This window comes from Diabrotica virgifera, chromosome 4 (genome assembly GCF_917563875.1).
Source record: "Diabrotica virgifera virgifera chromosome 4, PGI_DIABVI_V3a".
Taxonomy (NCBI): domain Eukaryota; kingdom Metazoa; phylum Arthropoda; class Insecta; order Coleoptera; family Chrysomelidae; genus Diabrotica; species Diabrotica virgifera.
Genome location: NC_065446.1, coordinates 164699733 through 164811589, shown reverse-complemented (window position 1 = coordinate 164811589; position 111857 = coordinate 164699733). Strand labels below are relative to the sequence as shown.

Below are 111857 nucleotides of genomic sequence, written 5' to 3'. Positions count from 1 at the left end.
GGCGGTCTCAAAAATACCATACTTAATGGGTCTTACTCCATTAATAACAAAGATACTGGGTGTTTCATCTATTTTGCCATTTTCTTAATTGGTTCATAACTTTTTGACCACACTGTATATTTATTTTATATTTGGCACGCAAATATCATTTAAGGCGTACAATAAATTAATTTATTTACAATTGTAAGAAATCCAGGTCCGGTTTAAAAATATTGGAAAAATATTTCGACCCCAAAACAACACCCTGTATATTAAATTTTTTTAAATAGATTTTTCAGTTGAAAAGAGGATGAAAAACTAAATTCAGTGGTATACTTTGAATTTTCGGCAAAATGATTTTTCTGGTAAAATTTGGAATTTGAATTCTGAAATTAAGTGAATTGCGAGAGCTCTAAGTAGAAAAAAATTGAAATACAGCTTACAACTTGTCAACCACACTGTATATTGATTTTATATTTAACATGCGAATATTCTTTTAGGTGACCAGTCAATTAATTTAATTACAATTATAAAAAATCCAGGTCCGGATTAAAAAATATTGTATAAATGTTCCAACCCAAAAAACCCCTTGTATATAAAATTTTTTTAAAATGGATTTTGCATTTGAAAAGAGGATGAAAAACAAAATTAGTGGTATACTTTGAATTTTCGGCAAAATGATTGTTCTGGTAAAAATTTGAATTTGAATTCTGAAATTATGTGAATTGCGAAGCTCAAAGTAAAATAAATTAAAATATGACTTAATTTTAATTAATACCATTATTTAATCTAAATTGGTAAAATATTAACATTTGCACACATAACAATAATTTTTGATGACCCCTCTGTGGCTCAGTGGTAAGAGCGCCTACCTTTGGATCGAAAGGTCCGAGTGGTCGTGAGTTCGAATCTCACCAGGGTCAGAAATTTTTCGTTTATTATAAATTAATAAATGAAAATAGTTTCTGTCCTTGTGGGATCGGTACTCATCGGAGGGACCGCAGACGTTCGGATACAATTAGCGTCTCTTTGCAAAGACAATGACGTCGACTTTGCAATGTAACAAGACACTTACCTACTCAACACACACAGTACACAGTACACATGACGCTAGGTACCTAACTACAAAAACTGACCGTACCTACGTATAAAAAAATAATTTTTGATGGTGGTAATATTGAATAAGTACTTTAGTTTTGAATAGTGATTAGGCTGCAAATTTTCGCTGTTTTGTTATAATTTTTAGCTATTTTGTTGATTAAAGTGATGTATTCTTTATTGACCGTTTATAATTTATTCATTATTTAAAGATGAATATTCGCCAAAAACTATTTTTCTCACATAATAAAAAAACACTAAAATATTAACATTTTACTAATTTAGATTAAATAATGGTATTAATTAAAATTAAGTCGCATTTTAATTTTTTCTACAAGAGCTCTCGCAATTGACATAATTTCAGAATTCAAATTCAAAATTTTACCAGAAAAATCATTTTGTCGAAAATTCAAACTATACCACTAATCTTTTTTTTCATCCTCTTTTCAAATGCGAAATCCATTTTAAAGAAAATTAATATACAAGGTGTTTTTTGGGTCGGAATATTTACACAATATTTTTTAAACCGGACCTGGATTTTTTATAATTGTAAATAAATTAACTGATTGGACACCTAAAAGAATATTCGCGTGTTAAATATAAAATCAATATACAGTGAGGTTGACAAGTTGTAAGCTGTATTTCAATTTTTTTCTACTTAGAGCTCTCGCAATTCAATTAATTTCCGAATTCAAATTCAAAATTTCACCAGAAAAATCATTTTGCCGAAAATTCAAATGATACCACTGAATTTAGTTTTTCATCCTCTTTTCAACTGAAAAATCCATTTTAAAAAAATTTAATGTACAGGGTGTTGTTTTGGGGTCGGAACATTTTTCCAATATTTTTTAATCCGGATCTGGATTTTTTACAATTGTAAATAAATAAATTTATTTTACACCTTAAATGATATTTGCGTGCCAAATATAAAATAAATATACAGTGTGGTTAAAAAGTTATGAACCAATTAAGAAAATGGCAAAATAGATAAAACACCCAGTATCTTTGTTATTAATGGAGTAAGATCCATTAAGTATGGTATTTTTGAGATCGCCCAAGTGTCCTCTTTCTACAGTTAACGTATGTTACTTTCCCATTGAAACACCCTGTATACACATAGGTATTTAATATTCTTAATATTTATATACTTTATTTATTTAAAATTATAATTCACAGTTGAACAGTCTTAAAAGCTAATTTTTGATAAGTTTTGACAAGTTTGAACACATTTTGTTTGACAAAAATAATTGTGTTTGTATTGTGCATGTTACCATGGAAATGGCGATCATATGTATGTAAACCGGCGGTGAACCCGTGAGAAAAAATATTTCTCACTGCAATGGCCGACTTTTCTCACTGCCTGAGAAATTGTTCATTTTGAATGTATGTAAGTAGTGAGAGAAGTTGCACATTGTATAGCATCCATAGAAAAAAGTGCATTCTTCCTATCATGACATATGGATGTCAAACCTGGACCCTAACCAAGGCAAATATGAATATGAATAAACTAGCCACAACAGAAAGAGCAATGTTAGGTATACGACTGTCAGATAAAAAGAGCAACGACTGGATAAGATCAAAAACAAAAGTCGAGGACATAACAAGAAAAGTTGCCAAACTTAAATGGATCTTCGCAGGCCACACTGTTAGACAAACAGACCAACGTTGGAATACAGCAATACAACATTGGAGATCTTACCAAAGTAAACGACCGAGAGGAAGACCACTGATGAGGTGGGTTGATGATATTAAAAGAGTAGCCGGAACAAATTGGAAATATGTTGTTCAGGATAGAGACCGATGTAAGGAGTTGGCCGTTTGGCCTATGTCCAAACGTGGACTATAGAAGGCTAAGAAGAAGAAGAGAAGAGTGACGACATCCATCTGGACGTGATGACGTAATCGATGAATTTTTTAAAAGAGAATAGGGGTCATGTGATAGCTCATTCGAAAGGCTATTCAATGCTCTATTCACTAATATAAACATTAACATAATTATTTATACAGTGAACCCAAAAATTTTTTTTTAATTAAATTAATTGAGACCAAAAGAAAATAATGTATATAATTTATTTAATTCAAAATACATTTGACTGTTTTCCGAAAACAGGAAAAAAATGTTTATTTGATAAATAAATATTTAGGTTTGGATCCCGCGTATGAAAAAAAAGTTGATTAATAGCAAGCTGAAAATTTGTTAATAGCTTAAGGGTGTCTAGTCGGACAAACTTTGATATATGGGAACACTGGAACACGGGAAGTTTTAGTTGTGGAACAGGTTAAAAATTTGGAACGGTCAGACCACGAAAACGGCACATGTATTTTGTCCGACCGAACAGACTTAAACTCTCCGAACAGAGATTAAACTCTCATGCAAAAATCAGACTGCTATTTATCACCAAATGGGCGTTTTAATGAGTATGATAATGAGTTCATATGACAGGAACTATGACAGGTGATAAATAGCAGTCTGATTTTTGCATGAGAGTTTAATCTCTGTTCGGAGAGTTTAAGTCTGTTCTGTCGGACAAAATAAATGTGCCGTTTTCGTGGTCTGACCGTTCCAAATTTTTAACCTGTTCCACAATTAAAACTGCCCCTGTTACAATGTTCCCATATATCAAAGTTTATCCGACTAGACACCCTTAAGCTATTTTCAGCTTGCTATTAATCAACTTTTTTTTCATACGCGGGATCCAGACCCAATTGTTTTTCGCTTAAATTCAATATTAAAGCTGCCACCCACCTGCCTCTTAGCAGTTTGAACATTTAATTTAAGCGAAAAGCAATTTTTATTTTTTTAACTAACATTTTTTTCTGTTTTCTGACAGCAGTAAAATGTATTTTGCAGTGTATAAATTACATACATTCTTCTTTTTGTCTCAATTAATAAGTTAATTCAAAAAAAAATTTATGGGCGTCCTGTATAAATAATTGAGGCGGTCGACGTGAGAAGGGTACATAGGGTTATGTGCCCTTTTTAGGCAGAATGGCTATTTAGGTCCACCATGTTTTCCCCTTTACAATGGTATAACTTTTATGTATTTGTCTTTAAAAACGAGGTTGGTAGAGATGTTTGAATATTAGTGTGCAGGCTGTTTTTTCACACATATGATTGTTTATAGATATGGTTTATGCAGGTGATTTGTATTTGAGTGAGGTTAACGTACTGGTATTGTTATTGTCTTGCGAGTTTTATTGTTTTCACCCATTTTGAAAAAAAAACCATATGAAACCGTTGCATTATCCACGTCCGCCCGTCCGTCCGTACGTAAACACAACTCCTCCGTCATTATACCAGGTAGAATGACAAATGAAGTGTCAAATGAAAGATTATAATCAAAGGATGATATTAAAAATTAGAAAGGACGACGCAATGCTGTGAAACTTTGGGTTCTGATGATCCTTGATGTGTAGAACAAAAGACTCACTGGGCGCGTAGCTCTAAAAAATCATGGTTTTAAGATATAAGCCTCTTAAGTTATAGGTACAGTGAGGACGTTTGAGTTGGAATAAATTCATTTTCTCGAGAATGGGCGACTCTAGAGATAAATTACAAATCAGGTAGATTTTTATTTTTAAATTATAATTTTTTGGTATATATATCATACTAGTGACGTCATTTGCCTGTGCGTGATGACGCAATCGATGATTTTTTTTAAATAAGAATAGGAGTCGTGTGAAAGGTTATTTAATTCTCCATTCAATAATATAAACATTAACATAATTATTTATACCCAAAAAATGTTTTTGACTCGATATTAATATGATCAAAATTAGTACATACTATCGAAAGAACATATAAACCCTATTCCACGAACATACGCCTGTTTTGGATTACTTCGACAACGAATATTTTACTGTGCAAAATAAGAAGAACGAAAGTAAATTGCAAATTACATTGTTGTTTATTGGAATAATTATTAGCGCCATTTACTTTCGTACTTCTTATGTTGCACAGTAAAATATTCGTTGTCGAAGTAATCCAAAACAGGCGTATGTTCGTGGAATAGCCCATATTTCTTTTGACACGTTTGTATATTTGTAGAATAGGTACATTTTAACTCATTTAATACTTTCTGTATGAGTGTATCGTTTTGAAAACGTAGCAAAATTCTTGGAGATTCGTATTCATATACACATCAGTAATTCGATATTCATAGTCAGAGCATTATGTTTGGTAATCAGAAAAAGTCATTCACCCACTTTCAATGTTAAGAGTTAAGTGTGAAAAATAGATGATGTTTGTGTCCAATTCAACCAGATCACTTCTTACGTAAATATTATGATTACAAATACCTTTTCAAGGAAATATTATAATAAAACTTAATAATTGTTTCTGGCTGATGTGAGATTGCACTTTCAGTTTGCTTCTATATTTTATAAAATAAAATAAAATTTGAATTATGGTTTTGTGTGGAATAATTACTTGAGAATAATAATTATGATTGGGATCCAGAATAATACCTAACCTAATCCTAATCACCGTAAAAACCTAATAACCGGATTTTACTTTAAAAAGAAAAAACCGGTTATAACCGGGACAAAAAAACAACCGGTAAAACCGGTTATTGTGAAGTAAAAAAACCGGTTTTAGGTTTAAACCGGTAGGTTTTTCCCATCCCTAGTTTCTGCGGGGTCCTTTAACCTTGGGCTTCCGGTTTTAGAGTTGTAACCGGAAGTACTGTTTAAAGTCGACGAAATAGTACACTGAACCAAAAAAGTACGTAAATATAATGAAAAAAACATTGATTCAAAAACGTTGAGCATTAATTTTCGTCTAAAGATCAGTATCATTGGTCCAATGTAAGTAGATATATTAACTAATACTCAAAAACATTAACCAATAAAAAGTTCGTTAATATTACGAATTGGATACATTAACCCAAAGAATGATGTTCGTTAGATTAACGAATTAGTTCATTAATTCTATGAACATTAGTTTTTAATTTGATGAATTAGTACGTAATATTCAATGTACTTTATAGTTAAAAATCAAGGTATCGGTACATTGATACAGTGAAATATATGTATTATTTTCATGAATGTAATTATTGAATTAAAAACTATTTTACATTATTTCGTCGTATGAGTACATAGATATAATAAAATATTAACAATAAAATAATGGACGTTTACATTGATTCAATGTGTTAAGACATCGATATGATCACATGTGGTTACTGTCAAGCCATAAAAAATAGGAAACGGAAAGTAGGAAATTTTATTTATTTTTTTTTTATTTGTGGCTTTAGCACTTAGCTATTTAGCCAGATACAATCATGTTGAAAATAATAATTAATACTAATACAAAAAACAAACTATTAAAACTAATATAAATTATTAAAATACAAAAATAAAATAAAAATTTTATTTCAATTCAGTTGCAATGCGAAGGCAAAACAATCTTACTTTTCAATTAGAATACGGAGCGCAGTCCAGTCCCTTGAATCGCGATTTTCGGCTCTTATTGGAGCCTCATCGGAAAGAACGTAGGCTTGTTCTCCATATCCCAATTGATCCGCACTGAGAGGTTTTCCCACCCATTGCAACTGAAGTGAAAATATTAGGTAACTAGCGTCATCTGGCAATTAAAAGATGAAGTTTTCGATCCTAATAGCATTATTAATAATATTTAGAAAATATTAAAATATTACTAAAAGATTTTTAAATCGAAAATTTATTGGTCCATTTCCTTGGTAACACCTCCAAGGCTTCTAAAATTTGCAAGCCAAATGGATGCTGAAGCGAAGAAGACAAGAGGGAATTCAAAAAACTTACAATTCACGAACCTCTCAGTGCGGATCAATTGGGATATGGAGAACAAGCCTACGTTCTTTCCGATGAGGCTCCAATAAGAGCCGAAAATCGCGATTCAAGGGACTGGACTGCGCTCCGTATTCTAATTGAAAAGTAAGATTGTTTTGCCTTCGCATTGCAACTGAATTAAAAATAAAATTTTTATTTTATTTTTATATTGGTCTTTACTCGTTCGAGTAACTAGGTCCATTTTCTGTTGGAATTTACCAGCTGAACAGACGGGGTCGTGAATTGTAAGTTTTTTGAATTCCCTCTTCTCTTCTTCGCTTCAGCATCCATTTGGCTTGCAAATTTTAGAAGCCTTGGAGGTGTTACCAAGGAAATGGACCAATAAGTTTTCGATTTAAAAATCTCTTAGTAATATTTTAATATTTTCTAAATATTATTAATAATGCTATGAGGATCGAAAACTTCATCTTTCATCTATTAAAATACATATTATTCTAATTTACTTAATACTAAATAAAAGGAGTCTAACTTTACCTAGAGGTCATTAGAGTCAAAGAAAAGAGAAAAAAAAACCTCTTAAGATCTCATAAAACGATATCGATCAGAGACCTATCAAGGTTGTGTTTAAGAAATTACTATAAATAGGGAAAAGTAGGAAATAGAGTTGATGAAAATAATGTTCAAAATAAGTTTTAAAAGTTTTAATATAACTATAAACAGGTACACTGAGTAACATACAAATAGTTAATAAGTAAACAAAGTGACGACTTAATATATACATAAGTATTACAAATAATATAGGTTGAAGCAACGATTTTTTGCAGATTCTCAAATTATAATTAAGTATCTATAAGTTTAAAGAAAAAAAACATATGTTTTTAATTAATACACAACTTTTTATAATTTAATTTGGAAAAAACTGAATAACTAAATGTACCTACTTATGTAGCAGAAATTGATTCTTCTTATTTAATACAAAAATCAAAGAGGATGAAAATATCTAAAAAGTTATGAAACTTCAGCAAATTTTTGTTTCTCTTTATAGACCAGTGCGCATCTGTAAAAATATTAGTACATTTGGATGTTGAGAGGTGACTCAAATGGTTTTGCAGAAATTGCTTGAAAATAAATCAGATAATATTATTTGAGTTATCCTCCATCTCAAAAAGGTCCGGAACATTGTTTAAATAATTAAAATATCAAAAAAAATGAAGGAAAAATTCGATTTTTTTCTTCGTTTTTTGATTATAACTTTAAAAGTATTTATTTTCGAGAAAAGTTGTACTAACATAAAAGTTGCGTAATTATATTTCCTACAATATAGAATTGGCTAAAAATTTCAAAAATAGTCACACTTGTTGCAAAATAACAATAATTGCGAAAAAACCAGACAAAAACAAGTATTCGCATTTTACGTTTTTCAATCATTTATCATATACCTTCATATTTCACCCAGAAAAACTTTATGATACAGTTAAACAACACTGTAAATTTCATTAAGATCGGTTTAATAGATTTTGCAAAATAAATTTTGAAATCCAGCTTTCGCAAAAAAAAATTCATTTTTTCAAAATGTTACAGGACTAAATATAAAGCAGATAGCAAGTTGAATTTTTTTTTGCTTATAGAAGTGTATTGTACCTTATATTTGCAATTTGCAAAATTAAAATCGATTGACTACCACGGCGTCAGACATTTTTTTAAATAAACATTAATTATTGGTGCTACGCGCAGGACACTGGATAGTTTGCTCTGATTGGGCATTCCAATGACCTTTGATAATGATTGATACATTTTAAATTTTTATTACATTTCGATATAAAGAAATAAATTTGTTTATTGCAAAATAGAAACACATACTCTATCCTTTATATGCAATTGTTTAAACAATATTTCACAAACAATAACAAAATTAGTTTGATTTTTGTGGAATTAAAATATTAAAATACAACAAAATATAGAGTAAAAAAATAATATATTAGATAAAGATTGGAAGAAATTTTGGTGGAAATCAACTTGTGTGAATCGAATACCGCTGTCCTGCGCGTAGCACCAAAATTAATGTTTACTTAAAAAATTTCCTGACGCCGTGGTAATTAATCGATTTTAATTTTGCAAATTTCAAATGAAAGGTACAGTACGCTTCTATAAGCAAAAAAAATTCAACTTGCTATCTGCTTTATTTTCAGTCCTGCAACTTTTAAAAGCAATGAATTTTTTTTGCGAAAGCTGGATTGCAAAATTTATTTTGCAAAATCTATTAAACCGAACTTAATGAAATTTACAGTGTTTTTTTACTATATCATAAAGTTTATCTGGGTAAAATATGAAGGTCCTAAGTATAGCATAAATGGTTGAAAAACGTAAAATGCGAATATTTGTTTTTGTATGGTTTTTTCGCAATTATTGCTATTTTGCAACAAGAGTGACTATTTTTTAAATTTTTAACTATTTCTATATTGTAGGAAATATAATTAAGCAACTTTTATGTCAGTACAACTTTTCTCAGAAATGAACAGTTTTAAAGTTATAACCAAAAAACCAATAAAAAAATCGAATTTTTCCTTTATATTTTGACATTTTGATTATTTAAACAATGTTCCGGACCATTCTGAGTGGGAGGATAACTCAAATATTATTATTTGAGTTATTTTCAAGCAACTTCTGCAAAAAAATTTGAGTCACCTCTCAACTTCCATCTCAAAACAGATGCGTCCTGGACTAATAAGTATATTGTATATTGTATATAACTTGTATTGAACAATATAAAAAATTATGAATATCTAGAATCAATATTTATTGCAGATAATTTCAGACTTATTTGTTATTAGATTATCTAAACTATTTTTCTGGATTTTCTTTCAAGGCTTCAGATCTTATATGGACTTTTGAAAAATAGCAATTTAGATGTATATATTTATGTAAAGTTGTATTAGTAACACACTTAATAATTTTTAAATAAAGTTCATGTAAGTCCCATTTTCTACCCACACTGTACTTACGCACATTTTTTTTGTAATAAAACTATAAAATAGGTGTAATGTTCGTCTTTCATTTCCAATTTGTAAAATTTAGTTCATTAAAAAGTTATGTTATATTAAGCCAACCGCGCGGTCGGCTGAACGCTGCAATACAGTGCGCCAATGTCAATTTGTTTAATAAAAAAATTAAGTACCCACTTTTCGAGTAGAACTTTTGATATGTTGTTTGTTATACATTTCCAAATCAGATTAGGTATATCTTGTTCGATTTTCTCCGTAGGTAAGTAAAATCTCCTTTGACTCCACTACTATAGTAGTGCATTAGTCCGGAAATTAATATAAAATGATTTGTAAAAAAATAGCAGGTAATAGACAACATAGCTTCTTTATTCATTTCGTAATAAATAATCAGGTCCGTCCCGTCAGTCTTACGGACCTTGCTGTAGACTCCACAAACTAAGTTAATCTAGAGGGCTTCCTCAGGCATCACAATGCCTGCTATACATGCTGTCATAAAACATACTATCGCTCCACCAAACCAGGCTCTCATTACCACTCTGGTGATAACATCTGTTTTATTGGGAATTAATGTATTAAGAGCTGATATCATAATTCCTATGGAGGCCGGGTTAGAAAAACCACATATGGCGTAAGTGGCTATAACTTTTGTACGTGGCTGAAATAAAAATGTGCAAGTAAGGCTATGTTACTAATGCCTGGTTGCACTAACAGATCTTAAACTTAAGAAGTGCCTTAAGCTCAGCTTACTAAATATACGCATTGCACCATTGAGCCTTAGATCAATTTTCAGCGTGCCACAATGGATTGCCTCGTGGATTGCATCTTAAACTTCGCCTCAGTTATTAACGACGTTCTACACCTTCGTTGCGGGGTATGCCTCTCAGAGGAAAGGGGGGAAACTTATATGCAAGCGAAAGTTGGTAACAATGCATTTATAGCAGAATACTCAAATCATATGTTTCAGTATTGAATATTTTATAAAAATAAATTATAATAAATTACGGAAATTACGGAATAAATTACGGAATTAATTATAATAAATAAATTAAAAAATAAATGGTACGGTAAACAATCCCCATTTTTTAATATGTTATTCCTTACAAAAAAACCTTTAATTTAAGCACAAATAATTAAAAATCGTAAATTTGGGTCAAAAGTTATTAACTTTTTAAAAATTCCCATAAGAGCCCATGTTAAATTTTTATCTTTGACCCTTAATAGTAATTAAGCGGCACGGTAAAACAATTTTTAAAAAATCAAGTCTTAGTTTTTTGAAGTAAACTATAACATAATAAAATTTCATGCAAATCCTTAATTCTTTGCCGAAGGTGTAGAAAGTCGTTAAGACCTGTTTAGATAAAAATCGAAAACTATGGATGTATAAGCTGAGCTGAGTTGGAGCTTAAGATTTGTTAGTGCAACCAGGCATAAGATAATTTTGATGATAGAGAAATACAGGAAAAACTGTCATTAAAACGAAAGGTATAAATATATCAGCTAATAAAGTATACTAATTAACTTCATTAAGAGTAAACAGTAGCGAGTCATTAATATTTTTGTTTTTCAAAAGTTCTGCGAACTTTCAACACTGAGGCAACAGTGCGTCGATAATTCGACACTGACAGTGACATTATACTATCAAAAACAATAATTTTATACTCATAGGCGCGCTAAATGTTGCCGACTCAGTCGCGTTCGATTTCTTGTTAAAGAAAATCGATTTTTAGTAGATCTAATTAGGGATGGCGGTTTTAGACAAAACACCGGTTTTTGGTTATACCGGTTTTTTCTACCTACGGTTTAACCTGGCAGTTATAACCGGTTAAAAAACCGGTTATTCCATAAACCGGTGTTTGGTTTTTTTATTCATAGCCAATACCCAACAGGATACATTTACATTAAGCTTTAGTTTGCGATACTCCATTCGAATCGATATCAGTTTATATCAGTATAGAAATCAGTCATCAGTGTTGTGAAATCGGTTTCAGTCAGCTGAAAATTTCTCATTTACGCGCGGGGAGCGAAAATTTTTCCCATTTTTCTCGGAATTCAGTATTTTTCCACTTATCCGGTTTTTCACCGGTTATTACTTTAAAAAGAAAAAACCGGTTATAACCGGGACAAAAACAACCTCAAAAACCGATTATTGCCGAGGAAAAAAACCGGTTTTAAATTATAACCGGTAGGTTTTTCCCATCCCTAGATCCAATGTGACACAAAATCTAGACATGGGATAAAAAAGTTTATTTGAAGAAAGTGTATTTTTTTGTTCTTCTTAATGGCGGTACAGGCTCATTTTTGCAATATTTTATTTAGTTATCGAGTAATTTCCACACACTAACATATTGCTTTAGTTGGGCTCTGTACCGTAATTCTTTATTATATGACGAATATGTGTGCCAAATATCTCGACAAAATATTCAAAATTACAGCCGCAATCTTGAACCGCGTTTGTTGCTACCTGTTGATCGCTACTGTTTCCTCTTAACAGATGAAATGATTTAAAAAATTATATTTATTTATTACCATATTACTTACACCTAGCAAATTTTCTTTAGCCATGACACCCATCCTTTCAAAAGCAACAAACTCATTAACCATGGTTTTAATACCGATTAAAGTACCGACACTTTCGCATTCTCTCCAAGGAACGCCCATTATATAACTGATAGGAATAAATATTTTTCCAGTAATTAATTCAAGGGACCAATATGGTTCTGTCTGACCTGTAAATATAAGACATAAATAGATTAGAATGGGTCTACCCCAAAATCCCGACAGCCAAAATCCCGACAGCCACAATCCGGACGGCCAAAATCCCGATATTCCAGAATCCCGACAGGCCAAAATCTCGACAGGACAGAATCCCGACAGGTTTGATAAGTTTCTTTTTAACATATAATTACATTTATTTCTTGTTTTTTTATTGTGGCCATCTGTTTTTATTTTTTGTTACTAAACAAAAGTATTTTGTATTAAAAGTGTTAAACAAAAGTCGGAAGTTTTACTTATGCGAGGATTGTTGCATGTCGGGATTTTGGCCAGTCGGGATTCTGGCGTGTCGGGATTCTGGCGTGTCGGTGTTTTGGCCGTCGGGATTTTGGCTGTCGTGATTTTGGCTGTCGGGATTTTGGGCGGCACCGGATTAGGGTATCTGATAAAAGCCAGATAAATTGAGAGGCAGTATTTCTATTGTATAAAACAGTGGTTCTCGATGTTTTTGAGTCATGTACTACAAAATTCTTTTTATTATTTATGGTACCACCTAACAACTGAAATATTTATGTAGCTATAGTCCGTCCGCTATGACTTTCCCATGCGGTACGATTCATTTTCAATCAAATTAAGTCAAAACATAAATTGAAACGAACGTCGATGTGTATATACATTTTGTATACTGTATACTTATATACTACACACATCGGCGTACGTTTCACTTTCTGTTTTGACTTAATTTGATTGAAAATGAATCGTACCGCATGGGAAAAGTTATAGCGGACGGACTATAGGTAATCTAATTAACTATAATAGTGGTGCTGACTTTGGCTGTTTTTGCGTTTCGTGTATCACCACAAAAATAATGGTATGTATCATACCACCAGTGGTACATGTACCACAGATTGAGAAGCGCTCTCTAAAAACAACGTATGTATAACATTTTAGAAATTATAAATGCAATCAGCATTGATTGGTGTATAATGGAATGAAATTAAAACAAACACTGGAAGAGTGTTTTTATTATGTGCCACTTATATTTTATTTATTACGTCTCTGGTAAGGGTCAATATTTCTGCTCCATACGTTAGAACCTGAAGCACACATTGATCAAAGACCTTCCTTTTCAAGCACATTTCTTTTGTTTACTATTATCCTGTTTAACTCTATTGCTTGGTTGTCTCTTTAAGGTTCTTATGACCCATTGCCCTCCTAATTTTATCATTTCACTTACATTGCCATCTTCTTCGGATGTTTCACTGTTCTTTATACCTTTTAAGACTGATTCAATTTTCTCTTCGGTTATATCCGGAATTTTCTCTAATTTTTGATGTTGTATGATTGCGATTTCCAGCTCTGGAATGGAATCATCTCGATTATATCATGTTCTATAGTAGGTACCCCGTATAGTCCCCAGACTATTTTCAACTTACAAATATTCCTTGTTCCTGTGTTTAACTTTCCTTTTAGGACTTTTGTTTTGATCATAATATGATTTCAACAATTTCAACAAAAGCATTTAGGAAAGACATAAGGAATTTTAAAACTAAAGCGATAAAGAGATAACTAATACCATATGGTTATTACCATACATATTACCATATGGTATTAGTTATCTCTTTATCTATTAGGTTATTACCATACATATTACCCTATGGTATTAGTTATCTCTTTATCCACTATATAAGTATGAGTACTATGTAAACGTATATTGTTCTAGAGGTAACTAATACCATATGATATTAACTATCTCTTTATCTCTTATACCATTAGGTATTAGTTATCTCTTTTATCTTAAAGCTCTTTATGTCTTTCCTAACTGCTTTTGAAACATTTTTGTTGATATTCCTTAACCCTGCTATGTTCGTTGTGTGCTTATCTTTTATTTATTTTCTTTTTTGCATTAGGTTTCTTATATCTTTCGTGAGTTTTTCAATTTTCTAGTTACTGTTTTGACAACATTGTCATTATCATGTTTTGATCTTTATTGTTATAAGAGTGTTGGGTATATTAAAATTTTGTAATTTGTATTTTTGGTTTTGCTTGATTTGTTACGGATTGTATAAAATTTAGGAATAGAAGGTGTAGTAAATTTACATTATGTGACTTACCGACTAATTCTCCTATCCATCCTAATATTCCATTGATAAAATACACTGCTGCTAAAAAGGCTATTACACCAGAGATAATCCCGTGAACTAAGTTTATCGCATTTGCTACACCCTTTGTAGCTGCTTCTAATACGGAATTGTATTCTCTAAATAAAACAAGTATAATATAAATATAAATCTAAAATTATGAAATACTTAAAATGACTAATAGTATATTTTGGATGTTGTTCTGAAGCTATTTCCTTGTGGCATTTTTGATTATCTATTTAGATGGGAAATAAGACACAATTAAATTGAAAAAATAATTTTTCTGCACGATTGATCATTTTGACTGTTTACCGTGACAGATTTTACGTCAGTAGGTGACATTTACTAGCAAGTCGACGGTAAGTAATCCAACTCGACGGTAAGTACTCCAACTCGACGGTAAGTAATTCACTTACCGTCGAGTTAAAAACTCTTTTAATTTTAATTTATTTTTTGAAAGAATAAAGAAAACTAACGAATTATTTATTAATATTGAAACTTATGGTACAATTTGTTAAATTATTTAATGAAATCCCACTTGTTTGGGCTGTGGTTTCACTTCTAACAGAAACTCCTGCAGAATCGCATACATTAGTAGTATCCAACATTTTTTCTCTTCAAATACGCGATCAAAGTTGAAAACTTGGAAATATCAATGCCATCATAAAGAAAAACGGTGGATTTAATCATTGAATATTCTGCCCAGAGGCTTCCAGGAGCTTTCAACTGCATATGTCTTTGAACGAAATATGCCAATAGAGTCTTTTCTTCGATTCTTAAATTCTTGCCTTCGCACCATTTTTTAAAACTTTGGTAGGTATTTTGATAACGGATTTTGGATTTTTCGGGAATAATTGTGGAACACCCTTCTTCCCAAGCCAGTTCAATTTCTTCAAATTCACTTTCGCTCATATTTTAATTTATAATAATCAAAATTGTACTTAAAATTATTGACAACTAAATAAAAACTCAATTCTCCATTGTTGTTATGCACCCTAGTTACTACCTAACAACCAAAGTATCTATCTTGATAAAATGAATGAAACTAGTCAATATGACGAAAATGTTTAATTTTATAATTTATAATGGTATCAATCGTGCAAAAAGCGTTATAAGCATGCCGAACGTTAAGGGTAACCGATCTCAGACAATAATTGGAGTCGTCGCTCCGCTTCTCCTCCAAACAATTGTCTTCAATCGGTATAAAACCCTTACCGTTCTCCATACTTAATATACTATATTAACGTTTCGAAGCCCAAATCGGGTTTCGTTGTCAAAATACAAAATACTACTACATTTAACAAAAATGTTGTTGCTATTATTTAGCTACAACATTTTTGTTTAATTTAGTAGTATTACAAGATACAAAATACTACTAAATTAAACAAAAATGTTGTTGCTATTATTTAGCTACAACATTTTTGTTTAATTTAGTAGTATTTTGTATTTTGACAACGAAACCCGATTTGGGCTTCGAAACGTTAATAAAATTATTTTTTCAATTTAATTGTGCTATATTTTGGAGTTACCCGATTGAATCACTGTTGGATTTTGTTGTCTTTGACCACTGTAGTGTATGGATATGTGTAGTGATGACGGAGCCTAAGTAATTACATAAATTGTCTGACCACTTCGTACCCTGAAATGTTTCTTATCGCTCTTTGGTTGTTTCTATTTGTATCGATGATGATTATTTTAGTTTTTTGTATATTCATTTTTATACTATATTCCGCACGCACCGTGCTCGACTTATTCTTAATTTTTACCAATTCTTCTGTTGAACACGCCAACATTTCTGATTTTTCTTCCTCCTAGTGTTGCTCCATATTACCATTCTTTAAATACCTGACGCATAATGCATTCACTGTATATATTGAATAGAAATGGGAATATTATACATCCCTGACGAACGCCAGGTTTAAATTGGGCGTTTAATATGGTTTAAGTGAAAGACTTTTCATCTTTAATATCACGTTGACGGACAGAACGTCTATAGAAGTCTAATTTCGATTGATGTAATGTGACACAACCTCTATAGACGTTGAATTTTCCCTATTCTACTTTGCAAAATACATATAGTGTCACAACACTTGCTTATACATTTGACGGACAGAACGTCTATAGACGTCTAATTTCGATTGATGTAATGTGACACAACGTCTATAGACGTTGAATTTTCCCTATTTTACTTTGCAAAATACATATAGTGTCACAACACTTGCTTATACATTTGACGGACAGAACGTCTATAGACGTCTAATTTCGATTGATGTAATGTGACACAACGTCTATAGACGTTGCATTTTCCCTATTCTACTTACGTAGTTTAGATATTCTGGCGTACCCAGAAACTATGGCGTATGAAACTAATGAAATCTGACGACAAAATGTTTAAAAAGGTAACAACTCCTCTTTTAATTTTTTTTATACATTTCAGACAAATCTCATTGTTATCTATATTATACTTCAAATATAATACAGTAAAATTTTCAAAAGGAAATATTTACAGTAACCAAAGATACAAGCGAGATTTTTTTTGGCACAGGCTTTTGCCATTCAGCCAGTCACTACAAGCGAGTTAAAGTTGAAAAAATCATAAAAATATATTTTTTGAATTTTTGCTTAAAATTTGATTTTTGAACACGTTCCACCAATTCTAAATAAAAATAAAATTCATATTCGGAGTCAGCGACCTCGAAAACATAAAGAATGGCCAAAATTTGCCATTCACATATCATGGTCGCTTTTTCGATTTCTAAGCCTCAATTTAGGGGTGTGCCGCTCGTCTATTCATATGGCCCATGGCTTGGAAATTCTCCACGGTTTTCCTCCATTTTCTCCTGTCCATGGCCGCAGTTCTCCAATTTGATATCCCGATTGTTTCCAGGTCTTCCTTACATGCTTCTAGCCACTTTTCCTGGGTCGTCCTCTTCTCCTCTTTCCTTCCCCTCTCATCAGCGAGTCCTTTGCCCACCTTCCGTCAGCCATTCTTGCAAGATGACCTAACCAACTTAATCTCTTTGTTCTGACCATCTGGCTTATTTCTGGTTTCCAGTACAGATATCTGCATTTATTCGTCTCCTCCAAACGTCTTCATCGTTTTTTACTCCCCCGAATATCTTCTTTAGGACACTCCGCTCCCAGATGTTCAGCATATTTTCTTGATTTTTGTTCATGACCCATGTTTCGCTCCCGTAAATAACTGTGGGCTGGATCACTGTTCGGTAGAGTCTTAATTTTGCCTATCTGGAGAAGTTTTTGGCTCTTAGTAATTTGTGTAGGGCTCCGACCGTCTTTCTTCTTCTCCAAATTCGTTTTTCAATTTCTTGGCTTTCTTCCCCTTTACTTGTTAGCGTTACACCTAGAATTCTTTTACGGTATGGCATGAACATAAATATTAAAATTAAATAAAACATTACATAAGTTTAAAAAATTATAGAAAATATAAAAACAGACATACATTTTCATTTGCTGAATATTTTTCTTCTTCATTCTAATCACCTCGGTCTCTGGATAAAGCAGCTTGCTGTAACATAAAGCAGCTGGAGCTGACATAATGCTAGATGTTATTAAATCTTGTGGTCTAGCACCGAAGCTGATATAGGCAGCCATAACAGAACCTAAAATGGCAGAACTATTTAAGGAAATGGAAAACCGTCTAGTAAATATTCTAGGTACTTATAAATAATTCTACTAGGTAACTATAATTCTACTATGTGCTAGGCAAGATTATATAATTATAATTATACAGCGTGTCCCAAAAGTAGCGGAACGGTCGAATATTTCGAGAACTAAACATCGGAGCGAAAAACTGAAAAACACATTTTCAATCATTTTTAAAAATCTATCCAATGACACCAAACGCAATCCCCACTTCACCCCCTGGAGGTAGGGTGGGGGTAACTTTAAAATCTTAAATAGCAACTGCCAGTTTTTATTGCAGATTTTTATTCCTTATGTAAAAGTAAGCAACTTTTATTTGAAACATTTTTTCGAATTGTGGATAGATGGCGCTATAATCGGAAAAAACAATTGAGGAGTTTGCTGTAAGAAGGTTGCAGCTCCATATTTAGACCGTTTTGGGTGGAAACTTATGCCATAATTAAAAAAATTGGCTGATTGACTGGTGTAAGAACGATGCAGATCCGATAATAAATAAAGGAATTATACGTCTTTATGGATCTGCCTCCTCAGTCATTTGGTGCAAGAAGGGTGCAGCTCCGGACCTGCATCCTTTTTGCACCAAACGATTGTGAATGTTCGGTGATTTTCGTCTTATGCAAGGTCATCTTTTGTTGGCGCTGAGCCGGCAGGGCAGCTGATTTGTTTTGATTTGTTTGTCGCTATCATTACTGCGTGGCTTTAAGATAAATGAATGAAGGATGTGTTTGCCAGTGTGTTTAATGTTTTATTTTTTTTCTGAATGCTATTTTTTGACACCAATCTATTTCTTTTTACTGATTTTTTCTTATTTGTGTAGTAGGCAAACCATAGTCGTTTGATTGTTGTAACCGAATAAAAGAGTTTTTGTTGGGAATTTGTTTTTTTCTTCTCAAAAATGGTGGTAAAGAAGCATTATTTCACGTGTTTGGTGCACGAAAGATGCAGGTCCAACTTTTTTTCAAATTTTTTTGTTATTTTTTCTAAAATTATCTACTTCAAAATAGTCTCAAGTATTGACTAAATCTGTTTGTCATCGATTAATATTATGTCTTTCGGGTAAAAATAAAACTTTCATTAAAAAACAGTTTTTTTCAATTTCCCAACAATTACCAAATATGGAGCTGCACCCTTCTTACAGCAAACTCCTCAATTTGCTGTAATACCATAGGTAAATTATAAAAACGCTCTAATATCTCGAGAAATACACTTTCAAATGAAAAATTAAAAATAGGTGTTTAATATTTTTCAAAAACCTATCGAATAACACCAAACATGACCCTCTACCCCACCCCCTACAGGTGGGGTGGGGGTTAACATGAAAATGTTAAATAGCAACCTATATTTTTTATTGCAGATTTGGATTAGTCATGAAAAATTGAGCAACATTTATTTAAAACATTTTTTAGAATTATTGATAGATGGCGCTATAATTGGAAAAATATTATTTATTAGCGCCATCTATCAACAATTCTAAAAATTGTTTCGAACAAATGTTGCTTAATTTTTCATGACGAATCCAAATCTGCAATAAAAAATGGGGGTTGCTATTTAAGATTTTAGAGTTACCCCCCACCCCATCTCCAGGTTGTGGAGTGGGGGGTCGGGTTTATGCCATTCGATAGGTTTTTGAAAAATATTAAATACGTATTTTTTTGTTTTTCCTTTGGAAGTGTATTTCTCGAGATATTAGACCGTTTCTATTATTTACCTATGACATCAAGATAAATCAAGATTTACCTATCCATAGTTCAAAAAAATGTTTCGAATAAAAGTTACTTACTTTTACGCAAGGAATCAAAATCTGAAATAAAAACTTGGTGTCTCTATTTAAGATTTCAAAGTTACCCCCCGCCCCACTTCTAGGGAGTTAAGTGGGGGGTCGTGTTTTTTGTCATTCGATAGATTTTTGAAAATTATTGAACACGTATTTTGCAGTTTTCCGATTCCATGTCTATTTCGAGAAATATTCGACCGTTCCCCTACTTTTGGGACACCCTATATATTCTAATGTTAATGAAAGAAATTATAGAAAATCATATTTTCAATAATTTTAATTCTCATAATTTTTGTCAAGAAGTTAAAAATGGCGGAGATATTGAGCAAAGACGGTTCCTGTTTAAAATCAAATTGATGGCTAACGCAACGGCGGAATTCAGTCGAGATTTTAAATTTACACTACTATTGACAAGAAAAAAAGTTCTAAGGAAAGACGCCAAAAGGCGTTTCGTCAAAATGAAGCTACTCACGAAAAATTAGCTTGTTAGTAGTATTTGGTGAAAATAGGCCTGGGATCCCTGACTATTAGTTTATTCCACCTGGCATCTTAGACCTGCGATTTACCTACTTTAAAGAAAGTTTTGTACATTAATAATTTAAATGATAATTTAAATTAGCAATTTAAAGCACCAAATACAAAGAATAATTATAAACAAATATCAGTAGTAATTGCACAAGAGCTCTAAAATTATTGAATTTTTCCCGAGTGACACCTTGACAGTTTTAATTTCACGACCCGAAGAGGAGTGAAATTATGTCAAAGTGACACGAGGGCAAAAATTCTATATTAATTTTAGAGATCGAGTGCAATTTGTTGCAATTATTTCGTGAATAAAACTGTTCAAAACCAAAATTTTATTGTAATTTATTTTTGTAAGTACAAATTAGTACAATTAAATACACAGTTGCTATAAATATTTGACGGTTGAAAGTCATCACTTTTATAATTTTTAAAACATTAATTGTTATTAATGTCACTGAATGTATTTTTTCGTAGCAACGAAAGGCATCTGACGTAATATACTTGACGAACCGCGACGGGACATTATCAAAAATTATCAGTTTAATTTTTATTTCTGTAGCTTTCTATTGGTCAGAATCTCCTATGAATGAAATAATCAAAGAAATACAAAAAGGATTATTTATTAGAGATTAATATTAGTATTAGTTTAGGATAAGGTTGTAGGTAGACGAAAAAATGACTAATACGTAAGTAAAGAATTGTAAAATTGGCGAACGGATGTGATCGCAGTCATATTAGACCAGGGCATTCCAGAAAAAAGAAATAGATTTTTAAATACAGCACCTATCGACTTGCAACTGTTTTCGTTTTTGTTCGAGATGACTTCAGGAACAAAGTCTACAATAGAACAATGGGTGGAAATGCATCTATGCATTTACAATACACAAAATGCATAGTAAACTGCAAAAACCTGTAGTATAATATAAGGACCAGATTTTGTTATTTAGATGATTTTTGGGGTCGCTGAACATGAATGCACAATCAAAACCGGCCTCCGGAGTACCGGGTGCCTAGGGTTACTGCTAAGGCCCGTTACGGAGTTTCGAAGGTGTTCGGTACTAAATTGATGCGATCAGGCTACTCGGGGATTGTTGAGATCGTTGAATACGAATATGAAATCAAAACCGTCCTCCGTAGCATCTAGTGCTCAGGGCCAGGGCCGCCGAGAGGGATGAGCGGGCCCCGGTAAGAAGTGAAGAGCGGGCCCCCGGCAAAAAGTAAAAAGCGAAAAAAATTGTTTAATTTTTATGGAAATAAAATTATCAATAATATATAATAAGAAACATTTCAAATATAACTTTTATTAAATTTTGATTACATTTTTATAATAGTGAAAATATTTACAAAAGCGGTGCTTTTCGAGTTTTTTGATTGGCAAAGACGTCTATAATTTTCGAAAAATCGCATGATTTTACCAAATTATTTTCAGTGCACAAAGTTGCTAGGTCAGTAAACTGATCCTGTTTCATTTTAGATCTCATAGCGTTTTTTATGCGAGAAAGAAATCTAAAGGATCTTTTCTCTTTTTGCGACTTCCACAGGTAATGGGCAACATATTCTTGTCGTTATTTTCATCTCAGAATGTCCATAAAATGTTAAATAGCGAATGGGCGCATCTACGTTTCTTGGCCGATGGTGTAAGACGGCTGATGGCCAGCTCAGCGCATGACAATATTAAATATTTCATAGTGAAATATTGCGTCGGACTCTTAGAGCATGGAAAATTTTTTTAGAGAGAGAGAAAAAATTTTCCATCCTCTAAGGTCGGACTCAAAATTATCAGTCGCCTAAAAGTTTCGACGGTAGTCGGCACTAAATTGATGCAAACAAATTACTCGGGAGTTCTTGGGATTGCTGAATATTAATATGACATCAGACCCGACCCTCGGAGCACCTAGTGCCCAGGGTGAATGATATGCATACCTTCTTCTGGGGTGTCGAGGCTTTCCGATACTAAATTGATGCAAATGAATAAATCAGAGGTTTTGAGGTTACCAAACACGAATTCGCCGTCAGAACTGACATCATAAAACCGAAAACCCTGGAAATTCTAGAAGGGCCCTGGGTGCCAGGTGTTCCAGGGGTCGGTTTTGATGGCGTATTCTTGTTCAACAACTCCAAAAATCCCCGAGTAATCTATTTGCATTAATTTAGTACCGAAAACCTTTAAAACTCAAGAGGACGTGCCTTAGCGTGTGCTCACTACGGAGACCAAAGGATGGTATCCTAGCCTAGAGCATAGTATCCTACTCTTCATATTCGTGAATTCTGGAATTCAAAATAATGCATTTATTTTACATAGCGATCGATAATATGGTTTCGATCGCCAGGTAAAATAAAATCATTATTTCAAATGCGAGAATTCACGAATATGAAGAGTAGGATACTATGCTCTAGGCTAGGATAGCATCCTTTGGTCTCCGTAGTGAGCACACCCTTAGCGGTAACCCTGGACACAGGTGTTTCGGTCGATCGGTTCTGATTGCGTATTCGTTTTTAGTGACCCCAAAAACCCTCTGAATAACAAATTCTGGTCCTTAATACGGATCTTGAAATGTTTATGCACTTTTGGATGCATGTCATGCACTGTAAATGCATTTATGCATTTCCATCCATTTTTCTACTGTAGACATTTTTACTAACGTCATCCCGAACATAATGCAAAAAGTTACAAGTCGTATAGGTGTTGTATTTAAAAATCGATTTATTCCAGTGTTTTTAGTTCTATACTAAATTTAAAATCAAGATGCAGTAAAAATAAACAAACCAAGACACGTTAAATGCTATTAAGAGCACTCCCGAATCATAATTTACAATGTATATGTTACCGGCCAAACCCGATTTCAGGATAAACTAGTTTGGCCTAGGCCAAACTAGTTTGTCCTGAACGCGATAGGATAAACTATTTTAGAATAGACCAAATTCGTTTATCCTGATATTAATACGGACATTGCAGGATAAACTAGTACCTACGGCCTAATATAAATATTATGGTATACATACAAAGCCAAAATAAATAGATAAACTGAATAAAATATTCTGTAAAGGGAAAATAATCATTTTTATTAAAACGGTTACGATTATTCGTTAAAACTAATTGACAATTGGTAAAGATCATATAATTATTATAAAAAATAATCAGTGATTAGTTTTTTTTTGTAAAAGCAATATATAAAAAAAACATTAAAATCCTGTATAAAAGGTACCTATATTTAAAAACCCTCAAAAGGGCCACATCAAAATCACATAACTTGTTTTCGACTGGTTTACCAGTCATCATTAGTGCTTACGTGCAATGTACATGCTAACCACCAAGATAGTATTTAACAAAAATATTAGGGTCAAAGCCCAGTAAAAGAAGTCCGTCAAGGAAACATTGGTTTAAAAAGCTACATAAAGTATGGATGTTTAAAACATTAAGCTAATCTGCCCCAGGTAACATCTGAGATGTGGATTTGACTTGTTTACATGTTGAATGTATGATGGCAGTGATATGGCGGCAAGTCACTTGCCGTCATACATTCAACATGTAAACAAGTCAAATCCACATCTCAGATGTTACCTGGGGCTGATTAGCAGATTAGCTTAATATTTTAAACATCCATACTTTATGTAGCTTTTTAAACCAATGTTTCCTTGACGGACTTCTTTTACTGGGCTTTGACCCTAATATTTTTGTTAAATACTATCTTGGTGGTTAGCATGTACATTGCACGTAAGCACTGATGATGACTGGCAAACCAGTCGAAAACTAGTTATGTGATTTTGATGTGGCCCTTTTGAGGGTTTTTAAATATACCTTTTATACAGGATTTTACTGTTTGTTTGTATTACATGGTATACAGCCAACCTCAGGAAAACTTTTTCCTTGTGAATTTTCAATATATATACTTCAACTGTAAAAATTATGAGTAATTTTTTCATGGAGTACTTTAGGGACACTTAGAATTGCGGAGTATCATTGCCTACTTGCACTTCCATCTTTTGTGGGACAGTTTTTGTTGCAGCTGCATTTAACAAAACCTTTTTCGGATCCAACAAAATCTCCCGAAGCTGCAACCCTTAAACATATTTTAGAGCCCTAGTGTATATCTGCTATCTCTCAAAAAGTTTGATGGCAAATGCCAAATTCTGATCTGAAAAAAAAGTATCAAATGCAGCTGCAACAGAAAGTCTTCCAAAAACAGATGCAAGTGAAAGAAGGCAATGATATTTCGCTATTATTCTACGTGTCACCAAAGCACTCTATGAAAAAATAAATAATAATTTTTATAACTGAGGTATAATAATTATTGCTTTTATAAAAAACACTTTATTTTTTATTATATGATTGTTTGTATTACCAATTGTCCATTAGTTTTAACGACAAATTATTATCGTTTTAATAAAAATGATTATTTCTAATTACAGTAGAGTATTTTATTCAGATTAAATATGTTTATATAAGTACAGGGTGTTTCTAAAATATTTGCACAAAACTCTAAGGGCCAATTTCTCATATCGAGTTCAACTCCAGTTTAACTCGATATGAGAAATTGGCTCGTTCAGTTTCAACCTGAACTTCTAGTAAACGTCAGTTTAAAGTCAAAATCGTCTTTCTCAATTCACGTTCAACCGATGGCAGTTTAAACTTGAACGATGCTTGAACGGTGGAATTCGGCCGTTCAAAGATTTCAGAACTCAGTTCAGATGATTCCATGGACTACGCATGCGTTGTATTAACACGAAACGCTGTCATAATATAAATATATCCTATTTTATTATATGAAGCCTAACGATAAACGATAACATTATTTTTGTTTTTATAATATTTATTTATAATTATTAAAATGACTATTTGACTATAAATACTTAAATTTAACTTTATTCAAAAACAGCATAAAAATGGTAGTTCAAAATGGCGACAGTTTTTTACCTTTTGCCATCTATTGGCATTTCTCGAAAGCTGTAGAACGAGCGCTGACATGAACGCGCAATGAGAAATGCATTTCAAACAAAACCACAGATCACGGGTGAACCTGGTTCAACTGAACCAGAGATTAACGCAGGTATGAGAAATCGACCCTAAGGGGTTATTGTACATGAGAAAATAATGACAATTTTTTTCATATGTCCGCAAACGCTTCGTTTCCGAGATACGGGATGTTCAATTTTTTTTACAAACTGATGATTTACTTATTGTTTTAAAACCAGTTGAGATGTGCAAATCAAATTTGATGGGTTTTAAGACGTAGTTATTGCACATTTTTTGACATACAATTATTAATAATTTAATATTCACCAGTGGCGTGCAAACGGGTATTATGACCGATAATATTACCCATACGCACGCCAATGGTGAATATAAAATTCTTAATTGTATGTAAAAAATGTGCAATAACTACGTTTTAAAACCCACCGAATCTAATCTGTATATCTCAACTGGTTTTAAAGCAATAAATAAATCGCCAGTTTGCAAAAAAAAATTGAACATCCCGTATCTCGGAAACGAAGCGTTTGCGGACATATGATTATAAAACAAATTGTCATTATTTTCTCATTTAAAATTACCCCTTAAAGTTTGTCACATTTATTTAGAAACACTTTGTACTGATGACGAACATGGCCAGTTATTAAAGTACCTAACTTATTTATTATTCAACATAAGCGAATGAATCGAAAGACAAAATGTTAAGAAAACCTGAGGCTATAGTTGGATTTTAATTTCAGTATTTTATAAATGCTAGAATAGTTCACAGGGTGATACGAACTTTGAGAAAAAAACAGTTTGATTCGTACACCCGGTATACAATGACAGTTTAACTGTCTAGCAACAATATTATTACATCGATATTGTCAATAGTATTCGATTGACTGTCGGAAGATAAGCACGTGTAGGGGGAGGGCGGGCAAAATGGGGTACTTAAGGTTTAAATTGGGATTTAAAAAAATCTGTAACTTTTAACGTCTTAAAATAAGACAAATATCATTGTTATAGTAGTAACTATTTATTAAAACATTTAAATTTAAAAAGAGTCAAAGTTTTTTTTATTATATGAAAAAACAGAAACTAATGTAAATTGCCCCATTATGCCCGTTGTATAGGGTAAAATGGGGTACCAAATTGAAACCAAGAAAAGCCTATTGACAAAATTCGCATACAAGTACTACTTCATCATCCTCATCTTCTACACCTGCACATGAATTTTTAGCCCATTTAAGGCAACTAGATCAGCTTATCCATCCTTCTGTGGAACTTGAATAAAAGCTTCCGCAGAACCAGTCAGTGTCACTATCTTCGCCTTCTGAATCTGACTCTACTTTTTTAGTTTTATTCAATTGCGACTTCTTACTCGTCTGTGGTTTGGTTTGATCATCGGCTATCTTACTTGGTATGGTAAAAGGGTAAAGACTACCAATAGGTATGGTAAAAAGGGTACCCCATTTTACCCTATCTATTGGTACCCCATTTTGCCCAAAGAGCAGATTTTGAGATTATAACCTGTTTAAATTATTACAAGTTTTTATTTTTTAACATAATGACAAACGAATACTCTAGAACAGATTCACTGTTAGTTGGAAGTAATGATATTAAATAATAAATTGTTTTAGTAATACTAACGATGGATTATTTTTCGGCCGATATTATAACTTGGTTAACTAAAAACGCACATGTACTCTTCACAACAATCGACTAACAGTTAATTATATCTGCTTTATGACAGAAGGCGTAAACAGGCGTCTATAATATAATTTCATTAACGTCGTATAGATGGAGCGAGTGATATTGAAAAAAAAGGGGGTACCCCGTTTTAGGCAGCTACCCCGTTTTGCCCGCCCTTCCCCTATGTGACTCTGTTCTGTAGTGAAACGAAATCAGTATAAAAGCGGTAAGCCGTTCTTTTATTTGAATATAATTTACTAGTATCTGTAATTAGTATACAATAGAAAAACAATAACAACAAAAGTTGAGAGCAGGTCTTGTCTCCGCAGAGTGGATCTGGACAGGCCTGCTATCGCTATGTATGTTTTTATCGTTTTTATCGCATGTGTTATAAATAAAAATAAAATAGGCCAGTCCAGAATATGAAGTCCTATATAACTTCCTTAAATCTAAGATAACAAACTTTACTACTAAACTGGTGAATAGTGAAGTGATAAAAGTTAATGTACAAGACGGTGAAGAGTACAGAAAATTAATAAAAGCTTTAAGAGAGGAAAATGTCCAATATCACTCATACGAAAACAAACAAGAAAGACCGCTAAAAGTTATAGTAAAGAGATTACATCACACTTGCTCGTCCCAAAAAATTGTAGAAGATCTGCAAAAAAGAGGCTATAAAGCCATAGACGCAGTTAAAAAGCTAAAGTGGCAAACCAAACAGCCATTAGACATGTTTATGTTAACCTTCAAACCAGACGAAGATATCAACAAAATATATGGGATAACGGACATCCTAGGAACAAAAGTTGAAATTCAGCCTTTTAAAAATTCTAAACTAATACCGCAATGCAAACGATGTCAAGCATATGGTCACACATGGAAGTTCTGTGCTAGAGGGCCAAGGTGTGTTAAATGCACAAAAAAACATCTTACTAAAGATTGCGACAAACCTGAAAATGTTAAACCAAAATGTGTCCATTGTGGCGAAAACCATCCTGCCAACTACCGAGGATGTATCGTCGCAAAGGAAATGCAGAAAATAAAAAACAGAGGTCTGAAAAAGACGAATTTGCCACACCCTCCAGACAGAAGGTCAACTGAAACCAAGTCAAATGCTGGTGAAAGAAAACAAGCACAGAAAGTTACTAGTAATAAGACATATAGTGCGGTAACAAAAGGTCGCAATGAAAATTATCAGAATGATAAATACCAAAAAACAACAGAGATTGAAAAAGAAACAGAACAAACCCTACAAATGATATTACAGGAGTTGAAAAAATTAAATGAAATGGTCACTTCCCTGGAATATAGAGTTCAAGGTGCTATTCCAAAGGTAAGAAATGGCTAATGATCTTAGAATTGTCGCATGGAATGCCAACGGGTTGTTTAATCATCAACAAGAACTACAAGCCATCCTTAACATCGAAAAAATTGATTTGTTTCTTGTCTCTGAAACGCATTTCACAAATCAATCCTACATCAAATTTAAAGGATATAAGGTATATCATACAATACACCCTGACAATGCGGCCAAAGGAGGCAGTGCAATCATCATAAAGGATAATATATGTCATCATGAAGAGTTGGAATATAAAACTGAACCATATTCAAGCCACATAAAAACTAAAACTTTTAAAATAAATATAAGTTCAATATACTGCCCACCTAAACATTCCATTAAAAAAGAGCAGTATAATGAATTCTTGAAAAGCTTAGGGGAAAGGTTCATTATTGGAGGTGACTTCAATGCAAAGAACACACACTGGGGCTCTAGAATCACTACTACTAAGGGAAAGGAGCTTTTGTTAGCCATTAAAGAACAGAGGTGTGAAGCACTATCAACTGGTAGACCAACCTACTGGCCTACGGGTAGAAACAAGACCCCTGATTTAATAGACTTCTTTATTATTAAGAATATTTCAAATAATTTCATAGACATTGATGTTTGTTGGGACTTAAATTCTGATCATTCCCCTTTAGTACTAACCATGAGTGACAGGATTATTAAAAAACAAAGTAACCCCACATTAACAAATAAATGGACGGATTGGGTAAGTTTTAAGCTAAGCCTTGAAGACAGAATAAATCTAAGTGTACCAATACAAAACGCAGAGCAATTAGATAAAGAAGCAGAATTGTTGGTGAACAATATCCAGCAAGCAGCATGGGAAAACACTCCTACGCTGAAACCTAGGCTAAAAGGAAACAATTATCCAAAGGAAATAAGGCACATGATAATTGAAAAAAGAAAACTGAGAAGAATTTGGCAACAAACAAGGTCTCCTTAAGATAAGACTAAACCAAATCGTGCAAGTCAACAACTCAAAAGAACTATTCTACAATTAAAGAATGACTCGATTAATTCTTACTTACAGGAGCTAACAGATGACGGTAGTACAGATTATTCCTTATGGAAAGCTACTAAAAGACTGAAAAGACCTATTATGCACTCTCCTCCTATTAAACTAGAAAATGGTAACTGGGCCAGAAGTAGTGCACAAAAAGCAGAGATATTTGCCATACATCTTGAAAATACATTCAAACCAAATGAACCTCAAGGGGATGAAGAAAGATGGGAGGAACCTGTTCAATTAGAGGAAGAAATTCGGCTAACTACACCAAAAGAAGTGCTTGAAGAAATAAGGGAAAATATTAATCCGAAGAAAGCTCCGGGCTATGATCTAATTACGGGTGAGCTGTTGAAAAATCTTCCCCGAAGAGCTATCGTAAAATTAACAAACCTCTTTAACGGTGCATTCAGATTAAAATATGTACCAATGATATGGAAGATGGCGGAAGTCATTATGATTCCTAAACCAGGAAAACCAGAACATGAGGTTTCGTCATACAGACCGATATTTCTGCTTCCTGTAATATCGAAGCTGTTTGAGAAACTGCTTCTTAAGCGAATAAAACCAATTAATGAAGCAAGGAATTTGATACCGACACTTAAATTGGGATTTAGAAATAAGCATTCAACAATTGACCAGGTGCACAGAATCACAAATATTATCGAAAGATCCCTAGAAGAAAAGAAAGTCTGTTCAACTGTATTCCTTGATGCTACACAGGCTCTTGATAAAGTCTGGCATGAAGGTTTAACATACAAACTAAAATGTTTTTTACCTATCCAGTACTCAAAACTTTTACAGTCATACATTAAAGAACGACATTTTAGAATTAAGCAAGAAGACTGTTTTTCAGACTTAAAAGAAATTAGAGCAGGTGTTCCACAAGGCAGTGTGTTGGGTCCGGTCCTATACCTACTATACACGTGTGATATACCTGTACTGGAAGACAACACAGTTGCCTCCTTTGCTGATGATACAGCTATTCAAGCAGTAGGAACGACAACTGAAGAGGCGACCAACAAGGTCCAAATAGCAGTTAACCAAATCTATAAGTGGACACAAAAATGGAGAATCAGGCTAAATGAAGCTAAATCTGTCCATGTTAATTTCACCAACAAAAAAATACAATATATCCCAGTTATAATCAACAACATCCAAGTACCATATGCAGATACTGCTAAGTATTTGGGTATAACATTAGATGCAAAACTACGCTGGAAGGTGCACGTTAAGAAAAAAAGGGAACAACTAAATATAAGATATAAAAAAATGTATTGGCTAATTGGAAGAAACTCCACATTGTCGATGCATAATAAGTTACTAATTTACAAACAAATATTGAGACCTGTATGGACTTATGGATGCCCACTATGGGGGTGTACTAGACCAAGTAATATAACAGTAATACAAAGATTCCAGAACAAAATTCTAAGAAATATTATAGATGCTCCTTGGTATGTTACAAACAGTGATATCCATAAGGACCTAGGAATGGAAACTGTGGATTTAATCATCAAGAAGATGGCAGGAAGTCACGAACGACTTCACATGCACGAGAATATTGAGGCAATCCAGCTCCTCGATACAACTGGGCAAGTTAGAAGACTGAAGAGGGCAAAACCTTATTAACTAGTTTAAGTGATAGGTGATAATGAAAAGCAGAGTATAGTGCTTGTGCGCGTTAGTGTGTATGCCAGAATAGTGCACTATCTTGTTAGGTTAGATAAGAGACGCTATGAGGTAAGCTCTTAATTTTAAGGAACAGTAATAATTTAGGTTAGATTAAAATTGCTCATTGGTCAAGTATGACCAGATTGTAATTGTAATAATCATCATCGTAGTGATGATTATGGGAAAAAAAAAGATATTGTCAATGGATAAGGCTATAACGTGGTAAAAAATCACTTAAATTGGACAACAGGTTTAGGAAATTCAAATCATCAAAAATGAAAAAATTTTTAGTGGATCGATTTTTTTGCACCGCAGTGTATATATGTTATATACTAGGCCAAACTACTTTGTCCTGAACGCGTTAGGATAAACTAGTATGGCCTAGGCCAAACTAGTTTGTCCTATCGCGCGTAGGCCAAACTAGTTTATCCTGATATAATAAAGACTCACACTTCAGGATAAACTAGTACGGCCTAGTACAACCTAGTAAAACCAACTAGTACAGCCTAGTAAAACCAATTTAGCTGAGTCGAAAGTAATTTAGCGAACATGTAAGGACTATTACATGCGGGGAATTCCCAAATCACGTCCCAACAGGGATGGCAAAAAAAATTATACATCGATATATTGTATCATATGATACATCGAATGAATGTTCTTGTATACTTAAATAATATAAAAAATAATAAATAAAAGGATAATTATCCACGTCCGTCTGCCCGTCTTCCCGTCTGTCCGTCTGTCTCTCTGTCTGTCCGTGAACTCAACTCCTCCGTCATTATACCAGGTAGAATAACAAATGAGGTGTCAAATGAAAGCTTATAATCCAAGGATGGTACTAAATGTGAGAAATTTGACCTAGGCTGTCTGTCCGCCCGACCGCGAATATAACTCAATATTATTGTTTGTTTGTTACGTGTAACTATAATTTTAATAAAAATGATTATTTTTCCATGAAAAAAGTATTTTATTCAATTTATTATTTATATTAAGCCGTACTAGTTCGCTGAATTACTTTCTTCTTCTTGGCTTTTTCCCCTTATGAGTATGCCGTTTTCGTCTTCCAGAGCACTCTATTCTCCCAGTCGCCATCTCTGAGGTATCTATCTATCATAGCATTTCCTATGTGTGTTTTCCATCGCACAGCAGGTCTTCCTCTCCGTCTTCCTCCCGCGGGTCCCAGTCCAGTAATCTTTTGGGCCACCTGTGCTCCGGCATTCTTTGTATATGCCCGTACCATTTCAGGGTTCTACTTTTACTACCACAACTTTTTTGTAATTGAGCATTCTACTTCTATTCTGATTCATATTTCCTCTATTATTATTCTATCCTCCCTGGTAATTTGTAGACTCCTTCTCATAAACTCCAATTCAACTGTTCGTATTTTATTTCGTATTATTGTTGTCACTGGCCATTCTTCCGCTCTTGTAGGGTAATATTCAGCACTATGCCCTGAATAATCCTTTTTTGTTTTCTTTAGTTAGAGTGTTCTTCCATATCACTCCATGGAGTGCTTTCGTGGCTTGTTTTCCCCGTACTATTTTCATTTCTATATCTTTCACACAAGTGCCATCTCGGTTTATCATTTACCCTAAATACTTAAAAGTCATACAACTCTTAATAGTGTCTTCTAACCTTACGTTTAAATCAGCAACCAATTCTGTAATCAATTATGTACTTTCGACTAGATTAAATTGGTTTAGACTAGGCTAAACTAGTTTATCCTGATATAAAAACATACACTTCAGGATAAACTAGTTTGGCCTGAAGTGCGCGTCTTTATATCAGGATAAACTGGTTTCGCCTGAAGTGTGTGTATTTATATCAGGATAAACTAGTTTGGCCTAGGTCAAACTAGTTTGTCCCGAAATCGGGTTTGGCTGGTAACATAAATATTGTAAATCTTGATTTCCAAAGTTTATACATTGTAAATTATGATTCGGGAGTGCTCTTAGTAGCATTTAACGTATCTTGGTTTGTTTATTTCTACTACATCTTGATTTTAAATTTAGTAAAAATGTCCTGGTCTATATAAACCCAAATAAACAACAATATTTAATTTTAATTTGACTCTAATACTATTCATTATTCCTTAAACTCTACATGTATTATTGTATAAAAAGTTTGTTTTGAATTTACTACTAGATCTCAAAAATCATAGTACATTTATCAGACTGATTTACCTGCAACGGTGGCGAATCCTGAAGTCATAACTGAGTGTATTTCTGAAGCAGTTAGATCTTTCAAATAAGGAGCTAAAATCAGAGGAGCCTCAGTCTATAACAATAGAGAAAGTAACTTAAAACATACTGATTGACAAAAAAGGTATAATAAACACCTACGTATGTTTATTAGTTAATTAATTAGTTCATTAATTTTTTACTAGTGTGGGAAAATTCTCGAGAATGAAAAATCGGAGAATATTCCCGAGAATATTCTCGATATGGAGAATTTTCTGAGAATTAACCTTAAGACGCGCTTATGGATATTGTTAAAAATGAAATAGAATACTAAAATCATTAAATATATACAAAATTATGAGACGAAACAACAGTGTTCTTTATATACAGTGCGTCCATAAAGTAAGGCATAAATTCATTATTTCGTAAACCGGCGACTTCAATGTAAAATCCAGATATAGGTCGATTTTTATTTTTAAATTACGATTTTTTGGCATATATATCATACTAGTGACGTCATCCATCTGGGCGTGATGACGTAATCGATGATTTTTTTTAATGAGAATAGGGGTCATGTGAAAGCTCATTTGAAAGGATACTAATAAACCTTAACATAATTATTTATACAGGGTGTACAAAAAAAAATTTTTTAATTAAAATAATCGAGACAAAAAGAAGAATGTATGTAATTTATTTCATTCAAAATACGTTTTACTGTTGTCAGAAAACAAGAAAAAAATTGTTTGACAAATAAATATTGTTTTTCGCTTAAATTCAATGTTAAAGCTGCCACCCACATGCCTCTAAGCAGTTTGAACACTTCGTTTAAGCCAAAAATCAATGTTAATTTTTCAAATAAAATTTTTTTCTGTTTTCTGACAGCAGTAAAATGTACATAAAACTAAATAAATTACATACTTACATTCATATTTTTGTGGCAATTAATTTAATTTAAAAAAAATGGCCACCCTATATAAATAATTATGACAATGTTTATATTACTGAATAGAGAATTTAATACCCTTTCAAATGAGCAATCACATGATCCCTATTCTCATTTAAAAAAATCATCGATTACGTCATCACGCCCAGATGGATTACGTCACTATTATGATATATATGCCAAAAAATTTTAATTCAAAAACAAAAATCGAACTGTTTCGGGATTTTTTCTTAAAGTCACCTATTTACAAAATTGTGAATTTATGCGTTACTTTATGGACGCACTGTATAACAAAATACAAAAACAACAGAAAACAAAATTTATTTGACAAAATAAAATGAAATTTTCTTAACAGCAAATACTGGATGTGGTGAGCTAATCAGAAAAAGATGAGGCCTCAGATTCAGAATCTATTTCTATCATTAGCTCATCTTGGTCATCTACATTTAGACCAGGGCGCATCTGTAAAAATATTAGTACATTTGGACGTTGAGAGGTGACTCAAACTTTTTTGCAGAAATTGCTTGAAAATAAATCAAATAATAATATTTGAGTTATCTTCCCTCTCAAAAAGGTCCGGAACATTGTTTAAATATAATCAAAATGTCAAAAAATGAAGGAAAAATTTGATTTTTTTCTTCGTTTTTTGATTATAACTTTAAAAGTATTCATTTCCGAGAAAAGTTGTACTGACATAAAAGTTGCGTAATTAAATTTCCTACAATATAAAGTTGGTTAACAATTTAAAAAATAGTCACCCTTTTTGCAAAATATCAATAATTGCGAAAAAAACATACAAAAACAAGTATTCGCATTTTACGTTTTTCAACCATTTATGCTACACTTAGGACCTTCATATTTCACTAAGAAAAACTGTATGATACAGTAAAATAGTATTGTAAATTTCGTTAAGATCGGTTTCATAGATTTTGCAAAATAAATTTTGCAATCCAGCTTTCGCAAAAAAAATTAATTTTTTCAAAATGTTACAGGACAGGAAATAAAGCAGATAGCAAGTTGAAATTTTTTTTTTGCTTATAGAAGTGTACTGTACCTTGCATTTGCAATTTTGCAAAGTTTAAATCGATCAAGAACACGGCGTCAGGAATTTTTTTAAATAAACATTAAATATTGGTGCTACGCGCAGGACAGCGGATAGTTTGCTCTGATTGGGCATTCCAATGACCTTTGATAATGATTAATACATTTTAATTTTTATTACATTTTGATATAAATAAATAAATTTGTTTATTGCAAAATAAAAACACTTACTCTATCCTTTGAAATAACACTTTAATTAGTAAAAATTTTCTTTGTTCATATATTTTAACTAAGAGAATAAAAGTTTATTATTTTTAAACATACATAATATGCAATTGTTTAAACAATATTTCACAAACAATAATAAAATTAGTTTGATTTTTGTGGAATTAAAATATTAAAATACAACAAAATATAGAGTAAGAAAATAATATATTAGATAAAGGTTGGAAGAAATTTTGGTGGAAATCAACTTGTGTGAATCGAACACCGCTGTCCTGCGCGTAGCACCAAAAACTAATGTTTATTTAAAAATTTTTTGTAAATTGCAAATGAAAGATACAGTACATTTCTATAAGAAAAAAAAATTCAACTTGCTATCTACTTTATTTTCAGTCCTGTAACAGTTTGAAAAAATGAATTTTTTTTGCGGAAGCTGGATTGCAAAATTTATTTTTCAAAATCTATTAAAGCGATCTTAATAAAATTTATAGCATTGTTTTACTGTATCATAAAGTTTTTCTGGGTGAAATGTGAAGGTTCTAAGTCTAGCATAAATGGTTGAAAAACGTAAAATGCGAATTAGTCCAGAAAGCCACTGCGCATCCGCTAGGAAAAATATTCTAATTCGGATTTTTTGCACAATCTTAATCAAAAAGGACTCCTTTTAACAAATTTGCATGTTGCCAGGACCAAAAGGTGGTCAAAAATTCTTTAAACATTTTTTTTTTGTTTTTTTCCCAAAAATTATTTTTTTTTGCATGGAAAAAAGTTTTTTTAGGTTTTTTGGATCATTCCAAACAGAAAAGGTCTTTAGTGACTTTTCTCTAAAAATGCTAGTTTTTGACATATAAGCGATTAAAAATTGAAAAATTGCGAAATCGGCCATATTTAACCCTCAAAAACTATGTGAAAAACTGAAAATTTGAATGTTGGCAAGTTAGATAGATATTCTTTAAACATCGATTGATGAAACCCCGAAGAGTTTTTTGCAATACAATATTCAAAACTCCTTTGTTTTTTAATTGCTAATCAAGCGTGCGCGACACTATTTTCCACCGACAGTATGGTGCAAATGAAAAGAATAAATTTGTTATTTCATAAACCGGCAACTTTAAGGAAAAATCCCGAAACAGGTCGATTTTTATTTTTAAGTTATGATATTGTGGCATATAAGGTATACTAGTGACGTCATCCGTCTGGGCGTGATGACGTAATCGATGATTTTTTTAAATGAGAATAGGGATCGTGTGGTAGCTCATTTGAAAGGTTCGTCAATTCTCTATTCAGTAATGTAAACATTTACATAATTATTTATACAGCGTGTCCTTCTACTTCTTTTTTGTCAAATAATTTAATTTAATAAAAATTTTTTGGACACCCTGTATAAATAATTATGTAAATGTTTATATTACTGAATAGAGAATTGAAGAACCTTTCAAATGAGCTAGCACACGACCCCTATTCTCATTTAAAAAATCATCGATTACGTCATCACGTCCAGATGGATGACGTCACTAGTATACCATATATGCCACAATATCATAACTTAAAAATAAAAATCGATCTGTTTCGGGATTTTTCCTTAAAGTCGCCGGTTTAGGAAATAACGAATTTATTCCTTTCATTTGCACCATACTGTCGGTGGAAAATAGTGTCGCGCACGCTTGATTAGCAATTAAAAAACAAAGGAGTTTTGAATATTGTATTGCAAAAACTTCTTCGGGATTTCATCAATCGATGTTTAAAGAATATCTGCCTACCTTGGCAACATTCAAATTTTCAGTTTTTCACATAGTTTTTGAGGGTTAAAAATGGCCGATTTCGCAATTTTTCAATTTTTAATCGCTTATATGTCAAAAACTATCATTTTTAGAGAAAAATCACTAAAGACCTTTTCTGTTTGGAATTATCCAAAAAACCTAAAAAAACTTTTTTCCATGCAAAAAAAATAATTTTAGGAAAAAAACGAAAAAAAAAACGTTCAAAAAATTTTTGACCACCTTTTGGTCCTGGCAACATGCAAATTTATTAAAAGGAGTCCTTTTTGAGTAAGGTTGTGCAAAAAATCCGAATTAGAATATTTTTCCTAGCGGATGCGCAGTGGCTTTCTGGACTAAATACTTGTTTTTGTATGTTTTTTTTTGGCAATTATTGCTATTTTCCAACTAGGGTGACCATTTTTTAAATTTTTAACCAATTTTATATTGTAGGAAATTTAATTACGCAACTTTTATGCTAGTACAACTTTTCTCAGAAATGAATAGTTTCAAAGTTATAATCAAAAAACGAAGACAAAAATCGAATTTTTCTTTCATTTTTTGATATTTTGATTATTTAAACAATGTTCCGGACCTTTTTGAGAGGGAGGATAACTCAAATATTATTATCTGATTTATTTTCAAGCAATTTCTGCAAAAAAATTTGAGTCACCTCTCAACGTCCATCTCAAAACAGATGCGCCCTGGACTAATTCTGCATTTCATTGTACTGATGAGAAGTTGTGGGATTTTGATTTCCACTAATCGCCAGCTCAGTCATGGATTGGTCTACGTCTAACAATTTTAAATTGTGAGCAATAAAAGTTACCTTATCACCGTAAGTTCACCAGTAAACCGGTTTCTTTTAGAGGAGTGGATAAAACCATAAGTACTAAAACTTCTTTCAGTCAATGCACTGGATGAAGGCATGCTTACCGTCATTGGACGAATCTAACAACTGTGTTGGATAAAAAGCAGTTGATGAATGTTTCTGTTGATCCTTTTTAATTAATTGTCTCGATCCCACTGGACATTTAACACATTTTACTAAATGTTTTGTCATTCTTGTTGCATTTTTCAAGTATTGACTATCATAAAATTTGCAAAAGTACTTGTTTTACCTTGTACAATGTTAATTTTACAGTAATTCCATACATTCCTTTTAAAGCGAGCACCACACTCTCGCGAAGTTACTTCGGGAAAGTTCACCGAAGTCCGAAGTACCCGTCACTACACACTCGTTCTACTTCGTGAGGAACACATTCACGCCGAGCGATAAGGACTTCGGTTCCTTTGACTTGGTCTGAAAAACCGCCACAGAATGCAAGTAGGCCGAGGCGCAGCAAAGTCACATGAACAACCTGTCTACACTCTCGTACTCGCTGATCTTCGATTGACTTCGCGAGTAGTATAGTGAGCGTTTTAGGTGTTTTAGTAAATTATGCTTTACTTCGATCCATTCTAAATATTTGCACGTTAATATAGCACCAAAACAATAAATACCAACACTGTAAACACCCAAGCTAGTGGTTTATGGGATTACCCAGCCCCGGCTACTTAGAATTTCGGGGATTTGATCTAAAATCGCGTGAAAGCGAAAAAGCATTTCATGGTGTTCGAGCTTCAAGAATAATAATGTTTGGGATGCAAAAAATATACGAGGTGAATTGGCAAAAACAATATAGAAAATTCTCGAAAAAAATTTTCTGCCCGAGAATATTCTCCCTGAGAATTTTCTGGCCGAGAATATTCTCTTGAGAATATTCTCTTCTTACATCACTATTTTTTACATATCGACTTTCACCTATGGAAAATTTTCACCCTTGGAAAATTGAGAACATAGAATATTCCCAAATAAAGAACGCCTAAACAACATTCGCTATGCAGATGACACCGTTATTTTGCAGACATTTTAAACAGTTTACAGCAACTAACAGACAAAGTAAGTGAACTAAGTGAAATATTTTGACTAAAAGTAAACATATCAAAAACTAAATTTATGGTCACCAGCAAAAATAAAACTAGAGACGTCCAACTGTTTAACAAGAATACACCAGTAGGCCGAGTAAAAGGGTTTATCTATCTTGGAACAACAGTAAACGAACAATGGGATCTCTCTCAAGAAATAAAATGTAGAATAGAGAAGGCTAGGAATACATTCAATAACATGGTTAAACTCTTTAAAAGCCAAAACATTAATCCAGAGGTAACAGTAAGGCTCCTACGATGTTATAATATGTTCTCAATATTATATTACGAAGTTGAATCCTGGACACTTACTGAAGCGATGGAGAAAAAACTTGAGGTCTTAGAGATGTGGCTATACAGGCTAATCCTAAGGATATCATGGACGGACAAGATAACCAACGAGACTGTACTACCAAGAATAAGAAAAGAGAGAGAAGTGATTTGCCCCTACCACTAAAAGGAGAAAGTTAGAATATCTCGGACACATAATGAGAAACGGCACTAAATACAGATTACTGAAAATAATCTTTCAAGGCAAAGTATTCGGAAAGCGAGGAAATGGGAGAAGAAGAATATCATGGTTGAAAAACCTAAGAACATGGTTCTCCACAAGAACAACTAATCTATTTAAAGCACCAGTTAATAAAATAATTGTAGCCAGAAAGATCGTCAATATCCGAAACGAATAGGTACCAAAAGAAAAAGAAGATATCGACTTATATTGTCGTGAACAACAAGTAAAACAATTTTCAGTATTACTACGTCGGTCAATAAGTCCCGGGACTAACCATAAGATGGCGACTCTAATGAATTTTCCATTAAACATTTCAGTAACCTTCAAAAGTCTAACTGTCCTAACTACTAACATATCTGGGACATGATAGGTCGCAGGTTCTTGGATTTACAACATTATCCACAGACTTTAGTAGCTCTTACTCACGAAGTAACAGTAGCTTGGACTGAGACACATTAAGAGAATATCGACCCCCTGATCAGAACCAAGCCCTGAGTCTAGAAGAGAAGTCGTGGATCCTTAAGACATCATTGAACAAGCTTCTGCATTAAGTTGATGAATCAAGCTGAAAATTTAATCATTTTAAAGAAAGACAGCTTTAGATCAGCTTCCGATACAGGTTCACCATCATCGGTTGACATATGTTTCTCCTTTTTAGAATCATCAGAACTGCCTGTGGTGTAACCTGAAGCGAACTAAATCTGGCAATCTACTAAGCAAAATAATAAACAATTATTTGAAAATGTGACAACTATTTCAACAAAATAGGAAAGAGAAAATTCACTTTTGAGTCTATTTTTAATATTTCCATTAGTAGTCTGGGCAGATAATCGGAGAATAGGCCATTTTTGGGAAAAGTTATTTACCAGCAATTTTATTGCTGGAATCGAATCTTATGATTGTATATAACGTGTGATCCAAAATTATTGTCACCATAGGTGGCTCTGAACGACAGAGATAGCTAAACAGTGCATGTCTATTCTTAATTCAGATATACTTTCCAGTTTACGTCAACTTTGCAGTGTACGTCAACTTAACAAGAAAAGTAAGGTTATGTAGAGATCTTATTTAATTTTATTTATTATTGTTACTTATAATTTTGTTAATTCATTTTATTTTTGATTAAAGTTCTGGTTTTGACTGATTTTTTATGTTTTATAATGTTAATCAAAATTAATTGATAAACCAATGATATAAATTCAGATTAAAACAAGACATACGTAATTTTTTGCACGGCTAGCTTTGATCCCAATAATTGTGGATCGCTCGTTATTAATAATATAGGTATGCAAAGTTCGCAGATAGTGTGCTACTTTTTTTATAAACAAAATGGCGCCCGAAAATCGTGTTTTTTCAATTTTTGCTCTTTAACTCAAAGATTTTAACTTTACACCAAACATACTCAAATAAAAATTTACCATAATTAAATTCTGCATAGAGACGTGTTTTTCCCGATTTACTTCGACGAAAATTTTCCCCGGAAAATGCGGGTTTTTCCAACAAAATTTTAGGGAAATAATTGTTTATCCATAATCAAATCACTTGGTAATATAAAAGCTCTTTTTGTATAGATTACAATTCCAGAAGACTATAGAAAATTGAATGAACAGTTTAGCAACAATTGAATTGTTAATTAAAAATTTACGGTCGCTATAATAACCACAATAATTATGATACATAAGAATAACTACGATTTTTGTATAAAAAGACACTGTATCTATCTAATGTACTTTACATAATTGAAATTGGACTATTTAAGCGGCCTCAGGAATATTTTAAAATTATAAACTATTTTTTGGCTTATAAACAAATAGAATATCTCGGGAAATATTAAATTCAATTAAATCGTGAAAACGGCATTGAAAAAAAGCGGCAGGACGCTTCTTTTAAAAGAAAAAACGTTTAAATGTGATGAGTGGTTCCTGAGACGCAACCGGTCAAAATTGACCGGTATTTACGGCAAAGATATAAACAATAGGGTTATAATTTTCAAACCATCACCTTTTTATTTTTATCCTCTTTCTCCACACTAATTTTTATAACTTTAAAATATTCATAACATATATTTTTATAATAAAAACTATCGATATTACGAGTAAAAATTGGCAAAAATAGCAAAATTCCAATCAAAAGTTAGGTTGGAGAAAATGTAATCTGAAAGTTCAAAATCGGTATACGTTAAAAAAAAAATGCATTTTCTCGGCTTCCCATGGACCAATTTTCTTTATTCTTTTTTTGTTCCCAATTAACTAGAGTGGAGCCATCTAACTAACGCATTATTAAATGTCAAAGTTGCTTTTGTTTTGTTATAATAAATTAATTTATGTATTATAACAAAAATTTTTAATTTGTTTAAATAAAGATTATTTCAATAATTACACAGCATTCAAATGAGAATATTTGTGTTTTTAACTTTAAAAGCTACACTTGTAGTTTGTAGTAAGTTTATCTAAAAAAAGTCTACAACTGGAAAAAATATGTAGTTTTCTTTTCTTATAAATAAATTAATCTATTATAACAAAACAAAAGCAAGCTTGACAATTAATAATACGTTAGTTAGATGGCTATACTCGAGATACTTGGGAACAAAAAAATAATGAAAACAATTGCTCCATGGGAAGCCGAGCAAATGTAGTTTTTTAACGTCTACCGGTTTTGAACTTTGAGATTAGATTTTCTGCAATCTAATTTTTGATTGGAATTTTGCTATTTTTGGCAATTTTCACTCGTAATATCGATAGTTTTTATTATAATAATATATGTTATGAGTATTTTAAAGATATGAAAATTGGTGTGGAGAAAGAGGACAAAAATAAAAAGGTGATAGTTCGAAAATTATGACACTATTATTTATATCTTTGCCGTAAATACTGGTCAACTTTGACCGGTTGTATCTCAGGAACCACTCATCACAATTAAACAGTTTTCTTTTTAAAAAAAGCGTCCTGTCACTTTTTTCCAATACCTTTTTCACGATTTAATTTAATTTAATATTTCCCGAGATATTCTATTTGTTTATAAGCCAAAAAATTGTTTATAATTTTAAAATATTTCTGAGGCCGCTTAAATAGTCCAATTTCAATTCTGTAACGTACATTAGATAGGTACAATATCTTTTTATGCAAAAATCATAGTTATTCTTATGTATCATAATTATTGTGGTTATTATAGCGACCGTAAATTTTTAATTAATAATTCAATTATTGTTAAACTGTTTATTCAATTTCCATCGGCTTCTGGAATTATAATCTATACGAAAAGGGCTTTGACATTACTAAGTTATTTAATTATTGATAAACAATTACTTATCTAAAATTTTAGTTGGAAATTAAAGATTTTGTTGAAAAAACCCGCATTTTCCGGGAAAAATTTTCGTCGAAGCAAATCGGGAAAAGCACGTCTCTATGCATAATTTAATTACGGGGAATTTTTATTTGGGTATTTTTGGTGTAAAGTTAAAATCTTTGGAGCTATAGAGCAAAAATTGAAAAAAATACGATTTTCGGGCGCCATTTTGTTTATAAAGAAAGAAGCACACTATCTGCGGATTTTGCATACCTATATTATTAATATATACAATTATTATATTCGATTCCAGCAATAAAATTGCTGGTAAATAACTTTTCCTTGTATTTTGCTAATTAGCCCAGAGTATAGGTTGAAAAGTTTGACTTTCAGTTGCCAGATGTCGCTAGACACCTACTCCATAAACGTAAGTTGCAATGCGGGGATAAGCTCTGGGAGTTTCTTCACTTAGGCGAGGCTAGTCCAGAGAGCAGCAAACCTACGCCTCTCTGATGATTGACTCAAAATTAGAGTCGAAAATTGTCGATTTAGAGTGCTGGTTTGCGCTCTCTGTACTAAGTGAAAAATAAGACAGTTTTGCCTTCGCATTGCAACTGAATAAAAATGGTATAATTTTTATTTCTTTTTTATTTTTATTTTTATTCCTTGTTGACAGTCTATAATCTCTAAGCTTTTTAAAAATTTTAAAGCATACAGAATGATAAATGGCGGACATAAGAGAATCTACAATTTGAATTCATCACCTATCCGCTTATCTAGATAAAACTCCAACAGAATTCTGCTTCCTTAGTACTCAATACTCAAATATGAGTAAAATAAAATAAGGACTAAAAGCTTAGATTATAGATTGTGACTAAGGATTCTGCCTTCCGACCTAAAAGAGAATTTTCTCTTTTCTATTTTGTTTAAATAGATGTTGCTAATGGGTCCATTTGCAAATAGTTGTTTATTATTTTGCTTAGTAGACAGCCAGATTTACTTCGCTTCGGGGTACACCTCAGGCAGTATTGATGGCTTTAAGAAGAAGAAACATATGTCAACTGATGGTGGTGGTCCTGAATCATATTAAATATAAAGCTGTCTTTCCCCATTTTATTTTACTCATATTTGAGTACTAAGGAAGCAGAATTCTGTTTGATTTTTATCTAGATAAGTGAACAGGTGATGAATGCAAATTTTAGATTCTCCCATGTCCGCTATTTATCGGTATGTTTGCTTTATATATTTTTTATTTAGGTTAATGCCTTGACAACTGACAACTAATGGCCATTGGCCTAACTTATAAATTTTAAAAAGCTCAGATTATAAATTATCACCAAGGAAGAATTTCTTCTTTTCTATTTTGTTTAATATATTTACTAGTAAGTACTACTGAGAATGTATATCAAAAATTAATAAAATCGGATAAATAATATAATATGTAGGTGTTTATTATATTTTGTCACTCAATATAATTTACTAATGGAAAATATTATATACTTACCATTCCCAAAAAAATGTTGGCAGCGCTGTTTACGCTTTCACATATTGAAGTACCCATTATTAATTTTAATAAACTGCCGATAGCAAGAACTATGTTTTGCATAATACCATAATAATATAAAATATTTACCAAAAAACTTATGAAATATACTGTTGACAGAGACTAAAAAAAATATAGTTTTAATAAATAGTATATAATTAAACTAATTTTATTGTTACTACAAAACTAAGTATAAAACTTCCTAATTATGAAATTTAATAGTTATTGTAGTTTTATAACTACACTTGGTGCAAAATTAACCGGACACCTTAAAAATGGGTCATTTTTGATGTTTTGAATTTCCTAAAACTGTTGTCCGATTTAAGTAATTTTTTAATATGTTATAGCCTTATTCTTTAACAATATCACTGCAGTAATATTATTGCCAAACATGTAAATTTTTATTGTTTACCGGGTGTACCAATGAAACTGTGTTTTTTCTCAAACTTCGCACCTCCCTGTAGAATATTCTAACATTTATAAAATGAAATCAATGGAAAAATTCCAATAGTTGGCTGTATACCATAGTTTAAAAAACTCATACAGAAGTAAAAACTTTAAGTTGTATACTGATATAAAATGGTTTATTAAAAAACTTCATAAAAAGTCGTACAAATTCTGCTGAGTAGTTAAAACTAGCACACCAATTACAGTGGTAACATTATAATATATGGTTTACATGACATATTTAAATAAAATATGGTGAATTCCAGTCGATGTTGAAGGATTAAAATACAGTTTTTCGAGCAGGGAAGCATATTGCCCTTTAAGCATGTACTATTTTAATCCTTCAACATCGACTGGTATTCACCATATTTTATTTAAATATATCATGTAAACCATATATTATAATGTTACCACTCTAATTGGTGTGCTAGTTTCAACTACTCAGCAGAATGCACTGAAGATGTTCTGAATTAGAACGAAAACGTTTTGCACGACTTTTTGTGAAGTTTTTTAATAAACCATTTTATACCAGTATACAACTTGAAGTTTTTACTTCTGTATGAGTTATTTACAAAATGCTCAAATTAAAACCCAACTATAGCCTCATGTTTTCTCAAGGTTCTGTTTTTTTATTCATTCGGTTATGTTGGACCATAAAAAAGTTAGCTACTTTAACAATTAGCCGTGTTTTTCATCAATACAGGGTGTTTTTTCTAAATAAGTATGGCAAACTTCAAGGAGTAATTCTACATGAACAAATAATGACAGTTTGCTTTATTAACTTATGTCCGCAAATGCTTCGTTTCTAAGATAGAGGATGTCGAAATTTTTGTTACAAACTGACGATTTATTTATTGCTTTAAAACCGGTTGAGATAAGCAAATAAAATTTGGTGGATTTTAAAACGTAGTTATTGTACATTTTTTGACATACAAGTAAGAATTTAATATTCACTGGCGTACATACGGGTAATATGACCCGTAAAAACATGGCTAGCTGTTAAAGTACCTAACTTTTTTATGGTCTAATGTAAGCGAATAAATCCAAAAAAAAAATTTTGGGAAAACATGGTTGGATTTTAATTTCAGTATTTTATAAATGCTAGAATATTCCACAGGGTGATGCGAACTTTGAGAAAAAAACACAGTTTGATTGGTACACCCGGTGTACAATGAAAATTTATCTGTTTAGGAACAATACTATTACAGTGATATTGTTAAAAAATAAGGCTATAATATATTTAAAAAATCACTTAAATCGGACAACAGGTTTAGGATATTCGAGATATCAAAAATGACCCATTTTTAAGGTGTCCGGTTAATTTTGCACCCCAGTGTATTAACTTAGTATTACTAATAATTGTAAAACTAAGTAGGTATGTAAATTATACTAATTGTAAAAACAAAACAAAAATCTAAAATTTCTATCATGATTTAGAAAAAGTATTAGCATCTACAAAAAAAAAACACGAGCTCAATATTGTGATGTGAGATTTTGAAGAAAATGGAATTAAAGCACTCTGTGGTGTTTTCTTTAATATAATTTATGACACTGGTATATTACCAACTTACGTGTGCTTACGTTGACATTTGTCCCAGTATAAAAGAAACATTGTGCAAAGACATGCAGGGATTATCGGACAATAAGTATGATGAGAGACAATATTGGAGGAGAGAATTATAAATACTTACTTACTTCAGATTTGGGAGTGGCTGTCGAGGTATGACATAACAAAATGCTAGAAATATTGAAAACAGCTGAATTATATTTACGAATAATTATAAATCTATACTTGGATTAAGGGGGGGGGGGGGGGTATGGTTTGAAATCAACATATCAAGCACATTTTTGTGAATTTTCTTCGAAGCTATGGCACAGTTATTTTCTTTTTAAATTAAATAAACATATTAAGGTGATACAGTAGCGATCAACAGGTGGCAACAAACGCGGTCCAATATTGCGAAAGTTCTGCGAACTTTCAAAAGTGAGGCAACAGTGCGTCGGTAATTCGCCACACTGACAGTGACGTGTATACTATCAAAAACAATAATTTTTATACACATAGGCGCGAAATGTTGCCAAGTCAGTGACGTTCGATTTCTTGTTATAAAAAAATCGATTTTTAGTAGTTCCAAGATTACACAAAATCTAGGCATGGGATAAAAAAGTTTATTTGAAGAAAGTGTATTTTTTGTATTTCTTAATGGCGGTACAGGCTCCTTTTTTCAATATTTTATTTAGTTGTAGAGTAATTTCCACATACCAACATATTCCTGAAATTGGGCTCTGTACCGCCATTCTTTATTATATTACGAATATGTGTGCCAAATATCTCGACAAAATATTCAAAATTAGAGCCGCAATCTTGGAACGCGTTTGTTGCTACCTGTTGATCGCTACTGTTTCCTCTTAAGTATAATTCAAAGAATATTTAGAAAAAAATTCAATCCAACATATTGAAAAGTAAGCCATTGGTGACAAATTTTGACAGGCAGCTCACAAAAAAATGGATTTTGCGGTTAACATCAGAACTCATCACTAGATCATACGAAACAAAAAATTCAAAAAGATTTAATTAGCTTATGAGTTTTACGAGGTCACAACGTCGAGTTTTTTTATTTTTAATGATTTTTGAATTTTTGGCATCACTCAGAAATCAAAAAATTGAAATTTTTGGTAAAAATTTTGTGAAACTCAACAGATTTATTATTGTTGAACAAAAAATAAGCAAAAAAAGAAAAATATCTCGAAGTTGTTACCTCATGAAATGTCTCAAGGAAATATGTGCAAAATATCAGGTAGATCTGCCGAGTAGTTTTTCAGTTACAATGTCCACCGCATTTGAAGAAGAAGTTTTGAGAAAAATGCGTTTAAAGTTTTGACAACTGCATCTTCATCTTATTATTTGTCTGCTAAATCGTAAAGTGATGCACATTGAAATATATTTTTTGAATCGAGGAGTAATCTACAAAAGAGAAGGCGAACAGTTGTTTAACATTTCTCACTATGCTCACGCGTGCTAGCGCGAAGTCGCGGCAAAGCGAGTCGAAGGTAGGAATATTCAAACACGCTGTATCTCTGGTAATTTTACTCCGATTATTTTGAAATTTTCAGAGAGTATTCTTGAAAGTATGCACTTTTATTTAAAATAATAAAAAAAATTTAAATATTTCAAACCATACCCCCTCCTTAAGAGGCAAAACTGTGGCAAGGAACTATCGGAGGAAATAAATATAAATAGAGGCGTAAAACAAGGATGTATACTATTGTCTTTATTCTTTAACTTGTATTCAGAGGAACTATTTAAGGAAGCCTTAATGGAAACAACAAAAATATTTTTGTGAATGGTGTAACCGTGAACAATATTAGATATATCGACGATACCCTAGTGCTGGCTAATTATGGAGAAGATCTTCAAAATTTAAGGAACAAAATAACAACATCATTACGGACATTACGGTACTAGTCAGAGCAGAGAAACTTATGTATCTCGGGAGTAATATTAATAAGAGCTGGGATCCAACTGTAGAAATTAAAAGCAGAATAGAACGATAGCGAGAACGAGCACGAGCTATTTTTGTAAAAATAAGGAACGTATTTTGCACCCACGATCATCTTAGTATGGACAAATGTGTTCAAATGACATATTTCTATATCTTTCCAGTGATACTATGGAGAGTGAAAGCATGAACTCTAAATGAGGCTATGCTTAAAGGCTTGGAACCCTTTGAGGTGTGGTTATATACATAGACCACTGCTAAGCAAAAGCTGGGCCGACGAGAAATAAAAAGCTCCTTACACGGATAAACCAAACAATACAACTGGTCAATAGAATAAATAGACGCACGCTGGACTACTTTGGTCACATTATGAGACAACCAGAAGAATATGAACTTTTGCATCTGATCATTCAGAGAAATCCAAGTTAAACCTGCTCCTGGTAGAAGAAGAATTGACTACATTATTATTTAGAGAGGCTATCAACAAAATCACGATAGCGAATACGATAGCCAACATGATATCCAATAATCGATAACATTACGACACTTGCACAAATCGCATCTTAAAGTATACAGACAGAATCCATCTATATTTTGGTTTTTAAGCCGCTAAGCGTTGCCACCGCTGAGACAAGTAGTTTATCGTTGCAAAAGATGCAAAAGCTCACAACCCACAAATAAGTTTTTCCACATGAGAACAAAAAAACATTCTCGGCATGCGAAAATCGCTAAACGTAAATAGAGAATTATTGATTCAATATCAAGGTATTGTAATAATACCTTAAATCAGCAATTCTTTATTTAGGTCTAACAACTTTCGCATACAGAGGATATTTTTTTAATCTCCTGCACAGAAACCCATTTGTGGGTTACGAGCTTTTGCATCTTAAGTGACGTTATGTTAGGGAAGAGTGTGGAGGGCACGGGACGGGTACGGAAAAAGAATCGTTAGCCACGGGTCGAACCCCGTTATCTCCCCGTCACATTGTACTATAAACTAACCAATGTCTATCATATCATACGGTTCTTCAACGTGGCCCGCAGGACAGTCGTTGCTTACACGTTCCGTTCTAACATAAATCAGCTTAAAAGAGCAGCAAAATTGTCACTGATTTTACTTTCAACACTTTTTAAAATAAAAATTCTTACTCTAAACGCAAATAGTTGCTGATTTTTGACTAGTTCTACGCCATAAGGGAACTCAGCTGCTTTAAAGGCATAGTTTAAAAGAGTATCAACTTTATCTCCTATACATTCTAAAATATTTCGTCCTACATTCCATCTAATTGTGAGAAGTCCAAGAACAAATTGCAAAATAATACCCCAAACAATCGTTCTCCATTTGATCTACAACAAAGTACAATATTCAAATTATTATAGTTTTTTTATTAATATCGAAAATTTATTAGTGTCCACCAAGTCTAGCGTACTAGCAACATATTATACTTTTTATTTATAATTAGTATGGTATAGTTAGACCCAAACCCAGACATCCAAAGTGAAAGTTATCCTCCAACACCAAATTGTTCTATATGGTCCACACAATGTCCAGAAAAAAGTCACACCATTTTGAGCGTCGGGTTTGGGGGGGAGGGGGGAGAAATCGGTAAAATCGAAGTTTTTTAAGTTTTTCGCCAATACATATTTCTAAAACCATGCGGTTTAGCATGAACAATCCTCTATACAAAATTGTTCTACATTAAATTTGAAATAAAAAAGGCCCTATGCATAACCCTTCTAAAATGAACGGTTCCAAAGTTACGGAGGTAGTATAATATAATTGGTCCAAAAAAAGGCCTAACCCAGACATCCAAAGTAAAAGTATTCCTTTAACACCAAATTGTTCTATATCATAGGTTCTCAAACTTATTTTGTCTGCCGCCCACATCGAAAATTAATTATTTTCTAGCGCCCCCCATTTTTTTTTACTTTACTACATCTTAAGAATCACAATCGCAGTCATTATTTTAATAATTAAATTATGCGTGTCATGTGAAAATAAGACTTTCTGATGAGAGTAATTTAAAACACCATTTTGTAATATTAGAAAAACTTTTATTCATGTTATTAAAACAAACATTTCAATTTTAATTTTAAAACTAATCTAATGTGAAGGATGAATCTGATGATTTTTAACAAGTTTGTTAATATCAGGCTCGAATTTACTCAAAAACAGCCGTAAGTCACCGCGTTTGGTAATCTGCAACCGATTTCTCTTTTTAGTTAGCAACGTTGTCACAGCACTAAATCCACGTTCACACAAATACGATGATGGGAATGCTATCAAAAATAGTTGAACGATGGACCACAATCCAGGGTACAATTGCGGGATTAGCCTTTGTAGCCAAAATTCTTGATATTCATTTTTGAATTTTATTTTTATTTCCTCGTTCGTTGTCAGTTCTATGAGTTCTTCTTCCAGCTGGGGTGATCCTGCTGTGTTGACATTTGAAAAAGGATCCAACACCCAGTCCGGTATTTCCAAGTTTAAAATGTCCTGGAATCGTTCTGTGAAATTCCTGTGGAGGTTCTCCAAATGTTGGCAGTAAACAAGCAAGTCGTCGTTGTTGAAGGATACTGCTGACAAATTAGGGAAATTGTGAAACTCACGTCTGCCGATATTATTCTTGTATAAGAGCAGTTTAGCTACAAAAGCAGCAATGACATTTTTTGTTTTAATCAAATTCGAGTCGTCACCTTGAAGTTGGAGATTGACATCATTAAATAATTTATATAGGTCTGTCAAGTACGCAATATCATTCTTTGAAGTGATGAGGTTGTCGTGCAATTCTTTGTATTTGTTTTCCAAGAACTCTATCACAGACTCAAACAGATTGTAAAATCGAGTCAGACAGTTACCTCTTGATAACCAACGTACTTCTGTGTGAAATAGCAATCGGTTGAAATCTTCATCATTAGCAACACAAAGCTGATTAAATAATCGGTCATTTAAAGAGCTGTTTCGGATTTTATTGACTGCTGTGATGATATATTGCAGTGATTGAGAGAGACGCTCACTCAAATTCCTCGCAACCAAATGTTGTCTATGAACGACGCAATGTACAGCGAGCACATCTGGAATTTTATTTTTTAAGTACGCTATGAAGCCTTTGTGACGTCCTGTCATAGCCGGAGCGCCATCCGTAGCAGCTGATATAATATTCTTCAGTGGAATTTCTTTCTCATCACAAAATTTTTCCAGTGTATTAAATATGGTCTCTCCTTTTGTATCGGTCTCTAAATTTCTGGCAAATAATAGTTCTTGACATATTTTATCATTTTTAATAAACCTCACGTATGACAGCAACAATGCTTCACCAGTTGGTAAAGTGGACTCATCTAACTGAATTGAGAATTTAGAAGTCTTCAGATGATTGCACAACGACTCTTCAATGTTTTCAGCCATCTCATCAATTCGTCTTTGCAAGGAACTATTGCTCAAAGGAATTTTTCGGATAATATCTGCCGCTGGTTTATGGAGCACAGTAGTTATTACTTCTTTTATTGCCGGTAAAATTAAATCCTCTCCAATAGTGTGAGGTTTACCTGTTCGAGCAATTAGCAAGGAGATATTGTAGGAAGCTCGGAGTCCGTCCTCGTCTTGCTTAGAAGCCGCTGAAAAAAGTTTTGACACAGTTGGCTGAGCTGCGTGCTTCTTTTCCAAGTCTTGAAAATAAGTCACATTTTTGTCTTTTTTATCTGAATGCATTTTATTCAAATGATCTTGCAACCTTGAGGGTTTCATCTCTTCATTCGAAAATGTTTTTTGACAAAGAAGGCACATAGGCGAAGATGGATTTGTAGGATTTTCAATAAATCCATATTTTATATATTCCGCGCTGTACTGCCGTTTCTTCTTTTTTGCTTCCGACATAATTTTGTCTTCAAAAATGCCGAAGTAAAGAATCGAGTATTAAAAACTTGCTAATGACACCACTCACAGTATTCTTACTGAGCAAATTAGGCACTGTACGTACAGCACTTTATCTCGTCACTAAATTCACTTGTTTTCGTAATAACGCGATGCTCCTTGACGTCTGAGACGTTCGGTCCCTAGTAGAGCAGATTGTCGAATGACATGACTGGATGGCGTGCGCTTTTATATGAGGCAGCGGGTGGGCCTCGCCTCGGCCTCGGCAGCGGGCGGGGAATCGATAAAAAGCGGTATTATAACCAGTAGGTAGGTTTTCCTCTCAGAGAGCTAGAGTATTATTATATTTTCTAGAAAAAGCAGTTTTGATATTCAAATAGTTCAGAGGAATCACATGGAGGAATCAAATGGATTACTCTTAGGTTTTTAACTCCAGAAGATAACCTGTCTTAGGTACCAGGTACTCCTGTGTCTGTTCGTCAAAAACCTATAACTAATCGGTTCGCATTAATGTAGTACCAGAGACCCTCGAAACTCCAGGAGCGCCTTTCATTGACATTGGAAACCAGGTGATCCGGGAGTCGGTTCTGGTGGCATATTCGTGTTTAGCGACCTCAAAAAACCATCCAGTAATTCATTTGCATCAATTAACTGCCGAAAACCATCGAAACTCTAGAAGATGACGTCCCTTGCAGTCGCCCTGGCCACCACAATTCTGATGGCATATTCGTGTTTAGCGATCCCAAAAACCCATTAGTAATCTGTTTTTATCAATTGAATGCAACCCTCGAAACTCTAGAAGATGACGTCCGTTGAAGGTCAAGGTCAAAGCAAAGGTCGCCATTGGATAGCCAGGAAAAAATCCTAGACTACTAGTACTCTTCCTTGATCCAAACTACTACATGTAGCCAGATAACCAGTAACTCAATGAATTGGTATACCCAGTCAATCTTCTAATTTTTCCAGTTTGTGCCTCTATACTTGAAAATCCTTTACACGATTGAGTTGTGCCCATGAGAACTTTTTATCAGAATGGTTCAAAGAGTATTTTCCCAAAGTATGAATGAAATCCACTGGGACCTAATTTCCATAAGGTTTGTGCGGGGTAATTTTTCATATTTTCTCAGAAATCAGAAGATTCCAGAAATTATATGAAAACTATTTTTTCCTTATAAAATAAAATATTTTGTAGTTATCAATTTAATATTCTTTAGTGTATTCTTGAGTAGCTTGATTAATAATATGAGGTATTATTTAGGATTAAGTAATTTATTATTTTTTTTTATTTAAATTTATGTGTCTCGGCAGCAATGGCCATTGACACAAACAATATTGGTTATACAATAATTAATTACAATAAGGACTTAAAACTAATTATTATAACAGTTAATTTCTAAATCTTAAATAACATTAGATAAAAATTATGAAGAAAAAAAATTGGATATACAATCATTGGATAATATAGAGACGTACAACTAATTATAAAATTGCTTCGGTCTTCTTGGGATACTTCGGACATTGTTTCGTCATAGTAGCAGTTGCATATGAACTAGTAAGATTACTGGAAGAATTGGGTCCAGACATGGTGATGCTAACAGTGGGGGAACATTGATTTAAATTGTTACTCATGTAGTCAAAAGTAACTTGAATTTGTTTATATTACGGTTTAGATGTCTGGAAATAAGTGATAACCTTGGATACATCACTGCAATACTGGTTGCCTAACCGTTGGCGTCCGTTGGGACGGGATAGCAACAGTGAAAAGCTATTGACAGTTTGACACTGAATGGGTTTAAGTTGGAAGATTATTAAGTAAAACATCTCTTACTACCTGACGTTACAGCTTGTTCTTGATGATTAACACGTAACACAATTGTAATTGGTCACTATTTGAGCGAAAACTAATTTTAATAACTAGTATTTACAGTAATAATTACAAATTTCGGCACCAATTTGCAGATCGATACATGCACGTTCTGACGTTAGTTTGACAGTCCGAGTAATTGATTAATTACTTCAATATGTTGGGAAACTCAAAATAATGTTAAATACAAATTTAAACGTGTCCTGAAACTATTTTCTTGTGACATGTTGAAGTTATGTTGTATTTATGTGCGATTCGACTACAATTGATTCAGCAGGGTCAGAAGATGACGTGATGAAAGACGAAAGTTGCAGTTTTTGTCGAACGGCAGGATAATTGCGTTATAGCGATTAAGCAGGACATTAAACGACATTAAGCAGGACATTAAACGTCGAAGGCACTACGGGTATTACGGATAATAAAGCTTTCGCTCAACGTGTATCCCTAGGGCCAGGGGCCCTCGGGATACACACCATTGACGAGCTCAAGCGTTATTATCTTTATAATATTCTTGACACCTTAATAATTATAACCCTGTAAGTTGTTTCAATTATATTGAAATTTTGATCATTTGTTTAATTTGCTAAAATGTATAAATTGTGCAAAATATTTTCAAAATATAATAGTTTATAATGGGCGTTCGGATGTCGATGTCTGTTTCACTTAATATATTAAAAATTAGATTTAAATTGTACCGAACATAATAAATAAGTATTAATCTTACAATATTATTGTATAACAATTTTGGCTAAACTTGTTGGACTGCTGTTAAAAAACTTACCTTAGATCTGTTATTGGAAAACAGAAACCCAATTATCAAGAATATGATCAATCCTGATACTGGTATTAATCGTAATCTATTCTGTTGTGTATCTAACGCTAAGTATATACCAATTGCTATTATCACAGCTGCATAAAATACTATATTTAAATTTCTGAAACGTAATAAGTAATTAGTGTATAGAACAAAACTTCAAATAAAAAAAATCTGTTCATAAATGTATCAATTGTAATAAATGCATTAGAAGAATAATACAGCCTAAATAAATTCAGTAAAAAATCAAGCAAACAGGGCCGTAACTACGATGTTGGGGGCCCCGGGGCAAACGTGATCTGGGGGCCCCTACCGGAAAAATGTTTGATATTTAACACCTTGAAAACTAATTTTAATTCATTCCATGACTGAAGTTTCTTGTACCTACATATTGTTATTTTAGTTCACCAACACAAAAAATTTTGAAATCACCTTATTTTAATAATCAAGTATATTCAAATGGGAAATAAGCCACAATTTTACCTAAAAATGATTTTATTAACGTTTCGACGCCCAAGTCGGGTGTCGTTGTCAAAATACAAAATAATACTAAATAAACAAAAATGCTGTTGCTTAGTAAAAAATTCTTCTAATAATTTATTTAATCTGACTCATTTATATCGGCAATTCAGACACGTATTATACATTTTAAAGTAGACGACTTTAAAATGATATTGCCAGTATTGATGAGTTGCGTTCCTGGGACGACTTTACTAAAAGATAGTTCATTCGATTACATGAAATCAATCCCAACTCAAGAATATCCGCCACAAAAAATCATAGCATGTGATCTGTCTTTAAAAAGACAACCAAATGCAACGGTGGCACTGAAATTCTCGCGTTAGAGATTCCATAGTAAATCACGAGGGGAAACCAGGAAAAACCTCGTGATACTATCCCGACATCGTAAGTATTTGGGTTTACATTTAGTTTACTCTCAAAACTAATACCAAATTCTGACTTGATATTTTAAATTTTAAATAATACTAAAATACTAAATATGTACTAACTCGATTTGTTACTGATTTATTAATTGTGGTCTTTTCTTTCTATTGATTTCCTCCTTTAATATGGGTAACCACATCCTACTGCATTCTACCGAGGAATTTGCGACACAATTGGTTTCATTTAGCATAATTATAGCCGCTTCTTTGATTTTTCTCTTTTTACTATCTGCTTCTTTTAGGACTATACTTGAATCTCTCCACTGATCTCTATGTTCATTATCCCATGCGTGTTGACATATTTGAGATCTTTCAAATTCTCTATTTTTTATATAAGACTGATGTTCATTTACTCTAACGTCTAATGGTCTTGACGTTTCACCTTTATAAAATTGTTCGCATTCACAAGGTATTTTATAAATACAATTCTTTGTTCTTTCTTGTTCACTGTTAGGTTTAGTTTTAGATAGAATAGATCTCAATGTGTTTGTTGTTATGAATGTTGTTGATATGTTGAATTTATTTCCTATTGTTTTAAGTTTCTCGGATAGTCCTTTTACATATGGTATTGATATTTTCCTCGTATTATTTCTTGTGAATGTTGTAGGATCCCGTTCTAAGTTGTTCTGTTCCATTCGATCCAATCTTGACAATTCCTTATTTATAAACGATATGGGATTATCATTTTTTAATAAAACAGATGTTAACAATTGTTTTTCTTCTAAAAATGAATTTTCGTTAGAACAAGTAATTTTGGCTCTATCATATAAGGATTTAATGCTTCCCTTTTTAACGTTGATGTTATGATTTGATTTGTAATTGAGATATCTGTTGGTGTGTGTTGGTTTTCTATACACTTGAGTCTCATATCCAGTATCCTTCTTTGAGACCAAAACATCGAGGAAAGGTAGGCTGTTATTGTATTCCTTTTCCATTGTAAACTTTATTGTCTCTTCTTGATCGTTTATAATATTCAGGAACGTATCCAACAATTCCGATCTATGAGTCCATATGGAAAACACATCATCTACATATCTCCACCATACTGTGGGTTTTAAATTTTGTTTAGAAATGATATTAGTTTCGAAATCCTCCATAAATATATTAGCCAATAATGGAGATAAACAAGAGCCCATTGCGAGACCAAAACATTCTAAACAAAATTTAAAACCCACAGTATGGTGGAGATATGTAGATGATGTGTTTTCCATATGGCCTCATAGATCGGAATTGATGGATACGTTCCTGAATATTATAAACGATCAAGAAGAGACAATAAAGTTTACAATGGAAAAGGAATACAATAACACCCTACCTTTCCTCGATGTTTTGGTCTCAAAGAAGGATACTGGATATGAGACTCAAGTGTATAGAAAACCAACACACACCAACAGATATCTCAATTACAAATCAAATCATAACATCAACGTTAAAAAGGGAATCATTAAATCCTTATATGATAGAGCCAAAATTACTTGTTCTAACGAAAATTCATTTTTAGAAGAAAAACAATTGTTAACATCTGTTTTATTAAAAAATGATTATCCCATATCGTTTATAAATAAGGAATTGTCAAGATTGGGTCGAATGGAACAGAACAACTTAGAACGGAATCCTACAACATTCACAAGAAATAATACGAGGAAAATATCAATACCATATGTAAAAGGACTATCCGAGAAACTTAAAACAATAGGAAATAAATTCAACATATCAACAACATTCAAAACAACAAACACATTGAGATCTATTCTATCTAAAACTAAACCTAACAGTGAACAAGAAAGAACAAAGAATTGTATTTATAAAATACCTTGTGAATGCGAACAATTTTATATAGGTGAAACGTCAAGACCATTAGACGTTAGAGTAAATGAACATCAGTCTAAAGGCTGTATACTATACATTTTCTTGTATTATTTCTAATATCGTTTCCGATATGTCAAAAAAATGCATAGTGTCATACACAGATACAAGAAACGATATCAGAAACGATACAAGAATTTGAGTCAAACACAGATTCTTGTACAAGAACTGCGCCAATTTCTGCGCAAAGAGCAAAAACGTAAAACCTGCTGGTAAAACATCTAAAATGTCATAATTACTTACTCATAATGGCGGCTGAAATGAAAATGGGATCATGTATTGATGAATTTATTTGTGTTTTTGTAGGTATTATTTATAAATCTTATATTGATACTTAATATACCGTTTGGTATGGACTACTGTTCTACTAATAACCATATATTTAGCTCCTAGTAAAGTTCAAACTATAAATTTGGGTTTCATGGTGCATAATTTTTTACAAAATACAATAGCTCCTAATTTGAATCAAACTGAAGATAATTCTAATGCAAATATTTTAGCACAAATATATCAAAACAAATTCTTCTTCTTCTTCTTCTCGTTGTCCTTATGCCCTATAAGAGCGTCGGACTTTGGTATCACCTATCCATTTTTTACCCATTTCTTCCACGCCTTCCGGTCTCCTGCCATTTCCTTCATCTGTTGCACTGTTTTCCCTCTCTTTGTCCCGATTTCCTCGATTTGCTCCATCCACCCCTTTCTAGGTCTGCCCCTTCTTCTTTTCCCCTTTCTTCTGGCATCTGTCACCTTCTTTACTAGTCTGTTCTCGTTCATCCTAGTTATATGTCCAAACCAATTCAGTTTTCTTTTTTCTATTTTTTTTTTCTATTGGTTCCTGGCTTAGCACGTTTCTGATGTTTTCGTTCCTTTCCCTGTCCATCTTCGTCTTTCCAGCTATTTTTCTCAGATGCTTCATTTCTGCTGCATTTATGGCACTTTCATGTCTCTTATTTGTGACCCATGTCTCGCTTGCATATAGAAGAGTTGGTACTGTGATTGTATTATATACATGTATTTTTGTTTCCTGGCTGATTTCCCGTTTTCCCAGTATCGTATTATTAATCGCATAGTATATTTTCGTAGCTTTCTTTGTCCTATTTGCAATTTCTAGGTCTAGCTTTCCGTCATTTGATATTATCGTTCCCAGGTACTCGTAGGCCGTCACCCTCTCCAATTCTTGTCCTCTACAGAACACTCGTTTTTCACCTCCAATCTCCTGCTCCTGCTGACCTATTTTCATCGTCTTGCATTTGCTGATGTTTATTTCTAATTTCATTTTCTCTATTTCCTCAGTCCATACATCAATTAGTCGTTGCATCTTTCTCGGGTTGTCTGCTATGAGAACGACGTCGTCCGCATACAGTAATCCTTCTATCATAACTGGTGTTAGGTGTGTGTAGCCTATTATTGTTTTTAATTGATTAGTCCTTATTTTCACGTTTTTAAATAATTGATCCATAATTATGACGAATAGGAGTGGGCTTAGGCTATCTCCCTGTTTAATTCCCTTGTTCATCCTAAATTCTAGTGATCTGCTACCTCCCATTTGTACTTTTCCCACCACTCTACTGTACGTACTTTTAATTATCTCTAATAGTTTCCTCGGTATTCCCAGCTCCTCCATAGTATTCCACAATACTTTCCGGTCTACTGAGTCGAACGCTGCTTTAAGGTCTATGAAGGTTATATATATATATATATATATATATATATATATATATATATATATGTTTGTTCCTCGATCATTATTTTTTTCTATTATATTTCGTAGTATGCTTATGTTGTCTACTGTTTGTCTTTGGGCTCTGAATGCTGTTTGTTCGTCTTCAAGTTTTTCTTCTACCTCTGTTCTTAATCTTCTTTCTATTATTCTCGTATATAGCTTGAACACTGCTGATGAGAGGCATATATCTCTATAGTTTCCACAGTTGGATTCTTCTCCTTTCTTGTGAATTGGGATCAGTAAGTTTTCTTCCCACTCCTTCGGCATTTTATTTGTTCTCCATGCTTCTCTCATTATTTCCAGCAACCACTTCTTTCCTTCTTTCCCTATCCATTTTATCATTTCGGGATCAATTTTATCTGCTCCGCTCGCTTTTCCTATTTTTATTCTACTTATCGCTTCTTCCAATTCTTCTGTACTTATTTCTTCCATTTGGTTTTCGTCTTCTGCTGTCTGTTCTATGGTTCCCTCTGTCTCTATTTCTTCACTTTCCTCGCCCATATATTTCTCTTCATAATATTCTCTCCACACCTCTAGTATTTCTGTTGTATTTGTCTTTAGTTTGTTATGTTTTCTTTTACACCTCTGAGTTCTTTTTTTTCCTCTTAGACTCCTTACTTTATTCCAGAAGCATCTGTTGTTGTCTCTATAATTTTGGTTTAGGGATTCACCAAACTTTTTCCAACTCTCTTTTTTTCCTTTTCTTATTAGTTCTTTCACTATGTTTCTGTGTTTTTGGTATTCTTTTTTATCTTGATCCTCTCTTGTGCGATTGTATTTTTTCCATGCCTTTTTCTTTTTCCTCTCTCCTTCCTGTATATCTGCATTCCACCATTCCGTCTTTTTCTTTAATTTTCCGACTGTTAGATTTCCGCATATCTCTTCTGCCTTATTTATTATTACTTCTTTAAATTTTTCCCATTTTTCCTCCATATCCATTTCTATTTTCTTTCTCTCCTCCATTTTGAACTCCTTATCAGTTTCTTCTTGGTATCTCCTTTTCTTTTGTTCATCTTTTAGCTTTTTTATTGCTATTCTGCTGTATTCTATCTGTTCTTGTTGTACCGGTTTTCGCCATGTCATCTCTGCCATTACCAGTCTGTGATCAGTTCCGATCTCTGCTCTCTGTTCTGTCCATACTTGTTTTATATTTTGTTTCATTTCTTGAGTGTAGACTACGTAATCTATTATGCTTTTTGCATCTCTGCCTTCTGCTACAAATGTATATTTATCTTGTAGTAATTGCTGTGTAAACGAGTTTCCTATTAATAGGTCGTTTATCTGGCAGAATCTGATCATTTTAATTCCATTTCTGTTTAGGATCTCTTCACCATGTCTTCCCATGCACCTAAGTCCTTTGTTTTCATTTTTTCCTATCCTTGCATTCCAATCTCCCATTAACACTATTCTTTCACTTTTTTCTCGTATCTCATCTAGGGTATTCTGTAGTTCATTGTAGAAATCTTCCATTTTTTCTTCTTCCGTTCCTTCTGTTGGTGCATATATTTGCACTATGTACCATTCCTCTTCCATTTCTATTTTTATATACATGATTCTCGAGGATATAGGTTTAAAATCTGATATTCTTTTTTCTATTGTCTCTGTGACTACTATGCCTACTCCTTCTTTCGCTCTAAGTTCTTTGTCTACCCCGGAGTAATATATGGTGTAATTTTCTGATATTTTTTCTTTTCCTCTTCCACATTTCTTTGTTTCGCTAATACCTATTATTTGCATTTTAAATTCTTGCATTTCTTGCACTAATTCGTATTCCTTTCCTCTAAGGGATGTTAAATTCCATGTACCAATTTTCAAGTTGTTATTTTCGTTTATTCTAGTTTTTGTGTCTTGTTTCATTTCCACATCAATCATGCTAGCTGTTTTTTCAATGACCTTTTTCTTTTGTCCATTTGCTTGTTGATTATCCTCTACTTCTGTATGTTTTTCTTTTTTTTTCTTTATCCGAATTCCATTCCGTTGTCTTTGCGTTGTCGTCATCGTCTTTACTACCCCTCGTTTGTTGTTTCCTTAGTTTTTTGGAGCAGATTTCTCAATTTTTTCGTTTACTCTATTCCATCTCCACTCCTCCCCGTTTATTGTAACTTTATTGTATCCTATTTTTACTTCTTTTCCCTTTTCTTTTTCGTCTTTAGCAAATTCTCGGAGCTGTTTTTGTATTTTCCTCTCTTGTTTCGTCATGTCATTGTTTAGGAAGATTTTTTGATTTCTTATGTTTTTTAGTTTATATTTGTTTTCCATGACTGTTCGCTTGTCTTCACCATTATATAATTGGATGAGATAATGAGATTCTCCTATTTTTATTACAGTTCTGACGTTTATTTCTAGCTGTAGATTGGTTTTTAAAAAGTTCTGCATGGCTATTTTGAGGTCTGCTTGGTTTCTTGTATCAATATTCAGGCCGGTTATGACAACATTATTTTTCCTTTGTTCTTTATCGATCCATTCCATATTCTGTTTTATTTGTGTTAATTCTGCTTTTATATCTTTATTTTCTTTGCTGAGTTCCTCGTTCTCTTCTTTTAACTTTTTCATTTCCATTGCATATGATTGTTGGTCTTCTCTTATTAATTTCATCTCATCTTTTATTTCTGTTTTCATCTCTTGCATCAGATATAATATTTTCTCGAGTTTTTCATCACTTGTAATGGTGGATGTTCGATGCGTTTTCTTACTGTTTTGAAATATCTCGAAGTTTTCAGCCGGTCTCTTATTGTTCTGTTCATCTGTATAGTCGTTTGAGCTCATGGTTTTCTCGAGAAATTTCTTGCAGCTCTTGGGCAATTTTGTTTAGAAATGATATTAGTTTCGAAATCCTCCATAAATATATTAGCCAATAATGGAGATAAACAAGAGCCCATTGCGAGACCAAAACATTCTAAACAAAATTTAAAACCCACAGTATGGTGGAGATATGTAGATGATGTGTTTTCCATATGGCCTCATAGATCGGAATTGATGGATACGTTCCTGAATATTATAAACGATCAAGAAGAGACAATAAAGTTTACAATGGAAAAGGAATACAATAACACCCTACCTTTCCTCGATGTTTTGGTCTCAAAGAAGGATACTGGATATGAGACTCAAGTGTATAGAAAACCAACACACACCAACAGATATCTCAATTACAAATCAAATCATAACATCAACGTTAAAAAGGGAATCATTAAATCCTTATATGATAGAGCCAAAATTACTTGTTCTAACGAAAATTCATTTTTAGAAGAAAAACAATTGTTAACATCTGTTTTATTAAAAAATGATTATCCCATATCGTTTATAAATAAGGAATTGTCAAGATTGGATCGAATGGAACAGAACAACTTAGAACGGGATCCTACAACATTCACAAGAAATAATACGAGGAAAATATCAATACCATATGTAAAAGGACTATCCGAGAAACTTAAAACAATAGGAAATAAATTCAACATATCAACAACATTCAAAACAACAAACACATTGAGATCTATTCTATCTAAAACTAAACCTAACAGTGAACAAGAAAGAACAAAGAATTGTATTTATAAAATACCTTGTGAATGCGAACAATTTTATATAGGTGAAACGTCAAGACCATTAGACGTTAGAGTAAATGAACATCAGTCTAAAGGCTGTATACTATACATTTTCTTGTATTATTTCTAATATCGTTTCCGATATGTCAAAAAAATGCATAGTGTCATACACAGATACAAGAAACGATATCAGAAACGATACAAGAATTTGAGTCAAACACAGATTCTTGTACAAGAACTGCGCCAATTTCTGCGCAAAGAGCAAAAACGTAAAACCTGCTGGTAAAACATCTAAAATGTCATAATTACTTACTCATAATGGCGGCTGAAATGAAAATGGGATGATGAATTTATTTGTGTTTTTGTAGGTATTATTTATAAATCTTATATTGATACTTAATATACCGTTTGGTATGGACTACTGTTCTACTAATAACCATATATTTAGCTCTTAGTAAAGTTCAAACTATAAATTTGGGTTTCATGGTGCATAATTTTTTACAAAATACAATAGCTCCTAATTTGAATCAAACTGAAGATAATTCTAATGCAAATATTTTAGCACAACTATATCAAAACAAATTAAAAACACAAATAATCAACCTCAAACAGTCAACGTAAAATTCTGGTTAACATTAAAATGTTAATTAAAAGTTTATAAATTTTATAAAATCCTTAAAATCAGCTGTAGATGTAGATGCAGTACTACCATAACGTGACACGGGGTGACAAACAAAATATCGACCAATCACGTGCCGAATTTCATACAATTTTCGATACAAGAACTTGCATAGTGTCATACAGGGCACAAATGTATGTACAAGAAATGATACAAGAAAATGTATACAAGAAACGATATAAGAAACGATATTAGAAATGATACAAGAAAATGCATAGTGTCATACAGCCTTTATATAAAAAATAGAGAATTTGAAAGATCTCAAATATGTCAACACGCATGGGATAATGAACATAGAGTTCAGTGGAGAGATTCAAGTATAGTCCTAAAAGAAGCAGATAGTAAAAAGAGAAAAATCAAAGAAGCGGCTCTAATTATGCTAAATGAAACCAATTGTGTCGCAAATTCCTCGGTAGAATGTAGTAGGATGTGGTTACCCATATTAAAGGAGGAAATCAATAGAAAGAAAATACCACAATTAGTAAATCAGTAACATATCGAGTTAGTAAATATTTAGTATTTTAGTATTATTTAAAATTTAAAATATCAAGTCAGAATTTGGTATTAGTTTTGAGAGTAAACTAAATGTAAACCCAAATACTTACGATGTCGGGATAGTATCACGAGGTTTTTCCTGGTTTTTCCTCGTGATTTACTATGGAATCTCTAACGCAAGAATTTCAGTGCCACCGTTGCATTTGGTTGTCTTTTTAAAGACAGATCACATACTATGATTTTTTGTGGCGGATATTCTTGAGTTGGGATTGATTTCATGTAATCGAATGAACTATCTTTTAGTAAAGTCATCCCAGGAACGCAACTCATCAATATTGGCAATATCATTTTAAAGTCGTCTACTTTAAAATGTATAATACGTGTCTGAATTGCCGATATAAATGAGTCAGATTAAATAAATTATTAGAAGAATTTTTTACTAAGCAACAACATTTTTGTTTATTTAGTATTATTTTGTATTTTGACAACGACACCCGACTTGGGCGTCGAAACGTTAATAAAATCATTTTTAGGTAAAATTGTGGCTTATTTACCATTTGAATATAATTGATTATAAAAATGCCACAAGAAAATAGCTTCAGAACAACCTTATTTTAAGCTAAATAAATTGTAAGTATACCATCTTTTCTGTTTTAATAAAAAAATATACTACACTAATCACAAAAAGTATCGCATAATTATTTTTGAAAAAGAAAAAAAGTTTAAAAATAATTTTTAATTTTTAGCAGAATATTATAATACCGGTCTATCGTCTTTTTTAGGTGTCTACAAACCTATAACAGTTCAAGTTGAGCCGTGTTTTTGCAGAAAAAAAAAAAACAAGAAACAAAACGTTGCGTTGTTAAAGCAGAATATATTTTTTGGACATTTGTATTCGACAATTTGATCTGTGTATTATGTCTGCTTGCGTTTTCAATGAGGAGGTGCATGCTTACAAAAAATGAGTAATATAACGTCAGAACAAGCAGCCCAAATTGTAAGTTTAATTGGAGATGGCCGATCGCAGCAATATCTTGCTGAAATTATGGGAATCCGCCAATCCAGCGTTTCAAGAGCTTTAAGAAGATATAGAGAAAGTGGAGGATACAAAAAAGACCAGTTCCATTACTTTTTAGGTGCACGAACCCAGCAGATGAACGTTATTTACATCTGTACACTTTGAGTACACATCATGTTACAGCTACACAACTGCAAAATGATCTTTCCACAGCCCGTGATCCGTAATGTTCGGTTCGTAAAGTGCCAATTCGGTTACAAAAAGATTAAGGAAATTTGGAATCAGTGTCAGAATAACTGCTACTGCTCCACTGTTAACGAGGGCACACCGTATGTCACGTATAAGTTTTGCACCAGAACATGTCGATTGGGATATTAACGACTGGACTATTATTATTTTTATTGATGAGTCAAAATTTACACTTCTTGGATCCGATAGACATTTTGCACTTTCGGATCCACAAAGTGCACATCTTGACCCCCCAGTAAAAAGAATAATAGTCCAGTCGTTAATATCCCAATCGACATGTTCTGGTGCAAAATTTAAACGTGCCTTCGTTAACAATGGAGCAGTGGCAGGTATTCTGACTCTGATTCCAATTGGCACTTTACGAACCGAACATTACGAGCCACGGGTTGTGGAAAGATCATTTTCAGTTGTCTATCTGTAACATGATGTGTACGCAAAGTCTGCAGATCTAAATAAAGTTCATCTGCTGGGTTCGTGCATTACGTTAAATTATAGACATAATATAGTGCACAGATCAAATTCTCGAACACAAATGTCCAAAAAAATATTCTGCTTTAACAACATTTTGTTTCTTGTTTTTTTCGGCAAAAACACGCTTCAACTTGAAATGTTATGGGTTTGTACACATCTAAAGAAGACGATAGAAGGGTATTATAACATTCTGCTAAAAATTAAAAATTATTTTTTTCTCTTCTCATACTATAATAATAATAATAATAATATATATACACCTGGCAGTAGGTATAAAATGCACACCCATGAGAATGGAGATTAATAATTTATGTTTAGGATCGCTGCCTGGGGATCGTCAGGGCACGTCTGGAGCCGGCGCTGGACGTGACAGCATGCGGGACGTCAGTGGCAGGGTGTTGAGGAGGCGGGCCCCTGTCATACAATCAGCTACAGCCCAACCACAACCACAAGCGAACCAAACAACAACAAGAGCTCCACCCGCCGAAGGTGCTGCGCTGGATCATCAGCCGGCGCTCACTCAAGCGGGACGACCGAGGCAGCGCATGAAATGGACTGTGTCCATTAATGAAAACATTTTGCGCCTCTACTACAAGGTGACAAACCTCGGTCAAGAAACAATCGGCTACCGACAACAGCTGTATGCCGAATTTTGCAGGACATACCCAGATATTCAAGTATCGGAGCAACGAGTATCGGACCAATACCGGGTAATTATAAGAAACAACCTTATCTCAGAGACTAGACGCAATACCATCAGAAGCGAAGTCGAACGAGAGATTCAGAACGATGTTGTAATTGAAGATCAAGTCCCTGTTGAAGTTCATGAGCAGATTCTTGAGCTTGCCGTACAAGAAACTCAACCTGACAATACAGAGCAGGAAAACAACGAGTTACGTGATAACCTAGTAAGCGAAATGGCACGTGCGGTACAGGAGTTTAATGGAACAAACCCACTTAGCAGATCACCGCTACCACGAATAAACTCTTGTAAGAAACTAGGTGCGCTGTTACAAATTGTGAACACTGAAGTCCTACCCAATTATGTCGCAGAAGCCCACACATTAGAATATTTGCACATGCTAATCTACTGTGCAGCAACAGCAATTGCTAATGTAATGGGCGTTAAGATCAGAACACGACGGGGTACTAATAACGAAAGAACTGGTAACAGAATTGCACCTTGGGAAAAAAGACTGCTCGGAAAGATTGAATTGCTGCGTAGGGATATTGGTCAAGTCACAGAATACATACGAGGTGTAAGAAGTACAAGAGTCATCAGGAGAGCTGAAGAAATAATGCTGAGTACCGCAAGACACTCAAGATATGATCCAGAAAACAACACAGCCCATCAGTGTCTGGATACATTAAAACAAAAACTCTCCGTTTATTCAGGGCGACTAAGGAGGTACAAAGTTAGTAACAACCGCAAAAGCGACAATGCTCTTTTTGAGAGTTCTGAGAAGGCGTTCTATCGAAAACTCAATTCCACTGTAGAACGTGTCGATAAGACTTACCCAAGCCAAGAAGAAATTCATGAGTTTTGGGGAAATCAACTTTCCACACCAGCTGCTCTTAACAACAATGCTGGATGGATAGAAGATACGACACAGAACTGCCAACACTACATTGCTACCCTTTACGAACCCTTCACTACTGAAGAAGTCTCAAATATCATCAAAGAGCTTCATAACTGGAAATCTCCTGGACCAGATGGAGTTCAAAACTTTTGGCTCAAGAAGTTTTGGAGTGTTCATGAATGCTTATCAACATTAATTAATCATGTTATTTCTAATCCGCAGGATATACCAGCATTCCTAACTCAGGGTACCACTTATTTAATACCGAAGGATCAAAATAACACCCAAGATCCAGCCAAATACCGCCCAATTACTTGTCTTCCAACTTTGTATAAATTGGTCACATCCTGTGTAGCCCGACGTATCTATCAACACTGTGCTCTGAACAATATCATAGAGCCTCAACAGAAAGGATGCGCTAAGGGTTCCATGGGTTGCAAAGAACAACTCATCATCGACTCGGTCATTTCTAACCAGGCATATTCCAAAAAGAGGAATCTTTTTACTGCCTTCATTTATTACAAGAAGGCCTTTGATTCAGTGCCGCATGAATGGCTTATAGATATATTGAGAATATATAGAGTCGATGATAATATAGTGACCTTTTTAGAGCATATAATGACAGAGTGGAAAACTAGAATTCACCTTCAAATACCTGGTGAAATTAACATCGAAACTGAAAATATCGCAATCAGCCGGGGCCTGTTTCAAGGAGATTCGTTGAGTCCTCTGTGGTTCTGTCTAGCTATGAACCCACTATCTCAGCTATTGAACTCCACAGACGCAGGTTTTAGCATCAAAAATAACAACAATGCAGTGGCCAAGCTTAATCATTTATTGTACATGGATAATTTGAAATTAATGGCTTCCACTCGAAACCAACTAGATGAGATGCTAAAAACTGTAGAAACTTTTTCTAATGATATTAGTATGCACTTCGGACTAGACAAGTGCCGTATTTTAAATATAGTCAGAGGAAAAGTACAGCCCGGAGGATTCGATATGCAAAATGGCCAGAACATCGAGGCCATGGGTGAAAACGATATGTATAAATATCTTGGAGTAAAGCAAGCGCGGAAAATTGACCATAAACAAATGAAAACAGAGATAACTACAGAGTTTATGCGAAGGGTAAAACAGCTGCTTCGCTCACACCTTAACAGTAGAAATTTGTTTAAGGCACTAAACACCTACGCATGTTCCGCGCTTAGCTATTCGTTTGGCATTGTTAAGTGGACAAAAACGGACATAGAGAATCTTCAGCGAAAAGTAAGAACACACCTCACAAAGGCACAAAAACACCATCCTATAAGTGCAGTAGAAAGAACAACATTACCACGGAATCTAGGAGGAAGAGGACTTATGGATATAGCTGAGCAATTAGATAAACAAATTGCTAATTTAAGAAATTATTTTCAGTTGCAAGCTGAGACATCTACTCTACATCGCGCTATTTGCGCAGTAGATGACACAACACCGATCAAACTGAGGGAACCAGAAATGCGCATAAACCACCTCACTAAAGACGAAAAAATGCGCACCTGGATGGGTAAACCTCTGCACGGGCGACATCCCAATGAGGTCAGCCAAGACTATGTCGACAATACAGCGTCGAACTATTGGTTGACATCAGGAAAGATGTTCCCTGAAACGGAGGGTTCATTACTGGCCATTCAGGATCAGGTTATACCAACCAGAAATTACCTGAAATATATCGTCAAAGACCCTCAGGTTCAAAACGACAGATGCCGATATGGATGTCAAGCCCAAGAAACCATCCAACATATTACAGGGGGCTGCCAGGCATTTGCTGCAACTGAATACAAGGAACGGCATGACGCAGTGGGAAAAATCCTTCATCAGGAGATAGCTATCAAGCTGGGACTTCTCCAAACGGACCATCTCCCGTATTATCAATAGGTCCCTGAGAGTATGCTTGAGGATGGCAACTACAAGCTATACTGGGACCGCACTGTGCTCACAGACCAAACAGTGGCACATAATAGACCAGATCTCGTACTAGTTAATAAATTAACAAAACAAGCAACACTAATTGATGTGGCGATACCTAACAACAATAATCTACGTAGTAAATTTACTGAAAAGATCGCCAAGTACAGAGATCTGGAAATTCAAATACGAAGGCAATGGAGAATGCAAAGTACCCAGACGATACCGATTATCATGTCTACTACTGGAGTCATTCCGAAGACCCTCCTCGAAAGCATCAAAAAGCTGGGTCTGAATGAACATCTTTATAAGACCATGCAGAAAGCTGTACTACTCGCGACGGCCAGAAGTGTACGAAAATTTTTGGGAGATACACCTGCATTCCAAGTCACCTAGGGCTCGATAACACGGAAAGAGTCCCACCAGAGCTCAATCCTTTTGATACCGTAGGTATCTGGGATGAGTCAATTTTCCCCTTAGAGGGAGTGTGAGCCGTATGGCTAAATCTGAATATATATATATATATATATATATATATATATATATATATATATATATATATATATATATATATATATATATATATGAGTTAGCTATTCTGAGAGCTTGACTGATGAGCTGTAGACAGCGAAAACGTTCTCAAGATAGCAGCACAGACGAGGGTGAGAATATTTATTTTCCGTATATTATTTTGCATATTATTTTCATACTTTTGAAAAGTAGAAAGTTGCGATTATTTCCTGCTTGTTTGACGCCGTAGGTATTTTTAAATAAATACGAGGTGACATCTAGTGGCTTCAAAGTGGAAGCACAGATCGGTTTCGTACCGAAACGAGCAAGGTAGGTTGCTTCTAGCTAACTCAGATTGCGCTAGTCCCATAAGGACTGCATGGCTGTCTTACGGCCGCGGGTATACGGAAGGAATATTCTACATCTTCGTCTGTTCTGAGAGCTTGACTGATGAGCTGTAGACAGCGAAAACGTTCTCAAGATGGCAGCACAGACGAGGGTGAGAATATTTATTTTCCGTATATTATTTTGCATATTATTTTCATACTTTTGAAAAGCAGAAAGTTGCGATTATTTCCTGCTTGTTTGACGCCGTAGGTATTTTTAAATAAATACGAGGTGACATCTAGTGGCTTCAAAGTGGAAGCACAGATCGGTTTCGTACCGAAACGAGCAAGGTAGGTTGCTTCTAGCTAACTCAGATTGCGCTAGTCCCATAAGGACTGCATGGCTGTCTTACGGCCGCGGGTATACGGAAGGAATATTCTACATCTTCGTCTGTTCTGAGAGCTTGACTGATGAGCTGTAGACAGCGAAAACGTTCTCAAGATGGCAGCACAGACGAGGGTGAGAATATTTATTTTCCGTATATTATTTTGCATATATATATATATATATATATATATATATATATATATATATATATATATATATATATATATATATATATATATCAATTGAGGCGTTCTTTGCAAAAACCCCAGTAGTCCTTTTTTTCCGAAAATGGACTTACGCCATCTATGGATTGAAGGACTAATTACCTACGTTCCTTGCGTAAGAAACTTCCATTAAAGTTACAGTAGTCCAAAATATAAGCGACAAAAGTATAGGCGATTCCGCATAAACCCCATATGTCAAGCGCAATTCCCTTTGTTAATGACTATTGGTGTTTTTGCGGGAAACTTTATCGCTTGGCTGTCAGTAGGTTTTTATAGGTTAAAGTTCCTTCGAATAGTTGTGTTGTGTGATTTTATAAGTAAACACCATTTTTCGTTCATTTTTTATTTTGGTTTATTACTATAAATATCGTTTTTCCTATAAATTAATGAAAAATTCCTGCAAAAACTCCATATGTCAAATGAATAAATGTCCTTCATAAATAAACAAAAGGAAAAAATAATGTTATTTATATTGTAAACTGTGTGTAATCATCAAAATAATAAATCACTAATTTGAGAATTTCCATAAACTTAATAGGGTTCAATTAAATAACTTTTTTTTAAATATCTCCGATGTTGTAGAAAGTGACATATGGGGTTTTTGCAAAGAACGCCTCAATTATGATGTCACTACCTGCATCATAATGAACTTCATTATGATACAGATTTTTAACCAATAGAATCGCGATATGGCATTCGCGATAAAGGTGGTACACGCGTAGTGACCAATGGCGAGTCAAATACATACGCTTTGACACTTCTCAATAATTTGTAAACAAACCGTCAAACTGACAAACTACTGAATTTATTTGTGTTACAAAATTAATAAATTTGAATATATTTTTGTTGTGAATGATCATAGAAAAAATAGTGTGTACAACTTGCATTTAATTATCATTATGAAGCTCGTACTCTATACGAAACTCGCCGCATACGGCTCGTTTCGTAACCCTCATACTCACTTCATAATGACCATCATTAAATGCTCGTTGCATAATATACTATTAAACTTTTGTTCTGTTTAAAAAATATGCCATACTTTTTGCGTTTAGTGTATAATGTTAACTACATTGTTCGGATACAATGTGGTTCTTTCACGTACCAATATGTGGCCTGGGTTAAATTGGTTAAGACAATATAGGTAGGACGGGGGGCCCATGTTCCGGTTGCATTTTAGTTTTTATTTTGCCAAAATGACTAATTTTCTCAGTAGCAATTTATATCTTTACGAAAGGTCTCGGAGGCCCCAGCTTAGTCCGGGCTTCCCCTTCCCTAAAATACCCAATGGCATTTTAGGTTTTATTACGCCAAAATAACTAATTTCCTAAGTGATAATTTAAATTTTTATGTTAGGGTCTCGGGGGCCCCAGCTTAGCCCCCTTAACTTTATGTCTAAGGTGCATCGGTAAGGTCTTTTTAAAATTGTGTCCTTTGAAACTATTTCGTTGGGATCAGCTTTTAAAATACATATTTTTATTTTCCTCGTTAAAATCTATGCACGGTCAAACAAACGAGAGCCCCTGCGGGGCCCCCTTGGCCGGGGGCCCCGGTGCATTGCCCCGGTTGCTCCAATGGTCGTTACGGCCCTGCAAGCAAAGTAGGTACGTGAGGCTGACATTGTAAAGCATTTTGCTCTTAGCCGGTCTCGAAATAAGTGAGATAAAGAATTGGATGTTGCTCGATAACTTTTTTTCTACAATCACTTTATAAAGAAGACTTTTTTGCTTGTCAATGGCAACGAAAAGTTGACTTTACTGAGTAACGTCACTTTATTGCTCAAGCGCGTTAAAGTTCGATAAACGCGCGTCGTTCGTAGCAGCCATATTTTACGAAAATTATGGAAAATAGTAATAGACCAGGGCGCATCTGTAAAAATATTAGTACATTTGGACGTTGAGAGGTGACTCATATTTTTTTGCAGAAATTGCTTGAAAATAACTCATATAATAATATTTGAGTTATCCTCCCACTCAAAAAGGTCCAGAACATTGTCTAAATAATCAAAATGTCAAAAAATGAAGGAAAAATTCGATTTTTTTCTTGGTTTTTTGATTATAACTTTGAAAGTATTCATTGCTGAGAAAAGTTGTACTGACATAAAAGTTGCACAATTAAATTTACTACAATATAGAATTCGTTAAAAATTTTAAAAATGTTACCCTTGTTGCAAAATAGCAATAATTTCGAAAAAAACGATAAAAAACAAGTATTCCCATTTTACGTTTTTCAACCATTTATGCTACTATTTATACACTATTTATACACTTAGGACCTTAATATTTTACCAAGACAAAATTTATGATATAAGAAAACAATACTGTGAATGTCATTAAGATCGGTTAAATAGATTTTGCAAAATAAATTTTGCAATCCAGCTTTCGCAAAAAAAATTAATTTTTTCAAAATCTTACAAATCTTTCAAAATCTTCAAAATCTTAGTTTAATTTTTTTTACATATAGAAGAATACCGTACCTTTCATTTGCAATTTGCAAAATTAAAATCGGTTAACCACTGCGGCGTCAGGAATTTTTTTGAATACACATTGTTTTTGATGCTACTCGCAGGACAGCTGATAGTTTGCTCTGGTTGTGCATTCCAGTGACCTTTGATAATGATTGACAAATTTTAATTTTTAATACATTTCGATATAAATAAATAAATTTGTTTATTGCAAAATAAAAACACATGCTCTGTCCTTTGAAATAACACTTTTTTGGCAAAAACTTTCTTTATTTATATATTTTAAGTTAGAGAATAAAAAATTATTATTTTTAAACATATGCAACTGTTTAAACAATATTTCACAAACAATAATCAAATTAGTTTGGTTTTAGTGGAATTAAAATATTAAAATACAACAAAATATAGTGTAAGAAAATAATATATTAGATAAAGATTGGAAGAACTTTTGGTTGAAATCACCTTGTGTGAACCGAACACCGCTGTCCTGCGCGTAGCACCAAAAATTAATGTTTATTAAAAAAAATTCCTGACGCCGTGGTAATTAATGGATTTTAATTTTAAAAATTGCAAATGAGAGGTACGGTATTCTTCTATACGCAAAAAATTTTCAACTTGCTATCTGCTTTATTTTCAGTCCTGCAACATTTTGAAAAAATGAAATTTTTTTGTGAAAGCTGGATTGCAAAATTTATTTTGCAAAATCTATTACACCGATATTAATGAAATTTACAGTATTGTTTTACTATATTATATAGTTTTTTCTAAGTGAAATATGAAGGTCCTAAGTGTAGCATAAATGGTTGAAAAACGTAAAATGCCAATACTTGTTTTTTTATGTTTTTTCGCAACTATTGCTATTTCGAAACAAGGGTGACAACTTTTAAAATTTGTAACCAATCCTTTACTGTAGGAAATTTAATTATGCAACTTTTATATTAGTACAACTTTTCTCTAAAGTGAATACTTTGAAAGTTATAATAAAAAAACGAAGAAAATAATCCAATTTTTCCTTCATTTTTTGATATTTTGATTATTTAAACAATGTTTCGGACATTTTTGAGTGGGAGGATAACCCATTTATTAATAAAGGAGTTAATTCCAAGAAATTTCAGCAAGAAAATATGAGTCACCTCTCAACGTCCATCTCAAAACAGATGCGACCTGGACTATAATAGTGATATCCCGAGTACACCTTCTGAAATCAAAAGTATGTATTGCAAAATCAAATACATTATACGAAAAGTAATATAATTTTTTACTAAAATCAGGACACTGCTTCCGCCTATCATCGGCTACTTTACTGGTAAAGGCCGGGACACACATATCCGCACCGAGCAGAGACAGCATGCCTTGCCATGGCACGACGATTGCCGAAGGCTATAAAAATGATAATATTAATGAAAAAATTAAAGCAGCAAAGAAAATTTTGCCTGGGACATCGAATGGACAGATAAGGGAAAATGCCAATCATAATTATCCAGAATATAGACCTAATATTGCTTCGGGGTCTGGAATAATAATTAAGGACTGTACTCACTGCATTTTCAATTTTCAAATTACAAAATGAATTACTATTAATATTTGTTCAACTACTTATAATAAAGTTAATGATTTTTTAAATAGTTACAATAAAGTTAATGATTTAAAAATAGTTTCATTTTATTAAGTGATTGTAGAAAAAATGTTGTATATATTACAAGCATAAAGTGACTTTAATGTTTTCGAGTAATTACCGCGCTCCGATTGTATCACTATTCGCACTTAAGGGGCTCTCCTCGTGTAAAAGTACGAAATTCATAAAATATACTTTTTTGGGGATTTTTAAAATAAAGAGTACTCTACCAATTGTTTTGAAAATTTTCATGAGCATTTACTATAAAAAAAGTACATGTAAGACAATTTTCATATAAAAATATTGAAAATTAAACGATTTGTGCGCCATCTACTGGCACCGTGAAAATAAAAACATGGTCCCACTGCTGCAGTGATTGGGAGTAATAGAGATCCTGAAACATAAAATTTCAAAACAAAGTCAAAGTTTTTCATGCTAATAAAAATATTTAAAAATATTTTTAAAACATATTTAATTGAAAAACTTATTTGACCATTTTCCTGGTAACACTTTCTCATCATCATTCTCTTTGCTTATCCCTGTGCGGGGCCGGCTTCCCTAATTGCATTTCTCCACACAATTCTATCTTGGATCATATCAATGTTAATCCCCTTTACCAACATGTCCTGCCTTATCGTCTCCCCCCAGGTCTTCTTTGGTCTTCCTCTCCTACTCCTTCCAGGAATCTGCACTTCAGCTATTCTTCGTATTGGGTGATTAACATCTCGACGTTGAACATGACCAAACCATATCTTAACTTATGCTCTCTCATTTTGGCATCATTTGGTACCACACCTAGACTTCCCCTAATATACGCATTTCTAATTTTATCCTTCTTTGTCACTCCACTCATCCATCTAAGCATTCTCATTTCCGCCACATATATTCGTTGTTCCTCTTTATTTTTCACTGCATAACATTCAGTTCCGTACATCATAGCCGGTCTTATTGCTGTTTTATAGAATTTTCCCTTCAGCTTCATTGGAATTTTTCTGCCATACAACACACCACTCACTTCTTTCCATTTCATCCATCCAGCCCTAATTCTACTACATGCATCTCCATCTATTTGTCCATTACTCTGTAATACCGATCCTAGGTACTATTGCTTTTCACAATCATTTCACCATCCAAAGATACCATGTTATTTGTAGTAACTTTAAATGAACATCCCAAATACTTTGTTTTTGTCCTACTAAGTTTTAAACCTTTTTCCTCCAGAGCTTGTCTCCACTGTTCCAGTTTTTGTTCTAAGTCTCTTTCACTATTTCCTATTAACACTACATTAGGCACCATGGAATGCTACCCTGTAGTTTCGCTGTTATCTGGTCCAAAACTAATGAGAATAAATAAGAAATAAGCACCGAGCCTTGGTGTAATCCTACTTTCACTTGAAATTTATCAGTCACTTTCACACCTGTCCTAACACTAGTCGTTACTCCCTCATACATATCTCTCACAATCTTTACATATTCGCCAGGGACTCCTTTCTTATTGAGTGCCCACCACAGAATATCTCGAGGAACTCTATCATATGCTTTCTCAAGATCAATGAATATCATACGAGCGTTGGTCTCTTTATTCCTGTATTTTTCCATCAGTTGCCTTAAAATGAAAATTGCATCTGTTGTTGATCTGCCCTGCATAAAGCCAAATTGATTATCGGATATTTCGGTTTCTTTACGTATCCGTCTATCAATTACTCTCTCCCATATTTTCATGTTGTGGCTAAATAGTTTTATAGCCCTGTAGTTTTTACATTGTTGTATGTCTCCCTTGTTTTTGTAGACAGGTACTAATATACTGCTTGTCCATTCGTCTGGCATTTGTCCAACTTCCATAATTCTATTAAATAGACCTGCTAGCCAACTTCTCTCCCAATGTTCTCCATACTTCCCCAGGAATATCATCTGGTCCGACTGCTTTTTCTTTCTTTATTTTTTGAAGCGCTTGAGCCACTTCCTCGTTTGTTATTCTGGTAACCATTGCTGTTACTAATTAATTCTTCATTTAATAAACTGTCAAAATACTTTCTCCATCTCTTTTTGACATCCTTTCGTGAATTAGTATTTTATTATTTTTATCTCGGATAGATCTAATCTGATTAAAATCTCTTGTTTTCTTTGCTCTTTGTTTGGCTATTTGACATATCTTTGCTTCGCCTTCCCTGGTATCAAGTTGATCGTTTAGGTTTGAATACGCTTCTGCTTTAGCTTTTGCTACTGTTACTTTCGCTTCCTTTTTAGCGATCATATAGTTTTGAAGATCTATGTCCGATCTGGTTTCTTGCACTTTTTATATAATTTTCCCTTCTCTTTTATTTTTCCTTGTACTTCATTTGACCACCACCAAGTCTCTTTATCTTCAAACTTGTTTCCTGACGTTTTCCCGAATATTTCAATAGCCGTCTCTCTAATAATGTTGGCCATTTTTCTCCAAATTGTGTTAGTGCTTCCTTTCATGTTCCAACATATTTTTTCTACTATTCTTTCCCTGAATCCTGAATAGACCTTCTTTCTCGTCGTTTATCATCCACCACTTAATTTTTTGTGGTCCTCTCCGATATTTTTGTTTAGTTTCGCTTTTGACTTCGATGTCCAGAACAAGCAGCTTATGTTGTTGGCTTACTGTCTCACTAACTATTACCTTGCAGTTCTTGCATTCACGTATGTCTTCTTTCCTTATCATGAAGTAGTCTATTTGGGATTGATGTTGTCCACTTTTGCAGATAATAAGTTGAGTTTCTCTCTTTTTAAAGCATGTGTTAACAATCGCTATATCCAATGCTGTTGCTAATTCAAACATGTCATCTCCAGCTTCATTTCTAGTTCCACAGCCTAATCCCCTATGTATTGTTTCATATCCTGTCTTGGCTTGGCCCACATGTGCATTGAAATCACTTCCTATTATAACTTTCTCCTCTGTTGGAATATCACTCAGTACGTCTCCTAATTGGTGATAGAAAGCTCTTCTTTTATTCTTACCCAGACCTGTTTGAGGACAATACACACACAATATTCAATACCTCTTTATCAATTACAAATTTCACTGACATCATTGTATCACTCGTTATTATAACTTCTACGACGTTATCTTTCATTTAACTATCAGCAATTATACCAATTCCATTTCTAGTGTTACTACTCTCTACATACCACAATTTGTATCCTTCACCTAGTTCTTTCGCTCTTTGTCCTTTCCACCTAGTTTCTTGAACACAAGCAATTTGAACTCTTCTTCGTTTGAGCGCATCTACTAACTCCAGACTCTTACCTGTAAGACTACCAAGATTCCAAGACTCTATCCTGATTTTTCTAACCTGTAATGGTGTTCCTTCTGAGGGGTCTAGAACGTTTCATCGTCGCCAGTTCATCGCCTCCGTTTCGATGCCGTCAGTTCATCGCCGGCCGATTCATCGCCGGCCGATTCATCGCCGGCCGATTCATCGCCGGCCCATTCATCGCCGGCCCATTCATCGCCGGCTGATTCATCAGTCAGTTAATCGCTATCTGATATATTTCCGAATTTTCGACAGTTACATTTATAATTTATTTTTAGTATTAATTAGGAATTCTAGGAAATGACCATTTTCGTTGCCATACTTAATCTTTTAATTAATAGACTTTTAAACTTTTATAATATAAAATATATTATAATGATAATCTTTTAAATTTCACGGTCAACATTTCCAACCAAGAGAAACTGTTTCTTAAATTCGAAAAGAACCCAAAATTTCTGTACAAAGATTTAGGGGAAGTAGAACAGTAAATATAATAATATTTTGTATCTTTTTAATTGTCAAAAGTTTTGAACTGAATTTAACGTCGTGTCGTGTCATCTCCCATAATACAAAATCAACTGACTAACTGGCGATGAAACGGACGGCGATGAAACGGACGGCGATGAAATGGACTGGCGATGAACCGGCGGCGATGAACCGGAGGCGATGAAACGTCACATTCCGCCCCTAAGATAGTCCTCACCTGGAGATCCGAACGGAGGCTCATTTTACTTCCGGAATATTTTACCTCAGGAGATGCCATCATTTCAGTATAAGTTTTTATTGCGTTGGAGAAGGTATTTTCATTATTATAACCTGAAAATATTTTATTTTGGATATTTGATGCCTGAATGCCTTTTCTATCAGCACCATACTCTGCCCTGGTAACACTTAAATGGCTTCTAAAAATTGCAAGCCAGATGGATGCTGCAATGAAGACAAGAGGGAATTCTAAAATTTGCAAATCACAGCTTGGTAAACAAGCTGTGATTCAGCTATTCAGCAAATCACAAATCTGCACAGCTTGGTAAATTCCAACGGAAAATGTACCTAGTTACTCGATAGGACTAATACTAATAGAAAACAAAAATGTATACCATGCGAAGGCAAAACTGTCTTAATTTTCACTTAATTCAGAGAGCGCAAACCAGCACTCTAAATCGACAATTTTCGCCTCTAATTAGAAGCATCATCAGAAAGGCATAGATTTGCTTTTCTCTGACTAGCTCGTGGACCGTTTTCACTGAAGGCAGAAAAAATCAGACCTATGCCTCTCTAATGATGCCTCTAATAAGAGGCGAAATTGCGTATCGTCGTACCTATACATTTTTATAAAATTTTAAAATGATTATTGAAATATGTTATTTCCTATACCATCAACTAGGATTTTTGAAAAATATTAACATTTGAAAAAATGACGAAGTGTTGAATTTTTTTTTAATTAGATAAAACATTTTCAGTTTCAAAAACCGCCAAATTGACATTTTTTATCCGATCAAAAAACCCCTAGTTGATGGTATAGGAAATAACTTATATTGTTTTCACCCATTTTGAAAAAATGTGAAATCTTTGTATTATCCACGTCCGTCTGTCCGTCTGTCCGTAACCACAACTCCTCCGGCAATATAGCAGCTAGAATGACAAATGAGGTGTCAAATGAAAGCTGATAATCCAAGGATGGTACTAAAGGTGAGATATTTGACCTTGGCGGTCTGTCGGTCGATCTGTACGACCGCGAATATAACTCCTCAATCATTATACCAGGTAGAATGACAAATGAGGTGTCAAATGAAAGCTTATAATCCAAGGATGGTACTAAAGGTGAGATATTTGACCTAGGCGGTCTGTGCGTCGGTCCGTACGACCGCGAATATAACTTCTCCGTCATTATACCAGGTAGAATGACAAATGAGGTGTCAAATGAAAGCTGATAATCCTAGGATTGTACTAAAGGTAAGGTATTTGACCTAGGCGGTCTGTGCGTCGGTCCCTCCGACCGCGAATATAACTCCTCCGTCATTATACAAGGTAGAATGACAAATGAGGTGTCAAATGAAAGCTGATAATCCAAGGATGGTACTAAAGGTGAGATATTTAACTTAGGCGGTCTGTACGTCGGTCCCTCCGACCGCGAATATAACTCCTCCATCGTTATACCAGCTTGAATGATAAATGAGGTGTCAAATGAAAGCTTATAATCCAAGGATGGTACTAAAGGTGAGATATTTGACCCAGGCTGTCTTTCCGTCGGTCCGTACGACCGCGAATATAACTTCTCCGTCATTATACTAGGTAGAATGACAAATGAGGTGTCAAATAAAAGCTGATAATCCAAGGATGGTACTAAGGTGAGATATTTGACCTGGGCAATCTTTCCGTCGGTCCGTAGGACCGCCAATGTAACTCCTCTGCCATTATACCGGGTAGAATCACAAATGAGGTGACAAATGTCAAAGTTTAGTAAGAATGACTCAACATTAGTAAATTCGTATATCAATCCACGCAAAGTTACACGTAAAATTCAAATATCGTCTTCCAGTTCTACTTTCGATTACTTTGGGTGAAAACCTAGGATTTACGAAGTCCAATTACTTGTTTCAATAATAACTTTGTTGTTTGAAAATTGTTTTACATGTACTTTTTTTATAATTAATGCTTATACAAAGGGCCTAGCCGCCTAAGATGATGAAAAGTGCCCCCAACTCGATTCGAATTCCATATAGCATACCGTTTAGCGTACCGTTTAGCATATACATATAGTGAAATTAACTTTCTGAAATTTTTAGATCCCTAGGTGGTCATGTGACCCACCTAGAGCCTAATTAGGTTTTTTATGTTTTTATTTTTTATCTCAGCCGCATCGAGAACTAGCGAAAAACTTTATAAAAAATTTCTAAAATTTAAAAAGTTCTGTGCGAAATTTTTTTTAATTTTTGGCGGGAAATTTAAATTTTAGAACGATTTTAAAATTTTAAATAAGTATAAAAAAATAACTAAGACATTCGTTTTCACGAAAAAAAATATAACGTGTATTTTTGCATAATGTTTCACCCTGAATTTTTTCAAATTTTTTAAATTGGTGAAACGCACCTGTAAAAACAAAAACCGCATTTTTTCGGTTTTTTTTTTTCGTTTTTTGATACAATTTTATACATATTTTTCAAAAAGGTAACACCGTCACTGGAGTAGGTAAAAAACTGAAAAATAATTGGGGTTTTCTTAATAAAATTTTTTATAAATACAGGGCGTTGAAGAAAACAAAATTTTACACATTTTTTAGGATTTTGCCGTAACTACTGGAAAAATTGTAATAAGACTTGGCGAGTTTTAAGAGGTAGTTATTATGCATGTTTTAACATACAATTAAGGATTTGATATTCATCATTGGCGCGCTTAGGGGTAATGATCTGAACTTTTCAAAGAAAAAAGATAGTATGCCACTGACATATTTCAAATTAACAATCATTTTTGAATTCCTCATTCAATTTGCGATAAAAAAAACTATCTTCTCATTTTTTCATTCAAGGCGCCGTTTTGCTGCAAAAAATAAAATATCTTAACGCTTCCAAAGTATTCGAATTAGTTTTTATAATGGATGTACGAGTTTTTGTAGATGTAGAAACTACTAATAGAAGTTCGAATACTTTGTAAGGGTTAAGATGTTTTATTTTTTTTATTTAAAAAGTTCAGACCATTACCCGTATGCGCGCCAATGATAAATATAAAATTCTTAATTGTATGTCAAAAAATGCACAACAACTACCTCTTAAAATCCGCCAAATTTTATTACAATGATGCCTGTAGTTTCGGCAAAATCGTAAAAAATGTGTAAAATCTTGTTTTCTTCAACGCCCTGTATCTTTTAAATGGATGGCATTACAAAAAAATTTTATTAAGCAAACCCCAATTATTTTACCTATTCTAGTGACGGTATTACGTTTTTTGAAAAATATGTATAAAATTGTATAAAAAAATGCGGTTTTTTATTTTTAAAGGTGCGTTTCACCAATTTTCAAAATTTGAAAATATTCAGGGTGAAATATTATGCAAAAATACACGTTATATATTTTTTTCGTGAAAACGAATGTCTTAGACTCCAATGGAATACAAATGGACTCTTACAACACCAGCAAGAGTTATTAGTAACCCTACAAACACGAAAAATAGACATATGCCTAATTGCAGAAACACATCTAACTAGACAATCATTTATTAAGCTGCAAGGTTATCAAATCTATCATGCCATACATCCACAAAATTCAGCCAGAGGCGGAGCTGCTGTCGCTGTTAAAAATAGTATTCTTTACTGGGAACGTGAAAAAATTGAAACCGAAGAAATACAATGTGCCTCTATCAGTGTTAAAACTAAGAAATACACACTTAACATTGCAGCTGCATATTTCCTTCCTAGACATAACCTCAAAAGAGAAGACTATTAGTCAATCCAAACCACGTGACCTCTGGTTGGCACACAAACTAACAAAGAGGTTATGTTTGTATCTATTTTTCAATGATTTTTCATTGTTTATCGTCGTATTTTGTCTATTTTGGATTCATTTGGATTTCGTTTCCTGTTTTTGTTAACTTTATAAACTTTACCACAATGCAAAGTGATTATTTAAGGAAATCATTATTGGAAACTCCAGATGTTGCGAGAAAGGTAGGCGAAACAATTTTTATTTACTGTTCATTTTGCCCCGATATTTATCAATAATGATGAATTTTGCAAGCAATAACATTATTTCTTTTATTGTTTTAGATATTTATTGAAGCTGAAAATAATTGGGGATTTAGATCCATAGGCAATTCAGTCAGAATTGGATTTTACAGTAAAGTGCAGTCCATCAAGTTACTATTATAGATATTTATACATATTTGGTGGAGTCTCACAGTTGCTACTCTAAGCAGCAGATGAAAGAAAGCATACAAAAGCCTTCAGGCACATAAATATTTTACAGCTAAATTTGTTTTGAACGTTGGAGTAAAAATTGTTAATGATTTCCTGATTTCCATATTATTGTTGGAAAGGTATGCCTTTATTTTATTTATTGACCATTAAGAAATATATGGATAACAGTATTAGTGTCTTTTGGATAAATTGGTTCTAAATATTAGATTTATTTACGTTTATATATCTGTATGAAACCAGACATATTGTCTTCCTAATCTGTAAACTGCGAACTCCATAATTCTGTCATGCTGTCTGATACTGTCATGATTGTTCTAAAATTATATTATATGAATGTCTGATTTTAAATAAAATATTCTCAATCATTGTAAAGAACGCAAATACTCTAATAAAAATAAATTTTTGTAGTTGAAGAATTTCCAAAAAAATAAAATATTTTTTTTAGGTGAAGCATTTCCAAAAAGCTAATGCTAAACGACTAAATACTTGGGTGGGGTGATAGCCAGTTCTGATGACATAGCAAATGCACATTGTATGCATATGGCCGGTAATAGTGAAGCCTGCAGCCATATTGCAGCAATCCTATTTTTAGCTGAGTATGCCCAGGGCACGACAGATGAAGAAGAACCAAATGCATGTACATATGTTACAGCTACATGGTTTGGAGATAGCAACATATGCATTCTCTGATGAAAAACTAATGAGTTTTGAAACTGTTCTGTCAGAGTGCTTGTTGCGCTCACTAAACGAACTGAAATATAAGACGGTTTTGGCATTGTGTTGCAGCGATATAGAAAATGGCTATTCATTTTTAATTATAATGTACTTCTTCATCATGAGTAATTATGTATTGGTCTTTTAAATGTGTATTTATTTTTGTAATTAGTATCAACTTGTAATGATAATATACATTTATCGTTTAAGGTATGACTATGTTTTGACTCTAAAATAAATGTTTTAAAAATCGAATCCTGCCTCTTTCTGTTAGTTACTACCCATGGATATCACAAACTTGTGCTTACTGATAGGTTTGTTCGTAGAACGATCAGCAACTCTTGCCAACCATTAGACACATGTGCATTCGTAGTCTATGAATGCTAACTGTTAACTGCACAACGCTAACTGTTAACTGCTCATGTGTCTGATGGTTCGCAGAGGTTGCTGATCGTTTGTGTTGTACTACGAACAAACCTATTAGGTCTGGATCCCGCATGCCAAAAAAATTGATTAATATCAAGCTGAAAGTTTGTTAATAGCTTAACGATGTCCAGTCGGACAAACTTTGATGTATTGTGACACTGGAACAGGAGTAGTTTTAATTGTGAAACAGTTTGGAAACTCAGATTTGGAACATCAGATTACGAAAACGTCCCATACATTTTGTCGGACAGAACATCCAATTGATCTGTTACCCTTTCATTAAATTCTCATGCAAAAATCAGACTGCTATTACTAACCAACATGATTCCTGTCGTTTGCCATGGTCTTCATGTTCTACTCATTAAAATGCCCAGTTGGTGATTTTTTCACCAGTCTGGTTTTTGCATGAGAGTTTAATGAATTGGTAGCAAATCAATTGGAAGTTTTATCTGACAAAATACATAAACATTTTCGTAGTCTGACGTTATAAATTTTTAACCTGTTCCAGTGCTCCCATACATCAAAGTTTGTCCGAATAGACACCGTTAAGCTATTAATAAATTTTCAGCTTGCTATTAATCAACTTTTTTTTGGTACGCGGCATCCAGGTCTATATGGAATAAATAAATAACAAAACAAATTCCCTGTCAAAACTGCATTTATTTTGAATAGAATGAAAAATAAAATAATATTGTTTTAACAAAATAGGGGATAAATGTTAAAATTTAGTATTAATAAACTTTGTCACATTGGCCTAAAATTAATGTCACTAGTTACGTTAGTGTCACATATACATAATTGTAATAATATTAATAAAGACCATAATTCATAGCATGAGTGCCTCCTGTTTTTTGATAATTTAGTTAGGCGAGGAAACAAATGAGTTTCTATAGAGCTTTTCATCGATTGTCATTTGTTTCGAGCTTCTGTTAGATGTTGTATAATCCGTGTATAATATTACTATACACGGATTATACGACATATGACAGAAGCTCAAAACAAATGACTCTGAATGAAAAGCCCTACAAAGGGAACACGAAAAAAATTAACATCCGATCAGCTTGACTTCCACAGTTCACTACTATACAAGTTACAGGCATGTTTTCAGAACTTAAAATCACCAAAATCGAAAAGTTTATAAAATAATCAATCTAATGAATGTCTAAATACTATATTAAGCTCAAAATCATGAGAAAAAACAAATTAAAATTGACATTATTCTGATCAGTTGGACTTCCACAGTTCAATACAAGTCACAGGCATGTTGTCAGCACTCAAAATCACCAAAAACGTAAAGTTTATAAAATAATTAATCTAATGAATGTCTTTAAATACTATATTAAGCTCAAAATCACGACAAAAAAACAAATTAAAATTAACATTATTCTGATCAGTTGGACTTCCACAGTTCACTACTATACAAGTCACAGGCATATTGTCAGCACTCAAAATCGCCAAAAACGTAAAGTTTATAAAATAATTAATCTAATGAATGTCTTTAAATACTATATTAAGCTCAAAATCAGGACAAAAAACAAATTAAAATTAACATTATCCCGATCAGTTGGACTTCCACAGTTCACTACTATACAAGTCACAGGCATGTTGTCAGCACTTAAAATCACCAAAAACGTAAAGTTTATAAAATAATTAATCTAATGAATGTCTTTAAATACTATACTACCTCAAAATAACGACAAAAAACAAATAAGAAAAATCAATAATTACATTGAGTTTAGGTTAAGAACAGTTTTGTGTGCCAACCAAAGATCACGTGATTTAACTTTGACAGGTCGATGGATTCCCTAATGCTAACTTCTTGTCAACCTTGGGTGAAAAATACATAATTGGCGCAGACTTTAATGCAAAAAATACCTGTTGGGGCTCCAGACTCTCAACACCTAAAGGTAAAGAATTGCAGCATGTTGTGACCGGACACAATTGTAGATGGCACTCTACTGGGAAACCCACTTACTGGCCAAGTGATGCAAACAGAATCCCAGACCTCCTAGATTTTTTCATATCCAGAGGTGTAGCAACAAATTTTATAAAAGTAGAGGATGTAGAGGAGCTTATATCTGACCACTCTCCAATTCTACTAACAATTAGTGAGCAAATTGTTACCACTGAAATGAAACCCGCGTTGACCAATAAGTTTACGGACTGGGTAAACTTCCAATCAGAAATTAATGAGAAAATTGAGTTCAGTGGATTTATTCAAACGACAGAACAATTGGAACAAGAAACCGATCTATTTATGATAAACATCCAGCAGGCAGCGTGGAACAACACACCTATAATCCAAAGAAAAACAGTAGGAAACAATTACCCCAAAGAAATTAGAGACTTGATACAGGAAAAAAAGAAAGGCTCGGAAGATATGGCAAAGAACTCGAATTAAAGAAAATAAAAATAAGCTTAATAGGCTCACACAACAGCTGCAAAGGGAAATCTCGAAAATTAAAAACGAATCAATCAATAAGTACCTGAGAGAACTAACTGATGATGAATGCACCGATTACTCCCTTTGGAAGGCAGCCAAAAAGATAAATAAGCCAGTTCAGCATGTACCTCCTCTACGAAAAGAAAACAGAACATGGGCAAGAAATCCCAAAGAGAAAGTGGATGCGTTCGCTGATTATTTAGAAAACATATTTCAGCCAAACCCTGGGGAAACTCATGTAGACGATGAACCAGTAGCTTTTTATTCTGTTAACATACAACTGACTACTACAAAAGAAGTTCAAAAATTAATCAAAAACATCAATACAAAAAAAGCGCCTGGGTTTGACCTGATCAATGGTGAGATACTAAAAAAATTACCTAGAAAAGCCATAGTAAAGCTTACTACACTAATAAATGCATCCTTTAGGCTTAGATATGTTCCCATTCTTTGGAAAACTGCAGAGGTTATAATGATACCAAAAGTAGGACAAGATAACCATGAATTAACATCATACAGGCCAATCTCCTTACTATCCATAATCTCAAAGGTGTTTGAAAAATTACTACTACGAAGAATGAACCATATAATTGAACAAAAAAATATTATTCCAACTCATCAATTTGGATTTCGTGATAAACACTCCACAATTGACCAGATCCATCGAATAGTAACTGAAATAGAAAAAGCACTGGAAGGGGACAAAATTTGTTCGGCAGTATTCCTGGATATCGCAAAAGCATTTGACAAAGTATGGCACGACGGTCTGTTAATGAAGCTAAAGAAAATATTTCCTATGCAACTCGTTGAAATATTGAAGTCATACCTACACCAGCGAACATTTAGATTTAAAATGGAAAACGAGTACTCTGAGTTAAAGCAAATAAATGCAGGGGTTCCACAAGGTAGCGTTCTTGGACCAATACTATACCTTTTGTACACATCTGACATTCCGGAGAGGGAAAACATCCAACTGGCCACATTTGCTGATGATACAGCAGTCATGACAATAGGAGCAACTATAGAGGAATCTACGATTAACTTACAAAATGCAATTAATGGTATAGAAGGCTGGTCCAAAAAATGGCGTATAAAGTTTAATGAACAGAAGTCAGTTCATATTAACTTCACTAACAAGAAAATCAATAATCTTCCAATTATCCTAAACAACAACGTTGTTCCTAATAAAAAAACAGCGAAATACCTGGGTTTAAATCTCGACGTCAAACTAAAATGGAAGGAGCACGTTAAAAAGAAAACTGAACAGATGAAGATAAAGTACAAAAATATGTATTGGCTAATAGGTAGGTACTCTCAACTTTCCATCCAGAACAAAGTACTAATTTACAAACAGATATTGAAACCGGTGTGGACCTATGGCCTACAATTATGGGGCTGTACCAAAAAAAGTAATTACCGAAATTTAGAAACGCTCCAGAACCGAATATTAAGGAATATTGTATGTGCTCCTTGGTATGTTCGGAACGACGATTTGCGTAGAGATCTTAAAATCGAATCTATTCCAAATGAAATCAAGAAAGTCGCCAGGAGACATGAAGACAGGCTCCATAAGCATCCCAACCATGAAGCACTTCAGCTTCTTGTCAACGAACCCCAGATTCGAAGGCTCAAGAGGACTAAACCGTTCGAGCTCGTGTAATGTGTGAAGTTGTGCCGGGCTTAGTTAGTGTTGTGCATTGTATTGTAGCCACAACAAATACGTGAGCAATTAGTGAAAAGCAGAGTCAGTGCTGTGCTGTGTAGCCACAACAAAGAAGTGGACATTTCATGTAAAAAAAAGCTAGGATGGACCAGGTGACATCTAGTTTACAAACATTTTTTAGGGAAATTAGGTTAAAGAAAAAATACTGATTAATCTTGTAGATTAGGTGTATTTATATTGTTTAAATAAATAAAAAAAAATATATATATTTTTTTCGTGAAAACGAATGTCCTAGTAATTTTTTTATACTCATTTAAAATTTTAAAATCGTTCTAAAATTTAAATTTCTCGCCAAAAATTAAAAAAAAAATTTCGGATACAACTTTTTAAAGCTTACCACTTTTTTATTTAAAGTTTCTCGCTAGTTCTCGATGCGGCGGAGATAAAAATAAAAACATAAAAACCCTAATTAGGCTCTAGGTGGGTCACATGACCACCAAGGGGGCTAAAAATTTCAGAAAGTTAGTTTCACTATATATGCTAAGCGGTGACCTATATAGAATTCGAATCGAGTTGGGGGCACTTTTCATCATCTTACCCGGCTAGGCCCTTTTCAAAACAATTGATATAGTACTTTTTATTTTAGAAATTCCCAAAAAAGTATATGAATTTCGTACTTTTACACTAGGATAGCCCCTTAATACATAATTAACTATGATGCCATACTAGTTCATTACAATACACAATAATAATTGTGTTTTTATTTCTTTGCTTATCACACACGGGAAGTTATACTACATAATATACAGAGAGGTTCAAAATTATGGAATAAATTAAATTTTTCGAGGCAGGTCGATTTTTATTTTTAGATTATGATTTTTTGACATAACACTTTTGACATTTCACAACTGGTCTATTATCGAAAAATTAATTTGTTCCATAATTTTGAACCTCTCTATATATTACATGTCGTATATTACACAAGCATAGCTCATTATATAGTCCGTCTAGAAAGTATACGGAATTTTATATTTTTCCTAATTTTAATATATTTCCTTTTTGTAACATTTTAAGACAAAAGTAATGCATCAAGTAGGTTGTGCGATAGTAGGTTATGGACAAAATCGCATGACAACACCATCTGTCAAATATTGTTGTTTGTAAACAGACTTAGGGCCGGTTGTTCGAACGCTAATCAACATTAATCACTATCAAATATTTAATTACTGTCTCAACTGTCAATGTCAACTTTGGTTGGGTTGCTGAAAACATAGTTAATTATAATTATGAGATTAGTTAGTCAATGAACATAACAATTATTAACATAATTGATTAAATAATTTCATAATTGTCATCAATAATTATGTTTTCGGCAATCCAACCAAAGTTGACATTGACAGTTGTGACAATAATTAAGTATTTGATAGTGATCAATGTTGATTAGCGTTCGAACAACCGGCCCTTAAGATTTGTGAAATAATGTCGCAAGTAGAAAAAAGAAAAGTGGTGGAATATTTGTATAGAAAGGGTGTCCGAAACGTTAAAAAATTAATGCAATTGACTGAACTCCGAAAAAGTGCAGTGTATGAGACAATAAAGAGGATAAAAAATGGCATAGATATGAGACATAGACCAGTTTCGGGTAGACCGCGTAAGATTCACGGGAACAATTTAAATGCTTTAGTGGCTTTAGGACGACAAAATCCGGGCCTAGGGTTTCGAAAATTAGCGAACAGATTTTGAAATCAACGAAGAATATAAGTGTGCCCCGAAACTGTCCGCATGTCACTGAAAAACCAAGGCTACAATGACACCTCTGCAAAGGCAACGAAGAATATATTTTTGTCAACGTTTTCGAGAAGATAATTTTAATAATGTCTTGATATCTGATGAAAGTTATTTCCAGCTTGGTGCAAATCATCTAAAAGTCCTATCAAGAAAAAATATTACCGTTCAAATTTCCAAATTTCCCACTAAAATAATGGTTTGGGGAGCAATATCTCATTGTGGTGCTACACCTCTCTGTATAGTTAATGGTACTGTTGATAGTGCGAAATATTTTGACATCCTAAATGGTTTTCTTCTTGAAACGGCTCATGTTTTATATCCAAAGGGGTGGCGTTTTCAGCAAGCTAATGCAAGATGTCATACTTCTGCTTATACTCAAGCTTGGATGCAAGAACACGAATTGGCAACAATTCCGTGGCCAGCGCATCTCCAGATCTTAGCCCCATTGAAAACATATGGGGACTGATAAAGATTGAAGTGGAACGAGCAGCTCCACGAGATAAGGAAGGTTTGATTCGGCCAGTTTTACAGGCCTGGAACACCATTACCGTAAATTATGGCCTTGACCTAGTTTCGGGTGTACATGGACGTTTAGTTAAGTGTTTAGATTTAAATGAAGGTTGTATAAGTACATGAAATGAATTATTTGTTGAAATTTTATATTTCAAGTGATAGAAATAAATACCGTAAAATTATAATTCTGCTTTCTTTTTTCCGGATACTTTCTAGACGGACTATAGTAATGAATGAGCCTGCATTAATTCTACAAAATTAGTTCTACAAAAACGTTTACCTTAATATCACAGATGATTCTGCATTATTTTTAATAGCTTTATTCAATTTGAAGAATGTTGACTTCAAAATATCATTTTTAATTAATAAATAAGTAGATGTTCTTAACAGATAGAACTTTAAATATCCATATATGGTGAAAGCATATATAATTACAAGAAAACCATATCCTGTGCAAGTAGTGTACCCAAAATATTCCCAGCCAGGTGCTAAAACAAATATGCGATTTGGTTGAAATTATTAGGATATAATAAATATGAATACTTAGAATGTAAAGTAAAAGAAATAAATCAGCCTGCTCAAAGAAGTCTATAGTGACTCTCGCGGTATCCTGCTGTCACCTACTGATATCCTGCTGAAAGTCGCCTACTGATATCCTGCTGAAAGTCACCTACTGATATCCTGCTGAAAAATTGGATATTAGAGTGTTTGAAGGCAGGGTAAGAGATAAGTTTCCAAAATTTTTTCTACGTATCGCTGAGCTATCATGTTCCTTCTGGCGAAGATTAGAGGTGACCTTGAATCATAAGAGATGGCATTAAACACCATTACCACAATAATGCGGTTTGGGGTTTGTAACGTTAAAATGTTCCATCTCCTTTCTATAATTTCTCCTATTGTCTTCCTTTGTTTTTTACTTCTCATATATAGATCTTCTCTTCATTTTGTTTCTTTGACATTTGAGTTAATTTTCGTTCCAAGCCTTTTCGTTTTAGTTTACACTTCATTCCGTAGTCTTTCCTTTCAAATTAAATTCCCATTGGCTATTGAAAAATTAAGTTCAGCACTTCAATTGTTCTAGCTCCTGTCCTATTCCTTTAACGTACTTCAAATAATAATTTTCTAAAACCCGAGTTATTTATTGTAATTAGCGAGCATCAAATATATTCGTCAGTACTAGTTTTTCTCCAATATGTTAACTACTTAAAACGAGTGCCTTTGTATAAGTTGTTCTCTTCCGAATAAGACTTCAAATCATTTGAACCTATGAAATTATTATAATACAAAAGATGCTTAGAAATGCTTAAGATTTTTTTTATTATTATCTTTATATTTTTTACGCTTATTACTATCAATAATTTTTATTCAGTTTTCAATTACAATTTTTACCTTTGTGTATCTTTGTTGGGCAAGGAAATTATGTTCAGTGGTATTAGCACGTATTAGTTACGACCGTTTGACTTTAGTAGGACGGTCTACTTATACGCGAACTGGGTCTCCTTGCCAAACGTGGATTTCTTAAGCTCATATAGGGGAGAGTCGGCTAATGGTGCGCGTCGGGTAATTGTGTGCATCAATGTTTCTAATCTCCTAGCAACTGCCATTAATATCCGACACAAACGAACGTCGGGATATACTTTACCAGTTGGTAGTTATCGTTTACATGTTTACGCGTGGTATGATATTGTTTGTGTGTCTGAGAAAATAAGCGATAACTTTTTTTCTTGCCAGAAATATAGTTTAAATAGTACTTATATCCTTTATTTATCTACCATTTTAAACACTGGTATAGTTAGTTTTGCTCGATTCTTTTTTGTTTTTATCAAATTTTGTGTTATGCGGGGAAGTGTAACGTGGTCTAATGGTGCGCACTGCGCACCATTAGCCGGCAAGATATATAAAGGCATTTTTTTACGTTTTGTGACTGCGTCATAAAACGTCAACAAGCGTTAAACAACCGTCAAAGTAGAGAAAGGAGCAAAGAGAAAACCACGAAATTGAAAAAAGGTATAAAAAGGAAAATTTTTGAACACAACAGCTCCGAAGTTATTTCAGAAAGTGAACTGTGCCATGATGATGAATTGGACGATCTCGTGCCAGATCAAAATGACTTCTGTGTATTGTGGTGATGGTAGCAAAAAAGACGAGGTATGGTGTAAGTGTTCGATATATTGTAAATAGTCTCATGCCATGTGTATACGACAGAATAGTCCAGAGGGATATATTTGTGACTTCTGCAATACTTACATTTTTTAAAAAATATCTGTAACTTCGTTTTTTCTTCTTTTTTCGTATATTTGTTTGTTCCTTTAATATTTATGTTCAATAAGCTTACATTTACGAAGGTCATTTAAAAGTTCTATTATTGCGCACAGTTATCGGCAATTGTGCGCATTACACTAATTGGAAATTTCGCCTCTCACTCTTTTACTGTTCAATCATTCATTAAATGCGATCCCTACCAATATACCTAAGCCTTTGAAGTATATCTTCAAAAAATTTGGAAACTGAAATGTTTCAAGTTTGTGAAATATCCTGAATTTGCCTTAGGTGCGCACCAATAGCCGACTCTCCCCTACCCATAGTAAAACGCACTGTTTTTTTCTTAGTCGCTGGGGAGAGTCTATTCCTATGCTGTATGTAACAAGAACAATTTAGCCGCCCCGTTCCACACCGGCGCGGCGGTGCCGACGAAACTGCAATAGGGCATGCATCCGAACACCTCCAACCAACAGAGGATACGTGGAGCTGAAGTCCCTCCAAGATCTGGGAACGGCAGCGGAGATCCCTCGCTGGACGCAACGCTGATAAGTAGCCCTCTTGTAGTCAAGAGTTAGCAAAGTGCTACTGAAAAATTAGTTTCATTGACAATTAATTTGCTTTATTAATAATCATCAATTTCTTTTCTTTTTATCTTAAAATAGCAATAATGCGTATGTGATTAATTTACCTGGGTCAATAAACGAATATGTGAAGTTATTTTTGAATTTTATTGATTAACCTCTCTTAGATCCTTGGAAAAGTGATTTATTTTTGCACAGCACAGGACCTACGCCAGGCTGAGTTAGCCAATAAACTTTGATAAGGGTTACAGGTTCACGTGTGGTTCGATAAAAAAACTGTCGATTTCGTCTTTTAAAACATCGTCTTCTGACTCTAGCCCTACTATCATGTATCCCCAAAAGAGAATTGAAATTCACCACTAAAGATAACCACATCCCATTCTTGGACCGAAGTCAATTGTTTTCTGCACAATCTAACATACTTACATAGGTATTAAGATGTAAGAGATAGAACCCAGTGTTTACCATTTTTACAACAGACGTTCTTATTTGGGTTTTCTGGATAAACTACCAAACAACTGAACAACCCTTCACTCCGTGGGAGGAGTTCCTCAAGCTGGAGCCCCCAATTTCGTCGGCGATGCAGCGATATCCTGCAAAAGAAACACCCAACGAACAACCAACAGCTTTAGGTCTGGTGGCCAGAACATCCACGACCCCAGAGCCAGTGCAGAAACACCAGACAGACACGAAGAATCCGCAGACAGATACCAAGAGCCGCCTGTCAAATAAGTATAGTCTGATCTGTTAGATTTTGGCAAGGTTTTGTATATCTTTGAGTACATTACTTAATTATGTCTTTTACGAAAAATAAACACTATTAGTTAAATTATTGTTTTATTTGCTCCATTCTAAATTTTCACTGTTCATATTTTTGATTAAGACAAGGTAAACTAACAACCTAGAAGATTGAGCTAGTCTAGAGTAGACGATAACCATCGTAATTGGTTGAAACATTATTTTTCAATATTATTTCAATTATCTGGGGTAGTTTATCGCTTTACTTTGGTCGAACTAAAAACAAAGCCAAAACTGCGAATTGGACCATAAATTATTCGCATCCCAATTATTAGTTTTCAATTTTGTGCTAACTAATGATATACTACATTCGTTCTCAAGATAAGGTCGAGAGACACGTGATCGGAGAATTCCAATTGATTAAAAAAAATCAGAAATATGAAGGGCCTATGCCTATACTCACATAATTTGGAGCTACTATGCGCGCACGTACCCGTATACGATTACATTTCCAATGTAAACTATAACATACAATAATTAAATAGTAATTGAATAGTATCTACTTACGATTATTTTGTACATAATAATATGTTGCCAAAATAAAATATATTGTAAATATTATTAGGAAAGTAAGATTGGTTAGAATTTGTTTTCGGGGTTGAATTAAATTATGTATACGTTTACGAGTACTATTATTGTTTTCTTCAGTTTCTCTAATATTTTCTTCCTGCAAACAATAAAAAATATAGGTAGGTGATATATTGTTGTAGCACAAACTATTAGATAAGTTCAAATAATTATAAATGATATGGTGATTAAAATAATGAATGGGAATTTTTTTATTTAGCTTAATGCGTTAATAACTAATGGCCATTTGCATGGTACAGTTGATTTTGCAATCAGATTCACTGCTATATGATTGCTTTCAGCACGTATCGTCTGTAATATATGAAAGAACGCAAACAAATAATATTTATTGCTAATTTATAAAGCCAAATTTAGACCCAAAACTATAATTTATTGCTATTTTATTGATAGTTTATTACGAAAAAAAAAAAAAAATTATCGCTGTAGCGGTTTCCGAGAAGCAATGGTTACGCTAACTTTACGACAAAGCTGCTAGCATAGCCATAGGTTTATCGCGGGAAGCAAAAGGAATACAGGGCCCATATTGGCCGCATATTTTAATGCTAATTAATTTCTGTTGATTGGTATAAAATGTTCGGTTCCGCCACTGGATGATGGTACCCCATCATATTCCAATATCACATATCACATTCTGGATAGCTATTGTAAATTACGAGGAGGCATTTGACTTCCTAGAAATTTGAGTAATCCCTGCCTAGCAAGAATAGGGTTGATAACCGAGATACAAAAATCATTAATATATACGACAATGCAACATCTCAAATACAGCATCTCAAGTACAAAAGAAAATACAGCCTTGAAATGGAGACGGGTGATGGGAGGGGGAGTGGTGAGATGGACATGGAGAGATGGAGAGGTGGACATGGAGTGATGGACATGGAGTGATGGACATGGAGTGATGGAGATGGAGAGATGGAAAGGTGTAGATGGTGTGATGAAGAGATAGAGATGGAGATGGAGAGTTGGAAAGGTGGAGATACCTTATGGGGATGTGGTGAGATGGAGACGGATGATGGGAGGGAGTAGGTGAGATGGACATGGAGAAATGGAGGGATGGAGATGTAGTGTTGGAGAGGTAGAGATGGAGTGAAGGAAAGATGGAGAGATGCATGATGGGTAGGTGGTGAGATGCAGATGGGGAGGTGGAGAGATGGAGATGGGGTGATTCATCTACCTCCACCTTCCCATCACTACATCTTTCCGTGACACCATCTGCATCTCAGCACTTCCCCATTATCCATTTGCACACTTTCATCACTCCATCTTTCCATCGCTCCATCTCCATCTATCCATTCTCCATCTCACCACCTCTCCAAAATTTCAAAGAACCAACTTTTAAGAAGAAAAATAAAAAGAGGATCGAAAATTAATGTCGGAGAGAAACAGAGTCCAAAGAGAGTCGCCTTTTTAGCGCAATTAGCCTTTTTCGAACTTTTCGCTAGCCCCCAAATTTTCTTAAATAGGGTGAAGGAAGGCGGCACAAATTCTGGGACGCTGAAGCACAAATAGCACAAATTGGCCACAAATTGCTTATACTATGCTCGACCCCACTTGGGAGACCGTAGAAATGGACACTGTAAATTCTCTGATTAGAAGGTGGTTTTTACCCCCAGTGGGAATACAAAAGGGTTGAAGTTGAACAACGAAGTTGAAAAGTGCATTTCGGGATCTAATTTCTGATCGAAAGTTGTGTTCAACGATTAGATGTACCATTTTAAATTGGTAGCGTAAAACTACTCAGAAATTCATCCGAGGGGGTAAGTTTCCATCCCCGTGGAGAGTGGAGAGTGGCTTTCAAGCCTGTTTTTCAGTTTCAAAATGTAATTCGTTACATTTTTGACGAATTTACCACCAAATTTTACATCCGCGGTATTACTACGTGCAAGGTTTGGCTGATTTTGTGTCCTTACTCCTAGCACTAACCCTCCCCTGTTTTAAATGTAGAAGGGTAGGGGTAGTACAAATAAAATAAGGGCGGTACAATCCAGTACTAATGCAGTACAAACGAAATAGCCTATTTTCGACGTTCAGATGGCAAAGAGTGCAGAGTAGAAGGGTAGTATGTCACCCCAGGCCAATCTAGACGGGTGGGGGTGGTAAAAATATACATACATATATGTGGTGGTCACATATATAATAAACAAAAAAAAACATTTGCACAAAAATTTAGTATTTGTATATAAATTCTTGCTATAAAAATAAAAGTTAACAGATATATCTTTTTCACATTTTGGGTACTCTTCTTCTTCTTTAGCCCATTTCTATCCAACTTTGTACATAGGCTTTCCTCAAATCTTTCCATTTCCGTCTGTCCTTGGCTGCGCTTTTCCAGTTTTCTATTTCAGCATTCCATCTTTTATCTTCCTGTCCCTCATTGTGGCCCGCAAATCTCCATTAACCCTGGTTTATGTTCAGTTACAAATTTTTACTTTTGTTTTCTCTCTTATCAATTTGTTTGATTTTTTGTCTTGTAGTTTTATTCCCAACATGGATCTTTCTATTTTTCTATGAGTTATTTCAATTTTGTTTATGTTGGCCTTTGTTAATGTCCATGTTTCTGAGCCATACGTCAGAACAGGAAGGATGCACTGGTCAAATACACGGGTTTTTAGGTACTGTTGTATCTTTGTGCTTTTTAGTATCCATCTTAACTTTCCAAACGCTGCCCACGCCAATCGGATTCTCTTTACTTCAAAAATATGTTGGATACTATAAAACACAAAAACCCATACTATACAAATACAAAACTACTATTTCTAAAATATTAAACACAGACTTAATAAAAAACAAATGTTTGAGCTGCATGGTAGATACCTATACTATACATGTAATGAAATGTTTGAGTATACACTCTTTGTGGAACATCCAAGACTTCTGAGATTGGCTCCTTAATTTTTTTTCATGTCGGCGACGTGGCCCTGTATCTCTTCAAAAATCTTCTTTCAAACTCCGTCATGGATAAGGTTCAACTTCTGGCTCAGATCAGAGAGAAATTCCGCATGTAGCTTCACAAGATATGCTTGTTGCTTTTCAAAACTCATATTCAAAAAATCTGTAAAAAAATAAGTTTGTATCATTCACATAATATACATAACACATAATAATATCAATACCTATATCACTCACAATAATTATAAATCACATAAATATTTTTATTTACCCTAGAAATAAAATATTTTATAATTGGATCTTACCTGAAGATTTGTTACAACTTGTATAACGTGCGGACTCACACTTCACAATTCAATATAACATCAGGACTAAATGCACTAGAGACAACTCTCACATATCCCCTGAATAAAGTGCCCCCTTGCTTAAAGCTATCGAGCAACCCACGACCGAGACCGTAATTAATCTTCAAAAATTCGACAAACGGACTCATAATCCACACGTTAACTCTGAAAGGTTAAATAGAAAATCGAATTGTAGAGATGATAGTTGATATAAAGTGGGCGTGTTATATTGTCGAAAATATCTTGTAAATAATAATTGTAGATATACTTATTATCAAACAAATGAAATAGAGAATGTGGAAAAATCCCCTTACGAATAACTCACACATCCACTATTTCGGGCTGGGAAAATTTTTTCTGAATAGAATCAAAGATCCAAACACCAGTTCTCAGAAATGTGTTTCATATACTTATTATGTTTTAGTATAAATAAGTAAATTTAATACATCCAAAGAGGCAATGAATTAAGTGTTTATATTAAAATAAAGTTAATAATAAATAAAGTAAGATCATTTTAATATTTAAAAATCGTTTTTTGATATAACTACTGTAACTTGCTAGATAGAAATATCAAATTGACAATTTACCAATAAATTCAAAAGCTACTTTGATGCAAATGAGTGTTTTGTACGAAAGTATGTTTAATGTAAAATAGGTATCTATTTACTGAAACTGAACATCCATCGAATTTCGGTATAGGAAACAGTTAAATGGAATAAAGGAAAATTTAAAAATTTAAATATTTTCCATTACCATTGCCATGTAGGCCAAATTCAACTAAAATAATAAAACCCCATGTGTGATTAAATAATAAAAATTTAGATTTTATTGATGGATTAGTATCTTGGCTAGGTATATCGTAGCTGTTTGTTGAGTTTATTGATCTGTTGTACGTAACCACGATATACTTGATTATTATTATGGCTAAAGCTTACAAATTAGGAAATCTTTAAGCATTTCAAAACTTAAGAGAGATAAATATACCATATACCTAAAATATATAGGGAAATATCAATATAATTTTAAAGATAAGTTAATTTGCCGTACGACAGACTGGTGTTCAAAATCCTTTAAACCTTATATTTTTGGAGAAAATTAAACAAATCGTATTTATGTACATATAGCGAACTATTATAAAAGTGTTAATTATTTTTAGGACAATTAAAAATATCCTCAAATATAACGTGTTTTATAAGAAAAAATATAACTTTAATATAGGTACCATTATTTTTGGAGCCTCCTGTATAATCCACATTATATTTAAATTGTATTGTTAACGGCCTTGCATATTTCTATGAAGAAAATAACTAAATACCAAGTCCTTTTTCGTAATACTGAGACCGATGCGTATAATTGGCGAAATTCCTCCTAGGAATGACGGATAGGCGTGTTGCTGTCACCAGGGTAGGTACCTTTTGTAGAGTGTCCGTAACTGAATTTAAACACTTTTTACTTAACAAAATTTCAAAAAATTTATGTTGTTTTATTCATACTTTCTAATATACTTGAACGCGAAAAATGTTAACTACTTAAGTAGTTCTAGAATATTTAATTTGTTCAAAACAATGAGTTTTGCCCATACACCAATACCAAAAAATGGGGAACAAATATTTCCCATAATCATTATAAAAGTATTTATTGTGTATTTAGTCCATTCACTCACGGTAAAATATTGCAAAACTTCCATATTTTAAAGAACAATTTTTATTGACATGAAATTTGGCACACACATACATATTAGCTAACATGTTAAAAAAGCGATATTCTCCCGATGTGTGATTTTGCCCTGGGAGTTTCATCCCTTCTTGAGAGTGAAAAATATAGGTAAGTTCAAATTAAGTTCAGAATTGGATAAACTGACAAACTAATTCTAGGCAACTTTTGTTTTTTTTCACCAAGTCAATACTTTTCGAGGTATTTGCTAGTGAATAAATTCATTTTCAACAAAAAACCACGTTTTTTCACAAATAACTCCAAAAGTAAGTACTTATTTTATCGAAAAAAATATTCTTAGCAAATATATAGCTAATAAACAATTGAAAAATGGTGGACACATGAAGTCTGTAGACTGTAGCTAATTAAAAGTAGGTTCTTTATTATTCGTCAAATTCCAAATCGAATCTTTCTGCGCGAACTAACCAAAAAATCAAGCACTTTTTGGGGAAAACTCATTACAGCTTTTGTAAAGCATTTAAAAATGCTTTATTTTTGTTTCTTAAAAAAGTTTCTAACATCAAAAGTAAGTTACGTTTAAAAGAATGTTTTTTCCCTTTTTTCCCCTTTTTTGGTAAAAAAATCGTGCAAATCGCCCCCTAATCAGCATCCCAAATGAAATTAATCGTTACCGCTCCACAAGTAACGTTACTTAATTGATTATATTATCTGCAAATTTTATCCGTTCAAAGTGATTATTTTTGAAAAGGCTGTAGTTGAACGGTTTTGAACGAGTCACTAATTACGAGTGTATGCAAATTTTGAACAGCCATATTTTAACCAATTTTTGTCTTACACTAAAACACAAATCCAACATATTCAGAAAAGCAAAGTCTACATTTTTTTTTCTTCTTGAGATTTTTAGTATCATTAACAATTTAAGTTATTTAAAAAAAAGGAATTTTTTTAAATAAAAAACATTTTACTTTAAACCAATTTTTTTCAAATCCGAGCATTGAACTAATTAAATTTACAGATCATATAAATAATAAATATAAGTAAAGTAACTTGTGAAGAAGTAACGATTAATTTCATTTGAGATGCCAATTAGAGCATTTTTACAAGCTAATTTTTACAATTTTTTTTATTAAAAATAAGGGATTAACTCTATTTTGAGTGTATTACTTTTGATGATAGAAACTTTTTAAAAACAAAAAGCAAAAAAAAGCCTTTTAAAAGGTTGTCATAAGATTTCACTTGTGCTTCATTTTTTGGTTATTTCACGTTGAAGTATTTGATTTGAAATTTTACGAATAAGAACCTAATTTTCGTTAGCTACAACTTTGCTTATACTAGTTCTATAGACTTCATATCATTTCTTTAAATTTTTTATAGGCTATATTTTTGTTAAATATATTTTATTGAAAAAATACTTTTTGAGTTTATCTGCGAAAACCCGTCTAAAAATGTAGTTTTTTTTTATTAAAAAATGAACATATTCACTCACTAATAACTCGAAAATTATTGACTTAGTGAAAAAACTCTATAGAACAAAAGTTGCTTAGAATTAGTAAGTTTATCCAATTCCGGACTTATTTTGAACATATTTTTTAACCACCAAGAAGAGGTGGAATACACTCCAGGGCAAAAGCACACATCAGCACAATATCACTTTCTTTCTTTGACATGTTAGCTACCTGTATGCCAAATTTTACGTCAATAAAAGAGTTTCTTTGAAATTTTCGGCAAAAACCGTGAGTAAATGGAGTAATTTTCAAAGTGAAAAATAGAAAGGAACATTATAGAAAAGGAATATTCGAATATTTAGCAAATAATTTTTCTACGATTTTCATTACGTTTGGAAAATTACAAAATTATTATTTATGTCTCGAAAAACAAATCCTAATTAAATAAGTTTATACAGTGTGAATAATAAGTTCTTAGTGCAAAACATATTGTTATATTCCTAATTGATATAAGAAATAAAAGTTTATAATTATAAATTAAAGTCAAATTAAAATAAAGGTTTTCATTTTTCTCGACCACGGGCATGTAAATTTGGAACACCCTGTATAAAACAAATTATGTATAGGTAGCGTTTAAGAGAGTGATTCGGAGAAGTGTTTACGAACCTCGGAACAATACGACTCAAATAAACAATTAGAGTGATGTGTACAAAGAAAGTGTTCGCGGAAGGATTTGTCATTAACCACCGCTAACTAATACTCTAATGAATAAGATAATGGGTCATTAAATTTGTAAATGTTGTATTAATGTAGAAAGTAAAATTGAAATGGGGAATATTATTTTTTCTTGAAATCCATTAAGATATTTAGAAAAAGGAAAGTTGTGTTGATAAATACGGATAATTGAAAGTTGCTTGGGATTGGTTGATTTTTGAATGCTGGAAGGGGTAATTTGGAAGTAGGAGAATGGATGAGAGATATGTGGCAGAAGGTTTTGAGCGATCGAAAGGCGAAGTCCAGTGTTCGAGAAGAGTGTACAAAAAGGTGAAACGCCGGTATAGTTAGTTTGTTGTTGAAATTTAAAAAGTAAGATATCGTGGAATCAGTGTTAGGCCGAGTCGAGATAAGATATAACTCCTTGAGTCTAGAGTATCCCGGTTTTTGTTGAAGTGTTTGAAAAAGGTAGAACACGGCATCAGAAGAAGGCAGGAACGAGGGCGGTACGAGGCGTAGTTTTCAGAAAGGAGCAGAGGCTTTACTGGGAAGCTGGTACGAGTCGTTTGATCGCAACCCAAGATAGAAGGAAACGTGTTTTGTGTGAAGACATTGTCAAATCATCAGTAAAGGTCAGTCTATTTTGTTATGACATGAATGTATGGTTTATGTATTAAATACCACATTGAAAATTGAGGCACACAATCATTATTAAAAATTTCTTATCAAACCTAAATCAATTTATCACTGATAAATCATAATAGTTCATTTTAAATAAAATACCTTTGGAGACAAAAAGAAATAAGATTCCCATGCTTGTAAATGTTGTATTAAATAAAGATAGAAAAATAAGATATAAGAAATATTAAGCATTGAATGCCATTTAGATAAAATAAACGATTTTATAATTTCTAATTGAAATTCATATGTGTGTATTATTTTACTCTCTTTTATCTATCCCGATTAGGAATCCACTGAGAAATATTTTGAAGCCACGAAAGTAAGTAATTGATATTATAATTTAACCCTGAGATTGACACTATATTGATATTGATATATAGTGATCACTACAATATATTATGTAGGTATACATCTCCGGAGCCGCTTTTTTACCTATTTATCTTAAATGCTATCGCGTTGATTGATAAATATATGTACAGGTAATGTCTTTGTCTATTTGTGTGTGTGTTCACAAAGATGGCATTAGATAAAATTTTTGCCACAGATATTTGAAAGTTGAAGATGTCATATTAAATTTTTATTTTACAGTCTTTAAGAAATTGTATGATAATATCATTAATAGTTTTGGTGTTGAAGTTTAGTAGGTGTGAAATATTCAGCGGTAAACTTACATTCTGCTCCTGAAGTCTAGCAATTAGCGCTTTCGTTTGTTATTTATTAAGTTCACAATTAAAGATTATATGATTTACATCTGCAGTAGAGTATTTATCACATGGACAGAGAGAGTTAATACGCATTCCTATTTTAGCTAAATGTGCAGGAAAATTGCCATGGTTTCATTTTAAGCGACTTAGGGATGTGGAATAAAATCTATTAACGTGATAGTCAATTATATGTGAGATATCTTGAGGAAGTTGTGCATATAAGTGTATTAATTCCTCGAAGTTTGTACAAACTTGAGCCAAAGACATTTCTTTCTTAATTGTTTATGCAATTCTGGAATGTAACCGCTGGAGATTGTTAAATCTACTATTTTATTTTTCTAGTTATCAATCAATAATTATAGTGTAATGTGTAGTGACTCTGTTAAATGTCTTGTTACTTAGTAAAATCGGATTCATTCTCTTTACAAAGAGATGCTAATTGTATCCGAACGTCTGCAAGATGTTTATAAAATTTTGAATTAAAAAAAATTAAGAAAAATTTTAAAGGGAGAAAATAAAATGAATTCAATAATGGTAATTAGTAGGTAATAGTAAGAAAAATAATTAAAGTTTTTGTTCGAGCCATTTTAAATATCGCATTAATTGTTGCTTGTTTTGTGTGCACCCTGTATTCAAAACCGTTTTATTTATTGTTTATTGAGAATGGTTAAGACGCTGAGCAACGAATATTTTTGTAATATAGGCACTATATTATCGAAAAATCGAAGTTTCGAAAACTGTTTCGGAATAGTGCGCAAGAGTTGCCAATTGGTATTACAAACCTAATCTTTATTTGCGATTTTTCAAAAAAAATTCACCTTCTGTCCTCTACCGGAGGTTGAAAAAATAAAAAAAATAAAAAATACTAACTTATGATTTTAATTTAAAAGTTAAATAATAAGGACATGTTATTATTATAGGAAGGTAATCCGTCAAGGTAAAGTATTCGGAAAGCGAGTAATTGGGAGAAGAAGAATATCATGGTTAAAAAACCTGAGGAACCTCTTCACAACAACAACCAATATATTTAAAGCATCAATTAATAAAATAATTATAGCCAGAATGATCGCCAATATTCGAAACGAATAGGCACCAAAAGAAGAAGATTATTATAAAAAAAAAATTATATCCAACTGAAATATTTTTGAAATATGTCACATTTATTCTTCTATCTGCTCCCTACCATCCCCCTTTGATTGTTTTTATTGTTTGTAGTCTTTTTTGCACTGGAATTTTGGCATATTTTTGCGCGAATCAATTTTTGCCTTTGTATAGGATTATCAGCATCCAAAATAAGAGCAGGACATATTCATTTAATTTTTAAATGTCCTAGAAAACAAACATCACGTTTGTTTTTTTTAAGTAATTGGGTGACACCGATTACTCAGCACAAGTACACTAGGTTCTAATAACGCTTCGTCAGCTATTTGTTATTGTTAATATTTCATGGCCAAACTGTGTCAACATTCCAAACAATAACACTCTACATAGTTTATTTATAGATACAGAAAAGGCATCGCGGATCATTCTTGTATCAATTCGTATTCGTGGTTCAGATACATCATTAGATAGTTACACCTTAAGCACACCAACTCCTTACTGTTGTACTTAGAGTTGGTCAATAAATACGTATACAGCGAGTAGTGTTTACTTCATCAACCCCTATCATAGGGGGTAACTACCCCAACTAACCTAGGATGTTCCTGAGGGTGGAGTACCACCATACCTTGATAAAATTGTCTATTTTTTGTGACCCAATAACCGATGAAGATGCTTCCGTTACGAGCTTCACAATTCTCTCTACAAATTGGGTGTGACAGGGAAATGCAGCGATTTCAATGATTTTTTCAGAAGATCCGGAAATAATATTTTTCAAAATCCTCTACTTTCAAACCTTGAAGTAATGGAGGGCAAGTTATTTTATTGTTTTCCAGTCAAAAAGATCAACATAGTCATCTGCGTCAAAATTAATTTGTGGAATAATAAAAAGTCGGATGTTAGATGAATCATTATTGACCTTAATTTTTGCATTGATAATGCGACGAAGAGCTCTCTAATATGCGGGAGAGTGTCATGCAGCATACATAGCAGAAGATTTTCTGGAAGTACAAAATAGGCATTTCTTTGAATTACAGGGTCTCTTCTTCTTCTTCTTCTTCTTCTTAACTCAGGCGAGACTCGTTAGTCTCTGGCACTTGGTCATAAGACCTTTGTACCAAACCCTGTTCTTATTCTTAAACTTTATTAAGTCCTGTGGCCTTAACGAAGGCCAACAGTTTTCTTATTGGTAGTTTTAGGATCTCTTCTGGTTCAAACCTCATTTGACCAGTGAAGTCCTGCCTTACATCACCTAGCACACTGCAATGGCATAGTATGTGTATGGCAGTCTCTTCTTCCATTTCGCACTTTCTGCACCATGGTTTATTCATCTTACCTAACTTGTATAGGTGATTTCTTAAACGGCAATGTCCAGTCACCATTTCAGTGATCGTTTTGATCTCTCGTTTATTGAGGTTCATCAAACTGTTCGAGAGTTTTTTATCAATATTCTTGATAATTTTTTTAGTCTGGATTTGCCCTTGAGTGGTTCTCCATTTATTTTGATGATTCTTTATCAGCCATTTCTGAACCTCGTTTTTATAGCATCTTTAGTGATACAACATAAAGGTTCTGGGCCTTCAAAAGTTTCTCTCGAACCTTGTTTCGTTAACATATCTGCTCGTTCGTTCCCATACACCCCTTCATGAGAAGGGGTGTATACACCGTATAAGGTGTACTTCACCGTCTTCGACACTTTATTGTCTTTCGTCAGGTTATTAAGGAGATCTTTGCAGTTTCTCACCAGTTTTGATATTTTGAGAGAGTTCTTTACAGCGAGAATAGTCGATTGGCTATCTGTGTAAATGTTGATTCTCTTAGCTTTAGGGTCTTCATCAATTAGTTCATCAATGCAGGCCACCAAAGCAAAAACTTCAGCCTGGAACACTGTTGTGTGTTGACCTAGGCTGTAAGATTTATTACAGTTGCACGTTTGTCCAAAGACTCCTGATCCAGTACCATGGGCAGTTTTAGATCCATCAGTGAACCATATTAAGTCCCCATTAATATTTGGGACTTTTTGTTCTCTAGATGGTATATTTGTGTTAATCTTCTCAGTGAAGATTAATTCTGGTGTCATCATATCTGAGTTCATCATAAAGATAGATTCCTCAAGTATAGTCCCAGTAATGTTTGTGTGGCTATTCAAAACATAATTCGGCCTCCAAGTATTGATTGCTTTGAGTCTCAGGATGGTCATAAAGGCTACCGCCGAAATATATAGTCCGTCTAGAAAGTACCCGGAATTTTATAGTTTTTCTAATTTTAATAGATTTCCTTTTTGTAACATTTTAAGACAAACGTAATGCATCAAGTAGGTTGTGCCGATAGTAGGTTATGGATAAAATCGCATGACAACACCATCTGTCAAATATTGTTGTTTGTAAACAGACTTAAGAGTTGTGAAATAATGTCGCAAGTAGAAAAAAGAAAAGTGGCGGAATATTTGTATAGAAAGGGTGTCCGAAACGTTAAAAAATTAGTGCAATTGACTGAACTCGGAAAAAGTGCAGTGTATGAGACAATAAAGAGGATAAAAACTGGCATAGATATAAGACATAGACCAGTTTCGCGGAAGTTCCGCGTAAGATTCGCGGAAACAATTTAAATGCTTTAGTGGCTTTAGGACGACAAAATCCGCGCCTAGGGTTTCGAAAATTGGCGAACAGATTTGGAAATCAATGAAGAATAAAAGTGTGCCCAGAAACTGTCCGCATGTCGCTGAAAAAGCAAGGCTACATATCAAGGAATCAAAAAAAATCCATACAATGACACCTCTGCAAAGGCAACGAAGAATAGATTTTTGTCAACATTTTCAAGAAGATAATTTTAATAATGTCTTTATAACTGATGAAAGTTGTTTCCAGCTTGGTGCAAATCATCTAAAAGTCCTATCAAGACAAAATGTTACCGTTCAAATTTCCAAATTTCCCACTAAAATAATGGTTTGGGGAGCAATATCTCAGCGTGGTGCTACACCTCTGTATAGTTAATGGTACTGTTGATAGTGCGAAATATTGACATCCTAAATGGTTTTCTTCTTGAAACGGCTCATGTTTTATATCCAGAGGGGTGGCGTTTTCAGCAAGATAATGCAAGATGCCATACTTCTGCTTATACTCAAGCATGGATGCAAGAACACGAATTGGCAACAATTCCGTGGCCAGCAGCATCTCCAGATCTTAGCCCCATTGAAAACATATGGGGACGATGAAGATTGAAGTGGAACGAGCAGCGCCACGAGATAAAGAAGGTTTGATTCGGTCAGTTTTACAGGCCTGGAACACCATTACCGAAAATTATGGCCTTGACCTAGTTTTGGGTGTACCTGGACTTTTGGTTAAGTGTTTAGGTTTAAATAGAGGTTCTATAAGTAAATGAGATGAATTATTTGTTGAAATTTTATATTCCAAGTGATAGAAATAAATACCGTAAAATTATAATTCTGCTTTCTTTTTTCCGGATACTTTCTAGACGGACTATATAATTCCATAAGTGACTGTCGGTCGTATTACTGATGTGTCTATCCAACAGATCACCTTTGGTTTCAATCCCCAGGTTTTACCTACAACTCGTCTGCAGTTCCAGAAGAGTCGCTTAGCCCTATTGGTTATATTGGTAATATGAGTATTCCAATTGAGTTTCGAATCCAGGGTTACCCCTAGATAATTAAACTCATTGGTTATTTCCAGTACCTCTCCAAATAATTTCAGCTCACTCAGTCCAGTAAGCTTCCTTTTATTTGTAAAGGCTACCAGATTAGTTTTAGAAGGGTTCACGGAGAGGTTCTCTTGCATGGTGTGTTGTTTGAGAGAGAGATAGACAGAGAGAGAGAGAGAGAGAGAGAGAGAGAGAGCATGCACCAAAAAAAAACAAACTGTTTTCACCGATCATATCTCTTATTGTATTATAACTAGAATCCTAGAATATTTATGAATGAAGGAATTTCTTTTTTTTTTTATAAGCTGCAAAAATGTTTTATAAAGTATTTTTTAGTTAGATGGATAGTTTTTAAGGTATGTATTCGCAAAAAACCGTTCGACAATGTGCTGTTTTAATGAAAATGGCCAATTTTCAAGCACGAATATCTCAAAAATTATTGAGTTTCCAAAAAAATTAAATAGCAGTTTTTGCTCGGAATTAGGTTCCCTAGCCACTTCCGTAGTTACTATAACCAAAAACTTTTCACCCCCGAGAAGGGGTGCGAACCTCCCCCATGACAAAATGATAGACTTTGAATTAGGATATAAGTAGAGGCTACTCCCAAAATTTCATTAAAATCCATGCAGTAGGATTTAATTCGAAGGTAATATCCTGTTCTTACTCTCATTGACTGGGGTAATACATCGATTTTCATTGGCCAATTCCAGTCGACTGATAGGTGAATTTGTAGGTAGAACCTTGTGCTACGTTTTAATTTTAGTTTTGGTAGTCTTGCTATATAATTACGATTGCAAGGGTTGATTTTCTTGATAATGATGTCTTTATTTGGTTAGTAGAGGCACCTGTTTTGTCGGATACCTAAAACTTTAAATACACACAAGGAATGGAGTTTTTCAATTTAGTATTCTCATGATGGATTTCCCGTGCTTCCTCTGCTTTGATTAATAGGATGAATCCACCACTTTCGTTTAATCCTACGGTGCTTAATAAGCCGATACAATAAACACATAGCAATAACTCCGGCTTGGCCGGTAAAAATCCCGTGAGCCTGCAAGCGCCTGCTGCCAGTAAAATGTACGATTTTATATTGCTCGTTCAAAATCGGTGTATCTACAATTAGCGTAATGATTTAACACATTTTTGAAGTTGTACTAGGCGCGATTAGAAGTGTATGTAAATGTGAGCGAATTCATCAAAATTGTTGGTGCCACGCGCAGATACATTATATGTTAGCTCTGATTGGGTATTCCAATGACATGTCAAAAATTATCCAATATGGCGGCTGTGGTTAAAGAATGTGTTGTCATTTTTATTATTATGGTTATGGTTGTTAAGTTGTGTTTTAAAAGTTGCGAAAACAGAGACAAAAGTGAGTTTATAGTTGTACTGACCTTCTAAATAATTTTTATATCATATATATTATACTTTTTTTATACAATATAATATTATATATTTTATATAATATATATAATATATATAATATTATATAATATTATATTATACTTTTGGACTTATTAATATGGGAAAAAGGAATGTGTGTGTACTTTGTACGCACTTTAGAAGTTATACTTTTATTAAAATTGTGTAGAAAATCTGACGTTTTTAGATATTTTATGATTACTAAAGGGAAAAGCAATTGCTGGGACGCCCCAGTTAGTCAAAAAATGACGAGTTAAATTATTTATCATGAATTTACCATTTTCAATGATTTTAAAATTTGACGAAAATACAGGAGAAAGTCGAAAGGCTAGTATTTATAGTATAAATTTTGTGTAGAGAATTGGGGGGCGGCGCTTAATTTTAATTTTTGGTATTATTTTAAGTATTAAAATTAGTATAAAATATGTAAATAAAATACAATTAAAATGTTTAAAATATATTTGATTCGTTGAAATCATAAAAGTAGAACTACCTATAACTTCTTACGTGCGTACAAAGTACACACGTTTTTTTTTATTTACGAAGTTTACCGGTCCTCGTTCTATAAATATAAAGAAGAACGATGCATGATCAAATTATTTTTATAACATTGCCAAAATATTTGTTGTTCCAATATTTGTGAGGCTGATTGTGAGCTTTGTATAGATATAAAGATTTTTAATTTTGTGTATGATTATAATTTTTATTTATATAATTTGTATAGAATGTTTAAAAGTATGCGTTTATTTTACTTATCTCTATGGCAAATCGACAAAATTTTACAAAGCAAATGACAAAACTTACCATTGATATACTATTTGTTGAGTTAGTTAAAGCGTTTGTAAATAATATTTCTTCTATTTATTAGGGAATTTACAGAAGACCAACAATACTTTCAAACACACGATACCATCACTACCTGTTAAAGTTAGACTATTCGTTATTCGTTGAAAAGTTTAATCTTATCTGTGATATTTACTAAAAATAATTATAACTGCAAACAATGGATTTACGTTAGAGGAAAAAAGGATCAAGAGTTAAGCATGCTTTATGATAGTATTATTGTATATTAATTACGACAATTTATAAATATCAGTAAAATACCAGCAATTCAACACGCAAGAAAAATTATGAAGGTTGCATTGAATGTATTAAAAAGAATACAATTTTGAACACACTAGTTATTGTTATAATCCTGCGAACACTAATAATATCAGTTACATAATATATTATTTTATACCTCTCTAGGTATAGGTTGAAGACCTGGAAGAAATTGTATATTATTCAACGAGCTTGTAATGATGGCTACTACTCACGATGATGAAGTTTATAAGTGTCGTAATTCATCAGAGTGAGTAATGGCCATTACATGCGAGTAGAATTCTACACTTTTTCTACGACTTTTTTTTTATTTTAATTGGTACAAAATTTATATTTTAATATTATTTCTACGCGTATTAAGCAAATATGTCTAGTGGCTGTAATTCCAGAGTACCTACTCGGCTAAACGATTCTAAAAAGGTACAGACCTACCACCTAAATATTTCGTGTTGGTATCATGTGACGTCACGTGCTATGGTGCGGATGACGTGCAACGGTATCTATATTGTACGGACTGTAGCTAATATGTTTTTATTTTTTTTTTCAGGTCAGAATTCGATATTTGCCATCAAAATTTTTTAGAAGTAGCATAGATATGTAAACCAAGGCTCTGAAATATCGTTAAGGGTTGCAGCTATGAGACATTCAGTTGGATCAGGCCATCAAACTTTTTTAGAGGTAGCATAAGTACAGTGGAACCCCGATAAGTCGGCCCCCGATAACCCGGAAGTCCGGCTAACCCGGACCGATTTTTATCAGAAAAACATTACAACAATAAAAATGTATGTCCTTTATGCTGGATTTTCCAATTTCTTTTCAACATCTTAAAATATTTTCTTTTATCT

At 33.4% G+C, this 111857-nt stretch overlaps 1 protein-coding gene and 1 long non-coding RNA gene across 2 annotated transcripts; one reads left to right on the top strand and one right to left on the bottom strand.

Annotated features, from left to right (window-relative positions):
- Positions 1 to 10193: 10193 nt before the first annotated feature.
- On the bottom strand, positions 10194 to 110856 carry LOC114332328 (sodium/nucleoside cotransporter 2). The gene is made up of 11 exons (XM_028282114.2): positions 110716 to 110856; positions 95200 to 95359; positions 91332 to 91539; positions 55245 to 55398; positions 49878 to 50075; positions 44743 to 44904; positions 33512 to 33605; positions 18162 to 18321; positions 14675 to 14820; positions 12387 to 12574; positions 10194 to 10503 (listed from the first exon to the last, which is right to left on the bottom strand). Exons 1-11 carry the CDS (start codon positions 110716 to 110718, stop codon positions 10294 to 10296), a joined length of 1683 nt encoding a protein of 560 aa, XP_028137915.2. The 5' UTR covers positions 110719 to 110856; the 3' UTR covers positions 10194 to 10293.
- LOC126883994 (uncharacterized) lies at positions 83018 to 84473 on the top strand. Its single transcript, XR_007697796.1, has 3 exons — positions 83018 to 83255; positions 83355 to 83623; positions 83950 to 84473. It is a non-coding gene; the product is annotated as an uncharacterized LOC126883994 (long non-coding RNA).
- Positions 110857 to 111857: the final 1001 nt, after the last annotated feature.

Excerpts from the sequence above, each read along its gene's own strand:
- LOC114332328 (XM_028282114.2), bottom strand. Across the intron at positions 44,905-49,877 it reads AGCAACTATTTGCGTTTAGA|TCTCTGTCAACAGTATATTT; the intron begins GTAAGAATTTTT and ends TATTTTTTTTAG. Across the intron at positions 14,821-18,161 it reads AATATTCAGCAAATGAAAAT|AGAATACAATTCCGTATTAG; the intron begins GTATGTCTGTTT and ends TGTTTTATTTAG.